The sequence below is a fragment of the Phoenix dactylifera genome, chromosome 9, assembly GCF_009389715.1.
Source record: "Phoenix dactylifera cultivar Barhee BC4 chromosome 9, palm_55x_up_171113_PBpolish2nd_filt_p, whole genome shotgun sequence".
In the NCBI taxonomy this organism is placed as follows: Eukaryota; Viridiplantae; Streptophyta; class Magnoliopsida; order Arecales; family Arecaceae; genus Phoenix; species Phoenix dactylifera.
Genome location: NC_052400.1, coordinates 14,183,604 through 14,304,045, shown reverse-complemented (window position 1 = coordinate 14,304,045; position 120,442 = coordinate 14,183,604). Strand labels below are relative to the sequence as shown.

The following is a 120,442-nucleotide window of genomic DNA, read 5'->3' as shown; positions in this document are numbered from 1 at the left end:
TAGCGAATGTTAGCGATGATTATTAGCTATACTTATGAAAACCTTGCCCTTTGACTACTCAGAAAGAGCAACAGGCCACACTGCCTGTTTCTCCATCCGACAGGTCAGGAGAGCAGGGTTATTCATAAGAATTTACCTATTGGAAGATACTTGAATTAAAAATATAGGACCCATTTTAGAAATTTTAGTTGATGTTCCCGGTTTTTTTTTTTTTTTTTAATTGATGTCTGTTGATGGAAAAGTGTGAACCATGGTAGCTCTTCATTCTGTTTGCTTTGAATCTCATTAAATTGCAGATGTTTTTTTCAATCCAAAATGAAAAATATTATAGGACCCAAGCCGGGTATCAAAAAAAAAAAAAAGCACTCCCTGTAAGAATTGATATTTTACTTAAACACAAAGTACGACTCGTGGTACTTGAGTTATAGCAAGTAAAAATTGTTCTACAATTTAGTAGGATAACAAATTCAGTGTCTTGTAAGTTAATTATTATAATGATGAAATATTAATAACCTCAAATCACTTATTGTATGTCTTAGTGTAATTTTGAATTTTGAGCAATTCTCATAATATATTATCATGAGTCATTGGGCTCTTCATTTCCTTCTCTCTAGTGATTGAGACTTCTTTTCAAGAAGGTTGTTATTTCAAGCCATCTCAATTATCTGAAACATCGCACTGTGATTGTTAACGAACTCATAAAGTACAATTCTCAATGAGTTAATCCTAAGCTCTCAATCACTTGTTCAATAGCTATGGTAGAAACTATGCGAAGAGCCAAATGGGGCAGCGAAGAGATGGCCGATGCAAAAAAAAAAAAAGGAAAAAAAAAAGAAGGAAGGAAAGAGAGAAAACAAGAACAAGTCATTGCACAGTCATCTCCCCTAGTCAAAAGCTCGCAAATTATTCTCTTTTATCTCTTTAACGATGTAATGTTTTATATATTAACATCAGTAACTCTACATATAATAAGAGGGAGCTATTACTATCCTCTTAGTAGTATTTTTCATGGGAAGCAATAGATAGTACAAACATTTCAAGTCTTAGATAGTAAATATTATTTTTTTGAAAAAGAAATGTCTTGGTGTATCAAATATGTGTACTTGCGCCATCCTATGAGAGAAAAAACTTGTTAACACTCTTCTTTACCAAGCTACTTGCATACTAATAATGGAGATAATTGCGAATCAGTTCCTCTCTCCATAAGTTTTGTTTCACTCTGACCTTCCTCCCTCTTAAAATGCTTCTCCAAGTATTCTTTCCTTGTAAACTAAGACTTGTCTTAATTCTCATATTCTTTGCTTAGCAAGTAAAGATTTTGGATAGTTATAGAATGGATTGATCCCCCTTTCTTTCTCTTAAAATTGAGTATTTTTTTCTTGCTTCATACATGGCATTTCACTTACAAATCGGTTATTCACTTGTAGATTTTGAATATTTATATAGGAATAAGAGTTTCAAATAATTTTTTTTGGTCAGATTTTTTAGGTAAGATCTAAAGTTGGCCCAGCTCGCTGAGCCACGATAAATGCTTGGATCCTAGTTACATCTGGCCTTGGCGTTTAATGTCCCAAAGTCCAAAGTCCAAGTCCAATTGCTCTCTCTCTCTCTGTTTCTGCCTATATCCATCCAATGGACTCTCAAGGTTGCACGACAAGCTATACGGTCTGACAACGCTATGCACAGTAGCTCAAGCCTGCAGTACCGTTTGTGCTGCAAGCCGTGCCTGCTCCGTCCACATCCCTGCCCACTTAGGCGTCATCATCTCCGCATCTCCACTGTTCTGAATCATGGCTTGTGCTCCCATCCGTCATTACCATGCCTGACCCAAACCAGTAGCTGCGAAATTGATAGCCCTGAAGGCAGGTTGCGGGCTGGTCCGGCTGTCGAGCAGTTGCTGGCCTCTATTGTTGCTGTCGAGTTTGTCATTTCCCGTGCCGTTTGCTGGCACCAAACTACTAAGGGCTCGTTTGGTTCGCGGGAAGCATTTTCCCTCCTAGGAATATGATTCCTGGAAAACAAATTCCTAGGAAAATGATGCCTAGGAAAGTACTTTTGGCATGTTTGGTTGACCATGGGAAAATGGCAAATTTCCAAAGTGCTTATGTTTGGTTGGCCATCCACTTTCCTAGGAAAGTTATGTATAATTCCTATTATGCCCTTAATAAAAATTAAGTTTTTAATGTCTCTTTAATGCTTCTTTAATGCTGAAGGGACTTTTTGGGAAAAAGTAAAAATGGAGTAATTCCTGCCTCATGGGAAAGTAACTTTCCCATGTTTCTCATGGGAAAGACTTTCCCATGAAATGTGGGAATCATATTCCCATGGGAATTCAACTTTCCCTTCTCTCTCCTTTGAAAACTCCAACCAAACAAGAGGCATCTCATTACTTTCCCGTTGACCACACTTTCCCCCCTTCTTTTCCCGCGAACCAAACGAGCCCTAAGAGCCTAATGTTGAAAAAAAAAAAAAACTTAAATGCGCACGCGGCCAAAATCTCGGGCCGCGTGCGCGTTTGAGAAAAGGTAACGCCCAGCGGGCGTTACGCATTTGAAAACGGACGCGTTTTGAAAACGCGTCCGCAAATGACCAAACGGCCCCTGTAAAAACTCCTATTTAAACCCCTTGATTTCATCTCTTTGAAAGCACGAAAAATTTCAGAAAAATAGTGAAAAAATTCTGAAAAAATTCTTCTCCCTCTTAGCCACTTCCAAATTTTATTTTTATATTTTTATTCAGTTTATTTAGTTCTTTTCATTCCGTTCTTTGCTGGATCTGCAAGTTCGATCGGGTTCGCTTTGACTTCTTCCGAGACGTGCCGAAGAAGAAGTTGTAGGGTCGTCGTATCTCCGAGAAGGATTGCCGGGTGACCCGTACGTGGGGGCAAATACTTCTTTGGGACAGCGTCTACGCGCTTCGACCTGCTTTCAATCAGGCTACTTTCTTCTACCTTTATTTTTAATTTAATATTAGTAGATTGGTAGGATTTGAAATTCTATGATATAAACTTATTAAATGCATAGATTTACTTTGTGCTAGAATAGATTTATTTTGTATTAAAATAGAATTATTTGGATGCCGAATGATATGCATGTATATTATTTCCTTTAAGATTTTTTTTATTAATTGAATTTATAGATTTATTTATTTAGTTAGGAGATATATTGCTAACAATCCAAAGAAGTAATTATTTTTGTTAGTAATATATAATTAATTAAATTCTTTATTACAATTGTGGCATATTAGATTTTAATTGCAATAATTGTTTTTGCTAGCACATCATCAATAATAAATTATTCTAAAGAGTTAATAATTTGGTTAACCTCCAAGAGGTTTATTATACCTCCATTTGGACTTCTCAAGGAGTAATTTCCAGATCCCATTCAAACGGGAAATTCGGAAATTGGTTGATACATAATAGTTAATCTATTGAATTGACTTATTAGATCTCAATAAATTATTCTAATAAAGGAATAAATATTTTAATTCGCTGAATTGACATTTTAGATCTTAATTACAATAATTGATTTGCCATAAAATTAGTAATCAATTATTTCAATAAGGCAATAATTCAAATCTAACATATAATTCATTAAATTGATATTTTAGATCTCAATTAAAATAATTGATTTGCTACTACTAAATTAGTAATCAATCATTGCTAATTCGGAAAATTCAAACGAAAAATTTTGAAATTAGTTAATCCACAATATCTAATTTAAATTTGCATTTAGGTTATTTTAAATATTGAATTTGTGTGATTTCTAGTGATTATATCCACTAACTAATAGTGTCTAAGAAAAGCTTGTCAAAAAGGCATACGTGCCTAAGAAAGGCTGGTACTTAAGTGAGCCTAGTGCTCCACCACCGATCTGGAGCTGATCTGGCTATTAGTTTTTTGGATATATCAATTAGACATCCAAAGTTCAATATAAATATTACTGCAATCTTTTGACATAGATTTTTTTGATTTCAATCAGGTTTCTGTCACTATTCTGTAACCCTGATCCTATGGCCTCAAACACTAGTGACCATCTTAGTGCCAAACCTGAAAAATTTGATGGCCATAACTTTAGGAGGTGGCAGAACCAAATGCGGTTCTGGCTCACCACATTAGGGTTAATCTCAGCCATAGGTGAAAGTACGATCGAAGTTGATAACGGGTCCAACCCAACTACCTCTTCCAACACTGAACATTCTGCCTCCACTAGCACACCCTCTAGGACACCTGATGAGATAGATTATCATTGTATCTATAGAATTCTAGGTGCTCTTTCTGAGAGGCTGTATGATATCTATTACACAGCCAAGAGTGCCAAAGAACTCTGGGACACCCTAGATAGCAAATATGGTCTTGATGATGCTGGGGTAAAGAGGTTCAAGGCCTCCGATTTCAATAAGTTTAGGATGGTGGACTCAAAGCCTATGAATGACCAAATTCATGAATTTGAAACCCTGATCCACCAGCTTAGGGCTAATGGAACCAATTTGGATGAATCATTCCAGGTAGCCTGTTTGATAGATAAACTACCTACTTCCTGGTCTGATTTTGCTAAGACCCTGAGCCATACCCAAGGAATTCTCACCCTAACCCAAGTCTTAAACTCCATTAGGATTGAAGAGCAGCATAGGCTCAGAAATAATACCTCTACTGGATCTAAAAATAATGCATATAATGTAGAAGCTCCTCCTAAGAAAAATCAGAACCGACCCTTCCGTAAGAATTTCAAGAAGAAACCCTACAACCCTAGAAACCCTAACCACCACTACAATGGGAAGCCTATTCAATCCCAGGAGCAGAAGAAGAAGAAAGAGGAAGGTGGTGCTCGTTTCTGTTATGTGTGTGGTCGGACCAACCATTTGTCTCCACAGTGCTTCTATAAGAAGACTGCACCTCTTCAATCTAAGAAGAAGGGTCCACACACATCCAGTGCTCAAGTCAACATGGTGACTTCCGGCGCTGGCTCCTCTGAGACAGCTTTCAGGTCTGTTTCCTTCACTCCTGAAGTTAACATGACTTTACAAGCACTAGATTGGTGGATTGATACCGGAGCTGGTATTCATATTTGTTCGGATCGTTCCTGGTTTTCTTCTTACCAGATCTCAAGTGGAGGAGCTGTGATCATGGCAAACAGCTCGGAGGCACGTGTGTTAGGAGTAGGACGTGTGGACTTAAAGCGTACCTCTGGAAAAGTCCTGTCACTGCACGGCGTCCAACATGTTCCAATTGTTAGGAGAAACCTCATTAGTGGTTCTTTGCTTGTCCAGCAAGGCTTTCGTCTTGTCTTTGAGTCCAATAAGGTTGTAATTTCTCATGGTGTTATGTTTATTGGAAAAGGATTCCTTAGTGAAGGATTGTTCAAATTGAATGTAATAGCTCCTTCAATAAATGAAAATCCTTTGATTATGAATATAGAGCCTCCTTCTATTTGGCATGGTAGATTAGGTCATGTAAATTATAATTCAATTAAGCAACTTATGAACCTAAATCTAATACCAAAAAGTGATCTCAAGAACCATGAGAAATGTCAAACTTGTGTAGAAGCCAAACTCCCTAGGAAGCCTTTTAAATCTGTTAATAGGGATTCTGATCTATTAGAGTTGATTCATAGTGATGTTTGTGACTCTGGTAGAACTTCTAGGGGAGGTAACAGATACTTTGTAACATTTATAGATGATCTATCGAAGTTCTGTTACATCTACCTAATTAAAACCAAGGATGAGGTGCTCAGCAAATTTAAAATTTTTAAGATTGAAGCTGAGAACCAACAGGAAAAGAAAATTAAAATTCTTAGATCAGATCGGGGAGGTGAATATACATCAAATGACATAACTCAATTTTGTGAAGATCATGGAATCATTCATGAAGTGACTGCACCCTATTCTCCCCAATCAAATGGAGTAGCAGAAAGGAAGAATAGGACTTTAATGGATATGGTGAACTCCATGCTTATAAGCTCAGGAGTACCAGAAAATTTGTGGGGGGAAGCTCTTGTTTCAGCCTGTTATATCCTTAATAGAATTCCCTCTAAAAATAATGATCTAACCCCATATGAAGTTTGGAAACATAGAAAACCTAATCTTAGCTATTTAAAAGTGTGGGGGTGCTTGGCAAAAGTAAAAATACCTGATTTTAAGAGAAAGAAAATAGGCCCTAAAATAGTGGATGCCATATTCATAGGTTATGCAGCCAATAGTAATGCCAATAGATTTCTGGTAATAAGTTCAGAAATAAATGATATTAGTAACAACACTATCATAGAAGCTAGAGATGCAACATATTTTGAAGACACCTTTCCACTTAAGACTAGAGTAGATAGCGGTATAGCTAGTAGCTCTAGTAGAATAAGGACAAGAACAATAGAAGTAGAAGCAGAACCTAGGAGGAGTAAAAGATCCAGGATAGAGAAAACATTTGGAGATGATTTTTATACCTTCCTAATAGAAGACTCTCCAACTACCTTTGAGGACGCAATGAAATCTTTGGATTCACCTTTTTGGAGAGAAGCTGTGGACAATGAGATGCAATCAATTATCCAAAACCATACTTGGGAATTGACTGATCTTCCTCCTGGTTGTAAAACAATAGGATGCAAATGGATCTTTAAGAAGAAACTTAGGCCTGATGGCTCTGTAGATAAATTTAAGGCTAGATTAGTTGCCAAGGGCTTTACTCAGAGACCTGGGGTAGATTTCTTTGATGTTTATGCACCTGTAGCTAGGATAACTACTATTAGGGTCCTTATAGCATTAGCCTCCATTCATAGATTAGTGATTCATCAGATGGATGTTAAGACAGCTTTTCTAAATGGAGACTTAAATGAAGAAATTTATATGGACCAACCAGAGGGATTTAAAACCCCAGGCCAAGAAAATAAAGTTTGCAGACTAGTCAGATCTCTTTATGGTCTTAAACAAGCACCTAAGCAATGGCATTTGAAATTTGATGAAACCATAATGACATTTGGATTTGAAATCAATAGCACAGACGAATGTGTATATCATAAGAGAGTTGGACACAAATTTGTGATCTTGTGCCTTTATGTAGATGATATACTGATCTTTGGGACAGATCTTCAGATAATTGATGAAGTAAAACAATTTTTAAGTCATAAGTTTGATATGAAAGACTTGGGACAAGCTGACTTAATTTTAAATACTAAAATAATTAGAAGTGCAAATGGAATTGAGTTATCCCAAAGTCATTATGTTGACAAGATACTCAATAAATTTAATTATTCGGATTGTCAGCCTGTCTCTACTCCCTTTGATCCCTCTACACATCTTAAGAAGAACTTAGGAACTCCTATCCTTCAAAGCCTATATGCTCAAATCATAGGCTCACTAGGATTCCTAACAAACTACACTAGGCCAGACATAGCATATGCTGTAAATAGACTTAGTAGATATACTGTTAATCCAAATAGAGATCATTGGACAGCATTAGAGAGAATTCTTAGGTATCTTAAGGGTACCAAGTCCTATAGTTTGCACTTTAGTGGGTTTCCTGCTGTTCTAGAAGGCTATAGTGATGCCAACTGGATCAGCGATACCTTAGATGTTAAATCCACCACAGGATACGTCTTTCTCCTAGGAGGTGCTGCTGTGTCTTGGAAATCCACCAAACAAACCTTAATATCTAGGAGTACCATGGAGTCTGAACTGATAGCTTTAGACACTACTAGCACTGAGGCTGAGTGGCTCAGAGATCTACTTATAGACCTTCCTGTAGATGAGTCACCTTTACCACCTGTCTCCTTACATTGTGACTGTAAATCTGCAATAGATAAGTGCAACCAAGAAAATGCCAATGTAAAAATGAACAGGCACTTAAAAGTACGTCATAAATCATTGAGATATAAATTGAAAAATAATGTTATTGCCTTGAATTTTGTAAAATCAGAAAATAATTTGGCTGATCAGCTTACAAAAGGTTTATCTAGAACAGTGGTTCTAGAGTCGTCGAGGGGGATGGGGCTTAGCCCATAAAGATAGATCACCACGGTGGGAACCCAACCTTAAAAGGTTCAATGGGTAGAAACAAACCGAAGTGTGACTAAGAGGAGCACTATTTCATGTTTTCCTCATCCCTATGGCGCTAGTGCTCATAAAAGCAAGCGGTAGGATGAGTTCGTTTGTATAACTCTTAATGAGTCCGAGACCCAAGAGGCAGGAGCTTCCTTGCTAGCTTCCTTATTAGGACTCACCTATATGTGTAGTCGTGAGGCCGCGATTATGGGAAATGGGCGATTCCCTAAAAAGCACATGATAGATATCTGCGCATGGCCATAACAGCGCAACCCGCTTAGAACCCAGATCGGGCTATATTATGTGTGTTGTTGATTTAATCTGAGCCATGGACCGAGGTTCAAGGTTAAGACCACCTTGGCTCCACAGATGTAATCAATTGTCACTAAGTGAAGGTTCAAACCGAAAGGTACCTACACCTATTACATAATATAAGATATCCAGCATTTTATTTTGATTTTAAAATTATTTAAGTTTTTTTTTGTGGGGGATTGTTGAAAAAAAAAAAACTTAAATGCGCACGCGGCCAAAATCTCAGGCCGCGTGCGCGTTTGAGAAAAGGTAACGCCCAGCGGGCGTTACGCATTTGAAAACGGACGCGTTTGAAAACGCGTCCGCAAATGACCAAACGGCCCCTGTAAAAACTCCTATTTAAACCCCTTGATTTCATCTCTTTGAAAGCACGAAAAATTTCAGAAAAATAGTGAAAAAATTCTGGAAAAATTCTTCTCCCTCTTAGCCACTTCCAAATTTTATTTTTATATTTTTATTCAGTTTATTTAGTTCTTTTCATTCCGTTCTTTGCTGGATCTGCAAGTTCGATCGGGTTCGCTTTGACTTCTTCCGAGACGTGCCGAAGAAGAAGTTGTAGGGTCGTCGTATCTCCGAGAAGGATTGCCGGGTGACCCGTACGTGGGGGCAAATACTTCTTTGGGACAGCGTCTACGCGCTTCGACCTGCTTTCAATCAGGCTACTTTCTTCTACCTTTATTTTTAATTTAATATTAGTAGATTGGTAGGATTTGAAATTCTATGATATAAACTTATTAAATGCATAGATTTACTTTGTGCTAGAATAGATTTATTTTGTATTAAAATAGAATTATTTGGATGCCGAATGATATGCATGTATATTATTTCCTTTAAGATTTTTTTTTATTAATTGAATTTATAGATTTATTTATTTAGTTAGGAGATATATTGCTAACACCTAATATCTCCGTCGTCAGTTGGACCGGCATCTGGAGAAGGAATTATATCGTCCAATTATGGCCTGCATTTAGCTCTATGGCTTGGCTCTCCTTTTTCTTTTTATGTACATCAATTAGAACGGGAACGAAGAACCCGTGGTTGCTGCAGTATCTGATCATGGTGATTACCTAAGAATTTACCCACAACCAAAGGAAGGAAGGATCTGAAAACATAATTATATATCTTTTATATTTTTCCTCTCTCTCCCGGGATCGGTGGACGACTTCCGTTCGACTGAGGCGGCCGCATGGGAAGGACGGATGGAGAGGGAAACCCCATGATGCATGGGGTCCAGTCCGCACCAACTGTCTCCATCCAGTGTCAATTTATCTGGTGGATGCGTCATACATATTCCTGGGAAGCTTAACATTTACAATGCATTAGCATGTCATGTTCTCATAGGATTGATACAACAAGTAGTAGATGGGTGGTTCTGATTCTATTAGTTGGCGAGATGGATGCTTAATTAGGAACATGGTGAGCTCTGCCAGATGTTATGTACTCGAGGACAAGTGGTAGCTCTTTCCAGTGAATGGCTATTATTCTACCATATTGAATACTTTTATTTATGTAAATTGAATAATCATTCCCCCGTTTTCTTTTTTTTTCTTTTTCTTTTTTTGTGCTGAAGCTCTCATAGGATAAAATTTATATTAATTATTTCGAGAACGGTCGTAGGTCGAATTGTCTCTTAAGAGTAGTTTGCGTTATTACACGGAGATTATTGTTTAGGATAAAGTTCTAATGATCGACTGATATTTGGTTGATATATCAGAAATTTTCCCCTCAAAATATTTATCTAGTATTTCCCCCCTCATCTTTCTAACTATGTTGCGAGTCTGGTTGTGTACATCTACATTTGTGTACTTTCCCAAGTGCTAATATTTGGTCATAGGAAGAAATTTCTTTGGATACTTTTCCTCATGTGCCCAATAGCTACTATTCGCATATCCAACTTGTGAGTTTGGTGAACATAAATATATAGTTTTTTATGTGTCTTCCGTGAAACATATCTAGATCATCAACCCTTTCACCGGCAAAACATGTAAGTCGACCCTATCTCATGGGACAAGTGGTCCGCCTCTTAATTCCATGTAAGGATCCTCATTTATTTCGAGTGGGAAAGAAACCATCCACCAGTTTCATTTTAGGTGAAGCTTTTCAAGTAGTGAATGTAGCCTGGAATTTTGCCTGGGAAACACCTGGACATGGGGTTCGGCTTTCTCAAGCTCCAAGCACATGACAAGGTTGCAGTTTCATTATGGTGCACAGGCCCTGACCCAGCTCGGTTGGCCTGGACTGGACTAAGCCAATTCTTCAACTTTAATTGATAGGAGTCAGACTTTTTAGATGGCACGACTTAGATCACCCAACTGTTTACGAGTCTGATTAGTATAACTTGCAGCTATGGTTGCGATGCATGGGGGGTAATCAAACATTGAGTTTCCAAGCTGATGGTTTGCACCAACTAAATCTCTCCTTGCTTATATGGTTGGCCAACCACCTTATGCATCCTTCGATTTCAACAAAACTAGAAAAAAACTGCAAGGCAATTCACTAATTTTATTTTGTATAAATAATTAAATATATTCACCGGAACATCATTCCGGCCCTAACCCACATAACAACTATATATATATATATATATCTGTATGTGTCTATTGATGTGTATTACATGTGCAGGCGTGCATTCATTTGAGGTGGCATATGATGATCCAATGAAGCTCAAAATGGACTATTTTGCAATAAGTAAATCAATGAATATGATATACACTTGTATAAAATAAACATAAAGTAGATTTTATATTGCAAAGGTTCTTTCTTTGTTTCTTTATTTCTGTCTTTCTTTTTGCTTTACAAGAGGGTCGAGACCATCTTGAAGAGGATCATCAGCTGATATCCTAACACAAATGAAGAAATAGGAGGGATATCATAGAAGAAAGAAAAGTCAAAGGAGGACTCGATATTTGAGAGCAACCGAGCCACCAGCAACTTGATTGCCTTCGCATAGAAAGAGTTCTATACTTGTATTGAAGGCACTAGGACTTGTTCGATTGCTTGAAAGATTATCTTGGAAAATAAAAATTATAAGAAAATTAATCATCTTGGCCATTTGTATGGTGGGAAACTAGAACAATGTAGCGGACAAAATTTCTAAACTCGAAGGAATTTTGTACTCTGCATTTTGTGTACTTGGAATTTCGTTTTCCTTTACAAAGATATCTAATTGAAAAATATTAGTAGAAAAAAGGAGTGGTTCTCTTCTTTCTAGCAATCCAATACTAAAAGCATATCTAACATATATTTTGTTGCGGGGACGACCTTCGACCGGAGCCTCGCGCAACAGCCTAGCCCACATTAAGCTAGCAGAGAAAGAGGACCGCGTTCCTCCCGAGGTATTGTCCGCTTTGGGGGTCGAGCGTACCCGGAGCCCTCCTCACGGTTTTGTCCCACAAAAGGGCCCTCGAGAGGAAAGAATTTCCACCCCCCATTTAAGGCACGGAACCTTTCTGCTACTAGCCGATGTGGGACTAAATTCAAGGCCCCCTCCCCTCCCCACAATATATTTCTTTACCGTGTCGTCGGGAAAGCAAATCCAAGAGATAGAACAAATCCACACCTCTAGTTCCCAAGTTCCAAACATTCAAATATGCTTATAATCATGTAATTGTCATGTCTTATGAGTTTATTTTTTCCTGTCGCTTAGGTGATCTGAACTTTCTTGCGTCCTTTTGATATTTATCATGCAGTCGTATAACATGTAATTAGATGTTACAGATTAAATTGCAAATTTAGCAGAGATATCTCACATGGTGTACTCTGGCCACTTTATATACAAGACCTCTCCAGTATCACCCATTTAGAGCTTTTAGAAAAGGTTCAACCAAGAATCTAGACACCAAAAGAAAATAATAGGGAAATGGAATATCGAAATAAGAATTTTTGTTCCTTCAACTATAGTTTTGCTGAAGGAAAAAAGAGCTTTTCCTTCCCCTTCTCCCATCCATCTTTTCTATTTCACCATTTTTACCGCAATGGAAGTCAACAATCGAGCAACATGCAAGCAAGCATGAGAAAATCCAACCTAGCTTCAGTAGATACATTTCAGAACATCATAAGGAAACCATGTAATAAAATCTCCTCAATTTCATCATCAGATAGTTTGATTTCCGGTGTACGGGCTGATACGAATTCGCCCACCCATCCTTACTTCTGGTCTTCATGTCTTCGATCTCCCGCTTTATTGTTTATTTTTATTTTGCCATATAAGTAGATAGCATTAACATGGAAGGAAACAGTGTATATTATACAATATAAAACTACGTCTCTGCCGTCGCTACGCACCTTGCGAACCGTCTAATGTCTATTATTTCAGGTAAATTATAATTAGAAACACTTAGCCCAAGCTCGGCTAGATCAAGAATTTGGCTCGAGGGGGTACCGAACCGTTAGGCAGGCGCAGGGGCGCGGCGTGAGGCGGTAGACTCACCGCGTGGGCACGCGACCACGAGGCCTTCCGGCTCCGGCTCCGGCTCGGCGTTGAGATCGAAGAAACGCGGGGTCCCGTTATCCGCCACTCTCTCCTCCCCCTCGGCCGCCACCGCAGTCGAACGGCCCTTCCAGCAGTCGTCCTTTCCGGCGGCGGTCCCCGCGAAGTCCTCCCACACGAACGTTGGGCTCCACTGCCTCGCGACCCTCCGTCCATCCGCCGCTGGCCTAAGGCACCCAGTCTCGCCACCAACGCCAGCGAAGGCCAAGCACCGAGACAGATCGTTCATCCGGCGGATGATCGCGAAGAATTCCTCCACCTCGCCGTCCGTCACCTCCCGGCCGTCGTCCTCGCCGCACCGTGATCTCGTCGGGCTGCCATCTTCCAAGCCGTCCGCCGCCCGCTTCCGCTTCCGGGACTCCATCTGACGGCGTCTTCGTTGCGGTGCCGCTGGGAAAGTGGTTGGCGTCGGCTTCTCCTCTCTCTCTAGGAGAGGAGAAAGGAGGGCATTGCAAAATTTTTCTACACTTAGTCTTCCAAAGGAATAAAGAAATATAGAAGGAGAGAGAAAGGAAGCCCCCCTCAATTCTCAAACCCAAAGTGCGTTCTCTGAGAAGATTTTCGGGAGAAATTTGTGAGCTGTAAACAACCAAATATCGTGAGACGGAGACTCGATGCTTGGAGGTCTTGCAGAAATTTATTCCTATCGCTTTCAAGTTGGAGACAGGATTCCGTTGATATTGGAGGCTGGCCATCGCCTATATTGGTGATGTCACTGGAGGTTACGTTTTAATGACCTCAATTCTGCTCCCTCTCTAGTCAATAATTTCGCCTATTATTTTATCCTAGTTCCAAGAAAATTCATGATAAAATAAAAAAAAGATTTCTTATGTTTTTTTAATGATTTTAATACAAATTTTAGTCGTTTTCTTGCATTTACTCAATATTTTTACATATAATAATAATTTGGCCATAATTTTTCAATTTTTTGAGGGCAAATTAGGCACAGCCTCATCGCCTATTCCTGAAACATAGTTTTCATGCATTTGCCGCTTCATTCATCTGCTCAGGTTAGCGTTTAATATAGTATATTTTCTCAAGATTTTTGAAAATTGAGATATACAAAACCCATAAATAGCACGATAAAGTTACCAATCTTTTGTAAAACAAGCCTAAATAATAGGTATGTTAAATTACTAGTTCTTTTTATTTTTATAAGTAATATTTTTAAAAATATTTTATATCATATATGACATGAAAGCTTTTTATTTCTATTTTATGGAACATCATGTATTGTCTTACAAGATCTTGAATGCGTATACTTGTTATTCTATCGGTCTTTATATCTATTTCTTTCTTAAACAAATACAGTTTATTTATTTTAGTTCTTAATCTAAAAGTAAAATTTTATCAAATATAGCTGATGAAGGAGCCGACACAAACAGAGATAATCTTACTACTAAAATCTAGTAATAAACACGTTTTTGTAGCTCTGAAAGAAGTCGGAAATGAAATAAAAATCCTTTAAGTAGGCTTTTGAGGGAATCATCAGCAACCGACAGTTTGAACCCAATTTGTATCAGAAAAAAGAACTTGAAGCCAATGAGGTGCGACCGATGTGCCAGCGATGTCATAGTGACGCTGAGAAGCCACACCACTCGACCGCTGGGCCCCGCGGGAGCACCAAAGAAAGCCTCGGGCCTCGAGAGGGGGTCAAGGTCTCCCTAAAAAAATGCACCCCACTTTATATAAGTGACAAATAAAAGAGACCAGATTGCTTACGGTGACATCGCGAAACGTGCGGTGCCTTGGTCGTGTCAGTCCCGCGAAACTTCCCGCTCTCCTCAGTTGCGGGCCCCAGCTGAACATCCATACGTCTCCACCTGAATGGTTGGTGCAACGCCATGTGCATTCGGTGGAGTGCAGGTAGACTAGATCAACTGCTACATTATTTGCAATTATGGTCTCCAGTGGAATAATGGCAACCCGATTTCTTTTTATTAATTATGACCTTTTCTTTTCCTTTCCTTTGGAAGCATGAGGCCCTGACGCAGTCGCTGGGTGCTGTCTCGCTACAAGCGTGATGTTTGCAGGCTGTTTAATCATACTACAGCTTTGGAAGGACTCGCCTTTGGCCATTCCATTATTTTGAATAATATAAATTATGTGCAAATAAATATATTTATGTGTCTACGTTGTAGTCGTTGTTCGAGGCTTTTCTATGCACCGGCGCATCACGTGTGAATGTGAATTGTGTGCCTAATATATTCAAAATGAATGGCGTGTCTGGATTCTATCAAAGAGGCTTACCTAGGTGCGCCAATTCCCGTGCGGAGGGTGGGGCATTCTCCCAAACACCTGGTGTGGGGGTTGAACAGTATAGGAAGAGTGGTGTATGGAACCTCGGAAGGGGGCTTCGGCTCGACCGGGGGCGGGGAAGGTTGGGGGATCTGCTGCGCAGGGTGTGGAGGGTGCGATGAAGGAGCGTTCTTGGGCAGATGTTGCAAGAGGATCCGTTCGGCAGCCAGCGTGGTCTTGTCAGCAGCTATCCTCCCGGGAGCTGGAGTTTATGCAGGAAAGGTTCTCCGACGAGGTGGTTGATATCACGGAGGAGGAGCTGGAGGACGCTCGGGCGGAATGGCGGAGCACGGCGGTCATTGTTAGAAGTCTGGGGAGGATAGTTCCAGGTGAGTGGATCGCGAGGGAGATCAAGAGGGTGGGTCGTTTGGACTATAGTGTGGAGGTCTTCCCGCTGATGGATGGGTTCACAGTCCTCCGGTTTGCCAAGGAGGGTGATCGCGAAGCTGCGGTGATGAACGGCCCCTGGATGGTGGCCGGGCAGCTTCTGGCGATGGATAGGTGGCGACCGAACTTCGTGCCCGGTGCCATGGGGGTGGGTAGGGTGGTCGTCTGGCTCCGGCTGCCACGGCTACCAGTCGACTACTGGAGGAAGGAGACTATCTACAAGATTGCTGCAAGAGCTGGAAACCCATTGGCGCTGGATGGGTTCACGGAGCAGGGGCGGAGGTTTGGTTTCGCAAGGATCAAAATAGAGCTCGATTGCTCTGGTCCCCTTAAACCGGGGACGCTGGTGAGGGGAAGAACCGGAGGTGTCGAGGAGGCTTTTTGGCAAAGCTTCGTCTATGAGAACCTGCCTGCTCCGTGCTCCAAGTGCGGCCGGATCGGGCACTCGGCGCCGAATTGCGGTCGATTCCCTCCGGTGGTGGGTACGGGGGAGACGGTGGAGACAGGGGGAGGAAGTTGTCTGGCATAGGGGTGGATGATCAGGGGGCTGCTGGGCCGGAGCGTGGGGTAGCGGATGCAGTGGAGGAGCCGGCGGCGTATGGGCCATGGATGGTGACGAGCCGTACCTGGCATAAGCTGGTGGCCAAGAAGCCGGTGCAGAGGAAGGAGGCAACTGAGGTGGGTTCTCGGCCGGACCCGGCGACCACTCCCTCCCGGTCCAACGAGATCTCTACTGGGGTATCCTCGCCGGTCGACCTTGAAGGGTGGCAGAAACCTGCCAAGGTGGCTCGGCGGAAGACGCCGGAGAAGGATGTCACGATGGCTGGTGCGGGGGCGGCCACAGGTGAGATGAGTCAACCCGATGCAGATGCCGAGTCAGGCGACGGGTCGGGTCGGGGTCGACTCGGTGAGGCTGTGGGCCGGGGAACTGGCCCAGGTGAGTGTGGGCTGTCTGATGGACCGGGCCGGGTGTCTGGTACACTGGATGGGTTGGTTGATGGTCTGGGCTGTGGCGGGCTTGGGCCGAGTCCGAGGAAGAGATCCAGAAGCCCATGTCGTGGACTCGGGTCTAAGGGGCGAAGTGCGACTGGGAGCTGCTCTAAAGGACGGCCGGACGCAGGTGGCCATCGGAGGAGCTGGAGTTCCCCTCCACCGCTCTCGGCGACGAGCAATCGACCCCCGCGGGCGGAGCGCGATGGCAGGGGGGCCGGTGACACCTCGCGGCGTGGGATGTTGGCGGTCTCCGGAAGGAAGATGAAGAGGGCAAGCTCGGCAGCGGCGGGCCTCTCGGCAGCCGGACGGCGATCTCCGTTTAGTGCGACCGAGGAGGTGGGACGTAAGGACGGGCTGGACGGGAGTGGGACGGCTCCGGACAACTCCAGGCGAGGTAAGGCTCCTGTGCTTGACTCGATGTTTGTTTCCCTTCCGCCAGGTTCTACGGGCCATGGCACGGCACCCATGTCACGCCGTGGGGAATGTGGTCTTGGGAGACAGGAGGTGAGGGCTCCAAGTTCTAGTGAGGACCCTAATGGCTGTAGAAGGGCTGGGGGGACCAGAGTGGAGCCGTGTGGGGGAACGGAGGCGGGTTTGGGTTCTGTGGCAGGATGTGAAGCTGTTGGTGGCACGGCACACCAAATGGCACAAACCGCTAATGGAGGGGATCACCACCATATTTTGTTCCAATTGAAGGCAGCGGTGAAGCAGGTGAACCCAGTGGATTCGGCTAGTGGAGGGACCTCCGAGGAGGTGGTTCTCCATGACTGCAACCCCGGGGGAGGGGGTTGTGACAAACCCATGGGTGAATTATGAAGGTCCTTCTATGGAATTGCCGTGGCGCGGGGAAGCCTTCTTTTGCCCCGGCCTTTCGTAGGGTTGTGCAGCAGCACAATCCGGACATTTGTGTAGTCTTGGAAACCCGGTTGTCGGGACAGAGCTTACAGAAGGCTAGGAGAGCGGTACCGAGGTCATGGGGATTCTACTCAGTGGAGTCTCAAGGGCTATCAGGAGGTATTATTGTTACATGGGCGCAGGGGCCATGTAAAGTGGATATTTTCCATGTCTGTACCCAGGAGGTGATTATGGTGATTTCGGAGGGTAGTATGAGGCCGTGGGTATTTGCTGCGGTGTATGCCAATACTGATTTCAGGGTGCGGTGTATACTGTGGGAGGAGGTATCTCAGCTGATCAGTGTGGGCTATCCCATGTTAGTAGCAGGTGATTTAATTGCATTACAGATTCTTCTGATAAGATGGGGGGTAGACCGTTTACTTATGAGAGGAAGATTACGGAGTTTCAGGATTTTTTGACATCGACTGGATTGATAGACCTGGGATTCGTGGGCCCTAGGTATACTTGGTGCAATAATCAGCAGGGCCGGGCTAGAGTGTGGGAGCGACTTGATAGAGCTTATGGGACCGCTGGATGGGTTCAGTGTTACCCGGATCACCGGGTGAGTCATTTACCGAGGATAGCGTCTGATCATTGTCCTCTTTTGATTAGCACAGATGTAAACATTCCAGTTCGACCCCCATTCAGATTTGAGAAGATGTGGCTATGCTATCCGCGGTCGTGGGGGATGGTGAGGGAGGCCTGGAGGACACCAGTCAGGGGGGACGCGATGTATCGGGTGTCCCGGAGATTGGAGTTGACGAGGAGACGACTGAGGAGGTGGAATCGGGAGGAGGTTGGAGATATCTTTAGGAGGATCGAGGAGTCAGAGGAGGCCATTGCCAGATTACAGATGCAGGAGGCTCGGGGGGGGGGCCTTATGGAGGGGGAGATGGTAGAGTTGAGGTCGCTTCTGTCACTACATGATTGCCTCCTTAGACAGCAGGAGATTTTCTAGAGACAGAAATCGAGGGCCCAGTGGATTTTGGAGGGGGACAGAAATACCAGGTTTTTCCACCAGGCGACAGTTATTAGAAGGCATCAGAACAGGGTCAGAGCCATCAGGGGTGAGGATGGGCAGCTGACAGAGGATCCGGATATGATTCAGAGGATCATGGTTAGTTTCTTCAGGGCCAGGTGGACCGAGCAGACTACAGGAGGGAGTATTGTGGGTATCCCACCGCCTTCGATAGGGGTATCTGAGGATGAGACTGGTGCATTGATCAGACCGGTGTCGGAGAGAGAGATCAGAGAGACGATGTGGTCCCTTGAGGGGGACAAGGCCCCGGGGCCGGATGGCTTCCCTCCGCTGTTCTTCCAGAGATACTGGATGATTGTAGGACGAGATGTGACGGCGGCCATACAGCAGTTTTTCGATACGGCAGTGATGGCGGCAGATTGGCAGCGGACTTTTATTACCTTGATTCCGAAGCGGCAGGACGCTACGGAGCCGAGTCATTACCGGCCGATTAGCCTTTGTACGACCTTGTACAAAGCTACGGCTAAGATCATTGCCGCCAGGTTGAGAGTTGTCCTCCCTAGACTCATTGGTCCAGAGCAGGGGGCTTTCCTGGAGGGGCGGAGCATATCTGATAATGTGCTTATTGCCCAGGAGTTTATGTTTGATCTCGGTAGGGCCCCGATGAGGGGAAGTTTGATGGGGATCAAGCTTGATATGGAGCGGGCATATGACAGAATGAGATGGGATTTCCTGCAGCAGTCCTTGCAGGGGTTTGGCTTTCATGAGAGGTGGATTAGATGGGTTATGGGCTGCATTCGGATCCCTTCCTTTGCCATTCTAGTGAATGGCACGCCGTCCCGGTTCTTTGTGTCATCTGGAGGGTTGCGCCAGGGATGCCCCTATCCCCGCTATTGTTTATTATTTGTGCAGATGCCTTGTCTAGATCCCTACGCCAGGCAGTGGACACTCAGGAGCTGGAGGCTTATAGACCGGCGATTGGGGCCCCTGCGATATCTCACTTGCTCTTCGCCGATGATTGTTTGCTTCTTGCCAGGTCGACGCGTCAGACGGCCCGGGTTATAGGTCAGATTCTTCAGGCCTACTGTGCAGCATCAGGACAGAGGGTCAATTTGACCAAGTCAGCCATCATCTTCAGCCCGAAGATTAGACTGGCTATGAAGCATGTGATATTGGAGACTTTGGGGGTCGGTGAGCAGGTGGGCACGATGACGTATTTGGGTATCCCATTGTCCGACCGGCGGTTGCGGAGCGGGGATTGTCTGCCTTGTGAGCTTGGTATTAGACGCAGATTAGCGGGGTGGCGGATGCATACTCTGTCTATGGCAGGGAGGATCACCTTGGTGCGTTCGGTTCTTTCATCAGTTCCTATCTATCTGCTTACCAATGCCATTGTCCCGGTGAGATTCCTGCGATCCCTGGAGCGGTTGTTCAGGGACTTTATATGGGGGAGGAGCAGTGGTCGAGGTGGTGTTCAGTTGATGGCGTGGGAGGTGGTATGCCAGCCAACTAGTTGTGGTGGTTTGGGGGTTCAAGCCTTGGCAGTGAGGCGTGAAGTTCTAGTAGCCAGACATGCGGCTAGATTTGTGCTTGAGCCCGAGTGTCTATGGTCCTCGCTGTTGAGGGCTAAGTATGGCGCCTTGGTACCGGGTGTGCGTGTGGGACGCCGTCATTCCCCGGTGTGGAGGGAGATGTGTGCCAGAGCTACGGTGGTGCTTCCGGAGATCGGATGGGCTATTGGTGACGGTCAGTCTATCGATGTGATGGAGGATAGGTGGGTGACTGAGGTACCGCTTTGCAGTATGCCGACCATGGTGGACTCGGCGAGATTAGCAGGGTGGAGAGTCAGTGACTTATTGGATGCTGAGGGAGGGCGATGGAGAGAGGAGTTGGTTCGGGAGGTTTTTGGGGAGCAGTTGGCAGAGTTGGTCCTAGCCCGAGCGACCCCTAGGGGGGGAGGCGGATAGGTTAGTATGGATACCGACGGTACGATCACGGGTGCGAGCTAGGGATCTTCATGCAGTCTTTAGTAGGGAGCCAGTGAGACAGATTGAGGGGCGGTGGATTTGGAGGATGCGGGTTCACCTGCGAGTGGCACTCTTCATATGGAAGGTGGCGCGGGGCTGCCTTCCGACTAGGAGTGTGTTAGCGCGGCGTGGTATGAGGATCTCTCAGTATTGTGAGGTATGTGCAGATATCGAGGAGACTATGGAGCATGTTCTGTTGCAGTGCCCTAGGGCCCGAGACATATGGAGGAGTTCACCGATTCTGCTACCGGCCTCGGTGGTGTTGGCGCAGGATCTGATCCATCTGCTGAGAGATTCCATGCGGCGTCCCAGATCTCTTGAGGCAGGGGTTTTTGTGGCGTACCTGTCCTACCATATATAGTTGGACAGGAATACCGGTATATTTGAGGGGAGGAGGGCGCCTCCGAGGATGGTGGTAGACCGGGCGATGTTGCTTGCGAGGGAGGTTATCGGGGCGACTTCGGCAGTCACTTCTGGGCTGGTCAGGGACATCTGGGGTGCTCATCACGCTGCTTCAGCGCCACGGTTTGCCTTTGTTTCTTGGGCACCCCCACCCCCTGGCTATCTCAAGGTGAACTTTGATGGTAGCAGGTTGGTAGATGGTTTGTGTGGAGGGGTCGGATTTGTGATCAGGGACCATCGTGGCAGGATGATAGCAGCAGGAGGACGGCGCACGCCTGGATCTACAGTGGTTGGTGCAGAGCTGCAGGCAGCCTGGGAGGGTATATCCTATGCGAGGCAGTCCGGGGCCGAGCGGGTGTACCTCGAGGGTGATTCATCGGTGGTGATTGATTTGATTCGGGGTGTGGATCGGTTTGGGGATGGCCATCCCCTCATCCGAGAGTCCCGTAGGATGGCTCAGATGATGGCGGACTTTCAGGCAGCACATGTGTTTAGGGAGGCGAACCGGGCAGCAGATTGGGTCGCCTCCTTTGTCGCTCGGCACTCAGGTGATTTTTTGTGGATGTCTGATGCAGACGTCCCTTCACAGTTGTACTTTTTACTTTCTCGTGATTTGGAGGGCTGTACTCACGTTCGAACTATATGATATGAGTAGCCGTTTTTACCAAAAAAAAAAAAAAAAGAGGCTTATAATAGGCTACAGTAATATACATGATAAGTCTCCATATGGTGAAAATGGAGATACCTATTCAGGCAGGCAGGCAACTAAGTTCATCCATCTGGATATTATCGAGTCATCTTCTATCTCGCAGACTTTGCACCTTCCTGCATCATTCATTTCACTTGAGAGTTCCGTCCTCTGGTTTCTGCAAGATCAACTATAATAATGATGTTGTAGATGATGGTGCCCGTGTCTATGCAAGATTTGTGATTAAAAGCCCAAATTCATCCTTCGTTATGGGCATGTGCTGTTCATTTAGATGATGTTATTGTGCTATAAGTTGAGCCGAGAAGGATATGAAAGAGTCTAGTGTATGCGAATTTAGAGGCTCTAATAGAGCAAAGTTAACCCCTAGATATCTAGAGAATTGGTTCATCTCTTATGAATTTTGAAGCCAATTATATTTATAGGAAGGCCAATAATACTGCATATAAGGTGGCTTTTTATCCAACTAATTATCTATAATGAAAGCTACAAAAAAGTGTTCAAATAATACTATAAGTTTGCCATAAAAATATTATAAAATAAAATATTCAAATTTATAGTTAATAGCATATAAATCAATGGGAGTTAGAACTTGTCCTAATAGGCTTACCTTTTCTACTTAGAAATTAAAAATTCTAACTTCAATTTTTGGATGGTGCATTTGACATCTAAGTAATTATAATGTGAATGGATCTCCCTCCCTTTCTCTCTCTTTTAAGAAAAATATGAATACAAGTCAATTAGGAAGGATCTAATGGAATTGGCTAAGGATTCAAGACGATTGTAAGAAATATTTTTTAAAAATAAGATATATATATATATATATATATATATATATAGAGAGAGAGAGAGAGAGAGAGAGAGAGAGAGAGAGAGAGATTATGCAGAAATTTTGGCACCTTATAACATGTCATTTGAGCTCTCGTATAATATGACCTGAAATTTGCCTTGGTTGAAGAGAATATTTAAAATATTTGAGGACTTGGAGAATTTAGAAGCTATAAACTTGCAATATCAAGATTTTCTCGGAGTTACTATGAAACACCTGTCTAAGCCAAAAAAATAAAAAAAAATCTAAGAGCTAAAAGCCAGATTATTCAAATATTCATTAAAACATTCTGCTTATTCTGCACATAAACATATTCTAACTCTGATCCAAATATTAGTACATCGCCTCTGCCATCTGCACATGAAAGGTCTATTGAAATATTGCTGCACGACATCCCTATGTCCCTTGGTTAATTAAATTAGATAAGGCTCTGCGGTGGTTTTAGATTGTGATACATTTCGACAATCTCAATATCCATTTGTTGGCGAAACGATCAAAAACAAAAGCAATTAAAAGCTGTCCGTCGTCTTCCATATACTCCGTAAAATGTAACAGACACCGAGTACCACAATGAACAGTCTAAAAACACTCAGCAAAAAGAGAGGAAAAAAAATTGGGGGGGTGTGGGGGGGGGGTGTGGGAATCGTCCTGGAAACAGGCAGGGGACGGGCTCAAAGAGAGAAGTACGATATTTGTGCAACTGGGACATCGGTAAGATTACCACCGCCCGCACATTGCAATGAGTCCGCACGGACCAGATCTAAGATGCGACGGGCGCCTTAGAGTCACAGTTCGGGCTCCCGAGACCAAGTCCTTCGGGAGCCGGGTCAGCGTTCAAATCGAGGCGCCCCGGGATCGTGTTCTCCGTCGCCCTTCCCACCTCGGCCGCCTCCCCGCCGCTCGCCACCTCCTCCGTTCCCCTCCACCTCCCGTCATCTCTAACGCCGCTCGCCTCCTCGAAGTCCTCCCTCTGGAACCTCGGCTGCCACCTCCGCAGCCCCTCCGCCGCCGCCGACCTTCGCCGGACGCCGCCGTTACCTTGCTTAACGGGGAAGCACCTCTTCGCCTCGCGAATACGGCGGAGGATGGCGAAGAACTCATCCACCTTGTCGTCGCTCACCGACCGATCCCTCTCCTCCTCCGCCTTCTCCTCCCCGCCTCGCGCCCGAGTTCTCCTGGCCTCCTCGCCGCCTTCCCCCGGCCGTTTCCTCGTCGCCGACTCCATTCTAACGGGTGCCGTTAAGTTTCCGGGTCTTCTTTTGAAGGTGATCTTCGGGTGGGCTGGGCTAGAAATATTAAAGGACGACGACGGCGTGGCCGCGTGGGTGACGGCATGCCAACGCCACGATGATGACGTCGGTCCGTGGGATGAAGGGCGTCAGTTAGATGACGTCAGGCAAGCGATTCTCCCGTCCGTGATGCACCCACGTGGACCTCGGGTTGCGGCTCGATCTTTATTTTCCCGTAGTTTTCAGTGCGGCATCTTTTGGCCGGGCGGCCGTTGATATTTCTCCATACGTGAGCCAAAGCATCTGTGCCGTTGATTGGTGGCTGTTAAATCAGAATGAGGTGATGATGGAAGATTAGATTTCGATGGCCATTCCTTTTTTATATTCCTCCACCGGTGACGCCATCCGTGCGGTTGATTGCTGGACGTCGAACCGTGGAGTATCAATTCCTGAGGTGGGACAAGTGGGAGCCAGATGCTTTATCATCTACTTGGGTGTCAAAGGCACCATAGCTGATAACTAGTTCATAGGTTGAATTTTGGAAGGAATAGAATCATAGATCTGTCTAATGGTGTAACTCGGGCAATATATAATGTTTTTACCTGAGCTTTACGTGTAATAATGTGTGAAAATGATATCCTCCACCACTCTTTTCCGGAAAGCATGCAGTAATATTCATGAGTTCATACTAACAGCAATAATGCATACTTCAGGATTTGTATTCGCATGCAAGTCGAAGCAGATGAGAACTATGAGAGCCATTGGATGGCCACATGCACGTTCAATTGTTGCGTGGTTTCCTATTAGGAACCATGACATAAACCACATATATGTGGGGAAATGAAGCCTAGTTGGTTGTCTTTGAAAGTAAAATTGATGAAATATAACTTTTCTCATTCTCCATCTATCTTTCATACATGATAATTTTGGTCTTATCTCGGGTAATGTGAGTCTATTCAATGAATTAATATGTGGGTTAATTGTTTGTCACAGGTCAAGTGGAAAGGTCAATGGGTCAAGTCCAGAAAAAAATGCATTCTAAATTTTAAAAGGACTCGACTGCGTATCCTGTCTAAATAAGAGCGAGAAAATGTCGACAAAAGTTTGGCATGCATTAGGAAACATAGGCCCATTATGTTGTACTTGGTTGTGTTTGATTTGTTGGACTTGTTCCATGCACCAGCGACGAGTCAGACCTGGCGGGAGGTAGCTCCCTTGACCATGAAACAGTGGCCAACTCATCAATGTGGGAGAATCACCTTTTTAAACGGGCAACGCTATAGCAAAAGATCGATTCCTGCTATAAATTCAAGTCCAAATGAACTTGGTCCATCCATTAGAAGTTTCGGGCCATACGCCCTTAAGGGAGAAAGGTGCCAAGAAGCTGCCGGCTCCATGACACGCAAAACAAACCACTGTGAAAGTTTCTCACGTCAACTGTCACAATCTGGAAGAAAGATTTAGATAAGAGAGACTTCCTTGCAATCACCAGGATAAGTCATTGATCGGGCCTTGATGTCACTAGGTCGACTATGTTGACGAACAGGCCATTTTTCGTAGGGTTCGGGTTGTATCTTTCTCACGAAAAAATAATTGGTTTTCTTTCATTACGATAACCACCCACTTATATCTCACACAAATCTCAAGGTACTCTAAACTTTTCTTTCATAAGTGTCTCGTTTTTCCGTGCGAAAGATACAAACCAAATGTATGGTTGCAAGCATTATTTCATATATGAGCCGTCACCTTGCTCATTTTTTTAAGAAACTTCAACAATGCAGACATTGTCAGTATCTTATAGAAGAAAATTCTTAATTTTCTCTTTATTTTGTGCTCGAATGAATTTCTGATTCGTTTTTCATATGATTGAAGTACGGAATCTTTGCATTAGAAAAAAAAATTATGATGGATTGTTTCTTTTCGCACCCAATGATGCGGTGGTGATCTGGTTGGCCATCACGTCAGTCTAACACTATAAAACTTACCAAATTTTTAGTGGGTCGCATCGGAGTAAACATCCAATGTCGAACCCTACCAATTCCTTATTTCCATCCGGACTTATTTTTCTAATGTTTGATTATACTTTTTCACCTATGTCGATTCTTTATATTTTATATATTGAATTCCGAATCTATCTTTACTAAAACTCATCTCTGACCGCTGAACTTGCGATTATAATATTTGCCAAACTTTATGGCACCCGGCTTCAACTAAATTATGCGTGATTCAGGTTCTATATCTTCATATGGATTCAACTTGTCTGGAAAAACCTTCGACAATATCTAAAAAAAGAAAAGAAAAAAAAAGATTACGATCAGGAGCACTGTGCTGATTGTGATGATTTTTTTCTTTCTTTTGAGCAATACGCCTCCATCAAACTATGATAAGATTCAAGAAAAACTAAAACATTCTTAAGAAATGCCTCATGCATTTAGTAACAAGACTATTTTGAGGAGGAGGGATACAAAAATACCCTCAATTCACCACTCCCTCTAAGGGTGCCATGGGCTGGGCCAATTATAGAGGGAGATCCGCCTACTGCGCTCATTTTGTAGACAACGCCCGGTCTTGGTACGGATTAATTAGGAAGCTTCATCTATATTGAGTCTCACCACCCTCTTACCATGCTATGTTCTCCAGGGTCTTTCTTACAAACACATCCTTCTCATTTCCTGTTTATCTCCCTCCTCTCCAATCCAAGCCTAAACCCAGCACCATCTCTAGGCTCAAGACCTTCTCATAGCGGTCTAGTGATCGCCATCCCTTCCTACAAAGTAGAGCACATTTACTCTTTTTGTTTTTTGAGCGAAAATGGAGGTAGCCAGAAGCTTCCCACCATATTGTATTAATAAGAAGAGGTAAATTTACACATGAAAAGGGACGCAGAAGAATGTACAAGGGTAAGAGGGAAAAAAGAAGCATGAGATACAAAACTCAAGATCGAGAACCAAGATTTCTACACAGTTGCCGGTGATTCTCCTTTGTCTTCACTGGGTATATCCACTCCCAACTATGAAAAGTATGGAGTGCCTTTTGAAGGATAGAGCAAATAGATCAATTCCTTTTGAGAAAAAATTTCTCATTTCGTTATTTCTAAATCTCCCAGCAAACCATTGCGAGAAGTGGATCCCCTGCACTTTTCCCTGATAAATTTTTGTTCCTAACTCTCCAGTTGGTCATAAATTATAGAAAATTCCACTTGGTCATAAATCATGGAAATTTGTAGGCTATAGGGGACCAAATGTTTTTAGAGAATGGGTACCTTTTAAATAAGTGATTAACTAATTTGTTGCTATAACTATATAAAGGGCACCTAGCATTAACATTCCATCCGTTCTTAACTAAAATTTTTCTATATGAAGTTTGTTCCTTAAAGCAAGCCAAAGAAAGATTCTAACTTTCTATGAAATGGCCACTCTCCATATATATGATCTTGTGATACGGGCATCTTAATCCTCTATTTTTCAAAAAATTGTAGTAAGAATCAACTGAATACATACCATTTGGGGTTAACTTCCATACTGGGACATCAACAAGCATTGAGGGTCTAAGTAAGGCAAAAATCTCATGTAGTAGAGCACATTTACTCATGGTGACTAACTTCCCTTTTGGAGACAAATCAAGGTGATGAAAAAGCCACAGTATTTTTTGATAAACTTGTGGAGGGGAAGCCAATGTGTATTTAGTTCTATGCAAGTGTTTGCGGCAGGTGTCTGAGATCAAGAAGTTGACACACTTCTAACACTTGTTTCAGAAAAGGTGAAAATTATAAATGATATTTAATAGTGTTGTTTTCTGTGAGGTTGCTTCGGTGCATGTAGAGAAGCTTGTGGATGAGATTACATGAGGAGGAGTTTGGTGGTTCAGGTGGGAGGCCTGCATGGCATCTGGGTAAAGAATTTCAGCATGCCTTGGTAGCTGAGAAATTAAGGATGAAATAAAACGTTTCATGCTTAGGTCATTATGGTTTTTGTTATGTTTACTTGAACATCTCATTCTTGGTTGGCTGCACTAGATTAAAAAGTTTACCATATACAACGTTGCAAATATAGTTTATTGCATATTTGCCCTCTAAAAGTTACCATTTACATATATCCTCAAATCTTCTTGTTTTGCATGGATATCCATTCTGTTACATTTTCGAATAATAGCATTGATAAATTACTATTTTAAATATCATAATTTTTTATCCTTTGTATTAATACTTTTGATAAATTTATATAAAAATACAGCACTTTTCAAAAAAAATGAATATTAAAGCTTTTAGAGATATTAATATAAAAAGGGTAATAGCCTCAAATTTAAACTAAAAACATTATTTTCTGATGCCGTCAGCTAGACATCTAAGGAAAAAAACATTCGTGCAAAATTAGAATGAGTTGAGAGATATACCTATATGTATATATGTGAGTGTGTTTATGTATATGTATATGTGTGCAGTATCTATGTACATGTATATGCATGTATATCGAAATATATATAGAATTGGATCAAAAGAAAAATGTTATTGAAGTCTTATCAATAATATGCATATGCAAATATACTAGCAAAGCTTCCCCCCTCCCTCTCCTTCTTTCGCCCTTTCTTCTGCACTATAATATAGAGGTTAGGCATCTAGAATCAGCTCAGAACTAGTGACAGTATTAAATTTATAGCAAAAAGTACCAAACATGCGGGTCTTGTTTGGATGGTGAATCCCTTTATCAGTCCGGTATTCCTTTAGAAAACATAGTGAAGTTGGAGCTCCTGAAGGAGATTGGGTTCTTAGATAGAGCAATGAATGTGTTGTTTTTGTAATAACCGATAAGTTTCAAGAGATATCTTATCCTCAAAAACTAGGGACCAAAAGCTCCTCTATCTGTCTAAAAATGATCAAATATAAAGAAGCTATTTTTATATTTTGAACTGTAACACCCATATCAAAATGGAACAACTTTACCACTGCATTGAGGACCACCTTCTTTCCTACCACCTCATATGTTTAATTTACGGTTAGTTATGGTTATTATTTTTGACTCTATCAATCCCAATATATTAAGCAATAATAACAACCTTGTTACATTGTGATTGATTGAGTTGTTAATATTGCTTAATATATTATGATTGATAGAGTCAAAAATATGTTAAGCAATAATAATAACCTTATTACAATCGGAAAAAAAAAACAATCTTGTTTGTCTTTGTGATATCACTAAAATATTTTTTATTTTCCCAAATGATATAGGCAGGGGCGACCAATACATTTGGGGGCCTAAGACGAACTCATTAAAAGAGTCCTTTTTAAAAAAAAAATCAATTTTTTTAATAAATGCAAAATATTTTAAAAATTTATTTAAAAATAATAGCTATTAGATGTTCCGAAATCAGTGCTTACAAGTAGTGAAAAGCTATGAGAATAGGACCCATTTATGCTTAGCTATTAGTGTTTAGAAATCTAAAACTTTTAGCACCCTTTAACAACCTAGTTATGTGCATTCATCTACACCACAAATGCTTTCCAATGTATGTGAAGAGGCCCTGCCCTAAAGAATTTACAATAGACCTGATCACATTAGAAGACAGCCCAACCCAAGGCCTTGTTGAAGAGAACACTTCCTTTTATCATGCTCACAACAGACCTCACCCCCTGGATTAGACTATAACCTGCAACTATCCCATTAGCCATCACCAGAAACCTGCAACCCAAGATGTCTCCTAGAAATTATAAACCCATAACAGACTAACACCATTTTATTTTAAAAAAAAGTAATAAAGCTCCACTTTGGAGAAGAGAAGAGTATCCCACCGAAAACTCTGGCGTTAACTAAATTGAAAACTCTAACAGAAATAAATTGATGGGTAACAATAGAAGGATTCCACGGGCTTACACCAAAGCCTTCATGTCTGTAAACTTGGCTTTTTTTTTCCAAGGAGAAAAACCTTCCTGACCTGGGTGTCAGAGCAGCCCACCAGAGCAGTAGGAAAAGAAAAAAAATGGAAGAACAAACATAAAAAGAAAAAAAAGGAAGAACAAACATAAATCTACCGAGCATTATAACAAACATATGGTAGATAACTCAATCATGGTATCGGACCCAATTCGTTTAGAAAAGTGTTATTTCTCACATAAATTACATCATCCTGGAAGCCTATAAAGAAGGTGAAACATGACCCAAATCCCCTTCCTCCTCCAAAAATTGTACAAAAAAAAAAACCTTCTCGGCAGCAAAAAAAAGAAAAAAAGAAAACTGGAAGGCTCCTGTTTTCCTGACCCAAAAATCCTTCTTGATAAATCCCGGAGTCCCCAGCCCCTTGCCCCTTGGTTGGATCCGGAAGTCAATCAAAACTCGGAAGACGGAAGACTGAACACTGAAGTCCCCCCCCCCCCAAAAAAAAAAAAAAAAAAAAGTTGGAAGCTCACCTGGAGAGGGCGGAGGGCCGGGAAGGAGAAGAGATGCCATCACGCCGGCGACGCTGCCTCCCTGATCCCTCTTCGGCCGAGTGCGGACTGCGGAGTGCCGGCCCGACGGGAAGGTCCGAGGACGGCGAACGGAGAAGGACCGAGGACGGTGGACTTTAGAGCGGAGCCGACTAGCCGAGGAGGCTGGAGCCCGGAGGTCGGAGGCTTGGAGCCTCGGAGGAGCCAAGGACGGTGAGGAGTGTTGGAGTGGTGCTGCGGTGGAGCCTGGAAAGGACTACCGAGAACTGGAGAAGGTTCAACAATAAAAAAGAAAGCACACACAGAGAAGAGAGAAGGGGGGAGAAAATGTCCGTTGCTTGTCATTTGTCAATTGCCTTAGCCGTTGCCCAAGGCCTAGCCAGTCTGTTGTCGGGGAGACGCCGAAGGGGATGTACTGTAGCGGCGTAGCCCGGTAGCCATCGCCCACTGCCCAGCTATGACTCTATAAGCTAGCTTTCGGATGGAAAAAGCTGAAAACTATGCATTAATTAAGAGGAAAAAAAAACTATGCGGTGGGGTGGGGGCCTTCCCTGGGCCGGGGGCCTTAGGCAACCGCCTCAGTCGCCTAAGGCCCGAGCCGACCCTGGATATAGGTCCTGTTTGGGTTGGACTGGGCCAGATTTGATCCAGGTGGTGGTGTTGACCCAACCTATGTGACTCCTGTACCCAATCTTTGGGAAGCATGTCATAGCAAGCGGAGACTTAACATTGGCACTGTGACTGCCACCATGTAATACGCCACTTTGCCTGCACATTAGATGAAGTTGAAAACCCGAATAATTCATGACTAAGTTAAAAAAAAAGGTAGGGTATAGAGAGACATTCTTTTCTCACGGGCCACGTAACCAAGACAGCTTCATTTGATAACATATTAATTATAACTTGGACAAACTTTTGTTCCATCTATACATTTGCTTTCTAACAATACCTACTTAACAACTGATGAACCGAGAAATTTAATTCTGCACTTCAAGGGTTTGATCCCATTTAGCCAACCTTAACACCTTATACCAAGAAAAACTCAAAATTTGAATAGATAGTCTTTCACACAATCAATACCCTCTCCAAATTGATTCTTGATCCAGTGGCTGCTCTTGTTGTGTGACCTCTGTACCTCTAAAGGAAGAGGGAGGGAAGCTCAATTTTGGTTCACTTCCAAGGATCGGATCTCCTTGCACTGCGAAGGAACTTGAGCTTGCGAGATTGGTGGCTCCTTGTGGTTGATAACCGTTGAATGGCATTGCCTTCAATATCGCTGGACTTGGTGAATAGCCCACGCCTAACAAGGCTGATGACAATGGAAGCGAAGTTTGGCTTGTGGCATCTCTAGCTAAGACCCAACTCATGTACATGTTCATATCCACTTTGTTGTTGATGCTGCCATCATTCTGCATACTAGCGGGACCGTTCGAGGTGTTGACGAGATTGCTTAAGGTTGACACGTCAAGCTCTCCGAGCTCATTTAAGGAGGTTGTACTGCATGGAGAGTCGAGCAACGTTGACAATGGTGAAGGGTACGGTTGCGTCTTCTTACCATCGGAGCTCTTTTTGAAAACCCTGCACACAACCCATTCCTCCTGTGGAACAAAAGCGAATGTTACGTTAAATCCATTATTGTCGCAGGGGTCTTGGATAAAATAATAACGATGCTCTTTCAAGGTTTCTTTCGTAAGACCTTTGTGGTTCTGTAGGCGAACTTGGTCTGGAGCCTATACTCATGCATCACCCAGTTGGTCTTCTCACCCTTGGGAGCTCTTCCTTTGTAGAACACCAGGGTTTTCTTCATCCCAACCAAGACTCCACAGTGGAAGATTTCCTTGTCTTTGCCTGTTGTCTTCCAGTAACCCGCGTCAGTTGCTCGGTTGGCACGCATCCCGGTGGGGTACTTGCGATCCCTCAAGCTGAAGAAGTACCACTCTTTCTCCCCCATGCTTGCCTTCCCTGCAATCATTTAACCAAGCCAAATTCTCTTCAAGTATTATTGCCGAGATCAAATACTTAAGACCAGCCGCTGCAACATACTTGGTCATGTACGTCCGATTACAACTAATTATTGGTTTTAAACAAGACATGTATCTTTGTGAATCGAATTTAAACTATGATTCAATGCCATACAAAGTGGTTATCAAAGGGAAAGGATTGGGATGGAGGCACAGGATCATTAACATGCGACTCAAGTTGAACACAAAACTTTGTGTACCTGGGAGGTCCCAAGGCTCGTGCTTGTTGAGATCAACATCCGCAATGGCTTTAGCAGTGAATCCGAAGTCCGAGACCTTACGGATCAGGTAGTAAGTGATGAGCTCTTCGTCAGTGGGGTGGAATCTAAAGCCAGGAGGAAGGTTCTCCTCCATTTTAGGCTAAATGTGACAAACTCACATGGTCTCTGGACCTGGAAGAAGCGTCTCAGAAGAACAGTAGCACCAGTAGCAGAGGAACATGGAAAGACAAATATTAATAAGGTTGGAGTGTGTCTCCTCCTACTAATCTCGTCCAACTCTTCGAAAAAGATGGCGAACCTAGCTATTGTAATGTTTGGACCTCTAAAGATCACATTATGGGTGCTTATTTGAATGGCGCCATTGTAGTACCTAGTGGAAGGGGAAGGGGAAATAGGTTGAGGTGTTTCTCTGGTGATCTCGAGGTAAAATAGGGAGAATATATGGAGGGCATTCGAGGGAAGAGCATGGGTCACGCTACTCCGGATCTCCTCGTCCCCCGTTCCAACCAACTCCAACCGTTTCTACCCACCCGTGTAGGCCCACACAGCCGCCTATTTGGGCCCGTGTCCCTAGTTGCCGTGCACGTGAGAAAGGCTCTACTGCAAGCTCAACTTATGCACGAAATTGTCACTTTAACAGGGCCAGCTAGATCGTTTTAGATATTTACTACAATAAATTTATGAGATCTAAATTTTGATGATCAAAGACATATAGGGGCAAAGCTAGGTAAACTGCAAGTAAAGATATGCAATCTTTGCTGTCCAAGATGTCATAATTAAGATATGGGCCCGTGCTAACCCGAGGCATATTGGACTGGGTTAGCTAGGCTCACGGCAATTCTGATCGGATCACGAGTTCGGCTCGAGACAATTTTAGTAGGGCTTGCTTTTGAAATAGGACTTGAAATAATTCTAGGCTACTCTAGAGTCGATGCTTGAAGATTGAGCTCGGAACCAGGGTCGAGAAATTCTCCTCTCTATTTCTTTCTTTTTTTCTCTCTCTCTCTCTCTCTTTCCTATTGTCCCTTTCTCCCCCATCCTGATGTTCTCCTCTTCCTCCCATCCAATCTCCCTCCCTTCTCTGCTCTTTTTTTTCTCTCTTTCCCTTTCATTTTCTTTTTCTCTCCTCTCTCTCTTTCTTCTTGGAACTAGCTTAATCGAAATTCGGGCTGGGCTCTTGTTCAAAACTTTGGTTCTAATTCTCCCTAAGCCGGAAATATTTCCTGGAACAGGCCCGAGTCCTCTTCTGGCTTGGCTGTTTCCATCCCAGTCATATGGATTATTAAAATATTTTTATAACAGCAATTACAACTTTTTTAATCTTTCGGGGTAAAAGGTATTAAAGGATGTACTTGCAACCTTTTCGTCCTTGGCCCGTAGCTAATTGATGATCTCATAAGCCTACCGTACTATGTATTTTAAATATTTGGGAACCATGAGAATGCCATCGACTATCTTTTATGCTAATCACAAACGTCAATTCTCGTACGTCAATACTGCTAATTACAGTCTCTCTAGAGTTTTCATGCAGCTGTCTGTTTCTGTGGCCGGCTTGTCTCGAAGGCGTTGGTGCTGTATCACTTTTCCAGCGCAAATTGACGCAGGAGTACTGCAATGCCGACCGTTTATGTAATGGTTTTGTAGAAGTTATACCAATGAGAAATCACACCTGTGTAAAACCTTTTATACATAAAAAATCTATATAGATGTATATTTAATTCTGCATTAATTATATACTAAATTTTTTTTGAATAATTATATGAAATTAAAAAATCCAAATAATACATTTTATTTATTTTCTTACATGATATCCTCTATCATAAAAGTCGTATTCGAGTAGATCTTACCCATGGCACATATGGACTAGAAAGCACTGCTGCATAGATCTATTTGGGTTGAGCATGATCCGATCATAATGTTTGTGATTAAATTTGTGCTACTTTTAATGGATATGAATGGATTTAGATCTTAAATAGGAGGAATATAGTGTGTATTCAGTTTCATATAGACTATGCATTAAATATAAGACTCGGCTATTTTTTATTCTATAGACATACTTTAATTCTGAGATTTCTTGCTCTTGCTAAAATTAGTTGCATCTAGATTTCTTTCACTTTGTCTAAGATCACAACTCTTATTTCACTTCATTAAATCAAAATTCTCCATCAAGGCGCCTTTGCTAAGAAGGCATAATAAAATGCAGCCATATATCACCACAATCATTTTCCCCCTTAACTTTCTTTGCGATGCGTGGACCATTTCTACAACCATTGAACAATGTTGGAATGTCACTTAAAGGAAGTCACACTACAGCGATTTTCGTACTAGCCGGTGAACACGGACGTGTCTACCACCCAAAGATAGATATCCTTAATCTTGTTTGTTGCACGTTGGTTACTTTGTCCATCAATTTAGTAGCCCAATCCAAACAACTCCTCATGCAACGTAGGATACGCAAGGTTTGATGGACCACAAACAAACAACGAGGCTAGCTACAGTCGTCAACAAGCACTCACACCAAACCATCAGACCCCTAGCTACCTTGTCCGGATGCGCGCTTTCCCATCGGTGGGTTTGAAACCTTGGATTCACGCAGCTTCCCTGCTGCTCCCGTTGTCACAGAGAACGCGTAGCCCCAAGGTTGAGGGCTTTCTGGGGGCCGTCTCCTCGGTTCACGCCTACAGCCTCCGGGTATTCGTTCCTAACAAGGAGATTACGTTCGGTGAAAGCAATGGCTTCTCCAAATCACTCTCCATGGTACTACCGACCAATTCCTTTATCCTTACCAAACTGCACTTAAAGAAATGATGGAAAGGGAACGGCTAAGCTCCTTGCACCGTGCACTCTTTTCGCTTCTAGACGTCCCCACTTTTCAAGAGGAAGAGGTCTTAGCCAGTGTTTATGGCTGTTATGGCCGTAGTTGCCTGTTTCACTGCAAACCAACTTCCTGTTTGTGTCTGGTTGGGTCATGCCAGCAACTTTACTTCAGGTTAAATCGCACAGAGTTTGTGTCTAACCCAATTTTAATCCGAAGTTATATCTACAAAAGGGTTCCATTTCTTGGAAAGAAACCCGGCTCCCAGTCCAAACTAAATTTAACCCGGTTTGGACTGGGATTGGACCCCAACTGTGGCATTCCCAGTACCGCATTTCGCATTTAATTATTAAACTAATAATATTCACACTACCATATAATGTTTTAATGTTGTAGTAATAATAATTAATTAATTATATTATTATAGTATATTAGTATAATCTTATGATAATATAAGATGGTCTTATATTACAGTAATATTATATGTTATATTATTTATATTGTATATATATTGTGCTATAAAAATAAATTTATTATTATATAATGTTATTTTACTGGATCATAAATTGTATGCTACCATCACATTGGTAATATGCTATATAATATATCATAATATAGTAGTGTAAAATTATTATAATATATGAGAATATGATATATTCATGTTCTATAATCTATAGTGGTACAATTATTAATGTATTATACTGACAAAATTATGAGAGCTTTAAGAGAGGCATATTGTGGTTTAAATCAAATTAATTAGGGATAAGAACCTCAGGAATACTTCATTGTGGGCACCTATGGAATGATGGATCTTGCGTTATACTAGGTCCGATTGAATTGTTTCAAACAACAATCTTGACAATACTGTTAGGTTATTTGGCAGTTATCCATGTATAATGATGTCTGCCTCTGATTTGTTCCCTTTCAAAATGAAGCTTGAATGTCAATCTGTAGTCCTTGCCAAAAAACATCGATTTGTAGTGGTTCCCGCAATTTTCTTTATAATTTTCTGGGGAATAAATGAGATTTGATTGTTTCCTATGTGTTTTCCCTTCCAATCTCACATTCCTTTTTCTATCTCTACCTTTTTCAACTTTTTGTGAGAAAAAAGTTTGCTATCTGTGTTGTTATTTTGTTAAAAGCTTTGAGACATCCATCTATGCATTAGTTTAACTAAATCCTATGCCAATGAGTCCCATCATGATCATTGATCAGAAAATTCCTAATGTCTCTAATCTCACATCTTTATTGGAGACATACTAATTTTGATTCTTACTTTTTTTAAAAGAGAGAAACAAGAGAAACATAAGAGTGAAAAGTGAAAGATTCTGTCCCCCTCCTCCTCCTCCTTCTCTCTCTCTCTCTCTCTCTCTCTCTCTCTCTCTCTCTCTCTCTCAGCATATCATTAAGTTAGTAAAATCTTTTAATCAAAAATAGGAATCAAAATTGTCTATATTTCCCTCTCACATAAATTGCATGTGCCAATGTTGGTTATGACAAATTCAAAGGTGAATTTGGCTCTGACAGGGCTACATGGGACTATCAACTTCCCAGATGTTAGAAAAATTCTAATTAGAAGTGTTAACACATATAATTGAGCCTAGAAGGAGTTGATGAACCTATAATGCAGATCTTTTATATCTGTCCTACTTTACACCTTTTCTTTTCTTTTTCGAAGACAAGCTGCAAGTCATATACTTTGGCGCAAATTCTGATAGACAACAGAGCAAATTGCCAGAATTTAGATGCTTCCTCCTACTGATCACAATTTGAAAGCAGAGCAAGTCCTAAGTTCTTATTAGTCATGCCTCAAAAAGGAAGAACTATTTTGGTCTCAAATGGTTAAATCAACGTGGATTAAAGAAGTCGATTGCAATATCCTTAAAAAAAAAGAAGAGAAGAAGTTGTTGGCAACACAGGTTTTTTCATCTAGTACACTAAATCGAAGGAGAAGCAATTATATACAACAAAATAGACAATGGAGTGTGGTGCTCTGACCAGAAGGTAATAAACCCATACCACTGTAAGCTATTTCAAATCACTATTCACCACCTCTAATACGTCTTCTATTAGAGGCGGGGAAGCCGAAGTTTTCAAAGAGGGGATCGTTCTTGTAAAGGAAAAGATCAATATGCCCTTCACTATTTTGCAGAAATCTCCACTAAAAATTATGTTAAATTCAACTTCTTTGATTTCTCATGTTACAAATGAATGTGCTTATATGTTGGCAAAATTTGCTATCAAATATACTTGTAACTCTTCTTGGTTCCTTCTCATCCATTTTTTATTTCTCTTAAATTAATTGAGGAGAAGAATAATAGAAATTTCATAATCTATGCTGAGGAATTAAAGTGGGAAAACCAAGTAGATTTTGATTATATGTGCGTGGAGGTAATAAAATCATCGTATTTGGTTATACCCCAGTGATCCTACATTTTAGTGATCTTAAATCATCCCTACTCCTAAAATCATCGCCCAACCCAATGATCATAAATCTGTCCTTGAGGATGGATTCCAAATTCGCCCTAGGATAGTGGTTTTGAACTAAAATTAAAGGCCAATATTATCCCTCAGTCGGGCAAGAAAAATTGGTATATAAGTATAATATTAATATATTATATCATTATTATATATTATATTATTTCAATATTACATGCATAGCATTTATAATATATATTATATTTTAATATACTATTGATCATATCATCATCATTATTATTCAGTTATTTTTTAGAATTATTATAGAAATATCTTATTGTGCTTCATATTTATACTATGAAACTGTTGAACTTATTGCTTCTATTTTCCTCATTTTCCTAATCAAAATAAATAATACTATTAAAATAATAATATAATATAAGAAAAAATAAAACATGTTAATTCTATAATAAAAGAATAATTTTTATAGGATTAATACTTTTGCTATCAAATTTATAACTGATTTGTCCAAACAATTCTACAAATAAATTGTTGGGCCCTATTGCTAGAGTTCATACGTACTGCTTTTCTATGACTTATCTAAGAATTCTATTTAATAATTATAAAATATATGGAATATATTAGAGGTACTTTTGGTATTACCCAAATAAGTTAATCATGGATAAGCATAAATCTTTAATCACTAAAAACTAAAACACTAAACACGGTGATTTCAGATCATTGGTGATTAGATTTCTCTGGGATGAGGATTACTACTCATTTAAGATCAGAGCCTATTTAGGTCACGAAATGCCATCTTGGTGTTTTTTTGAAGAAAGCAAAAGCCTGGCGTTGATTAAATTGGTGGGCAGCGGAAAACGCCATCGTAGAGTTGATTTCTTATTCCTATCGGCTCGCAATCCTGCATGTAAAAGCCTGCATGCGAGATTCCTGGAATCTTAATTTATTGGAATGAGGATATTGGGACAGGCACGCTTTATCTGGAGAAACGTCCACGTTTAAGCCTCATGGATACGCGTCAGATGGCACAATATCACCTCTCATCTCTTCCATAACCTTCATGCCCAAGTCTTCTTTTTAATGCGTGATGCCTGGACTACCAAAAAATGTTTGATTCATCAAAAGGGGCATTTGGGATAAGCTTAAGCTCATGTGGAATTTTAGAATGACCCTAGCTCTTTCCTGAGTGGCAATCTCAGGAAGATCATCAGCTTGACCAAGGCTTCCCTACTGGCGTTTCCTGTGCATCCTACTTGTACGATCTACTCTTTTAGACGTACTTTATATACTGTGGAACTGTAAACCATTTTTTTGAGGTATATTTTCACCCATATGCGATGATGCATGCAGCTCACCTATGACAATGGACGTGCATGACTAAAATATTTTTGAGAGCGAGGGGAATTGCATTGTTTTGTTTTGAAATTGGAGTAACAACATGGTCATCCCACACAATTTGATAACTTTTTTCTTTTATTTTTTACTCCTCCAGAGTGCGCTATCACATAAAAGGCAACCCATAGCCCTGCTTGCTTATCAGTAGATATGCCTGACACACTCTCTCAAAATCCTCTGAATGTCGTGCAGAAGAAGGTATGCATCAAATTTGATAAATCTTCACTAGATAACTTCTTTGGAGGGCAGAATTATTATTTGAGATGTGGATATTAGCCTAGACGTAAGTTACACTTGGAGATACATGTAGGGTGTATTTAAGAACAAGTGCTAACAATAATCAGAGAAAATTGAATTTTTTTTGCCAATGTTACTTTGATTTGGACGTGCGTTGATCTGCAAGGACATATATAGTTTTCATAAATTTGTGGAGCATAGGCTCTCACTTATCTTCCTATCATTCTATCTCCTATAATTTACTACTTTGTTGCCTTTTCATATTTTACAAAAAGTACCAGACCTGCAGCTTGCGTCCATAGACCATAGGCTGATATGAATGTCATTCTTCTTGTCTTCTTTATAAAGTTTATTAATTAATACTTAGAATGAAATATACATGCATGCACATGGCAAATTTTACGCTAGGAAGCCAACCATTTCCGCTACGTGAAAAGTTTCTCTTTACAGCTATGACACTATGTAGCATTAAAGGATTGGCACAATATGAAAGTCATTATATTGATATGACTTAAGTTATCAATCCTCTCATGCCATGTGGCATGCTAATTGCCAAGGAAAATTCTGGCACTAGATTGGGACTCCACAGCATTTCCTATCTGAGTCAACGTGCATATCTATATCCATATCTAACTAAGCACATTGGGCTCAAATTATAATATAAAGTGGTCTTAGCACGTAAAACTTGACTCTTTCCGCCTTACCTTTTCGGACGTGACACTAGCCACGGTAGCAAGTGCAATATGGCTGACAGGCAATAAGATTAAAGTGGAGCTCATATGAATAGAGCGTGGGCCGAGTTTTCTGATGTCAAAAGGCATGCAAGGCATCATCACCATAAAGAAGTAGATTTTTTTTTCTTCCACTCATGCTCAACCTTATGGTCGCTTAAGCTCGAACTACAAGGCCGTTTGGAAGCGGATGCGCGTGGGGCAAAGGGAGAGGAAAGGAGAATGATGCATCTCTGGGATCATCATTTGAAACTTTAATCATCTTGTGAGAGGAAAAAGAAACTAAACCAACAAAGAAAAAGAGAAAGCTTTAATACACCACAGCTATAATCTTATGGTCACGTACGGTGACCCAGATAGGATCATCGAGATGATCTTAGATCATTGGTTATTTTTATTTCAGGATAATCTGATTTTCGATTATTTAAGAACACCGCGTTTGATATGCTATGTTCTAGTAATTAAAGATTTCGAGATATTCACGAGTACCTTGTTTGGTATTTCATGAAAATTCAAGATTATTCACCATATAATACACAAATTACCCCTGATATATTCCACAAAAATATTTTTATTAATTATATAGGATATATTATAATAAAAATATATTAATATGTTAATGTATATCGATATACCATTTTTTTTTTGCTAGATGGAGATATATTTTTATTCTCAACTTTTAGTTCAAGATCATTTCCCTGGGATGATCTTGGATTTACAATCTGAAGGACAAGCATCCCATCCTTGAGTTGGGCAATGATTTGAAGGGTGGAGGTAATTTGGGATCACTACCACATAGAATTATTGGGGTGTAACCAAACATTGTGATCTCATCATTTGTACTCACATCACTCCCGATCTTGGGATGATCACCCTATACCATATGCCCCCAATGAGAAAAAAAAATCAAGGTAACTAAAGGTTGAGACACTGGTTTAGGATCCTTCGGTGATATGCTGAGCTGCAAGGTAGAACTGAGTCTGTTAGGAGCTAGCCTATAATATTTTTATTTTCTATCAAGTGCTCACCATTGATGAGTTCATCATGAAGCATTCTGTGAATCTCAAACTTTGATGCGTAGTAGATGAGGGCTCATTGTGAAAACTCTAATATCGCTCAGCAACGGAGCTAAACTGCAGCCAAAAGCAAATCGAAAAAACCTCTGTAACAATTTTCTAATATTGTAGTTTTCACTTTTCAGTGTTATTTCTAAAAGTAATGTTTGCTTTGCATGATCATAACCCTTTCTATAGGAAGAAGAATCCAATTATAATTAGAGTGGCAATTAGTACACCATATTTTTGTTTTATTTGTAATTAAATATAATTATATTGGGTTAATACAACCAGCTCAACTTGATATTGTCTTAGCCAACACTAAAGGCTAAGCAAGCGGTGGATGAGCAACTAAGGCCTTTGCCATTTAGTAAAGAAGATTAGATATGCATTTTCACCATTTTTTTTGTTAAACGGACATATGTGATGAGGACATCATATTCCTCTGTTTATTTCTCTACAACAATAAGAGATTTTCTTACCTCAGTCAATACAAAAGAAAGTAATGATTCGAGGACTTCTTGAGCCTATATGCATGCCCATGTTCATTTTTGCATGGAAAGAAGTCGAATAATTGATTATTTATTTAAAACAAAAAACTAGCATACATTTGAAATAAAATTGTGCTATACTCTTAATACCCTTGAAAATTATGGTTACTGTTGCACAATGTTTGCCTGCACACTCTAAGTGGTGCAAGAAATGCTGCATATATAAGAAACCACTTTAATTTAACAAATTTAGTTCAAGATCAAGTTAGTTTACAATTTAATATTCGCTTTTGAAAAAATGATACCATAAAATTCGTGGAGAAATTAGATTATATAATATTTCTAAGAAGAATAAGATACATTATATTAAAAAAAAAAGGTGAAAAGATACGATCCTACTTATAAGTGCACACGGATAAAATTAAAAGCCTGACCCCTCTAGTCCTATGTTAGGGTGCTGTGATGTTTGATTTTCATTTTCTTAATAGAAAGAGGTTAGATCTAGTGTCTAACTATTTCTTAGAAAAGGCTGGAAGCTTGATTGTATAATTAGATTATATAATACCAAACGAAAAATTTTAACTTTTCAATATTTATTATCAAATTTCATTCCTTGAAATGCATCCCAAGTAAAAAAAACAACAATGCTGTAATCATTACATAGGATAATAACCTTAATCCTACATAAAAATAAGGCCCAACTAATCCCCACTAAACCTGCCCAAAGTTAACCCTACCCGTTATAAAGCTTGCATATATCCCTAAAATCCGAATTCTTTTTCCAAACCGGGCCCAAAGCAAATGACACAGACATGCTTTATATCCAGGGCGTACCAACTTGCTTTCGGGTCAAGTCACTTGAACCGGACTCCGAGTTCGGTCGGTTTTTTTATTTCAGCTTGCTTCAATCCGACTGGGTCCCATTGGCATCCCTAATCTGTGCTTCGGAGGCCATCTTTGTCATCTCCGTCTGAGAGTCGGCTGATGTTATCCAGCTTTGCTTAAATAAAGAAGTCATCGTAATCTCTAGCAAGTGATCAAAAGCAAAACCACTTCCTCCTCCTTCAGTCATAAATGCATGATAGAAGTTGCCCCCAAGCCTTTCTCGCAGTGCTTGGCCTGGAGACTCCCAGTGAGCCAATCTACTCCCTCCATTGCCATGGCCACACCACCTTCCCGTGCCAGAAGGAAGAGGGTGTGATGTTTCTCCTGCATGCCTCCATCTCACTCAGCTTCTTGCTGCTTCTCATCCACCTCTCCTCTTTGCTCCTCACCAAGCTCTTCACCTTTCTCCATCATCGAGCCATTTCCAAAGGCCAAGGGTAACTCCTCTCTCTCCCTCCCTCTCTCTCTCTCTCTCTCTCTCTCTCTCCCCCCCCCAACTAACCAACCAACCAACTGCTTCTAATGCAGGGATGTTCAGCTCACTGCTCTTCAACATGAGAACGAGCCCGTATCGGCCTCCGACGAGCACTCCGAGAAGGATGGCTTGGTCGCCGACGTGGTTTGCAGAGGAGACCAACTTTTCTTTTACAGGGAAAGCAGTGCCAGGGATTCCCTACTTACCGAGCAAGGAAAAGATTCCAATGAGCAGCATTCCTTGGAACTAGAGGATACCTTTGTTTCGGAATCTCTGCACGGTTTCCCTCCAGAGAATCCCGACAATGAGAATCTTGGAATCGAGTCCGGTAATGATCTGATAGCCGACGTGCTAACACCATCGGATTGCCCAAGTCCAATCATTTTGGCATCGGAGAATGTTGCTTGCGAAGGTAATCATTCAAGTCTCAGTCGTGAGTCCTACGATTTGACTCTCTCTCGTCCTGACATTGCTTGTGGTGTTAACAGACAGAAGTCATGAAAAAGAAACTCAGAATCACGAAGAGAAGAATTTTTGGGAGGACGAGAAATTCCCTGTCGTCACCAACTCTGATTTATATAGCAAGACGTCGTTCCGGGTTGAGGGAGTCCATGATGATAAGGAAAATTTTGGTGGGTCTCTCACCGGCGAGTCGACGTCGAAAAGCTCGATTGAATGGAGAAGCTCCGCAATCCTCAGGGATTCGGAGACGGAATATCCCTTCTCGTCTTCATCCCGGAGGAGCTCTTCCAACTGGGAATCGTATACACTGTTCCGCAAGTACGACGAGGAGATGATGTTCTTCGACCGGGTCAGTGCACAAAAACTGAGCGAAACAGGTTCTTCAACTGATCCTTCCTAATAATTCCTCTTAACGTTTTTTCCCCCCTCCACTTTTTGCCTTCAGTCACAAACTGTCTTAGTGTAAATACTTGCTTTCAGAATCGCTGAGGTCTATAAAGTTCCAACCAAGATCAATTTCTGAAAGGATAGTTCACAAATTAACGGTGAAAAATGAGAACATATCAAGGGAAGGTAGGGATCCGTATTTGGAATTGGAGAGTGCTTACGTGGCTCAGATTTGTTTGACATGGGAAGCTCTTAATTGGACTCATGCTAATTTCCGGCGAGTGCATTCCAATCGAGACACGGAAGGTTACTGCTGCCCTGCACGAATCGCTCAGCGGTTCCAGCAGTTTGAGGTCCTGCTGCAACGTTTCATAGAAAATGAGCCTTATGAGCGCGGACGAAGGCCTGAAGTCTACGCCCGGGTGAGGATTTCCTCTCCAAAGTTGCTCCTAGTTCCAGAATTCAAAGGTACCACAGTTTCCTAGTCCTGCTCGATAGCCCCAATGCCTTTATTTCATAATAAATTGGGTTTGATCTTACTTTTTTTCTTTTTTTTTGGTGCTGTTTCAACTGTTTGATAAAAAGATTCAGAGGCTGATGAAGGTAAAGAAGAAATGATTTCATCTGCTGAATTTTTAAAGATATTGGAAGATGCGATCCGGACCTTCATGAATTTTCTCAAGGCCGATAAGGAGAGCTACTGCCAAACTTTGAAAGCACTCATAAAGAAGAAATCAAGATCGGTTGATCCAACTCTTCTTCGTTTGCTCAAGAAAGCTAATAAAAAGGTAGGTTGCACTGCCTTATCTAAGGTCTGCTATCTTTTTTTCCCTCCTTGCACTTTAATGGGAGTCTTATATATATTTCTCTTCACATAACGTGTTCAGAAGAAGATGAGGCTCAAAGACCTTGGGAGGCAGCGGAGATGTCTGAAGAAGCGGAGGATAAAACATGAACAGGAGATGGAGATACTGATGAGCCTAATAGACATGAAGGTCGTTTCAAGGGTTTTAAGGATGCCTAACATCAGTGCGGAGCAGCTGCATTGGTGTGATGGTAAGATGAGCAAAGTGAGAGTTGGGAATGGGAAAATAGAAAGAGATTCCTCCCCACTATTTTTCCCCGTTCGCTGACCCTACCCTTGTATAATCTACTTTACCTTTAGGTTGCTTGATGACTAGATAAAGTACTAGGATATGAGAATATGCATCTCCAACCTTCTCTATAAAAGCAAATCACTATAAAGATATGGAAAAATAAGAGGTCACATCTAAACATGGCTGCATGTGATGACATGGATTTTGAGGATTTGGAAGGCATGCTGTTCAGAAAAAGGTGAAAGGCGCAGGATTTCTTCATGAGCATTGAAGGACAAAGTTAAGAAAAAAAGCGAAAGGCATGAGAGTGAAAGGAGGGGGGATAGAGACGAGCACAACTTTAGCTTTCTTTTGCTTTGCGAGGGGGATTTGTAATTGTGGGTGGGTAATGGCCCTGAACATGGGTTTTAGATTAAAAGAAGATGAGGGCAAACTAGAAATCAGACGTCTATATAAAGCATGGAATGACTTTGTAAAGATTTTGGAGATTCTGTCTCATGCGTCATCCAAAGTATTTGACTACACAACTTTTGTGCCTAGTCAGAGCAGAGTTTATGGCCCTCAAGTCCTAGTTAAACATATCCATGGGACAGCATATTTGGAGGAAAGAAAAGGAATAGTTTAAGTTGAGTTGGGGTTGTATCTTTTGCGACCCTTTCTTTCAATGAATCCACCCATGGATCGCGCAAACATCGCTTCAGGATTTGTGCAGGCTAATGAATGAGAGAGTTTGGAGTGCTTTGAAAGTTGTGTGGGCTCGATCCAAGGGACGACGTCGCAAAATAAGATTAATCATTCATTCGTATGAAGGATACAACCCAAACCCGTTTAAGTTCTCTTTTTGCCACAACTATTTGATGTCCATTATTTCAAATCTAGTTGTAGATCAACAAGGTGTGGTGCATATGCTAAATTATTAAATTTTAGTAGTTTATTCATCTATATTTTTTTGATAAGATCGATAGATCATACAACTCTAATATGAGTACCTCCATGGAAGTCAGAGGATAGAATAAGATGGAAAGGAAGACGGGTAGCCTCATATCTCTCCCACAAACAACCACCACAATGCCGAGCCACGTAGGAGGCAACCCAGTCTACCGTCCTATTTGCCTCTCAGTACATATGTTTGACCCAAAAGGCGGCACGACCCATCGTCTGCCTGCGAATGTCCTGCAACAACGGATGCTCTCCACCTGCTCTAATTAGGTTCTGAATCCATCCAACCACCATCGCCGAGTCCCCCTCAAGTTGAATGCTATATGCTCTTAGGATACTTCTTGCATAAGTGATGCTCTCCCATGATGCCCTCAGCTTCGTTCTAAGAACCGAGACATCATAGATATGCCTACCCCCAGCCGCTACCAGTCTAGAGTCAGAATTTTTGATCACGAATCTTACTTCGACTCTGTGTCCACCATTAGACACACTCTCGTCGAAGTTAACCTTGAGAAAGCTCAAGGGTGGGAGACTCACAAGAGACGAGGATTGTCTGAGTCCCTGCAAAAGCCGAATGGGTATCCCAGATGTCTCTTGCTATCCGAAGTTCACGAGTAGAGAGAGGCTAGATAATCTCAGCCGCATGAAATAAGGCCCTATCCACCACATTCCAATCCAACCAAATATGGTAGGCAATATAGGTTGCCCTGACACCAGAGAGACCATTGTTAGCATCCTCATAGTTCTCTTCAGGGAGGCCAACAAGGCTTCAGTCGGGGCCATCTGTTGCATTAATCTCAAATTTATCCAAGAGCACCTCCACACCTGAGCTGCCCTCAGGCAGCAGAACAACACATGAGACATAGACTCCTCCTCCCTCGAATAGTCCATATCCTCTTGTTCGGGATCTCCTACCTAGGTATCGACACAACCAGGATTCTTTCTGTTAGCTGATCTCCGAAAGACCGCCGAATAGTATCAACACTGCACCTCCGCTCACTCGAAAGAAGTGGATCACAGACCTTGAGGCCTTCCACATACCCTGGGTTAACTGTAGTAGGCCAAAGTCATAGTGGTAAGTTAGAGATCCAAATGTCATCCATCACATCAATCACCTGCCCATCTTCAATCATTCATCTGATCATGGGTAGTACCCACAGAGCTCGGGCACACATCTCCCTCCAGATATAAGAGCAACGATGACTAGCTTGATTGTCCATCGCAATAGTCCGGAAGCCATACTTAGCCCTCATTATAAAGCTCCACAAGCCCTCTAGTTCGAGCATGTATCTAGCCACATACTTGGCCTCTCTCTTCATCATCTGCGATTGAATGCCCAGCCTTCCATAACGAAGAGGCTGATAGACCACCTCCTATGCAAGGACGTGCACTCCACCCGAGCCTCCTATGTACCCCATAAGAATCTCCTAAACATCTGCTCTGGTCTCGCCAATATGGCCTTCGGCAAGGCAATGTTAGACAAAAGATAGACCGGTATCAAGCTGAGGATGACCTTGATTAAAATGACTCTGCCCATCATAGAAAGTACTCTCAACTTCCACCCTTGAGCTGTTGTCAGATATTTTGTTCATCTATTTCAGACAAAGATTCTTATGGGAGTTCGAGCTAACTTTTATAGAATTTGAAGATCATTAACTTTTATAAAATTACTGGAGCAAGTGGGGGATCCAAATTGGCAAAGACCAATCCCAGCTCTAATCAGTCAATCAGGGGGATTAAACTTGCAGTAAATAATGAGAATAAATGCATAAAATAAGAAAAAACAATTTTGATGTTCGATTTCATTGTTCTCTTCACTTAACCATTGGCCTACCCCCTTGGTATGGAATATACTGTAATATGCCCTAAGGGGCTATTAGTGGCTCAGATTAAAATATCATGTGTCCTACCATCAAGAAGAAACGACGCACAGAACTGGGCATCATTAAATTTGAAGCCTAACGTAACATATCTTCAGTTTCTTCTGAATAATGGATAACATTCATGCCACTATATTTTTTTTTTTTTGAGGAATTCGTGTCACCATGTATTCACCAAGAAGAATCCACATCAGTCCGGTGAGAAAGAGTATTCGAGGTTTGCAGAAAAGATGCAAGTGCAAATCCCAGTCACTGCTTTCGTATATAAAAAAAAAATTGGGGCTTGAAATTTCGCTGTTATATGCACTTCCAGATTCATATACCTAACCAAATTGAGTCCAAATTGTCTCTCTTGCGAGGCCTAATTTCGATTTGGAAAAGAAAATGTAATAAAAAGGAATTTTCTCCTTTTTTTGATTGAAAGGGAGGCAAGACCAACTAAAATCATGGATTCTTTTAAACTGTTTTAGTAGTCACTCAAATATGGAACCTTTGCCTTTAAAAAAAAGGCATTCAAAATTCATAACTTCATGCTGGGTTTCTAATTTTTATTTTTGATCCTGGTCGGCTGGTAGCTCAAAAACCCAATACAGGCTTATTCATTGGTGGGTTCGGGGTTGGCCAATCTAACTTCTGAGTCATGTCTTTGTGAGCTTAAACCATCTTGCTAGTCTAGATACAACTTGTTTGCATTATTATAATTGATATCTAGATCCTAACTAGGTAACATGCTCAAGTTTTGAAGATGATTTCTCAAGTATGTGACATAGATAATTTCCAAACCATTTCTTTGAAATGATGAGCGGTACTTTTGTCATTAATGTAAAAAAGAAAAATGATATGTAGATCATATGTAATTTTTCATGATAAATTTGTTATCCATCGAATAAGAATATACACGTGGCTACAAATAAGTTGAGTTGGAAGATGATATAGCATGGCCCAAATGCTAATTTGTTGGATCCTTCAATTTAGGCCCATAAATTATCAGCCCAGATCATGCAGGGCGGGTCTCACGGTAGAGCTGATCAAATGTCCAGCCGGGCCAGGCTCTATAGTTGAAATTAAGCCTGATATTTATGCCCATGCCCGGCATGTCCCAGGCATCGGCCGCTAGTGTTTGTCCAGGCTTGGCTCCATCCTGAAAGGTCAATACCAGGTCCGCCCAACAGGCCATATATTCACTAACATAAAACATAAGATTTTACTATTATGATATATAATTACTTAATATAATTAATATATAGAATGTGTGGATTAAATACATATAATTATCTCAGGTCGGGATGGGCTGATTCTTAATTGTCCCAGGCCCAGCCTGATTTTCACATAGGCCCAGTTTGTTGACCAGGCCCGTCGCACGGGCCTATTTTCGGTGTGCAAGCCTTCATCTTTTGGGCTGGGCTGGGCGGGCAGGCAGGCAGCCCCATGTTCAGCTCGACGGTCTCGGTAAACAAGCTCTTGAGTAAACTTTAGACAGGTTTGGTGCTAAGCTTCTGCCCCGCCATTTCCCTTGAAAAAGGCTTGAAGCCTCGAACAGATCGGCTCCCTCTCGAGACTTCACCGTAGAAAAAGAGGCCGTCACGGAGACGTTACCCTATTCACCCGGAATAAAGGGCATGGAAATGGTTCTTGTTAAGCAAATTTTCAGAATGAACAAGAAGTACGGTGTTATATATGGAGTGCCCAGCCAAAACACCCTTCCCACTTTGGCAAAATTACACTGTCCTCTTTTTCATGATGTCAACCATGAACATACCAGCCAAAACACCATTCCACCCCCACACATCTCTCTTCTTGACCCCTGATCTCCTTGCCTATAATAACTAGTGGCCACCAACAACCCCCTCTTAGTAGCCAGTATAATCGCCTCCCAGTTCGATGTGTGTTTATGTTGAGCAATAAACCTTTACTGTTTTAGACAATTTGCAGTAGTAGAACTATTTTCTCGAGATTATATGGCAGTAGAATATGATAGCTCTTCTTTGCCTCTTCAGGTTTCCCTGCCACTGATAATTCTGCATGGTCAGACAAGAAGGCTTTGTACGAGAAGGCAAGTAGCTCAGACAAGAAGCTGTGCCTTTACAAAGATGCATATCATTCTATCGTTGAAGGTGAATCTGATGAGATGGTATTTAAAGTTCTCAACAACATTATCTCATTGTTGGATGAGCACTATGTCAAAAGAGCCCCTTCATGATCGGGTGATACTTTATGTATAATAGTCCTGGCATAGTATGCTTATTGTATTGGTTCGTCAAACATCTTAAAAGATAAGGATACTAATTTTTTAAGATGCAGCACATCGCTGTTCCATCCGTCAAAAGCACTGAGGTAACTCAATCGTTGTGTGTATTAAATATTATGTCATTGTTATTAAATTAAATTTTGTGGACTATTTTTTGATTTCCTCTCACAGATAAATAGTTTTTTCTTGTTTTTGCTTTCCGTTTGGCTTCTGAAACGAGGATAAAATATTGAAGTAAACTAAATGAGATCTCTACTTTTGCTTCTGTTTCTGTGATTTAGTGCCATCTGATCTGCTCAGGAAAAAATGTGTTTGTGATTACGTCATCTCTCAAAAATTTCAGGGAATATATTTTCAAAATATTGCGCAATAGTTTTAAAGGCTATGGTGTGTATCTGTATTGCTTTAAGTCTATCTGGTGCACAGGTTTTTGTTACTTTAAAGGCAAGATTGGACCGGTCCTGGTTGAATCCACGACTGGAAAATATTGAAGATATGCCTTAGTCATTTCCCAGTACTCCATGACAGGATTAGCTGGTAGCTAATGCTCAATTATTCAATTATTTGATATCTATCTGAAGACACTTCTGTGTAAAATATATTTATCCAATTTAATTCCCAGCATATAACGTTTGATTAAAAAAAAATCAATCACTGAAGGTTTAGAATATACGAGTGAATGTTTTCTCAGTCTAAAGATTACACTGGAGAAACCAATCCTGTGCCTACAAAGAACTATTATAACTTTATTTGTCACTTTTATGGAACACAACCATGATCTTTTTTATCTAGGACACCTAGTAGTGCTCAATAAAAACATTCTTCGAGTACATCAAAAGCCACTCACTTCAAATTTGCTCCATTTTTCTTCATGAAATTTTGCCTCAAAAGCCAAGCCATCATAAAAAGGCAGGGCTTTTATGTTATTCACGGATAACATGATTTTTATTTCTTAAAGGATCATTATGTCAGTCTTACAAATAGCTCTAAGTCTAAGACCCTTACTGGTGTATTGATTTTGGTTTTGTGGCCTGGAAGGTGCTGGGATTTTTGGGCTTACTAGACAGTTGGGCTTTCACTCCCCTGAAAAGGTTCTCTTGTCATTTTATGGACAGCCTTTTCTAGCTCTTATAAACCAAAAAAAAATTGATCGACAAAACCAAATACTTGATCCAGCTGAAATAGCTTGAACAAGTCTTTATTGTTATTGGTTTAATCATGTCTAAAATTTAATGCATCTTTTTAGCTCGTTAAGTTTGTGCATCTAAATATTTCCCTATATTCATCAGAATCCGAGACCAAAAATGTAGATGCAAAATAGCTCATCATGGGCCAGGCCTCGGGCATAACTCTATTCATTTTAATCGGGCATTGCGTCGTTCTTATATAAAATTTGACATTTTTTATGTCCAAACCCAGCCTTTTTCACTTATAAGGCCTCTCATAAAAAAGTACCCTTACATCATTTTGTCAATAACAAGAAATATGCACATTGAACATGGTGATCCTGACTAATGATAAAGGTGCTTCATTTTGGTCCAAAGTCCCAGCTCTTGCTGCTTGATCTCACTAAGATGCCAATGTATTTCATGTGACTATTTTATGTCCGCTCATTACTCTCTCTCTTTCATAGAGCTAGAGAAGAACAATCAGTATATTTATAGCAGCATAACAAACCATTTAACAAGGAAACATGTTTAACAAAGCTCGTCCAAACCTGTCGAGGGAAAAACAGTTCATTCGGAGTAAGAATTGTTCTTCATCCATCTTAGGAGCTATGCACTGCCAAAACGTTTGGTTTTAGAAACTATCCATCAAGATAAACTAATAAAGAACTCCGAGTTGACCTTGCACGGTGCTCGTAAAACAATTTCTTGCCTCCTTATGATAACCTTCTTCTCTGATGCTGCTCTTGAAGTATATACATATGTATACACACACACACACACACACACATGTGTGTGTGTGTTTGTAGATAAGGTCCTTCATGGTACAAACAGCACCTCCAGACTCTTGCATTATTGTGAACATTGCTTTGATAGTGTTTCCAACCTCTCTTGCCAATGGGTTCCATGTAAACCATCATAGACCATCTCCCATAGGCCAGCGGTGAAACCTGAACAGTCCTGCACATTGAGAACTCCGGGTTGAGCCAAGATCACAACGATTTTTACCTTGTTGATCTTATTCCGAAAACAAACCAGCTCTACCATGTACAGAGACAGAAAGTGAACAGCCAGTCATTTGCAAATACCTAAAAAAGTTTCATGATCAAGGGGTATAGAACAACCAGGAGGACCGATCGCGAATTTGGAAGGGCAGTAGAAGAACATGTTATGTTGAACTCAAGGTCAGGGACATATGACATCACCTTTGATGTCTGTCATCTCCCAAGATGTCTCAAGTTGACGTCTAGCTTTAGATTCGTAACCTCAACATATCAGATCCAGGCATTTCGTAATTGCTAATGTTGGAATGCGAATCTCTCGCTCTCTCATTTCTATTCTTAGAATTCAGTCATTTTGCTGAACGCTTGTGTCTTGCGTTTCTCTGCAACTGTTCGTTCAGTTCGATTTGCTCTGAAAGAGATTGATATATCTGCACTTTGGATTATCAAGGTGGGGGGGGGGGGGGAGATGCTGCTTTTGTCCCTTCGGCATCTTCCTTTATTTCTCAAAGGACTTCTCACCAACTTCTCTTGATTACCACTCAACGGAATCCAACTTTACCGGAGCTCTAATGTACTCTTGGCATCTTAACATACCGCCTGCCCCACCAATGCAGCTTCACGACTTCCATTCAGGAATTAATAGTCCAATCCACAATCATAATGTTGCTGGAAAAAGTGGATATGAACTTATTCCGGAATCATATTGTTATATTACCTGGATTCTTGTGGTCTCATGCATTCCAATCATAGAGCGCAGAATGGAAGCATAACAAAAAGATGGTGAGAATGGGCTACAGTATAAATATCCGTTGTTTTTCGTTTCTCTCTGTTTTGTTTCTTTCTTGTGGTTTCTTTGCCAAAGTTGGGATTAAAGTGAACATAGACTGGTCAGGCTACATCTTAGCTAGGTAGCTTTTGAATAACACTTAATTGGAAAACTTTTATTCGGTCTGAGACTCACTGATTAAAGTGTTTTGGTAGCATCCAGAGCTCTAAGAGCATTAGCTTTGACAACTCATGCTCGGGATTTGAAACCCTTGCCTCGCCCATTTTCTAGGCCCTTTTCTCCTATTGTACCAACAAGGCTTCTACCAAGAAGTGCCTTAGGTTTTAAGGTGCCCAATTTGGAGGGAGGGAGAGAGAGAGAGAGAGAGAGAGGCTAAGTAATGCAACGTTTCTCAGTTGATATCCATTTCTCTATCTTTCGCTTCACTCTCAAAGCCACAGAGTTGAGCGGGAAAAACATACAAAAAGGAAAATAAAGAGTTTGTTCCAGTAACTCATTTGGATGGCCAATTCCATCTTTTGTATTTCCTTCAGAATGAGCTAGTGTTGATGTTCCTCAACTCATTCTTAGAAGTTATCCCGAAATCGATCGATGCTGGAGGAGGAGGAATCCATGTGCTGGCCATGTCCATAGCTCCAATTCATCCCGTCTGCTTGATTACCAGCGCTCTCTCTAGCCATTGGCGCCCGCGCCCCTTCCATGGGCAAGCCGTGAGCAAGAGGGGCTCCAAAACAAGTGTAGCTCGAATCGGGTCCATAACTGGGGCGATGTACTTGGTGCTGGGAGCTGCTGTTGAGGACATGGCCTATGAAGTATTCACCCATAGAAGGATGGGGAGGTGGATAGGGGATGGGTTGTGAGGAAGTGGTCGGGTAAACATATGGTTGCAGAGGTGGTGATGGTGTTGGTAGCGTCGGATAGACTGGCCCGTATTGGAGACATGGGTCTCCGATGCTGCCACCTCTGTGCTGGAACCCTCCTGGAGGGATAGGTTGCGTGCCCCCGAGGCTTAGATCTCTCAAGCTGCTGTTTTGATCAAAGAATTCATATCATTAAGGTCTGGATTAATTGTTGATTAACTTTCATACAAAAAAAATGGCTACGATGAAGAAGAAAAGGAGAGTCATGGATCCACGATGTAACATCGCTGTGTAATCTCTAAGACAGCTGACTAATTACAAAATAGTCTCCATGTTGCAGGAGGAAATGAAATATCAATAAGTATATGGCCTTGAAAGGGATATATATATATATATTAAAGTTGAACATATATGAGAAACGTTAAAAAGAAAAATTTACTAATAACGGAGAAAATATAGAGAAATGGAAAGTGGGATAGATTGAGCGAAGCTTCTTTGGTCTGACAACTTACCCTATATGAGCGCCGGCCCCGGCCAGACCTTCATTGCTGAACACGAGTTGACGAGCGCGGTTAAGAGTCTCCGTCTCTCTCTCTAATCAAAACTCAAAAGAAATCAACATGAATTCTCAAACACCACTTGATAAAATGGAGTAATAGTGCATACGAATGACTAGTTTAAAATAGTCCTTATATATTTAATTTATCGAAACCCGTGGTTGTAATCTGGCAGTGCAACTTCTATATGGCAGTTCTTGCCTTGGCGATGCCGGTTCATATGACCACCCAAGGCTTGCGACTTGCAGAACTTTAGGGAGCAAAACCGGCACTCGTAAACCTTTGCGCTGTCGTCCTTTCCTTCGCTCTTCTTTTTCTTAAACCCTGCACCATTTTATTCTCTTGACTAAATTACTAATTAACCAAGTGAAACACGCATGACAAAAGTTAAAACCAGAAATAATAAAACTGGTAACTTTACTGTTCCTGCTCCCCTTTTTTCTTTACTTCAAAACTCTAAATCATTGGCTAAATTATCATATGTTTCTTAATTGTTTCATATCCCTTCCAACATACTCGTAGTATCAGTGGATGCAGCAGTTGTCATCGAGCTCTCTTCCAAAGCCTGCTTACCATATTCCTCGGGCAAGTTGTTGAGGTCTAATGGGTTCCCCTCTGGTCTCCTACAATCAAAACAAAGACACGATTTGATGAGTTTCCGGGAAAAAAAATGAGCTTGATGAGAGGAAACCGCAAGAAGAGCATGAATGGAACAAGGGTAATACATGGGAGTGCAATCAAGGAGAAGACAAGGCAAAGAAAAATAGAGAGAGATGGAAGAATGGTTGTGGAGACTAGAGAGCAAAGACTGCAGTTTTGGACTGCAATGTGGGGAAGGCTGTTTTAAAGTGAGGGTGGAGAGAGAGAGAGAGACAGAGAGAGAGAGAGAGAGAGAGAGAGAGCGGAGGCTTGAAAGTTCTCTATCAGTTTTCCACTGCCCAGCCGTCGCTTTCTCTCTCCTCACCGCCCCTTTTGTTCTCCTCACTCTCTCTCTCTCTCTCTCTCTCTCTTTGTCTCTCTCTCTATCCCCTCTTCTTATACCACGGAAGGGGCAAAGGACCTTGGTTTCCGTGACTGTTAGACGACGAGGGGCTTGGGGGAAAGTAGTGTTTTCTTTTCTTTTTAGTTGGGATGAGGGAAGTCTGAGAGGGACGTGGCCTTCACTCCTCCCCACCCCCTACAAACCCTACTCTGCTCCCCTCCCTCTCTCACTGCTTCATATCTTGTGCCCAGTGATAGATGAACTGAGCCCCTGCACGTATAATTACCATGGGGAGGCGTCCATATGAGCCTCACACCCTTCTCTTCCTGTATAACCTTGCTCACCACCCTGGATCCTTGGCGAGAGAGATATGGTCCAGAGAGTAGGGTACGCCGTAACATACATTGGTGGGGAGTGCCTTCTAGCTCTTGTGACTGTGGACGCAAGAAATGAGGGCTCATCCTTTAGTGGGCAATAAAGACAATAACACCTCTTACAAAATGCTGCCCGAATATTCAGTTCAAAAGGGTATGCCAGGCTTGTAGTCTGGAAGAGGGCCTGCTTGTATGAGGACCATCACAGGTTTACCTTGGCTTGTGGTAGAGTAATTGTCAAATGCACTTGGCTGTAGGAGACTGTGGAGAGTACCCTTGGGACCTATTTGGGACTGCACTGTGTTAAAGCCTCTCCAGACTTTGGAACAACGCTAGAGTTTTAAGAGAATCGGGGTGGCATAGAAACTAGGTTACGGTCTGCGTCACCATTGGGTGCCCGAAGGCCCAAACAAATCTATGACGTGCTATGTACATAAAAAATGCCATGGAAAAATTTGCACCGGCTAGCTTACGACTACTTAAATAGATACATCATTATCTTGCCTAGGAATTTGTACAGCATGAGACATGACATGATGGGTGCATGGCTGTATTACCTGAAAGTTACATCAACATCACAGACTGGGTTCGAGCCTTTTTTATTTCTCGTATGACCTTCAATTCACCTCTCGGCCATCAGACACTGGTCAATTAATGTTTCCCGCTGCTTCTCGCCTAGCTATGATATGAATTTAAAGTTCACGTACAAGTTTGGCTTTCTTGTGTTTCCGTTTCCGTTCACATTGCCAGTTACGTGGTTACCATTTCAGAGCGACTGCACCGAACGTACGTCTCCAGAATAACTCTGTATTCAGTAGGAAATACCTGCACCAGTACCTATGAGTGCAACCAAGAAGCAAGCAGGGTTCTCTCCCATGTCAAGAGCTCATATTACAAATAGTTATTACAAAAGAATATTATTCAAACTATTACATTCTGTGTCTTATATTCATCATCATATATCGTTGTTGTCAAAGGATAGGGACTTGGTGATGGAGACATTCTAAGTTGCTCCTCGTAGTCGACATCCTTGAATTGACTGTAACTTTTAGCTTGGAATACCCTTTGACGCTTTTCTACCTCTCTGTCTCCGTTACTTATCACCTCTTAAAGGAGCAATATAAGAGTCCAGGCACCAGGTTTTTTGTCTTATATTCTTCTTGAGTCCAACATCTTTAATGCTTGGGAACAATTTGTTGTAGCTCCATTTACCAACATATTTTATATGAAAAATCAGTATCATTTATTAACGTTCCATCCCAAAGAAAAATGCCAATCCTTGACCTTCACCGTAATGGAACCCTAGCACCCGGTCCTTAATTTGTTTGACTGCCCTATATATGATTTGCTGCTTGTTAAATACATTCAGCATATATACATAGGTAGCTAGGTGACTCAATTTTCCCCACATACAAAGGTAATATTCAAGTACACCCATTTGTTTCTTGGATATGAACTCTATCCAGGTGTTAAACCAAAAAATAGAAGGTCGTCTCAATTTAAAGACATGTCTGATTAGAGGTTAGTAAGGGGCCCAAATCAGGACTTGCATAGGTTCGCCTCTAAGTGCCAAGCTCAAATTCTAACCTTCTCACGGAGACTCTAAAGCGTTCAAATTCCCACAATTCAAGAAAAAAAGTTGAACTTTTCTTCAGCTCGGGGAGCACTGAAACTAATTAAGTTATGTTTTTTCGACTTCTTAAACGAGGGCGGGATCCCACTGTTTTGCTCCGGAACAAATTAAATTATATTTTATTGTGCAGGGACAATGCTACTTTAATAAAGTCGCAGCCACTCACCCTTTTATGAATAGATCGTTTAAGCTAAGTATAAATACTTACAATTAATAATATTTAATGTTCAAAAGCTATTTTTTTTGTTGTGCATCTGTAACAACCCGGGATCTCACCCAAAATGGCTAGCCGGAAGGTATTGTTTGGGTTCCTTGATCCTGTATAAGTACCCAAGATCTACCCAGCGAATAACCGATGTGGGACTAAACACACGCCCGCACGGGTCCTCACATACTCCCCCCGTTCAAGCCCTGACGTCCTCGTCAGGCTGAGGATTCAAATCCATTCAAATCTAATCACAAACACCACGATCGGTCCGTGGTCAACCCCAATGGATCCGTGCTGCAGTGTCCCCTAGTCCACATAAGTTATGGGCCGGGTCCGCTCTGATACCATTTGTAACAACCCGGGATCTCACCCAAAATGGCTAGCCGGAAGGTATTGTTTGGGTTCCTTGATCCTGTATAAGTACCCAAGATCTACCCAGCGAATAACCGATGTGGGACTAAACACACGCCCGCACGGGTCCTCACAGCATCAACTTCAACAAAAAACAGACTGAAATTCACAAGCTTTGACACCTTTGTGGAGGTAAACAAACTCAAAGTTGACAAGCAGCACATAATGATGTTTAATGCTCTTAAACCAGCATCAATCAACCTTCTCTTAGACGAGCCAAAAGTTAGTCTTTTGGTGAAAGCAATTGCAACCTATCAAATGCAGAAAGAAACTCAAGTTTCGGAAAGCTTGATTTCTACATACTGCAAGTCCAGCCAAATATGAGTGTAAGACACTAGTATTTACAAAAAGATAAAAATGTGCTTAAATTATTATTAGAAATGCTTGTGACGGCCGTTATCCTAAACTAAACAAAGTAGAGTGATATTACAAATAATTAACGAGCAATTTCTTTTTTCTACTAGAAGGGAATAAAGGAAGAAATGGCGTTTCGAACACAGTATCATGGATTTAGTTTTCACCAGCAACCCTCGCTCAGGGCAACATTTGGTTCCGAAATAAAGCAAACACGAGGCTTAGAATAAATCTTGTGCTTGCTCAATCTTACCTATCTAGACCAAAATTCACCTAAAATTTAGACACGTGGATCAAGCATGGGTCCGAGATTGTAGCCCAAACCCCACACTCTTAAGTGCCATACGGATATTGTAAAATTGGAGCCAATCTGATGGGATCCAAATGGGGCCTATTAGATTTGGCAAAAATTACGTCAAATTTCCTGGTGTAGAACCTTTAGCTTAGAGCTGAACCTAGCTCTACACGTAATGGAAGTTGACTGAAACTACCAAGCAAATGAGTCGCCTCTAAATCTATATCTTAGGCCTACAGCTAGTTCACACCTTGTCCACTTAAAAGCCCTAGTCACGTATTGTAACTGGATCAAACTATCTATTGTATTTAGTTCCCTAGACAAGGAAACCAAGACTGTTAATATTGTTGTCTAGGAACAGGAATCCTAAATGCACTTCCCTTCCTAGGCGTGGTTGCACACACTCTCTCCCCACCTCGCCCCTCTCTCTCTCTCACTCACACACACACGCATACACACACATACAATCAATCAATAGAAAAAGGGTAGCGGGGCAACTATGAAACAAAACTCCCTTGACTAGGATTCGCATGGGCCAAACTATCCATTTTACCTTTGGAGTAAGAAGACAAAAAAGGAAGAGGGGACCCTTGATGGACAAGATGTTAAAGATTTCTAAAATAGCCTTCTGCCGACCACTGACAGTAGTGTCCGGGAGGATGCCTGTAGTCGGGGATCATGAGAGGGAGCCTTTTCTCTGACCCCCTTAACATGATTTGATATCTTTCCTTCCCCATCCTCTCCTTGTCTTTCGTTGCCGGATGTTTGTCAAGCAGCTGTCTCTGCACTCTGTACCCCTCTCGGGTGTCTCCGCCCTTTGTCAAGCTCCTGTCCTCCAAACTCCATTGCCCTTCTTCTACCATGTTATACACACACACACACACACACACAGAGAGAGACACACACACACGATAAATAGTGCGAGAAACGAAGCACTCGCATACCTATATATGAAATAGTGCAAGAAATTAAGCGGCGGGGAAGCTTTTAGTTATGCTTATTAAGAGATCGTGTCTTGAGAGTATATATTAGCTTTTTAACCAAGCGATGGCACGAGATTGTAAATTGATTCCAGATGAACGGCCAGCATCTTTTTTTCGAGGATGATAGACTTACCTAGTTCGATAAAATGGAACCCGAGCCACTTTCATACGCTGAGATGACTACGCCTGGTCGGCTGCTGCTCCTTAACTCAGCAAAACCGTACGAGTAGAACTGTAAGTGGTATGGCTGGGGAGCCACCATACGGAAATATTATATTGGTGCAAGCAGAGGAGATGGAAATATTATGTCGCAACCCGTACTAAAATCATGACACTTGCCCTTTCGATGGCCCCGGTGTGACATGTGGTTCCGGGTTGAAGATGCGGGGACTACCTCCCTAACTTTTGATGGACTGCCACGAATCCTCCGTGGCCACAAGATTGCAGCCACGTCCGGTGCCTGCGCCCGCCTGCACCTCATCGTTCTCGAGTCACGCTGATCACCGTGCAGCCATGAAGAGGTCCACAGGCTCCCGAACATAGAGGATCTGCAGTCCTATCGAACACTTTCTCCATGTATATATATTTCAGCTATATAAAGTTGAAGTACATATTCTAGATTCGGTGACAAGCAATGGCAAAAGCAGTAGCGATGGCAATTTGTTAGGATGCTAAATTACATAGTTCGTTGGGTTTTTTAACATATAAAACCAGCTACATCGTGTTATCCATTGTGTAATGAGAGAGAAATTAATGATCGGCCAATCCCCCAAATTAAAGCTGCGCTCAGTTGTCTTCTTTTTATGTGCTTAAGATCACACGCATGATATAAAGTGGAAGGCTATCACTCAACCTAGCTAGCCATCTAACCTTGAGATGCTGCATCAAAAATAATAATATCGAGAAGAAGAAAGAAAAACAGAGGGAGAGAGGGAGATTAAAAAAAGAAGAAGAAAGAAGAAGAAACGCCATATTACACATGCGCATGGAAAGTGCGAAGAATATCCAACCCTGCATGAGAAAGCGTACGTACCCTAGTCTCCTGTATGTTTCCCACGCCTTTCCCTTTCTAAACCACATAGCCCCTTCCCCATTTGGTGTTAGTATCTCAATAATCCAGACCATCTCAAGCCTTGGGTTGCCTTCCTTTCCTTCCTACCCCACCAAAAGCCATGTAGTAGTCTTTTGGGTTAGCCCTCCGCCTCTCCTCTTGGCACTATATAGCATAGCGTACGATTCAGTGCTTTATGGCGTACGGGCCTCAAAAGGAGCCGCTTCTCCCGTTGCCCAATATAAGACTTAAAAGGGGCATTTACGGCTGATGGGCTTGTTTCCTTTCCAAAAACTTCTCCATAGAAATTTCTGTGCGGACGCAAGATCTGGCGTCCACTAATGGCGTCCCGCCGAGGCGTTGCTCTTCATTTGACGTGGATTTGGAGTCCAGCATCGGATTTCTCTGAGCGGATCCGGAGGATTAAAAAGTCAGAGAGGGACAAAAAGGCTGAGGCGTCGCGTGTCGCCGGTACGTTGTCCGCGTTGGCGCAGGATAGAGGAGGAGAGGGGAGAGGGGAATCCTTCCGACCGCGCTCTCAAGTCGCCATCTCTCCCTTGGATACGGCCAACCGGGGGTGGACGGTCTCAAATGGCAACACTGCCACGCCGTGGTGGAAAGCACATGGAGGAAATCCAGCAACAGGAGCTCCGGGGCTAGCTCTAGATTTTGGTGTTCTTGTTTGTACTCTCCTATCTTTGTGCGGTGGAACTAGGACTAGAAATAAGCGAGTAAAGTAAAAGGAAATGACAAGTTTTTTTTCCCCCTCATTTTTATTTTTATTGTCGATCAGTTACATGGAGTCATTACTGTTATTCCACAGCGACAGGTTAGTGGATCTTGAATCTTGCTTCACACATCCAGGAATCATCCCCTTTAGGATGGTTGCACGCATCACGTATGGGACAGGGACACCATCTGTTGACCCCAAATTAAGGCTTGAGGAGCACTGCAATGGGGTGTATAGTTGATTTTAGAAAAAAAAAATAGTAAGCCCTGACCTGAATTTATTGCGAAATGTAGAGATATAGACAGGTGATCTAAAAGGAAACACTGAAAATGCGCCGTGAAGCTAAAGCAATAAAGAACTCATAAATTGAATACCACCTGATGATGGATTCAAATGGTGAGCAAGTTGGGATATTGTAGCGAAGGGAGAATGATGAGCCACTTAAACTGTCCAATCATTATTGTAGTGGAAAGATTGCAATTATTATATGTGATTGTACAAATAATGAAGACAAAAATTTAACCTAATCAGTTTTAGAGCACCTGGATGGTGTCAAAAGGCTTCAACATGAACATTTAAGAAATTACTTAACAAAATTGTGAGAGACGATCAAACAAAATTGTAGCAACCAACGACCATTGATGTGTAGATAAAATTTCCCATACACCCAGCTCTAATTTAGTAGGACAAAATTCATTAGCTACTCTTATAAGCGTGCAATTTGGGTCTGAATATTCTGTAAGTGCTACTTTCAGAAATATCGATCTTCCATTAATTTTCCTCTCCGGTTAAAGGAAACTCAAATACCATCAACTCTCTGGTCTTTGGACACATATCCGGCAACCTTAGCCCCAAAAACAGGAGGCATCAAAATTTAATAACTGATATGAAAATCAAAATGAATAGATGTGACAGGCTCTGCACCTATTAGAAACCTAGATCATGGATAGGTTCGGGACCAGTTGTCAAGCACAGCTTAGTTGAGAAGAGCTTGTGACTGAAGGCTGGTCTTAATTCTCGAGCGTTATACTGCATATCTGTTCCAAAAAAGCCATTCCACGCTCCACGAAGTGCCAGTTTCAAGTTTCATCACTATCTTAGCATTTCCTGTAGTTGAAGCACCTGATGCCTTTGCTCAGGAGGCAGAAGATTGATCTGTTCCGGAGTAAGGCTCATGACTTGCTGAATTAAAGCTTTCTCCATCTCAGGAGTCAACTGCACAAGCAAAACAGAGGGGTAGCTAATAAGAGGAAACCTTGGAAGTTGGAGCTTAAATAATGAACACTTAAACATGGCCATGATGATAATTACCGGCGGTGGACGGGGTGGCTGACCAGATGTGCCAGAAGTGGCCTGTCCCAAAATCAATGGTGGTGGTCCCGGCAGCTGCAGCCCAGGAGTTGCTTTTTCAGGCAGGCTGAGTGCCCAAGGAGCTCCTCTTTCAGCTTGAACGGATGTCCCAGCTTGATTGCTATAATCTGGACCTATATGTGGACCACCCTGGAAACAACACCAAATTTGATTTTGTTAATGAAAGCCGCAACCAAGGCAGCGAACAGCCGCACAACTGACCATTCTGCTACCAGATCATGTGCAGTGAAGATAATTAGGTCGAAGCATGATCCTGCTAAGTATGGTCCAAATATTTTTAGATATTCAAGTGATTGATTATGGAGCATGAACTATAATGACTGCAGAGTCATTCAACATGAAATCTGTTTGCAACCCAGCAGGAGCATGTGGTGACTTCACAGTTCAACTTAAGCTTATGCATATAGAACTGATTTGATCATGTGGTGACTTATAGAGCCAGATGCAAATCTCTGGATCATTTTGAGTGCATATATAAATAAAACATGTTATTCCATATTTTGGCATCAGTAGTCCAAATACATAGTTCTTAAAATACTTCTATATATGAACCAATGAAAAAATTTGATGTCGCACCAAACACGGAGAAAGCGGCTGCAGTGAAAGGTCCAACTCGGGATGACTGTTGTGGCTGTAAAATGTGAAACAGAGGAAGAGGGAGGAAGAAGAGGAGGAGAAGAGGAGAGGAAGAGCGGCAGAGAGGAAGAGAAGAGGGAGAAGAGGAGAGGAGGAAGAGAGAAGACAGAAACGTGGGGGAAAAATATTTAATTCTTCATTAATCCTAATCATCATAAAAGTCCCCTATAAATAGGGCCCAAATAAGAACAATTAAAATAAAAACCCCTTAGACAAGAATAATTCCCAATAAACCCAAAATACACAAATGAACCCTAAAAGGCAAACAAGCCCAGAAATAAAATAAAATAAATATGCACTAAGATGGTGGACTAGGCGGGGACATAATCAGCTCCGATGTCCCCATCAACTCCTCCCGAGTGAAAAGAACTCGACCCCGTCGAGTGCAGGTCTGAACAGTTGTCATACTGCTCCAGAAGGTCAGGGTCAAGGCGCTGCAACTCGGCTCGCGAAATTCACGTCACATCCGATTCGGGTTGACCTTTCCACCGAACAAAGTAACGTTGGTAACTTCCTCTCCTGGTAGATATAACATGCTCATCTAATATATGTTCCATGTGTTCTCTGCGTGCATGAAACTTTGGAGGTGGAGGCTCAATAGCAGGTGATGGGTCAAGGTGATCAACAAAGATAGATGTATCAACAAAAAGATCAGAAGGAATGATATATGTTCCATGTGTTCTCTGCGTGCATGAAACTTTGGAGGTGGAGGCTCAATAGCAGGTGATGGGTCAAGGTGATCAACAAAGATAGATGTATCAACAAAAAGATCAGAAGGAATGAATGTTGACTTCTTATATGTGACTAAATCTTCAATATTAAATGTCGCACTAATCCCATAGTCTTCAGGAAGATCTACAACATAAGCATTCGAACTGATTTTTTTTAGGACTTTGAACGGTCCCGCACTACGAGATTGCAACTTTTTGAACGTTCCCGAAGGGAGTCGTTCAGGTCTAATTCTCACAATGACAATCTCCTACATTCAACTCTTTATAACGTCTGTGCAAATCAGTAAGAGATTTATATTTTAAGTTATTAGAGTGAATACATTTGCTGATTTCCTGATGCAATGAATACAGGTGTGATGCAAATGATTGTGCAGACTCAGAGACTCTATGTTGATGAAACATGGGAATCAAGTCTATGGGTTGCCTAGGTTTATATCCATTCACCACTTCGAAAGGACTCATGCCTAAGGTCCTATTGACCGAACTATTATATGCAAACTTGGCGGTCGGTAACACTAAATCCCAAATCCTAGCATGCTCACCTACCAGACATCTTAAAAAATTTCCTAGACTTCGGTTAACAACTTCTGTCTGGCCATCAATTTGTGGATGATAGGCAGATGAAAATTTTAATTTGGTGCCCATCATATGCCAAAGGATTTTCCAAAAGTAGCTCATGAATTTAACATCCCTATCAGACACAATAGATTTTGGAAGGCCATGAAGTCTAACGACTTCGTCAAAATAGAGTTTCGCAATCCTAGAAGCATCGAAGTCTTAGAACAGAGGAGAAAATGAGCCATCTTAGAAAATTGGTCCACAACTACAAATGGAATCGTGTTTGGTAGAGGTACGTGAAAGTCCTAACACGAAATCCATACTAACATCTTGCCAGGGGCAATCGAAAACAGGTAGTAGAGTTTAAAAACCAGTGTTCTGCTTACGTTGTTTGGCTAGTTGACATGTGCGACACTGACCGACAATTTTGGCCACGTCTCTCTTGAGACTCGGCTAGAAGAAACGTCTTTCCACCATTTCAATGGTTTTGTCTCTCCCGAAATACTCAGACAGTCCTCCAGCATGTATTTCCTATACTAGGAAATCTCGCAATGAGGTTCGAGAAATATACAATCGGTCGGAGCGAAAGAGGTAATCATCTCGTAGGGTCAGGTACACTGCACTAAAGTCGGGACAGGTGGTATATTGTTCCCTGATCTTTTCAAAACCAATTACTTCAGTGCTCATCAAGGATAGGAGGCAGATCCATCGACTGAGCGCATCAGCAGCCTTATTTTCAACTCTGGCTTTATGTTTCAGGACAAAAGTATAGGCTTGAAGAAACTCGATCCATCGGCCGTGTCGATGGTTCAGTTTCTTTTGGAAGTTGAGATACTTTAAAGCCTCATGGTCAGAGTATAATACAAATTCTTGCGGTAGCAGATAGTGTCGCCAATGTCGCAAAGCTTGCATTAGCGCATAAAATTTCTTATCATAGGTGGAATAATGCAACCTGCCGTTGCTTAATTTTTCGCCAAAGAATGCGACAGGGTGACCTTCTTGGCTTAGTACGCCACCTATGCCAACACCAGAGGCATCACATGCGACCTCAAATACCTTTGTGAAATCAGGAAGGTGCAAAACAGGCGCTTCGGTCATTCTTTTCTTAATTTCAGTAAATGCTTGAGATGCCGACTTAGTCCAGATAAAGTCTCCTTTCTTCATGCAATCTGTAATGGGAGACAGTATTGAACTAAAATTTCTAATGAAGCGATGATAGAAAGTAGCCAAGCTATGAAAACTACGTACTTCCGCGAGGGTCTTGGGCTCAGGCCAATCAATTATCGCGCTTACTTTGTCCGGATCAGCGGAGACACCCTTAGAAGACACTATGAACCCTAAGAAGGTGACGCGATCGGTCAGGAAGGCACACTTCTTGGGGTTTGCAAAGAAGCTTTCTCTCCTAAGGACATCACAGACTTGCCTTAAGTGTGAGAGATAGAGCTCTTGAGTTTGACTATAGATGAGAATGTCATCAAAATATACAACAAATTTATTCAAGAAAGGTTGAAAGATCTGTGTCATCATCCTCATAAAAGTACTGGGAGTATTTATTAATCCGAATGGCATCACTAACCATTCATAGAGTCCATCTTTGGTCTTAAAGGCAGTTTTCCATTCATCCCTAGGACGAACTCGAATCTGGTGGTATCCACTCTTTAGGTCGATCTTGAAAAAAACTATAGCACCAGACAAGGTCCGCCGTACCGGTACCGGTCGGCGTACCGGTGGCGGGCCGGACCGGTACGGTACCGGTCCCGTCCGGTACGTACCGGCCGGTATCGGTACAGTACCGGCCGGTACCGCGAGCCAAAAGGCGCTGTGGTTCATTAAAAAAAAAAAATTTCGTACCGGTGCGAACCGGAGGCCGGTACCAAGCGGTACCGGCCGGTACGGGTTTCGTACCGGCCGGTTCGCACAAGAAAACCGGAGATACCGGTTTTCTTGTGGTTCCGGTACCGGTCTAGGACCGGGCCGGTACGGCATTCCATGGCACCAGACATAAAGTCCAAAAGGTCATCCAGCCTAGGAATGAAAAAACGATACTTAACCGTGATTTTATTGATGGCACGGCTATCAACGCACATCCTCCAAGAACCGTCTTTCTTGGGAGTGAGGAGTGCAGGTACAGCATAGGGGCTCAAACTCTCTCGAATATACCCTCGGGTGAGGAGTTCGTCAACTTGACGTTTCAGTTCGGTGTGCTCGTTTGCGTTGAGCCTATGATGGAAAAGATTTGGCAAGGATGCTCCAGGAATGAGGTCAATTACGTGCCGGATATCACGCATCGGATGAAGTGTATCTGGAAGATCCTTAAGAAAAACAGAGTGAAACTCCTCCAACAGGGGAACTACTGTGGATGGGTGCTCAAGATTCGACTCCACATTGATAACTCTAGCCAAAAGGCAAACACAGGTGATTGGTTTTCGATATCTTTCATTACCTCTTTCCACAGGTGTAGCATTCTTCTTTTCAGGAGCGGGCTCTCTAGGAGGCAATAAGTTCAGTATAATTTTCCGACCCTGAAATATAAAGCTACATGAATTCGACCGTCCATGAAGTGTGACATCCCTATCGTATAACCAAGATCTTCCTAGAATGATTTGACCTACGTCTATTAGAATGCAGTCGCACCAAATCTCGTCTTTATAAGATAGAAATTGAATCGGGACGAGGCATCTTTCCGACACCGAAATGGACGTCTTATCTACCCAAGCTACCTTATATAGGTTGGGATGAGGGGTAAATTTTAGGTCGAGGCGGGAAACAACTCCAGAAGCAATGGTGTTGATGCAACTCCCGCTATCAAATAGAATTTTGCATGTTTTACCATTGATCTTAATAAGCGTGTAAAATAGGGAGGTCCTACGACAATCTTGTTCGGTCTTAGTTTGAGCTAGAGTACACCTAACCACATGAAGCCTAGGATTTTGGTCATTCCGATCAGTCGGCTCCTTTTGAGGTTCAGCTTAGATAAACTCTAACCCGATCTGTTCGTCTCCAAAGTCTTCTACAAAATCCTCGATGTTTGGTTCATAGACTTCTTCGAGACATTCAGTCTCCTGAATCCCAACTTCAAGTTCAGTCATTAGATAGGTCTTGGCATTACATTGGGACGCTATATGGCCGAATTTTTGGCACCTGAAATATTGGGTTTGGCTTCTCGAAGGAGGGTTGGAACCTAGTATACATTTTCCTTTATCATTGGACGGGTTCTGGACTGGCATTGGGGATGTCCTAGTCGGTGCTTGGCTAGAACCGGGCTGGGTAGGAGGATTGGGAAGTGATATGGTTTGCAGAAGATAATTTTGACTAGGTCGGGCTTCTGGAACCATGGGTCAGGGGTCAGTACGCCTCACTACAGGGATCCGTAAGAAACTATCCACATCTTGAGCCAACTGGTATACTTGGCCGAGGGTGGTAATCTCTCAAAGGATTAATTCTTTCTGGATCTCCTCGCGGAGTCCTGCCCGAAACCTAGAGAGGGTAATAGTCTCCTCTTCGATTACACCGCACCTCATATGAAACTCCTCAAATCGTGCAATGTAATCGGCAACGGTTGATGTCCCTTGAGTTAATTTCTGCCACCTATCCATAAGGCGTTGTCGGTAAGAGAATGGCCAAATGTTACCTATCCAAATTCTCCCAGCCAAATATTGCAGACCATGAATATAACAGCAAGTCACAAACTCAATCCTGCCCATGAGCAGGAATGATAAAACCAACCTGATAAAGCGGATGGGGTGGTGGTTGACTTGGTGGCGGCGGTTGTCCTTGTGGGAAGGAAGATGAAGGATTGCTACCTGACTGAAAAACACAAAAAAGGTTATCTCATGCAGTTTGTTCATATTGTTAAAAAATTCGGGTATTAGTAAAATGCAAAGTAGCATGGAGCTTGTAATAGCCAACTTACATGAAATGAAGCTTGTGATAAAAGCTGTAGCGGTGCACTTGATGGTTGAAAACCAAGAGCATGAGGCAGCTGTGAATGAAGCAGATGAGAAAAAGGCTGCATGGAAGGTGGCCTAGGTTGCTGTGGCAAAGGTGGTTGCAGGGGCAGATTAAATACTCCAGGAGTCTGCAAAGATTGCTGTGTCTGGCCAGAAACAATAGGCATGTGGGATGGAAGTGCAGAGAACTGTGGAGGAGCAGGAAGAGGGGGTAGAGCAAGGTTATGGATCTGAGAAGATTGTGGAAGCGATACGGGAGCTTGAGCATTCAGAAAACTCCTAATTTGTTGAACTGAATGTGGGGTATCTGAAGGCATGGTCTGCAACTGAAAGTTCAATGGGGGAACAGAAGCAGATGGCAATGGAATGGATGGGTGAGTAGGATGTTGCTGTCTACCAGACAATGAGGTTTGCGGTGAACTAGATTGACCCTGCAGTCCAGCTTGTACTGGCAACGGTTGAGTAGTTTGAGCATTCGGCTGCTGCATCTGTGCTGATTGTGGTTGTGATAAGGCCTGCTGGACATTAGGCATCTGAAGAAAGAACAAAGATTTATATTTTCAACATCGGCACTACTTGAGAACGAAACAATATATTTTAAAGTTAAAAAGAAAGATTACCACTTGAGGAGACTGCAGCATTCCGAGCATAATCTGCGCCTGTAGTGAAACTTTAAGACATTTCACAATGTAAATCGCTAGCCATAAGTATTACATGCCAACACGTCATATCGAATGAAATGAAGCTAAAGTGCTTAAAATAACATAGGAGTAATAATATTATTCAAACTGGTCTAAACCAAGTCATAATGCACCATAAATCGAAGGGATTGGTACTCACACACACTTTCCAAGATCAACAAACAATTTTTAAAAAGAAATCATAAGACAAACTGATACCTTGACTGCTATCATACTCTGAAAGAAAATGATTCAAGCTAACATGATCGCCAATCAACGAACAAACTCTCTTAGAATGACAACGGAAAACCCAAAAAGCTTTTTTGTCAGCATTCCTTTTTCATAGAAATGCCAATTAGCTTCATTATCCACTACGAGATAGTTGTTGACCTTTCTTTCATTGTGGCCCTTTTCTTCTATCCATCCTTTTTCTGAAGTATGAGCTGCATCACTTCTTTGTGATAGGCAGAATCCAGCATATATCAATTATGGCAAGGCGTTAATACAAAACAATTCCCCATGAATAAAGTTTATAAAAGAGTCGGACCTGATATAATTTCTTGCTTAGAGCCCAAATCCACTGTGCATATGATCTCAAAAGGTGATTTTCCCATTAAGCAATAACTGCAAGTATAATGAACAAATCAAATCTGTGGGACTTTTTAAATCCATAGCTTTCATTTGCCTCAAACAGCTTTATAGCATATTCTAGAGAGTTCTTTAACTCACATTCATTTGTTTGAATTCTAGTGTAGTAGGAGCCACTATGTTGTAAAACAGTACAAGCTCGGTTGGAAAACATGTTGTAGAAGTGATCAATATGCATCATGGGCCAAAGTGAAAATTTAGAGAAATCCATGCAACTCCAGTACTCAAAATTAATTTTTGCTAAGTATGAAAATCCATGTCTTAGCCAAATGCCCGCTAGTTTGGGATTAAGGCTTATTTGAGTTGAGTTAAAAATTCATGTCTTCATTCAGAAGGGGAGGAGGAAAAGGAGAGGGGAGGAGGGAGATGCCAATTAATAGATATATCTGGAGCCCATGATGTCCCTTAACAACTATCTTATTCGTTATTGACTACGGAAAAGACTTGTGGAGGATGAAGATGTATTGGTACGATAACTTCAAGGGAACTCAGGCATCTTACAACCCATCCATTGGATCCTGTTTTCTCTTTCCTACTTCTGTTTATTTTTTATGCAAGATCACACCAAAAAAATTAAAAAAAAAATAATTAATATGCAATTGTGTCTCCTCTTATTGCTTTCTTAGTTTAGAGTCCTATTTGAACTCATTTATAAGAAAGAAGTATCAATGTTGTTGAAGACAGAAAAAATCAATCAAGAAAGACAATATGCTGCCTGAAAATCCTATAAGTAGATAGAGGTGGTGTATAAATCCATAGTCCTTTAAAAGGTGGCCAAGATATGTGGTCAATAAAGAGACCAAATAGCACAAATGTGACATGTGAAAGCATATGCTATTAGTAGTATTTTAAAAATATTTTAAAGATCAATAATATATTAAAAATAATAATTAAAATAATAACAATTACTTACGTATAAAAGCAACAACAATGACATTTTTAACACTTCAATAAGGTCCTTTTTCAAATATCCCTTCCAAAACATTTCCAATTTGCTATCTATCCATTTGATTTCTCTATTGTCCAAAAACGATAAAAACTAGTTGCTTTGCACTAAATTGACTTAGATACCCCTAACTTGATGTTCAAATCCAGTGATAAAATATCTAGCCTTTTAATCTGACTTAATATCCCTTTCTGTCTCTCATCTTATTCTTTTTATCCAGGTGCATCCACTCCCTTCTCTGACTTTCCTTCCAATCATTGCTCTCTCCAAACACCAGCCCCCTGGCCATAGTGCCTTTCTCTCCTTCCCTTCTATCAGTCTAGTGCCTCTCTCCACCTCACTAGGTACCCCTGGTTCTCTCGAATCCTGAGCTCCTCTACGTGCCTCTCTCAGCAAAGGAGTATGATTATCTCTTGGGACCATCGGTCCTCAAGGAGTTGCAGTTGATGTTGTTCACTAGATCTCGATAGGTGTTTGAAGCAGAGGCGTTTGACAAGGATCTCAAGGTCATCAAGGAGAGCCCTGGAGACGTCAAGGGGGAACTCATGGTTCCAGAAGGTGGGATTAAAGGTAGGTGATGGGGGTAGTCTTTGGTGCAGACGTGGAGAGAGGTGGTCCTTAAGGATTAAGAAAATGGTGGAGAGCACGACCATTGCCTTGTTAGCAGTAGGGAGGTCAAAGGTAGTGGCAAGGTGGAAGATGAGGGTGTCAAAGTCGCAATCAATGTTGCTAGCATCATCGTTGTAGGTGCAGAGGCTGTGAACGGTATCATTGAGGATGGTGACAAGCTACTGTCAATGAACTTAATGTGCAGGTTGACATCCACCACAAGCATCATTGTCTCCTTGTCATGGTTCGAGTTGAATTGCTTAAAGATCACTTTGACCTTCACCGCATGTGTGCCCCAAGTTGATGCTCCTCTCCCTTCAATGCCTTTGAAACTTGCCACCTCGTCACATTGTCTTGTAATGAAATAGGGATTTAGGGATTTCTAGGCTTTGAGTGAGGGTATAGGGATTCGAGGGGGGGGGGGAGAGAGTGTGCGTGTGTGGAGTGGAAGAGAATGGAGCTAATTTTTCTCATGAGCGCATAGGAATTTACACAAACAACCCTTTACAATTGGCTTATCAACATTCTAACGATGAATAGAATGGTCAAGTCAATGGTTTAGTTAACTTTTAAGCTAGGTAAACCTTAATGAAACAAATGTTGCCTGATAGATTCTGACAACAGGGATAAACATGCAAATAAGAAACATTTTGAAGGATATACTTGCAATTGAAAGGGATGGGGAGGTGATTGCATAATTAACAGGGAGAATCTAACTCGATGGTGTGATGGTAATTATTTGCAGTAGAATGGATGGCAAATTGGTGATTTGTAACAAGATGAAAGGTAGGAGGGAATATTTTGGAATGACAAGGGAGGCCAACCACGTGATATGGTGACAAACGAATGCATGCCATGGATCTAGCTTGAGAAATATATATTTATATAGAAAATATTTCTTTTTGTCTTTTCTGGGGGATGTAGTTGGTGCATAGATCCAAACAAAAAACCTATAAGCACTTAGGGGTTAGCATGGCAGGAGACCAATTTGGAATCAAGTTAGAATCTGGTACAAGTTAAAATTGACAGCCCCTTGATCCACATGGGTGCATGTGGGTGCGACCGAGGTGGCGCTGGGGTAGTTGAGGAATGAGTGGAGCATGCATGTGGGTGTAGAAATGATGCGAGTCTAGATGCTCTAGTCAATTAGGGAAGGTAGAAAAAAGTGGGTGCGCGTTAGAATTAGTTAATATTTTCAATGGTGGGCATTCAAGTGTTCCATAGGGATAGGGTGATTAAAGGTGTTGAGTGGGTGTTTTGGCAGGTACTAAGGGAGCAAACTAATAAATGAAGGTACAATTGGGTGACTATGTGATTAAAGTTAGAGATGTCAAGGAGTGCAAACAAAGTCCTCTAGAATTTTAATTTGCATAGAAATGGGAAATTACAGACCGTCTAATTTCCTAATTTAATTAATAAATATGAGTGCATAGTGAATCAACTCTAGGGGTTTAAGTCTATAAGGTGAGATATTAGTCAAGATGTAAATAGAATTATCTAGAACTTTATTTTATGCAGAAACGAGGGGAAATTGATGAAAAGATCTCCTAATTTAATTAATAAAAGCCCGCACACAAGAAATTAGGCCTCTAGATTGAGGTCATGCGGTAGGGTATAGGTCTAGGATGCTAGGTAAGGATCTTGGTCTTTATTTGGAACAAGAATGTATATATTTACAACAGCTAAGGGGTGTCTACAGCTCATACAGCAAAACCCCACACTCTTTCTTTCCTCTTGCTCCCATATCCTTTCTATCTATAAATTGTCGATGCAGTTAGTTTGATCAAAATCTTTCTCCTCACCAATGCTCAATCTACAACCATATCTTAAAACCCTAGATCAAATGTAAATGCTAAATGGCTACAATTCCACACTCAAGAAACCTCAAATAGAGCCGAAAGCTTCCTTTTTCTCCTTCGCTTCCAAATTTTCTATTAATACCTAGAAATGGTGCTTCCCTTTCCATACAAAAGCCTAGCACATTAACTTTCTCTATCATGGTATCGCCTTTAAGGAACCTTGGCACCCTCGCCTCGTTCCTCTAAGAAATATTGTTCATATCTCCAAAATTAAATGGTTCAGACAATAGACTATACTAGCATTAAATCCTAATTGCTTACTGCCATACCACAAAATCACCACAACTGTTAGACCTTTCTCCAACTCTATGAAAGCTGGCTTTATAAATTTGTATATACAGCAATTCTTCTATCAAGAACTACCTCTGTTATTTCATGTTGTTTCAGATTTAGACAAATTTCACAAATTTTACCTTAGATCTTCCATGCTTTTCTAACACTTCATGACAAATTCAAGCAAATCCTGACAAATGACTCCTTTTCAGCACTCCAATGAGATGCCCAAATCATCTTAACCAAGTTCCCTATTCACTTTGTCCCAAATTGGCACATCTCCTACACCACCTGTTGGAGACCTATTCCACACCCTATCCTCTCTTGCTGTACCATATAGTCATTTCAATCCTCTCTTGCCAATTTGTCCCAAATTGGCACATCTCCTACACCACCTGTTGGAGACCTATTCCACACCCTATCCTCTCTTGCTGTACCATATATATGCTATCTCCTATTTATCTGTTTATTTTGAACATCTTTATTTTCTAATAGTTCAGGCCATACAATATCATGACCCATTTTATCATATTACTAAATAATTGGTTAAGACATTAAGCTCGATTCAGTGGCATAACACTAAAAGCATTTCACCTCTCCATCTACCGATGTCTAATCCCATTGAATACACCTTCATCAATATCTACAATTTTTTGAAACAAATGATAACAAATTCCAGAACCATATCTTCATTTCCATTTTGCAACCCGTATGCTTCATTTTTTGCTGTACCCTTTAATCTCCAACACATACCCCATTATTCCAAACTCGCATGCAACCTTATCCTTACATCATCAATTATCATGCAATAATATGTACATTCATAGCTAATTATACGAGATATGGGCTCATTGTTGTTGCGATCATACAACAAGAAGAAATCCCCTTGTCCATCATAACTACAAGCCCCATTATGCATACCCTCAACAATTTCAGTAAATAATCCATGCACACTTTTCTTAATGCATAGACAATATACCTCCATGGTGATCTATCATATGCTACTCAACACTAGTCAATCACGACCATATATAGATTGCTTTTCTTTTACTATAACTTTTTATCAATAGCTGTAAGCAAGAAATAGCCTCCATGACTAACCTTCTAGACATAATCAAACAAATTTATATATTTTCTCCATCACTGTCTCCTATAATTTCATAATGCAGCTTATAAATTCAATTTCATGACAATTGGCCTTTGTACATCATCTATATACTTAAAAATGGCTACCACAATACCTGTACAATCTTTGAAAAATATCTCAATCTTTAATAAAAAAGCTAGTTAAATACCTTGATTTCATTTTAATTTAATCCCTTAGAATTTGCATCATTTTCAAAGATTTATCTACTTTCTAGATTAAATGATAAAACATCTGACAACATTCTGATTGTGGTTCTTCTAAACATATCCATTTTTAGAGTCCTCAAGTAACAATTTCCAGAAATAAACTTAATTTACTTCCGAATATTTCACCAAAATCTTATTAGCCTCGTTCTTAATGCATCTAAAATGACACTAAAAAAACTGTAATGTTCATCTTCATTATCTGAGCTAATCTGGGAACTTCTTCCTTCTTTTAAGCCAACTTATCATCTAAGTCGTTATAAGTTTCATATTTTGCATTATTTTTTCTTAATATCATTATTATCCTTTCCTATGATTTTTCAAAGGTTCTCTTCCCCCAATCACATCTCCACCTAACAACTCAATTCATAGTCAAGTGAGAAGCCAACATCGTTGCACATGGGACAAAAATTTTACCAATAACAACATCAAAACACATTTAGAAGAGGGGAAGAAATCAAATAAAAAGCTTCATATGCATCCACTTCAACATATAAAAGAAATTTGCTTCATGTTGGAAATCCGATGTCTGTATGCTTAATGGTTTGGGTGGGTTGCAGCAGAGAACACCAGGGTTTGATTCAGCTTCTCTAGTAACTAACTTTGATCGTGCTTAGATGACAAAGAAATTCTTAAATATCTTTCAAAGAAGTATTACCCTATTTACAGTTTTCTTTTTTTTTTGTTTAAGGAAAATCATTCCCCCGGGTAGAAAAGGAACCCCAGGTAAGAGAAGGGATCATCAGAGACCCTCAATTACTCTTCCAAAGAATTATATCCATAATAATACATGCATGCTAAAGCCCGTATATTTCTCAATCATAGACTCTAATTCTGCCAAAACTACAAGTTCCAGCCGTGAAATCGTATCGACTCCTCGCTCCAAGAAATCAAAAGAGACGACCACTTTCCAGAATCCCAATCGACTCTTTATTTCCTTCAAATTTAAGAAGCATACCCTAGCTTCCGAGGAGCCAGAGAGAGAGAGAGAGAGATGAGAGTAGAATCAAGAACCTGGAAGAGAGTTCGCGTCAGGAGAGGGTTGTCGATGAGGATCTGCCTCGCCTGCTCCTGGTTCTGCTCGATCAGAATCTGCACGTGGGGAAAGAAAACAGCAGGAATCAATTCATCCCTCCTTACCCCATTTTTTTTGCCTTTTATTTGAACGAAAAATAAAGTTACCTTCATCTGGGACATGACTTCGTAGAGCTGGCTCTTTGACATGTCCGCGATCTGGGAGGCGAAGCCGTCGCCGGACGGCGGCTGCCTCGCGGCCATCATCGCTTCCCCTCTCCGGATGCATATTCCTCGGATCGAAGCCTCAGGCGCCTTTTGTTCAGAAGGGAGAAGACCGGTTCGATTCGGGTCGGGTCATAAAGCGGGACGCGCACTCTCCCCTCTTGCGGAGCATTGGGTTCGTCCCGGTCCAATCCGAATCCAAACCATTTTGATCAATGCAAGCCCTTTAGATTATTCAAAAATCAAAAGCTCTCTCTTTTTTTTCTCATCAACAAAAAAAAAAAAAAAAGCAACGGAAGGCACACTAGCTGAAGAGCCCTGTAGGGCCCATTTGGTTCACGAAAAAAGAAGAGAAAAAAGTGTGATCAACGAAAAAATAATGAGATGCCTCTTGTTTGGTTTGAGTTTTCAAAGAAGAAGGATGAGAAAGTTGTATTCCCATAGGAATATGATTCCCACATTTCAAGCTTGTTTGGTTCGTAGGAAGTATTTTTCCTTCTAGGAATATCATTTCCATGAAGCAGGAATCATTTCCTCTTTTTTTTTTTCCAAAAAGACTCTTCAACATTAAAAAGGCATAAAGAACCTAATTTTTATTAAGGGTATAATAGAAATTACACATAACTTTTCTAGGCTAGTAGATGGTCAACCAAACATAAGCACTCTGGAAATCTATCACTTTCTCATGTTTAACCAAACATGCCAAAAGTACATTCCCAAGCATTCTCTTCCTAGAAATCTTCTTTCCACGAATCATATTCTTAAGAGGGAAAATGCTTCCCGCGATCCAAACAAGCCCATAGTGAAAACGGACGCAGGAGTAGCCGAGGACAGGAACGGCTCAATGCATTTGGAGGCCTAAGGCAACTCAAAAATTCCACCATAAATGCATTTAGGGGCTCAACGCACAAATAAAGAAAGAGATAATAAATTTCTTTAGACAAGAGATATGTTCCAATATAAATGCATTTGGAGCCTCAATGTATTTGGACGCTCATTTTGAAACTCACTATAATAAATGTATTTGGGAGCCAGGATCTTAGACGACCGCCTTAGTCGCCTAATGGTTGAGCCGGCCCTGCCAGAGAATGTAGAGTCTAACCCAAATCTCTACGCCATATACATGGTGCATGACACATTACAAGGTTCCACACCAATGCACATGTAATATTTTGAAATTCGAAAGCACCTTGACAAGATTCGGCCAAAGTTTCGACCAAACAGGGCACGTTGTATATGCTCAAATTGTTGAGGAGCTCAGATTTGATGATTATCCTTGTTTATGACTTGTTGTTCGGGTTATTAAGGAAACGACTCCAGAAGCTTGAAAATTGTTGATGTTGGATGCCGCTATCAAAATTGCTAATATTTATAACTTGGCATTCTTCTATTAGTCTCGCTGAAATCTCAATTTTCTATTTTTAGGTTGTTTTCCTTCTCCTTATGGAGAAAAAACTACCTTATAGTAAAACAAAATTTTATTAGATTCAATAAAACAAAACATTTATTAATTTTTTTCCTTTTTTCTACAATTACAGTTCTAGATGATTTATTGTGGCGTTCTAAAGTCCTAAATACTTATGGGCTCCATAAATAGTCTTTTGTTTCTCTTTGAAAAATTGAATAAATGATTCAGTTCTCTCTCGAGTGATCTTGTCAATGCTATGATTTGTTCCTGCTTTGATGCTTTTCCATGACGTTCTGTTGAAGCAATCCCAAGATTTTTCTTATTTTGTTAGGACATTAGAAGAATTTTACATAAAAAAACCAATGCAACAATTATCAAAAGTTCAAAGTCTAGGAGGTCACTTTAACTAAGCTCTTGCCACGGGATGCGATTAACGGAACTCATACATATAATATCTTTGTTTTTTTCTTCCCCCTTTATATAGATTTGGAAACTAATAAAACTAATTTGCTTGTTTCTTGCACTAAATTCATCTTAGTATGTTTTATTTTCAGAACATTTTTATTTTCAGAACATTTTTATTTTCTGAATATTGTTATTGCATAGGTTACCTTATGGTAGCATTTGGTAACCCAGATGAGATCACTGAGGTGATCTTAGATTAGTGGTGATCCTTATTCTGGAGTAATCTGATCCCGATGATTAAAGATCATCGCGTTCAGCATAAAAATAATTATTAGTATTAAAAAAATTATGATAAGTATAAATAAAATATTAATTCTATAATAAAAAATAACATATTTTTATAAGATTATAATTTATAGGAGTAATAAATATATTTTTATAGAATATATTAATAATTAATATATTGATAAATATATTAATATTTTATTATAATATATTTTATATGATTAATAAATATATGATAAGGGCTACTAAAAGTAGAATATGTGACAAAATAATGGAGCTATTATAGGAATTAGCATATTGACTTATATTTTTTATTCATGAGAATTAAAAACACATAAAAAATCCATCTAAGATATATCTGGGATATTTGTGGTATTATATGGTCGGTGATCTTGGATCTCCATACCATACCAAACAAGTTACTCATTGATATCCGAAGATTTTTAATTACTGGACCATGGCCTACCAAACACATTGATCTTAGATCACTGGGATCAAATCATCCCAGTATTCGAATCACCAGGGATTTTAGATCACCGTGGTGATCTTGTTGGGGTTACCAAACGCCCCCTTAGGAACTGCTTGATCCATTACCCTTTCATTTCCTCATTCTTCCTCCTCTTCCCTTTTCCCTTGTTCTTTCTCTCTTCTTTTTCCTTTTTGGGATATTCTCCTGTTTGCTATTCTTGCCTCATTTTATTTCTCAATTAAATATAACCATGCTTGCCATCATGTTGCCCTCAAAAAAAAAAAAAAGATTTTAAAACTTAATTTAACTCCTTAATTATAGTGTTCCGTCATCATTCTTGCCCAATATTAGGGTTTGTGTGCTTTATATGGTCTCGAACAAGCATGATGTTTCAAATATCTCTGTACCAAAAAAAAAAAACAGGGGGATGTGGGATCCCAATCCATATGGCAGATAATGAAAGGTTTGAACCAAGTCATCATACATGCCATCCGTAGTAGATTTAGAAGAGTCCTACTTATCAGATACAACAGGACACAAATGTTAGAGGCCGAGGCACAACATTTTTGACTTTAATTTGGATGGCTTGATTTCTTGGAACGTAACTAACATGCTTTTTTTTTTCTTTTTTTCTTTTTTGTACATAACATGCTTTCTTCAAAGCATGACATTCAGGTAACAGCTAGTATCGTAACAACTTCACATAGTTGCCTCGATAGTTACCATTTGACAATCCATTAATCTTGTGTTGAATAGAATTCAAATCAATAACTCCCATAGACTCCCACCTTTTTCTGAAAAATATTAATCTATTATAAATCACCTATACTTTTGATACTGCTGCATTATGTTCAAACTACCATGTCATGCATAGCATTGGATAGACAACTGGGATTAGAGTACATTTCTTGTGAGACTTGGCTTGCCAGATGCATCATGCATGCAAGAAATCATGCGTCGCCTATATTTTGCCAGGTATTTTTTTATTAAATATATAATTTAAATCCCTCTAATTGACCATTAGAAGGGAGTTATAAATTTTTTAAAAAAGAAAAAAAAACAGAAAACAAGCACACAAGCTTCTTTGTTGCACCTCTTCTTCTAAGAAAAAGGAACAATACAAAAAGATCAAAAAGATGAAATAAATATCATTTGTCCAGAAAGAAGCAACGCAAAAGATCAAAAAAAAAAAAAGATAGAAAAAAGAAGCCCCACATAAATCCTATGATTTTTTTTTCTAAGTATGATAACACTGCACGTATGTGCATATGAACATACGTCTAATAAATAAATCTAGTAGCTTACGTAGATAACATGAGAAGAAAGAATTGAAAAAGATGTATACTCTTTCTTGCAAAGAATATGAGAGACGAGTGGTGAGAGTGTACTATCTTTCTTTTAAGCAGTTTTCACTGGCCAGAATTGGTCTTTGAATGCCTCAATCTCTCTCTTTAGGAGTTACTACCGGACCTCATTCTGTTCAAAAAGGACCCACAGGGCAAAACACTACAAGTCTACCACTGAAAGCATCCCAACTCAAGCATAAACGAGGACAAAGGATACAAGACTTTTATCCTCCATCGATCATAAATTCCGGGATCGAATATAGCGTTTCCACTGGAGGCCTTTTCACATCGATTGATCCTTCTGATCCACGTCTAAAGAACTTAAACTTTGTAATATTATTAAAAAAATGTCACCTAAATTTTGTAATATTATCGAGAACTTGTCAAACCGCAGGACTTGGCCATGGTATTCATGTACATGTTATGGCGATACCTAAAGCAGCCCTTTCGTGGATGCATGATGGTGAAGACTTTGACTATTTTCTGCTTTTCTTTTATAAATTTTCTAGATGCTAACGCAGAAAGCTAGAAGTCTTTTTTCTGGCACATATTGTTTCTGTTCTGATACAAAATCTTAGCTTCGACTCCACCAAGCGAGATTCCCAGGATCAAGCGCGCATCGTTTTAATATTCGTCAGGTTCTCCATGCAATGAAGGATTAACCCAAAACAACTTCAACATGCATGGGGTTCACATAAAATATATCTGCTGACCCAAATCTAGCCTAAACTGGCTTCCACTTCACAATTAAAATTCATATTAAACCCACTTTCTTAGTAGATTGGTAAGAAATGCATTGAACTCATGCAAAATTTAAGAATTCGAAATTTTTTATTATTTTTTATTGGATCCAAATAAGTAAAATAGATTCTGATCGATTTAGTTTTGTTTCCATGAGAATGAGCACATCTGTCCAAAACTGTATTTTGCTCTAATTAGCTCCATCCTTCCAGTTTAGACTTGGATCCACGTACATTTGAAACTCCTCTAATCCCTCCTAGTCCTCCCATTTCCAACTAGGTATAACATCATGTTGTCATCCTCTGCATGAAGTACCATCAGAGGAATGGTGCTGCCTTAAACACATGTTTAATGTAGTTCCATGGAGATAAGATGGGAGCAGGCAGCTAGCTTGCAACAAACTCATGCCGTTTCCTAAAACACGCTCTAGTTCTTATTGTCCTAAAAGTCGTATATTCAAATCTGTCATGTTCTCTCATGCCCACCGTGTGACCAAAAAAAAAAAATTATCTTGAGTGTAGTAAATGGTGTTGGTTTTTATTTGGATTCATATCCATTTCCACCTGAACCGCAAATTATATTTTATACGGTGTGCACCAATGTGGCGTTGCACCATGCCAATTAGCTTTTTTTTATTTTATTTTATTTATGAACCAATCACCAATTTGAACATACGATGAATAAAGCTCAAAAGAGAGGAGGAGACAGAGGTGATATGAAGCTTTTACGCAAATGCAACGTTTATCTCTCTCTCTCTAGAATTCTTTTCTCTAGCCTCATACAAAACATCCACGATGCAAACTCCCTTCCGCAAATCCACGAAAGCCCACAACCCTCTCTCCCGCCATCTCCTCCCGCGTCAACATGCACCCCTCTCTCAACGCCCTTCCCCCAACGGCCTTCCCCTACAATCCCTGTAACTTCCCCACCACATCACCCCTTCCCCTTCTTTTTATCAACGGTCAATTTGGCTGGCGCTGGCCCTTCAATCCCCCCCCCCCCCCCCCCAACCCCAAATAAAGCATTCCTTCCAGCTAAAAAAAAAGCACCACCATCTCCTTCCTCCATTAGTATCAACCTTTCTCCTTCCATCCCTCTCTCTCTCTCTCTCTCCATTTCTCTCATCCTTCAATCCTTTTGAATTCTGTTTTCATCATGAGCCCTTCGTCGCGAGAGATCAACGGCTCCCGCCCGGCCCCTCTCAAGATCCACAAGGACACCCAACTCATCCACAAGCAATCCTCCTCCTCCACCGCCACCACCCACCACCGCCACCATCCTGTCATCATCTACACCCACTCCCCCAAGATCATCCACACGCAGGCTCGCGACTTCATGGCCCTTGTCCAGAAGCTCACCGGTCTCTCCCGCTCCACCGATGACGACGACGACGACTCAGCCGCCGCCGCCAACAATCCCCCTCCCGCACCATCCAACATTCCCTGCAAGGACGCCGACACGATCCATGCGGCTAACAACGATCCGTCGCCGTTGTCGGAGAATCGCAGCATCGCGGGGGAGGTCGTCCACCATGTCGGCTGCTCCCCGCTGCCATCTGCCCCGGCCGCCATGTCGCCGCTCGGCTTCGACCCCCTGCCACCTCCTAACCCGTTCCTGTCGGAGATCCCGCTCTTCACACCCAGCTCCTCGGACTTCTTCTGCTCGTCAGGGTCCTTCTATAGGTACCCGGAGTCGGCGCTGTTCTCGCAATCCATTCCAAACATGGGCGGCTCCATCTCGCCTTCCATCATGGACACCATGAAGGCTTTCCCCGACTACTGAGATTGGCAGGAGGCCTGGTTTTCATCCATGGGCAATAATTCTCCTAGTTCAGTTCGTTTGTTTTGGTTGGCTGATCCTATCAGCTCCGAGGAGAGGAATCAGACTCCTTGTAGTTGGAGGTTGATTGGTTCGGGTTGCCTCATTTCCTTTTCTTTTCTTCAACGAAGCGAAGGCTTGCATCTAGTTTCCATTCTCTTTTTCCTGCAATGATACGGACATTGTACTGCGTCTTGCTGGTTTTGCAATCGAGAAATTTGAATGATAAGGCAAACTGGCAGCTAAATATATGGCGTGATCCATACATGCGGACAACTGAAGGTTTCGAAACTCGGCCTTTGGTTAGTTCCTAGCCCTCGAACAAACCAAAATAATTTGGTAAATTTGGTATTAATTTGTTACCATAATGGATCGACAGACTAGGGCCTAGAAGTACGAAGTACTACATCTAGAAGGATATAATTATTTTTATATATATTAATGAACTGCTCAGATCCAGATCAAACTTGATGAGCATATCTGGTCCAGTTTTTAGGAATCAAACCGGAATACGATATGGTTATATTGCGAGCTATTACGGTGACATTCGGAGCCATTACATTGACCTAATTAAACTTTGTGCTGCATCAGCATCGTCGATTCTGAGGCACAAACGCTACCCTACAAACCTTTTAGATTAACATAAATTCAGTCAAACTAACCCAACTTAGCACATGAGACTGCCATCAAAAGTTGTTTACCTTCTCTTACAACGAACAAATTCTCATCTCCTACCCAGAAATCTCTGATGCTCTTGAAAGTCATAACATATGAAGGGAGAACACCCATGGAAACTAATGTACTTACCTGAGGACATGTGAGAGGGTATAGAAGATAATGGAAAGCACTTCTCAGAGCTCCAGTAGCACCAGAAAATTACAATCACAGGTTGCTGCATTTCGAAAAGGTAAGCAACCACCATGAATTGAGGCCATGCATAGTTTTTGAGCAGCCTATAGTAGTAATTGTTTTAATGGCATAAGCTCAAAACGCGAGCTAAAAGATTGTTATGCACAGCAGCAATGAGACAAAAGCTTAATCTGAATACAATCATGTGTATTGAAGACTCGTTTTTTTTTTCCACCTATTTTTTTAATGTCTCCTGCACTGGGGGGGGGGGGGGTGGGTGGATATAAGCAGAAAGAGAAAATCTTATTTATGAACATATGAAACAATTAAAAATACATGACTATATACACGCTCACTTCCTCTTTTTCTCTTCTTTATCTCGTTCAAGTACTACAGGAGCTGCTGGTACGCTGAACCACCACTCTCTTATTCTTCTTGTCCATCTCTCTGTGCTCGCTCTTCTTGGAGGCGAGTTCCTCGTGAATGCTTCCAGAAATATCGTTAAGATTATCAGTTTACCAGGTAGAAAGGCTATCGCCAAGGCCAGTAGAATCAGCACTATTATAGCTCTATCTGTTGCCTATTTACCACACGAATAATCAGTAATGTGTAAGATTATGACATTCATATTCATGTATATAAAGGAAAAACAAGAAGGCAATATCAGAAAGAAGGCATCATTTGACCTGTAGTATTTACAGAGGTTTGCATGCAGGTGTTAGAGACACTCGTTGTCTAATAATCCAACGAAAGCATAAGAATTTATGTTCTGTATGGGCATGTATCCCTGTATCTGATGCCACGTTGAATTTGTTAAATAATTAGGAAACATATGCATTGGACGAAAGATCCAACCAACAGGCTAGTTACCAGATGACAATAACTTTTAGTCAAATGGATAAATCGATCATAAGGAAAACAGTGAGATGGCCCTGAACAGAAAAGAATTGTATTAGATCAATCTAAGCACTATGCGACCAAAAGAAATCAACAAACTTAGTGCTTCACTAATCTAGATAGCGTAAGGTTCATGATCCAGGTTGTTGATAGTGTTACTTGCACGGTAATATCATTCATGACAAAAGAATGAGAGGAAGCAATTGGAGGACAAACTTGAAATTTCCCATATTGATAACTCTATATCTGTAAGCTGCACCAGCTATTCCAAGTACTGCAGGTTCCTCTAATAAATTCAATTTTATATTCCCATACATGTGTGCATCCCCGTGCATTTACATGTTCATAAAGTGATTGACCGATAAGGGACATCTCTCACCTATGAGCTGAACACAATTAGCAAAACATAAAAAGGAAAGAGTGCAACTACCAAGCAACAAGGTGCAAAATGGAAAACTCAGGAAGGACTCAAAGAACATTGGAACTTCCTGGGACTATCATGTGTTATCTAATCAACTTTCTAATGAACCCTTGAATGAATAAGATGAAGTAGGTTATATTGTCTTATCTCCATATACTCATCCAGGCACGCATGCTTGCACAATTAAAAAATATATGTGATGCGAAAGTACCAAAGATAAAAAAGAAAAAGGGACTAACCTGAGAAGGCACAGCCAATAACAAGGCTCGTAACTTCAAAAGAATGACATTCCCATTCTGGACTAGCTCCTCAACTTGAGATATAGCATTTTGAACAGCCAAGAGCTGCTCCATAGTATTCATTGCTGGAGGGGCTGTCACCTTAACATGATTGATTGGCTGGCCTTCATTACATAATCTAGTGAGCAACATGAAGATTGCAATAAAGAGAAGCACCATAACAAGTACATAACCTAGCCATCCCCTGCACCATTCATATTGAAAGTATAATGAAAGCCAATGGCATGAATTAGTATCAATACTTATGTAAAAGAACATACCTAAATAAGCAAAATATTCTACTATGAACCAGCGAAAATCAAAGTTCCATTCATGAAATTAAAGGACATCCTACCTAAGAGCACATCATGACTCTTTCAAGGATGTGAGGACTCAAGTTTTTTCCTTTTTTTTTCTTCAGAAAGAGCTTGAGTATTAATGACATAGTCTTCCCAAGAGTAACAATGGAAGTGTTTCTTTTGGAAAAAACGTCTGATTTGCTAGCTCCCAGTTCATAGTTACAAAACATTGAGAGTACAGGTTTTAGTCTTTCAAATTTTCATCATCTATGATCACTCAACATAATGCCTACCACTGAGCCAACTGACAAGAGCAGCTCTGAAACTCCTCCAATATTATAATGCGTTAAGAGATAGTGCCATTATAACTTCTGTGCTTCCATTCAGCAGTCATTGTTCTTTTTCTTTTTTCTTTCTTTTTTTTCGATAGAACCCCCTATCATACACAATTTGGACATGAAATGTAGTGTAGCTCTGGTTGCTTTGGTGCTAAAGGAACCTTCAGATAACAGATAACAGACTAACCATCTCTATGCTAATAAATAGTATAAAGGTTCTAAATTAGTAAACATGACCACGTGCTTACACACATCATAAGGACAAAAGTGAACAGGTATATAAAAAAGGAGTTTCAGTAGTTACAAGAATGTCATGCACTACTGATAGATTATCTGTGAAAAAGTAGCAGAGCCAAACCTGATAATTATGTAACAAGAAACAGAACAGAATACCAAAGACCTGAGAGGTTCATCCCATGATGCAAAAGAATCAAGGATTTTTCCTAGTTCAATCATAGGATGTAGCAGCTCCTGCAAGTTTAAGGCAATGTGATAAAGCATGTTATATTTACACAAAACAAGAACATTGATGGATTTAATGACAGTTCAATTGACTATATTTGACTAAAGTGATGCCAATAATTCAAATGTGTCATTAACTCATATTCCACATTTCATGGAAAGGAAAAGCAGCATGAACAAACAGAACATGAAACTTATAGTAAAACACCATAACCAATTTGTGACATTCTGCTAGAAATGGATACTGAATACTAAGCTCAAGTGGGTAAATAGATTCAAGCATCAATTTCTCCTCAACACGTTCTTTCTTAAAAGAAAGATTCAAAATTTTGTTAAGAACAATATCACATCATATTCAACCCAAGGTTGTGCTTTGAACTCATGAATTCCTGTAGAAGTAGCTGCCTACTGACACCCAGATCGCCATGATTCTTTTCAAGATTAAGTACGATGAGAAATGGGGATGTCGAGTGAAACACTCATCTAAAAGAAGGTTTGAGAAATGCAGAAGTAATCGAGCATCTTAGAAGGACATGCTGGCAAAAGTCTAGCAATTGATCATTCTACAGATTCATGAGGGCAAACAGTTAGATGTTGTCTATTAGGAATAGATGAATTTATTTAACTACATCTGATGATGCAATAGCAAGAACTTCGATAAGCAACAAAAGATATGGACATCTTCAGGGGTGAACATAAGCAAGATGAGACAAGTTCAGGCATAAGCAAAAGACATGCAGGCAATCAAATATGTGGTAGAGCAAAATATTACTGGACCCAGCACTTAGGTCAGAATTCTGTTGCATATATTAACTCCTGGCATAAAATCCAGCCTGAAGATTGCATAAGTTGAGTGCATGATCTATCTGGCTTGTCAGGCAAAACACTAGAGACTGCATACATGTAGTTTAATTAAAGTGTATAGTTATAAAATAAAAAGGCTGCATATACTTCAAATTTTTACTGGAAAACAATTAAACCAATGATGTAGCAAAATCTAACAGCAATATAACCCATGAATTATTTCCGAAGAAAAAAAAAAGTCTCATCTGTTTATTTTCCTTACCAACGTAAAACTTGCTCGCTCATGTACAAAGATAAAAAGGCTGCCACATACAAAGAAAAGTAAAAAAGGCTACCAAAATCTGGATCCTCCAGGAATTCTTGTTCGAAGACAAACATTTCCAAACTTAATCACTTTGGAGCTTTCCTAGACAAGCACATACCATAAAAGGACCTTTACAACCTGATCCTATCCAAAGTACGACATAAGAAGACATTAAAACAACCTCTATTAACCCCAAAAAAGGGACTCCAATACCCTAAATGACTTTACATGAACCTATTATATTGATAATAATGGCACAAAATACATATGATGCATATGGTCACCTCCAAAGTGTGATTCGGTCAACATCACATCTTCATAGATGCATATGAACATAAAACTAAGAGGTGAAGCTGTAGATCGCGAAAACAATTATATGTAGCCATTTCAACTCATGTCGGATCAGACTAGTGAACTAAAGAACACGATTATTTTACATATCAATTTATGAAGATGATACAGTCATATAACAATAATCAGTTGAAGTAACACAAGGTCACAAGCAATATGTATAAAACAAAATAGATGACATGCATGTTACCTTCATCACCGCCAAATTTGTATCGATCCCGTCTACTTTAACTCCATCAACCGTGGCTTGTGCCCGCTCTACCATTTTGTAATTATCCCGAGACTCACTAACAGCCTTTTCTAAGGAACTCATCTGTCCTACAACTAATTCACCAACAGGAAGTCTTTCGTTGTTAACATATTGTGATTCCACCCCCAGATTTGACAAGACTGCCAAAACAGATATAGAATACATTCCACTTCCTGAACTAGATATGTTAACCTGATCCAACCTTCTAGAAGACACCAAATCAGCTAGAGTTTCTAGTATTAGGTCACCTCCGGGAAGCTGATCACAGAGATTGAGCATCAGAAGTGCCTCACATCGTAAGGGAATTGAAGGAACTAACTCTTGAATAGCTTGTAAACGCAAAATGCCTAGCACAGCCTTAGAAAGTGTTTCTTCCTTCTCAACACCCTTTATTTGGAATTTTCTAATAAACCTATGGGCATAAAGAATTTCTTGCATAACAGCCAGCCAATAGTCCCGACGTGAATGACCAGTAAGCTCTGGAAACTCCATGAACACTGGTTCCGATCTACAAACAAAATTGGAGGCATCAATAGGCAATAATCTTCTTCAAGAGCATTCAACTTTTACCAACATCAAACCCTGCCTGAATCCATTAATTTTCCACCCAGTATCCAAATAAAAAATAGAGAAAAGAAAAAGTAGCGGTAAGGAAGTTAAGAGTGCAACATTGGCAACAGACTGGAAAACAATATGACTTACAAGGACATCGATTTGTACATGACTGCTTTGTCAAAAAGACGTGAACCCCATGGCCCAGTCAACTCAGGCTTGATAATCTGTTTTAAATCATCTGCAAGGTCATATACTTTTGCTTTGTCATAAGTTATAACTCGTAGAGGTTCAAAGTAGAGAGCATGATCTGTCAGTGTTAATCTTCCTGCATTAATAGAGTTTAATAAGCAACCATAGCAGCAAGAGGGCATGACTGTTGCCAAAGCTCTGTGAATTTAAGTACTTAAGAATAAGCAGAGCATTAATCACTGCATGGTTTTTATCATTCACCAAACCCACAAATACAATGTTAGTTAATACAGAACCCACCAGGCCATGTGGAAATTCCTACATGTTCAAGTACCGGTTGGGTGGTCAATGTTCCATCTACATCAAGAATCTTTTCTCCTCTATGTGATCGAAGGCCCGAAAGAAGAGATGATTCTGATTGAGTCTTCATTTTTTTTATTGCTCTGCATAAGGGGGAAAAAATCTAAAATGAGACCCAATTTGCCCTTCATATTTTCAGTTATGAGCTGACACAGCATGTGCATAACTAAAATATCATTAGGAATGAAGAATAAAAGGTCAAGATCCTGTATCTGAGAAATACGACTCGAAGATAGAGCCATAGACTAAAAACATTGCCAGCTTTGTGAAAACACTAAAGTATCAAAACTAAGTTCTTGGAATATTTTACTCATCACCACGTACTCCAATTACTAGAGACCTATTATTAAATACTAGAAAAGAAAGAAGCACACAGTTGTGATACTTACAACATGGAACATCATGCTCGATTCATACGGTCATACCTAAATTTGCCTAATTTATTCATGTTAATTAGTAAGTTAGCCATAATTACGTCACTAGATTCATGCTCGAAGTGAAATGACACAGTGAAACTTTGTTCAAAACCAACATAAGCTATTATAAAGACATCAAAAGTTGGTATATACTTAGTGTCACAGAAGAAATTGCTTCAATTTATCAGGAAGTCACAAAAGACAAAGAAACTAAGATACGATGCCATCAAACCCAATGAAACATTAATAAAAGTAGAGAAGTAGACACCATAAGAGAGTTGGATAATGAGCTGTGCACTCTTGAGCAGGAGGAGGCGGTGCAGTTTGCATCAAGAAGTTAAAATATATTAAAAAGAACCATCCGATACTCAGAAAGGCAAAGCAAGGGAATTAAAAATTAATGACCTTACTTGAGCTTCATTATATGTGTCAAAGCGGGAACTAAGTGAACAGAGCAGTGCCAAGAAGTTGAATGGAGATTCTTGAACATGGAAATTAGAAAGGTTAGGCCAGGAGTGTCCTAATTTAAGTTTTACTAACATTTGAGAAGCATGGAGATGGACCAAAGGAAGGAGTTCCATTCTGTTTTTCACATTCTAACAGCTGCATTACAGTGCCATGGATTTGGTTCCAACTTCTAGATTTTAGTTACCATGCACTCAGTGCATGTATTTTGCTCATGATAGGGAGGTTAGTTGTTATCATCATTTAGAAGAAATACAGGAGAGAGTTGTTACTAACAGTACTGTTATGGATGGCAAATTCTCACTCAAAAAACTCATTCTTTATCAGAGCTAACATTCAGGTCCTACTGTTAAGGGTTGAGCAGGAAAACTTCATTATTTGCAGAAAAAATATAGTAGCTCCTTGGCTTTCATGTGTGAGGCATGAAATTATATCTACCATCTATCTATAATGCTACAGCAATTACGTGATTGAAATTGCACACATTTCAGTGCTTATAAATATATCAGATCTATATCGACATTCATCCGGCCCAGTTGGTGCAACATTTTATGTCTTCCTCCATATATCAGAGAAATAACTTCGTAGACTTTAAAATGATAATCAATATTAATGCAGTTTTTAAGGTTTACCAAGGCCACATGTCCATGGACAGATTGCCATGTTGTTGAAGTATATTTTAGTCCTCAAGGCAGTGGTACCTATCAGAACATAGGGAAAATACAAGAGGAAGAGTTTGAGGGAACCTTATCGCCCGGTACAGAGAAAAGAGGTGGATCAGAGCTTGAAGGACAAGCGAATAGTGTATGAAGAACTTCGTGAAGAAAAGAGAAAATTTGGTTGAAAAATAGCAAAATAAAAAGATGGGCAGTGCTGAAAGTCAGTAATTTGCAATATACTTAGCAAGGAGGCTCACAAACCCAGCAAGTAGCAACATTGATCTTATAATTAAAAAGCAGCAATAGATGTTACAGTCATCGATCACTGGAACCTTTCTCCCCTTTGAGCTCTATTATGGAAAAACTTGGCTTCTCTACCTAAGGAATATAGATGATTTGAGATCTAAATATGTGATGTTTGTTGTTGGCTATGGAAGGATAGTATGCATGGAAGATCATGCTTAACCACATCAATGCCCAAAATGTTCAAATAGCAGGTATGAATTTGCATGCAAGCCTTAAAGAATGCGAGAGAGAATAGAGGTGAAATATTCATAAACAGAAGGTTTTGGTCAAATGCTATGTATCAATATGAAAACAGGGTTGGTTGTGAAAATATCAATCAAGTAACTTCAATGCCATATTCAGTGAAATATCATTAATGGCAGATCCCGAAGTTGGAGAGTTTTGACACTCTCACAAGAGCATGTGGAACATATCATGATGGTTTTTGATTTTTTTTGTGATACTTTGATAAGTTTTTAATCCCAGTGAAAGGGTAGTAGATAACCCAAGCTCAAGTTTTAGTCAACTTGTCTGAAATTTTAATGAGGAACACAACACTTTGTACCTTTTTGGCTAGGTGCATCAAAGAAATCAGGACCTTTTTCCACACTAATATTTCTTGGCTTTGCTTCTGCTTCATCATCATTGTCTTTTCACTGCATTAGCTTTTATCGGCATTCAAAGTATCAACATCACACATTAAAATTGCTTTTCTCGTAAGCAACAAAATATTGCTTATTCGATGTGCCAAAACTATCATAATTGTTGACATCATGGGCTGTCAGATTATGTTATATCAATTTTGTATCTTCCCTTCCTTCCCTACGCTTGTGGGACGACCAAATAGCTATTGAGGCAGATTAGATACAATTACATGGAGGAAAAGCAGAGATGGACCAAGTTACATGCTATAAAAATTAAGGGACAACACAGTTTTTGGTGAAATATGATGAATTTAAGGAAAGGTGGAAGATTATTTGCATAAATTGCAGATGATGGTCTACTGACTAATTATACCTTGAGAAACCACAATTAGTAGAGTGAATGTGTGCTATCACCAACCCAGATAAATTAAGTAGGGATTGTATGTCAAAGGCATTAGATCAACATAAATACTAAATAATGGTATGGACATCAGGGGAGGAATTAGATCACTTTTGTTATCTAATTTTTTTAGCGAGATAGTAAAGAGAGGAAAATGGCAACAATTGGAAGAGACACATGATACACATCTATAAGGACTGAAGCGATACTGCAGCTTCCATAGTGGAATAAATGTTATGCAGCATACCATAAAGTTATTAGAGGGAGATGAAATGATTAAGGAAATTTACAATAATATCTGAGAACTAATCTGGGTTTTACTAACAAGGTTTAATGAAACAGCTATTTTCTTGCTTGTACAAAGTTTTCGTTGAACTGAAAAAGCCATATGTCACAGAGACATGAGAGGTAATCTGAAAGGGCATAGTTCAACAGGTTTCACAAACATTGTTATGGATATGAATAATTAATAGCATCAAAAGTAGTTTTTTTTTCTTTCGAGATGCGATTTTCCACAAGCAATGGACTCATAACAGGGAGCTAGACTGCTGATGCCTGAACAAAGATGTACTGTCAATTAATTGCTGAAGGAAAGGGATGAAACATCAATTTAATAATGGAGAAAAACTTCAAAGAATGGGTGTTACAAGTTTGATAGCCTGAACAAACACCAGTATGATTGTTTACATTGTCTGGGATTACCATGCAGAAATTTGGGGACATGGACAAGCACGTGTCTATAAGATGGCGAAAAGGGATGCTATGTCCAATGAATCAAAAATGTTGGAGCAACATGAAGGGACAGGGTAAGCATAGGAAAATGAGAATACTATGGTGGTTAAAATTGAATACATCAGGGAAAGCATATTACTATAAGAAATCAAGATAACTGGAGGAGAATGTTGGGAATCGTATGAATAGACTTGGGGAATAGCATGAGCAGACACTAGCATAGACTAAGTGACAGTGTTCAAGTGATTAGAAATGGAGTGTTAAGGGAAGCATGTGAATATAACTGGAGAACAGTGCTGGGTATGGTATGTGCACATGCAGGCAGAATTAGATGTTCTTAGAAAGCCCTTGAAAATGCTTGAAGAGGGATGTAGTCCTTCATATGAATAGATTAAAAAAAATTATGCCACCTTTTATAATTTGGAATTTTGGCATAAGTCTGTTTACTGTGGTTCAACTGAGATATTATATATTAAGTTTGGAAAAGGCCCTTAAGTAGTTATCAAGATCTGCCTTCAAAAGTTCTGCTCTAAGACATTTGCGAAACAGATTGTTATGTCACATTGTCAACCTCAGGCATAAACTATTAATAAAACAAGTAGTTAGCAGTATCCTGCTGACAGCATATTGAATGAAATAATGTGAATGATAACCTGTCTAGCGCTCCAAGGTACTTGTCATATATAGCAAAGGAAAGTTGCCCTCCAGTCAAAGTTGTAAGTACGTCAAAAAGATTGAAACAGGTGACTACATCAGCAATGGTGGGGATCGCCGGTGCTATTCTAGAGAAAGCCTCTACCCCAACAGTACTCTCCTTGTCCACCTGTTTTAAAGATGAGAATGATGAACTTAGAACAACCAGTCACACTAGCATTTGCAAGCTATATCATCTGATTACAAAATAAGGGAATAATAATTCCAATAAAATTTATGTGTACGGGTCTCTATGAATTATCTACCTTGACTAAAGTCTGGCTTGCAGCAGCAGGAGCTTCCCAAGCTAACATCATATCAAACGTCACTCGGCGAAAGTTCTTATCAGCCAGGTGGTCTGCGCCTTGAGTATAGAGAGCAAGTGCTCGAAAACAACAGTACTCCAATAAATTTCTTGCATAATTTGAGGGGTGTTTTATGGACTCAGATGCCTCTTTATCAAAGTTATGCTGAAGCTCGTCCATTGAAACTTCAAGAATTCTGAACCATAGCAAGCGCGGAAGCAAAAGATTTGTGCAGCAGAGACAGCAATCCCATTACAATAATGAACATTTACTGAATCATCTAACACTCTCAAAATTTGAGGACAAGTGCACGAAGGCCCGCTACACTGCCTAGTAATTAGTGACTGACCCAAAGATGAATCATATTGATACTACCGAGCTTTCCGAACGGTATATTCTGATGAGGTATTAATGATTTACTCCTAACACTTTGTACCAAAACTAGTGACTGGATGACTAGAAACCCTTAGAAGTCTCATCTTGACAAAATTTATCCGAAATAATACAAAAAAATCCCATTTTCAAGTCCAATTTCAGTGGCACCATCCCGATTTCCTTTTTTATCATAAACAATAAGACGGGATTGAACCGATAAGCTGAACACTAAAAAAATCATGAATATTTCTGCAATATGTTGTATTTGTTGGAAAAAATTTCGAAGCTCTAACTAAACAGAAGTAGAATTCCGCTTCAGTTCGAAGTAAAATCGAATCACGGGGAGAAAGCAACGTTATACCGTGAGCAACGGCCGACGATGACATTGGCCATCGGGGAGAGCTCGGCAATCCACTTGCGCTTGCCGGACGGGGAGCGGCCCATCTCCTCGAACTCCTCGTCGAAGGAGCTCCGGCGGCTGAGCGCCCACTTGAACGCCCCGTCCTTCACCAGCCCTTCCAACACGTTCCGGGTTTTACTCATCATCGCCATCTCCACCACCTCTCCGAGACCTCCAAATTTCCCAATTCCAATGCGTCAGCCGCTGGGATTTCGCTCTCTTATCGCCCCCCCGACGAAAGCCCAACCTAAATCCTTCTCGGCTAAGATATCCATCTGGGCTAAAAGCCTAAAAGGTAAAAGATTTCTTGGATTACTAACCAGCAGAAGAGTTCCTGGTTCTTGTACCAGGATTTGGAGGAGAAGACGGAGTCGAAGGAAGATTACAAGGAAAGAAACGAGCAGGGGAAAGGGGGATGGCGCCCAGCGGTGACGCGAAGCAGGGGTGAACGAAGCAATCGTTTTTTACTCCTCTTTTCTTTTTCTTTTTTTTTTTTGCTTAAAAATAAAAAAATAAAAAAGAAGGAAGAAGAGAAGCCTGATCAGTATAGCAACCCCTACTCGGCTCCCTTCCACCAGCAAATATTCGATGTGGATAGAAATTTTTGCTTATACTCTTTCCGACCCGTGGGTCATCCTACATGTGAGTAGACCATCCTAACGCCATCTCAACTGCTAACTGGATCAGATAGCGTTTTTCAATGAATATGTTCAGACGAAAAGCATTCGATCCTCAATATTTAATTGATGCTCGCACGTTTCGAATCTTAATAACACTGGTAAAAATAAAATTCCGTTCTAACTGTACCATCATTTTTTGGCTTCCGGACGAGGAGGCACAAATGAAGAGATTGTGATCTTCTTACCTCTCAGGGCTCGTTTGGTTCGCGGAAGTATTTTCCCTCCTAGGAATATGATTCCTTGGGAATCATATTCCTAGGAAGAGGATACCTAGGAAAGTATTTTTGGCATGTTTGGTTAACCATGGGAAAGTGACAAATTTCCAAAGTGCTTATGTTTGGTTGACCATCCACTTTCTTAGAAAAGTTATGTATAATTCCTATTATGCCCTTAATAAAAATTAGGTCTTTAATAGCCCTCTTTAATGCTTCTTTAATGCTGAAGGGTCTTTTTGGGAAAAAATAAAAAAGGAGTGATTTCCACCTCATGGGAAAGTAACTTTCCCATGAAATGTGGAAATCATATTCCCATGGGAATACAACTTTTCCATCTCTCTCCTTTGAAACTCCAACCAAACAAGAGGCATTTCATTACTTTTCGGTTGACCACACTTTCTCCTCTCTTTTTCCTGCGAACCAAACGAGCCCTCAGTGAACTGTTGGTAGAGAGGCCTCGGTTGCCTGGGCTATACAGCACGCTTGGTCGGGGGGGTTTGATTGGAAGCACAAATCTTGGCACGTGAGATGCGCATAGTGGATTTGATCTGGTGGTTGTTAACATAAAGATGGGTTGTGTGCTGGAAAGAGAAGTCATTAAAGCACTGGAGTTGTTTTTTAGAAAACTAAGCCATTGTATATTAGGTTCAGGCCCTTCAGGGATGAGTTGGAAATGAGAACTCCATAAAATTGACAAAAGCCTACCTTAGTTCTTGGAGAAATTATATCTGATATCGTGTGCACCACGTGGTTATGTACGCACCCAATTATAATTACTTATTTCTATACCAATGCACTAAAATAAACACTTAATGATTGGGACCCATAGGAACAAGCCGCATGATGCGCAATCAATATAAGATATAATTTCTTCTAGTCGGTGTAGGTTTGTCTAATTATTGCTCGTAATTTTTTATTGAAGGTGCTTGGTTGGATACTTAAGCCTTATGTTGCTTCCTCTGAAGTAGACATCTTATGTTGGTCTTCACTTTAATCGCTCTTAGAGCTAAATATAAGCTAATAAATTAGTTATTTTGGAACGGGGATGGTTGGAAAGAGAAAATCCGATATAGAGAACTTCATCAACCTCCAAACCATTGGCTTCAGACCTCGAGAACATTCAAACCATGACTTCCTGTCAAACAAAGACGGCTGCTAATTGCTGAAGTTCACAGTTTTCATCTTTGTCTGGAATCTTTATTTGTGTTAGCATTGCACGGCTGTGACTATAGAATAGTTAAATCTAACTCTTAAAAGCCAATTATTCCAAACATCAGTTGAAAAAATGTTGATGGTTGAAATTTTTCTCCAGAGAACTAGCGTAGGAGGAAACTTGACGACATAGGGTGAGGGAGGGACGACAAGTAAAAATATTAATCTTAAATATTTAAAATAGCCAGTGGTTAAGATTGAACTTGGCAAGGAGCAGCTGGACTTGGGTAGGTATTTATCTTAAAGCCTCAGCCAACTCAATCAATGAGCCCAGAAAAGCCTCTACTGGGAAAAAAACACTGCTACCCGACGTCTCCACGCTTTGTCCTACTAGTTATAATGCACGTTAAATGCCCATGGCTGTCAAAGAATTCCGGACGTAGGCTAAATTTAAAGATTTTTTTTCTTTCAAAAGTTATATAAGATTTAAACATGTATTAGGTGCTAATTGGTCCTCTATAATATTCATAAGATTTATTTGCTACATTACATCTTAATCTAAATAAGTATTTTTTGCGCCGGATATATTATACTATCTTTGAATTATTACATCAATGAGATTCTATGCTTTTCTAAAATATTCGAAAGCCGAGCAAGAGCCATAGAAATGGAAGTTCGTCGTCACCCAATCCTCTTCACTATCACTTTCCCATAAAAATGTAGGTTAGCAATCATATACATGCAATTCTATACTATACCGATATATGGAGATATGAAACCGACCATATGATTGACTATGGCATAATCTCTCTCAAAAAAAATATGCGAGGCACGCAGGGTATATATAGCAGATACCAAACTTTCTCATGCAATAAGTTTTTTTTTTTTTTTTTTTTTAATACATCTGGATCCAAAGACCTCAAATAAAAACAAAAAGAGCTAAGTTCCAAAAAATTATTCCGGCAACATCAACATCAACTATAGCTTTTAGGTCTTCGAGCATAAATGACATGGAAATCAAAATCATCTTGAAGGCCTCTGCCAGTTTCTCTGCAGGTTAGTTTGCTTCTCTAAACACATGGGAGGCTCTGAAAAAAGTCTAGTAATTCAGCACATCGAAAGATATATGAAAGAAGAGGGTGCAACGTTGATGTAAAATCTCCCCCAAGCTGCTCCCAGTTGCCAGGCTCTTCCAGCACAGCATAAATGACACATCTGTGAAACCTCCAACAATTTTTACCGTCCTTCCGATATAACAATCCATGACCTCAACAAAATGGTTAGCCAAAATGTATTATATGGTTCCCGATCGTATAAGTATCTAAATCTATCCAGCAAATAATCGATTGAGACTAAACACACGCCTTTATGGATCCTTACATACTTTTTTGTTTAAAATCCTAACGTCTTTGTCAGGCTAAGGGTTTAAATCTATTCAAATCTATTCACAAACACCACGATTGGCCAAGTGATCGCTCCAATGAATCTGCTGCAGTGTCCTCTAGTCCACATAAGTTATGGTCGGTCTGCTCTGAATCATTTGAACAATCCAGAATCTCACACCCAAAATAGCTAGCCAGAAAGTATTATATGGGTTTCTTATCCTATATAGATATGAGATCTACCAACAAATAATCAATGTAGACTAAACACACGCCTGCCATGGATCCTTGGACATGAGCATCAAAATTAACCAACAAATTATTATTAATCAATAATTTATTATTATTTTAATTCATCGAACTATTACCATTCCAACAATGCTAGAATATTTTTTTTTCAATAGAAGTTTAACACGATTTAAGAAACTAATTTAATGTTATTATAAGAAATTGAAATTTGAAAAATATAGCCGTGATTCGTGTTCTTTCCTGACCTTATCTCTAGGCTTGTTACGGAAGAAAAGTGAATCAATTAATTAATAGGCTGTTGGCCCAAAGATGGACAAGTGCCTGCATGAAAAAAAATCTAAACTATCATTCAGGATAAATCAGACGGATAAAATAAACAATTCCGGTCGACCTTTTGCATACAAAGTGTTTATGTGTCTTGCTTCCTGGTCTTTCTTTTTTTATTATTTCTTTTAGAATATCATTATTTCCACTATTAATGAGTGCCCGGAAGCTAACCTAGCTAGCTGTCGTCCATTTCAAATGAACCCGCGAATCACCTCTCGGTCGTCGAGATTTTTTGACTCGGGTAAAAAGATTAGGGTCATGAGATGGACGGTGAGATTTTTTTGACTTGGTGATAAGAGGGGGAGAGAGGATTTATCGCCGGAGGGGACCGAAAATGCCGCCCGGCGAATGCGGATTTGATCTTCTGGAGCAAATAAATGGAATAAAAATAAGATTCGAGCTCCTCGTGTGCATTGGATTCTCGGTAACGGCGAATGAGATGCAACCTGACTCACGCGCGCTCTGCCCCTCGCATGAAAACAACCTCATCGATCGCCAAATTACTAAAAACCACGGCACATTTGAACATTTTTACCACGTAGGCCAATGGATCTTGATTATCCTAGTGACAAGATTGAAGGCATCTAGATTGTATTTTTCTTGATTTCTTAAGAAAATGATACCAAAAGAGTTAGAAATTAACTTTCCTTTTCTGCACTTATGCAATCAAAATGCATTTCACAATAAAAAAATGTAGTTATCCATTCCCATTCCTTATTAAATTGAAGAAAATAATAATAAAATAAATGGTTCTATGAATACTATAGGGGATCAAGTAGAGCTTCATGTAATAAAAAAAAGAAATGGGATAGCACTTAGATAGACAAATATAGGATTACACAATAATAGTTATAAAACAAATACATATCATGGACCAATATATATTGCCTAAAGTTTGTAGGTCTAAATTGAATTCACACATGCAAAATATATAACTTCGAGAACATTTATACTCATCCATATTATGGATTATTCATTCTATTTTGAGTTTATTTACATCTACTTGATGGACTAGTTTACAATCACCTTTTTTTTCTCATATATTAACGTTCTTTCCATTTTTATTATTAATTACAAGTATTTCAAGAATTGGGAATAGCATGATTTGATTAACAATATAGTAGAATGGAAATATAATACAACTATTATTAAAAATGTTCCGAAGAGCAAAAAGGTATAGAATAACTTGTTTCCTGTGGGAGAGATGATTAGAAGCAAAGCTAAACAAAAAATAAAGATCTACTGAAAAAAATCTTGAGCATATGGTGCTAAAAATATAGGATACATGTAACTCACTAAAGAATTGAATTTGATATTAGTATTGCATTGTTTTTTTCATCTAGCAACAAAATATTCAAAAATGAAATAGATTTATCCCAAACTACCTTTTGTTACCCAATTGTTTTTACATATCCCATATAAGATATATTGCATGCATATTCAAGTCCAGCATGCATTAAACATGTTAAATGGTTGGCTAAGTGTTGCATCCGAGTTATTCTTGTCATAACCAATATTTATAAAGAGTTTTTCATTTATATATAGTATTACTTTGAACATTAAAGTGATTGTACATGAAGAATGTCCGGTTACGACTCTAGAAATTGAATCTCACAGCAATCATCAAATAAATTATTAGCAAATTGGGAATGGAATATAAATGTTATTTTGGTGATAGATACCAAAAACTTCTGGTAATTTATATTATGCTTTTAATAAATAATTAACTTAAATTAATTAAAAAATATTTTCAATATATATATATATTAGTTTTTCTTTTTTTATGATGATCTTAACATTAATCAGTTAGGATATTCACATATAATTCTATCATATGTCGATATCCATCTAAAATTTTGTATCTCAAGGCTAAATAAAAAGCACAACAAAATATACAAAGTTTTTGCTCCCACAAAAAGATGGAAATTAAATACTTGCTTAATTTTTTAAACTAAAATTTTTATTATCAATATTTTTTACTACTATTACGGTCATGATATTTGGATATATTATATGCATCTAAAATCAAGTTGAATTTCAGCATTTTCAAAAAGAATCAAAATCATGATAAAAGAAAAGATAACTAAATATATGGTGATGCATTTCATACAAACTAAATATATTGCGATGCATTTCATACATTGTCATGCAATTATCATAATTGACTAATAATCAAGTTGAACTAGTATAGTAAAGCATTTATGAATCAAATATTTACAAGATTATTTGTTAGTTGTCAGTGTTTAACTTCATTTCAGATTTTTTTTTGTGAATTATCGTAAAGACAGTGTACTTTTCAGTTGATCCATGTAGCTTGCAGGAAAAAAATTAGTTTGCTGCGTTGCTTACGATCAAATAAAATACTGAAAAGCAAAATATATAAAATAAGAAGAAAATTTGCAAACGTCCTGAATGGCTTAAATGTAATTCAACTCAAACACCGGCCGTTTTAGAAGACAACCCGCATCGGAACACCCGTCCGAAGGGGCCTTCGCTTCCTCTCTGCGCCTCTCATATAAGCAACCCCATCGACCTCCATTTTCTTCCCCTCCCTCTTCCTCCCTCTTCTTCGTCAAACCCAATCAAGAACAGCCAGCCCGAACCATGGAGGAAATGTTCGATCCGTCCCTCGTGGAAGAGTCCTCATCGCCACTGCCGCCGCTCCGGCGAAGGACCCCGACCACGGCTGGCAGAAGGTCACCTACGCCAAGCGCCAGAGGCGCTCGCAGAACGCCGTTGATCCCAACTCCACCGCCTCAACGGCATCCCCCACGCTGGCGATCGTTCCCACGTCTTCGCCTCCGTCGAGCAGAAGGCGCTGGAGAGGCGCCGCGCCCTCGAGTCTGCAAACGCCGCCGCCGCCGAGGCCGTAGCCGCCGCCCCTAGATCGAGGCCCGCCGCTGCAGCGTCCGACGACGAGGACGATGATAGCGGCGCGGAGCCCCCCGCGGGGACAGGAGAACGGGGAGGCGGCCAAGAAGCTCAAGCAGAAGAAGCCCAAGAAACCGAAGGTCACGGTCCAGGACGCGGCCTCCAAGATCGACGCCGGAGATCTTGGCGCGTTTCTGGTGGAAGTGTTGGTGAGAATCTGATTAGGTTTTGGGACCGAATTCTCCGTCTATTGCTGTGAATATGAAAACTTTGGAATGAATTAATCTTTTTTTCCCCTTTTCAGGCTTCCTATGAATCGCAACAGGATATTCAGCTCATGCGGTTCGCCGATTACTTCGCGCGATCATTTGCCCCTGTCAGCGGATCGCAATTCCCATGGTCCAAGATGTTCAAGGAGTCCCCTTTTCCAAGATCGTTGATGTGAGTTCACTCTGCTTCTTGTGGCATGAATTTTGATTAATAATAGTAATAATAATAATATTAATATTATTATTGTTATTATATATATTCTTAAGAAGATTATGGTGTAAAATATTTCACTTTGTCTATAAAATACCGTGCTTGCTTTTGTTTGATGATTACTTAAAAATGACATGCATCATGAATAGTCGATTTGAAATAGGAAACATATTGACATAATTGATCTTTGAATTCCTGAGAAACTGAGATTTCATTTGTGCTAGATTTCTTGTGAATGGTTTTATATAATTGACGTAATTGATCTTTATATTTCTCAAATATGCTGGAATTATTATTCAACATGCATATACCTTTGATGAAGTGGAATCATTCTGATCTCAGTTTTGGATTTGTGGTTCGTGAATTACCACACATCTGGGGAGATCTCTAGCTAAGTATATGAATTATGTTGACTATATCACATTACATACATTTGTTGTGATCCAAGTCATTGTAGTTAGCTTTCTCTTTGAGACAGGGGTTGATGGATCTGTTCAAAATGATTGAACTTAATGCCCACATGGAGCAACTGAGCAAGAAATATTCAAGTGCCTTTCTTTAAGAGAAAAGTAACATGGCTTTATGGGAAATTTTTATGCATCTATTTGGTGCATACATTGGGATCTTGCTCCCAACTGTCAACTAGATCATTGGCAGACATATTTGATCTGCATATTTTCGTGTATTTTAAGTTCACCTTGTTTGGAAATTTAAATGCCTGCTTAATGTTTATTTTTTTCTCAAGGACACGAAGATAAGTACTTTATTGTTTGGGGGCTAAATGGCTGCATGCAGTTTGATCTCACTGAGAAGAGAGCCTTGTATAGGCTGAACTCAGAAGAAACTTGCAATTGTTTCAGTTGTTGCTTATGGATTTGGTGGCAGGCTACTTTTAATGATCTGATGTGTCACATGCAAAAATATGAGCTTGGGTGTGAGATTCTTACACCAGTTTTAGGAGCCAGACAACATTATGTTGCTTAATTTATTGATACAATTGTTAATGTGAAGTGAAATATTTATCTTTGATTGTATAACACTGTGCTCAAGTAAAATAATCTAGTTGTTGCCCAAGCTAGATGTGGTGGCATCTGGTGCAAATGATAACTAAATCCAGTCTTAGTGGACCATTTACAACCATGTTCAGGAGGTCCGAATGTTGTTGATGATGGTTGGCCTGGTTTGACTATAATGTTTGTTGAATGGACAAAGTAATCTCTGAGCTTCTCTAAATGCTTATTTTCCTCTTCTTGTTTGTCTTTTGTTCGTCACACATGTTTACTAGAGTCGCAACTACCAAAGTGAAATAACTTATCATCTCTGATTGTAATCAGACAATGGTCATGGATACCATATATGAATTGTTATGACCTTGATCCCATGGTTGTTGAACTCTGACCAATTTAAGGTAAGGTTGACCAATTATGGAAGTCACACTATAGTTTTCTTGACTTATGTGCTTGCAGCATAAATGTCTCTTTGATTGGGCATGGTTGACCAGCTCTGTTTAGCTTTGACATTTGTTGATTCTAACTAAGCATGAATTTGCATATGGAAGTATTCTAGGCCAACTAATGCTCTAATGGCTAAAGGGATGAGTCAAGATTCTATTATGGCTTTTTGCATGCAAGACAATGATAATTAATACAGGACAAAAAATCCAATGACATTGACGTAAGGTGATATTAAGTGTGGGAGTTTTATCAAAGGCTGCCCAAGGGACTTTATCAGAAAGAGATATACTTGTTCTACTTTATTTATAATCTTCTCTAATTTCCTATATTTATTTATTATCTTCTCAATTGTCATGTCTCTCTCTCTCTTCATATTCAGTTATGTGCCTTCTCTTTTACCATGTTTATATCTTCATCAACAATATGTCTTTTGTTTCTAATTGCATGTAGCTGTCTGAACTATGTTAACATGCTCTTGATAACTCTTCACTTGTTGTTATTATTCACTTTTAGGTTATAGTTAACAAGATTCCAAAACTATATTATCTGTATGAAGGAGCTGTTAGCTTCTTATTCAGTTTGAACCAGAAATCTAATCACTTTCATTTATCTGGAACAGATTCCTCTGTGCCACATATCTGAATCTGTTTATAAAACATCAGTTGATTGGATTTCCCAGAAATCCGCTGATGCTCTTGGCGATTTTGTTTGTGGTGTCTGGATGCCATCCTTGCTGATCTGACAAGTCATCAAGCAGCTGCTAAAGGGTCAAAAAAATCTGCTCAACAGTCTCCAGCAAAGGCTCAGGTAACATTTAACCACAGTTTCCAGATTCTGCATGTCATTTATGGAATGTGCTGGTATCATGGCTAGAAGAGCTAAATGAGGTTTAGTAAAATTAAAAATGATGTAAAGATAGTAAGCATCTTAAACTATATATCAAGAAGTTCTTTGTTGATGATGGAAAACAATAAGTGAGATGAATATAACAAGCTGAGAAGGTGAAAATTGATTTCAATTTGTCAAATATGCAAAATGGCTTATTCACAAATTTTCCACTCTTTTTTTATGTCAAAGTTTCCTAACTTCCACTCTTGATATCTTGCTTCAAAACTTTTCCATTTCTTGTGGCTCTTTGTTTCCCTATATTTTGCTACAAGGAACAACTTTTGGGCACCTGCGGCCATCTTATTAATAAGATTGAAAAAAGTTTTATCTGATGCATGTAATCTGTGTGAAACAGACATGGGAGTTTACTGTTAGTTGAAGTGATAAGTTGGCCAAAAGAAAGTAAATAAATGTTATGCATTAAAATTTAGAGGTCTAAATGCTAAGACATTAATCACTTTAATTAAAAATAGAAACAGAGTGCTAGATGTAGCATCCCAAAAGTGGACACTGACCAATAATCATCCTTCTAGTTTTTCTGTCCTCTTCAGAACATATATTTAATATAGAGTTGCATAATATGATCCTGCAACCAAATTTTCTATTTTCCCATATTCCTTTTCTTTCTTGCCTGTTTTCTCCTCTCTCTCTATTTTGATCTTTTCTTTTTTCATCTAAAAATTCTTTGATTCTTCTCCTTTTATTAAAGTTTCTTTATGAACCAATAGGTTCTTCTTCTTTTCGTGTCTTCTGAGAAATGAGAGGGGCTTGTTTGTTTCTGGATTTTTCTTTTGCATATATTTCCTTGGCTGTGGGTCAGAACCTCCCATTCTTTCGCCACGAATCCTTTATTTTCTGGGCACATCTAGCAACCATCTGAGGTTTGCTTAAGGAGCATCATGGAAATCATCCTCATTTCCCATCGCTGCTTGTATGCGGTATGTAATTGATTTACAGAAAGAGGCTATGAAAGCAAGTTCAGCTTAGTGCTCGGTATACTAAAATTGCCATCCACATAAAGCTATTCTAAACATTTTTTTTAATCATACCATAAAACTTAACTGGCAAGGTGTAGCTCATTTTCATTTGTTTTTTTTTTTGGGTATGAAGTCCAATTTAGCATTCAGTATGCTTTCAAATTTCATCCATATAAAGTTATTATAAATATAAATTTTATTTAAAAAAATCTTATGGATAAGGTAGACCACAGGGCACGCTGTGTACTTTATTATTACCATAACACTGTTTTTTACCTTCTGTACCAAGTAATTGGACATGGCCTGATTCCTAGAGTATGGTAAGCAAAGTTCTCATGTTAGTCAAATTATATATAACTCTTTTTGCCTTGGAGTTTATTAGCTCAGCTATAACTTAGGTGGATGTTTGGAAAGGTAGCGGCATGTCTGAAGACTGCCTTTTTATTTGAATTTTTGGTTGTGGTTTTGTTCATACTGTTAAACAGTTCAGCAAGCTCTTAGGTGCATGGTTGTACATATTAGAGAGAAATATACATTAGATACTTTTTGACAACAGAAATTTAATCTGCAATTACAGTGGTGGAGTTTTTGAATTTAACTTATGCCATGAATTTCCTCAAATTTTCCTTCATACACCTATGATATAAAACATTTTAGATTTTCAAAATCTAGTAAAAATTGAACTCACTTATTTTTTGTGGAAAAATTGCTGATAAATAACTAGTTAGTATTTCATTCACATCATTCTGTATTACAACCATACCAACTGCAGGTCGCAATATTTGTTGTTCTAGCAATTGACGTTAAGACGGAAGCCTGACTACTGATAAACCTTTTACCAAGACTAAGAGAGAACCCAAATATCAGGGGACAGAGAAACTCCCAGTTATAGTTTGGGCAATTGCTCAGGTAACTTGTTTATTGTCCTTTTCCCTTGTTTGTCTGAAGGAAACAAGTTGTCATCATCATCTGCTGTCCATATAAACTGATAATATTTTTTTTTAATTTTGTAAACAGGCATCTCAGGGAGATTCTGCCATAGGGGATGTATTTATGGCACATTACCTGTTGCCTCTGATTTGCGGAAAAATTAAGCGGGAATCCACAATCTAGGGACTTGGTTCTGCAGTTGGTTGAAAGGTTGGCCTCAGGAAAAAATGTAGTGACATATCTGCCATCTTCACGTTCTTGGGCCTACTATCCTCATTTGCATTTTCTGTGCAGAATTTTATCAGGGCCAAAAGCTCGACCTATCCTATTGAATGTGCTGTCAGAAAGGGGGAAGTCTAATACCACCCGCTGCGCTTGATTTGCTGATGCGAGCTGCATTTCCTTCTCCAAATGCTCGAGTCAAGTATGTTTTTCTAGGACAAAGCTTTGCCCTTCTTGGTTCCACAGAGCTGGAGTCAAGCATTTTTGATAAACACATACCTTGTGCAGGCCACAGAGAGGTTTGAGGTGGTGTATCCTGCTCTTAAGGAGCTGGCTCTTGCAGTTCTCCTGGGACTAAAAGTACAAAACAAGCAGCACAAACAGCTTTTTGCCTACTGCTGTCAAAGCAATGCAAGAAAGTATGGAAATTACTGTATTGCATTATTAGATATGTTTCTTTTTTTCATGTTTTATATCTTATTTCTCTGATTTGTAGTGATGATAGCTTAAATTGTACATTTCTTTGCAGACAATCCGGAACTAACAAGAGAAGCTACTGATATTTTTATCTGTGTTTGGCTCAAATGCTGACTGTTACAAGCAGTGGGGTGAGTGATTCTATTCCAACTTTGAACTTTCTTTCAATAATATTAAATTGTTCTAAGTAACCCTTATGATTATTGCTTAATCTGGTGTCCATGTTATCTAAATAATAATTTCAGGAAAAACTTCACTCGGAGAACATGGATGCAAGTGTTGCTATTCTTCGAAAATTGTCTAACGAGTGGAAGGATTATTCAACAAAACTCTCTCCTGGTGATGCTCTGCGGGAGACACTGAAGCACCTAAGGGCAAAGGTAAGCAACTTGATGGATGGGCAGTCAAATGCTAGATTTTCGTTTTTGTTAAACTTTTTTCTTTGTTTTTTTTAATTTTTTTGCACCATGGCATTGCAAATATATTGCGACTTTGAAATTAGTATGCAGTCGTTCAGCGTCAAATGTTTCAATGCTATCTCATTTTTCTTAGAGGTACATGTGTTTTTTGCCATACAGAATGAGGAAGCCCTATCTGGTGATGTGGATTTCCACCAAGCAAGCAACAATCAAAGATGCAGACAAATATTGCAAGGTGATCTTGGGAAGGTTCACACGTGGCTCTAGCTGCTTAAAGGGTGGTCTTTGTGTGCTCTTGCTTGGAGTTGCAATTAGTTTTGCTGGTCTCCCCAAACATGGACTCCTGGAACTGGAATAAGATCCATGCAACATTTGGTTCCCTTCAATCTTCTGGTAATAAAATAATGCCTAATTAAACCTGATTCGACCACCAGTCAGAGAAACAGTTCAGGAAATTGGATCCTAATCAGCAGTGTTCATTTGCTTTATTTTTTCATTCTTGGAAAAGTGTTCCAAGGAATACCTGTTAGAAATGATAAGTTGTTGAGAGACTTAATGGAGGTTTAGGTATTTCTTTAAGAGTAATTTTTTTATGTTTCTTTTTGCAGTGAAGAATGAAGCATAGTTTTGTTTTGATTTTAATTGCTGCTGCTGGATTCATGAATCCTTTGATGCATGTCTAGATTTGTGCCTTTTGTACCTGATGTAGTGGTACGATTATTCTCTATTGCCTTTTCCCAGTGTTCCCAAGCACGGATCATGATTTACTGCTTAATTATACGGACTAGCACTGATCATGCTTACTGCTTAATTACACCGGGATGAATTCCAGGAGCGAGCATGCATGCATATCAAATTTGCCGACGCTATCAGTTGGAATACCGTTTGATGGACTATAGGGCATGCCTATTCTGCTTCAGGGACATGGTAACTGAGAGGTCGCAGGGGTTCATGAAAACTTGACAATGTGCATCCTTTGCAGGCGATAGTGACATCGGCACCCAGTTCTTCTGCCGCTGTGGGGAATCGCGGGGCATATAACAAGGGAATAGGCCACTCAGCAGAATGCTTTTTTTGGGTGGGGCGATGCAGCACTACTAAGATTCAGCAGAATGTTTAATTTGGCTCTCTATTACACAAGACACCACTTATTTATCCTCCAGGCTTTACTGAACCAAACGTGTAATATGATGCGTCTCAAGCATGGATTGTTTATGTCTTAATATTGTTTATTTCATGAGACCTTATCAAAACAGGTATTGTGCTGAAAATGAGCTGCCTGCAAACTGCTAGAGCCTGTTTCTGGAGGAAAATTTTGTCATCTGCAGTTTTTTTTGTTAATCTAATCAGCAGCCAAGTAGAATCGAAGTAACAAAAACAAACGAGGGGGCTGTGATTTTATCAGGTTTCCTTGCAAAATCGGTTTTGCTGGTATAGAATTTTTCTTTGGGTAATTGTTTGTGATCAGTGCTCTGCATGTCTGCTGGATCTCCAGCCAGGGCACCATTTCAGGTAATTTTGGTACCTTCAATTTTCCTTCATGTTTGCGTGATGGTTGGGCTTTAAGTTTCGCTGTAGCTGCTGTGGAGGCTCTGAACCATCATCGAGCTTGGGCCTTCCTGAAGTATTGAGCAGTATTGTGGCGATGTTGTGAGCTTGGAGGGAGCTGGCCATCCACGCTACACCAACTTTTTTCCTGTACCTTTGGGTCAATGGATTGGGTCGGTCTATTTATCAGAGTCGGAGCTAATCGGGGTCTGGTCAAGATCTGGCCAGATGAGAACCTAATTTGAGTCGCCTATTTTCCGTAGTTAAGCATTAGTGGGCGACTGTTGGGCAGCTGAAATTGACGTCACCTTGGTCTCGCATCCAAGCGGCTGGTGTGGGCGAACTGATCCATAAATGCAATTAAACACGCCGTCCGCGTTGCGCTTTTTTTTTTTTTTAGGTTTCGCCTGACTTATGCTTAATCATATTTAATTTATTTGTGTTGGTTCACAAAAGTCGATTGAGGGATCCATGCTCGGTTGAGCCATCTCCCGACGATTGGTTCCAAATCCAAGGCGAGAAGTTGGCTAGGTACGGTTACTATTACTTTTATAATCACTACTGCTGGCTATGGCTGTAACTACAATCTTGCTGCCATTATTTTTGCTCTTGCCACTGTTACTACTACTATTATTATTATTATTACTGCTACAATTACTGTTACTGTTGCTACTACTACAGCTGTGGACTACTATTACTTGCTTTTACCGTTACTCTTGCGACTATTGCACTTGCTACTGCTACCGCTACTCTCCTTTCCCTCCCTCTGCTATTCGCCTATTCCTGACGTTGTCTTTGCCCGCTGGGCCCATCTTATTCCTTCTCCCCACCTTCCCTTCTCTCGCAACTCACCACCGTGAGTCTCGACCGTCCCCAACCATCCTCCCTCCATGGGACATCACCGCCGTCGGAACCACCCCGCTCCGCCCCCTGCCATGGACGGTGCTACCCACGGTCTTCCACCTCCCTTTCCTCCCTCCCTCCACGAGGCCCAAAGCTGGGCGCCGCCACCATCCCCAACGCCCTCTCCGATCGGTCGGCCCAGCTTCTTTTCCAGCAAAAACAGCTGAGGCCGCGCCCTCTCTGTTCCAAAACACGTCGTCATTCTAGTAGTTTACTACGTGGCAAGTGTTAAGGTTGAGAGAGCCTGACTACATGTTAACTGGTGAACTGGGTTCTTCATTAGCTGGTGCCCAGCAGCCCGATATCCAATCCCACTGGCCTTTCAGCAAATCCGGTGGCCTTCCAAGTCGCAGACAAGCGTGAAGAAAGGGGTGGCGTTGTCCCTTGTCGGGCTCTTCTCAATGCGCACCCCACCACCGCCTCCTCCTAAATGCGTCAACAGCTGTGGGAGCTACAAGCCTACACTATTCCCCCTCCTTTGCCTGCCCCAACATCTCTCCTCTCCCATGTCCCACCTTCTCTCTCTTCCTACTTCTTGCGCGTCTTTGTTTTATTTATTAAAAACTAAAAAGAAAAAGAGGCAGGCCCATATGAGATGGGGAGACCTATCATTCTGGCGACGGCCTCTTGTGGACTCTCCGCTGTTCCCCAGTCCCAAATGTCTCTCTTCTTCTATTACTCCTGCAAGGCCCCCTTCTCTCCTCAGGTGCTCACCTCCTCGCCTTTCCTCGTTACTTCTCGATTCCTCCTTGGGGTTTTCTCTTGGATCTCCGGGATCTTTAGTTTTTTTGTCTGAATAAGGTTATCAGCAGACTCTTACTGATTGTGCTGCATAAAGTTCTTTTTATGTATCCGATTCTAACTGGAATTCCCTTTCTTCTTGGTTAATCTATATCGGTACTTTCCTTTTTCCAGGCTAGTCTGCCACCCGAAAGCTATGTCGCATTTATCAGTTGCTGGCTTTAATTATGCTAGCAATGGACACGTCGCCCGATGGGAGTTTTTGGACTTGAGAAGTAAGCTTGGAACCCAGTGGAGTTTCATTCATGGATCAAGATTGGTGCTTCGGCCGAAAGTTTCAAGAATCATCTACCATAGAACAGGATTTAGTCCATCAGCTTTGTGTAATCCGAAAACCCAACTATAATTTTTTCCATCCAGACCATCTTTCTTTGCTTTTTTGAAAGCTGCTTATGTTTGTTGTTATCCAGCGGAGATCATTTGGCTTGTTACTGTTGCTACGAGAATCTTCGCTGCCTGATATGCTGCTTATGTAGCATCTTAATTTCCTGCTGAGTGATTCAACTCTTTTGATAGATTCAAGTTGGAAGCCCAGTTGATTCTAGTTGCTGTGTTAAAAGATTTTGGATAATTGATATTAAAACCGACCACTTAACTCTATCTTGATGATAATTCTTAGACATATTTGTAACCTTAATCAATAAGCGTTTGTCCCTGATGATTGTGGTGCTTTTCCGAATCCTTGTTTGCCCATTATTTTCTATCGAGGGCAACCTACAATATTATGATGCAAGCTCATTTTCACTAGATGAAGCTCCAGATTGAGTTCTTCAATATTGAAGACTCGAGAGTTGAGACTTCTTTGTGCAAGGAACCTTCAACTTCGAACTTTAGACTCAAGTGTCTCATCACTTAGAGGAAGAAACATTGGCTTTACTTTGCTCTATATATGTCTTCTGCTGACTATAGATCCTTATATCTATAGCTTCCATCCATCTTGGTTACTAGGTCAGAGCAAGTTTTCATCTTTTATTTCTGCCATCACGCACGGCTTTCACCGATGATCACCTTGTTTTTTGTTCATTTATCATGTTGTAAGTCAGGTTCAATGTTTGCTTATATAAGCTGTACATGACATTGTTTTTAGGGGTTTATGCCAACTGAATTGAAAATGTTATATGCATGGTTGTTGTATATATGGCATTGCTTTTTATGGGCTGATGCGAGTCATTAAAAATTAAAATATTATATGCACGGTAGTTGCCTATGACATTTTTTTCGGGGTCTATGCATCTAAATAAAAAATGGTATATGAGTTGTTTTTTAGGGGTCTGTACAAAAAATTCATATGCGTGGTGGTTCAATTAATTTGTCATGATTTTATGAACTTTGGAAAAATATGTTTAGTATGTGTATGAGCCCTGTAAAGATATCTGTTATTATTTTCAGTGTCAATATATAAGGCATTATATACTTCAAGTTTCTAGAACTGTGAGGATTTTTTTTATTTATTTATTTTAAGGAGATGGACTTTGCTTAAGTGGTAGCACTTTAATGAATCCCTTCCCTACTTCACTACTGTTAAATGCTTTTTTACCTGCTTCTGTCTTCCGTATCATTTTATCAGTTCATCTAGCACAAGCTTTTCTTCTGTGGTCCTGCTTATGCAGTTCTTGTTTTTTTTTTTTCACCCTTCAGACTTTGTGGTTATATTATGACCTGCCTCTTCTCATTGCAAGACATGAGTCTTCACTTTTATTTTCTCTTTTACACTCCTTTTCAAGGTACATTTTGTTTGATCTTCATGATTTAGCATTAGTATTTTTTATTGCCGAAACTTTTATGAACTGACTTATCCCTTGACAATTGATACTGTTATGCACGGTTACTTATATAACCTGACTCACCCAATTGATTCTACTACAAGAGAGCAAATGTGAATATAAACAGTTCTAGACATGGTATGGTAGTCCTGAATTTGCTATAACTCATGCAAAATGCCAGTTTCTATATGTATATTTCTTTAAAAAGCTCAAATTAAAAATTTTCACAGTCATTGTGGGCAAATTGGACTGTTGTTTGCTGCCTTAAAATGTTTGATTTGCTGAACTTATGCCCTTTAGAGGTTTGCTTTTATAATTGCTGGAATATCATCTAGTATGACTGACGTTTCTACATCATCTTTTTTCTTTAATGGGTAGTAGTAGGTTAGAAAAGAGTGATCAAAGAACTTTCCCACCAGTTTAACATTGAACAAAATTTTCATTGAGGACATATTAAACATTCCATATCTCAGATGAGTTTTTAAAATAGTGATGCATGAAATAACAACCTTATCATTGGATATTAAGTGGTCTGATAATCTTTGCCTCTTTGGATTTTGGTCATGCACTACTATTGATGATTAGAAGGTTTTGGATGGACCCTTGTCTGCTGTAGTTCACCTGAATTAATGCACTAGGGTCCTTTATTTTGGTTGAGCTTGACATTGATTGAGACTAGTGGAAACCAAGTCCTAGTCCTTTTCAGTTTGAAGAATAAATGAAGTCAATTATGTTAGCCCTGACTATAAACTGCACAATCCCTAAGGAATCCTCGCTGACTAAAAGATCCACCTAATCCTAAACAAGTAGTATGGCGGCTCCTAGTTCTCTTGCACCTCTCAAAATAATTACTGGAGGATAGAAAGGGAAGAGAGAAAAATTTGAAGACGATTCAAGAATATACTATGTAATGCATTGACATTGCATTTGTAATGGGAATATTGTTGTGGATATCTCTAGATCCAGGGTACAGGGTCTGCAGTGAATTGCCCTCATATAATAATTGAGGTGGTTTGGATGGGGGGAGTTAGAAGTGGAGAAGGAAGGAGAGGTTGTAAGAGACAGAGAAGGCAAAAAGAAGCAAAGGATCCAAAACTTTCAACTGAAACTTGCATTAGATAGGATAAGATATGTTCTTCCCTGTTAAATGATCATATATTAATACCTAGTTTGAGCAATTGGGTTTGTGGTCTTGGATTTTAAACCTTTATGAAAGTGACATTGCATATGAAGCTTTAATACTTTTGTTACGGAGATCTAAGGCTGATGTCTATTCTATTTGGAGGCTGTTAAGGATGAAATACCAAAGATGATGGTGATTTGAGGCTGCAAAGGTAGGATATTTGGTGAGGAGGCAGGTTCATAGGAGAGCTGTACTACATGGAGCTTGTTGCAGGACCCATAATATTGACATGCTAATAAGGAGGCAATATGATCTAAGTCAAAATAAATATGGTTAATCCCCCATACGGTGGACCAGTTCTGGCTACTACCGTGGCTCCTAGATCAAGATCCATTTATCAGAGAAGGTGATGAGATGGCAAAGAAAGAGTCAAAGATTGGTAGGAAAAGCTGGAACATATAAAATAGTCTAGTGCTGGACAAATATGGTTAAGGGAAATGACCCATCTAAAGATGTGCTGGGCTATCCTAAATTAACCGTAGGTCCTACTATGTGCTAGAGTTGATATAAAGATATCAACTAACTAAGAAAGTAGTTTTTGTGAGAGAAGAATGCTTTGACAAGAATTAACTTGCTCAACTCCTAACTTGGCAGCCATAAAATAGAAAAAGGATACACCAAAACTCTTCAAGGATGAAATTGGCAGCAACTTTGGTCAAGCTTATACACGAGTCAAAGTAACTTGGCTTTTAGAAGAGAAATTTGTAAAGATAAATATGTCTATCGAGAGGCTTGGAATATGAAGACATGGTGCTTGTAATGCCCAAAATCTCCTCAATTGAAGTAGGGGAGGAAACAAAACCAAAAGGGCCAATTAGAATATAAAATCCCTAAGGAGGTTTTTGTGGGTATTTGCTGGCTGATGGCGGGTGCAGCAGTTCAGCTTTATTGAAACTAAATGATCTAGTCAACAATTGGTCCATACTTATAAATCCCAAAAGTAAAATAGAAGCTTCAAGATAGTAAATAGGGATGAACCACTGAATAGAGAAAAAGGACATTTCAGTGCACGAAGCTCCTACCACTGCGAGGTTCGGAGAGGGTTAGATGTATGCAGTCTTGTCCCTGTATGCAGTGAGGCTATTTCCGGGTTTCGAACCCATGATACGTAGGTCATGATGGAGCAACCTTATTGCTGCACTAAGGCTCCCACTGGGTACAAAATATTCCAAAATGACATCCTGGAAAGAAGTACATCTGGAAACATAGTTATTTAATGACATTTAGGTGTCAACTGGTGAGTAAAGATGAGACTACCCTTAGAAATTTTGATCTAAGTTCTTATGTTTTAAATGAAATGGAGTGATAGAACAAACTCGAAGACTTTTGATGACAGCAATAGTCAATGAATGATGGAATAATATCAGAAATGTGATTTCTGGCGCTATACAGAATCAGACAATAAGGAGTGGCTCTAACTGTTGATTTAAGATCTGATGCCATGTTTATGCTTGACATTGACTTAATCAAAGTTCTCTAGTCTGGAATGTTTTTGATGATATTGTCAGCAAGATGATAAGTAGGTTCTGGCAAAGGTTTCATGGAAACAGCCAAATTCGTCATGAAGATGAGAGGATGGCATAATGTCAATTCAGGCTCTACCACCACCCCCACCCCGTTTTTCTCTTTTCCCAGGGTTTGTGTTCATGTGCATGTGGTCTGCAGGTGGGTGTTGGGAAAGGGGGCAGAGTGATGGTTTAGAAGAGGACTGTAGGCAATGGGTTACACCATGGGGGGCAGCCCTCCCCCAAATACGCCTAACCCCTCCAAACCATGGTGAAGGTGGGATTTGAACAATGATCTCTACGAAGAAACTTTGGCAGCTTGGTAAGCTGGAACCTTCATCATCTAAATTTAGTTCAACAATACACGATCATGAATGAGTCAGAAATTCTGCACCATGGTGCTTCTTTGAAGCTTTCATGAGAGTCCCATGATATCCTGCACTTGCACCACTGTGAAACTTGAGGAACAATTGCCAGAGTTTTTGTAATCTCTCGCGATACAACCAAGCATTGGCAATTTCATAATAACTTACACTTTTAACCCATGATATGGGTCTAGTATGCAGGAGGCTGAGCTATATAATAAAACAGTGAAAATGATATATGCTTTTTGGGCAAAAGCAATAAAATAGGTGATGTATTGATTTTGATGGTTATCATTCCATAATGCTCATTAACAAATGGATCTTTTTGACTGTCAAACATACTGATTTTTTCTGCCTCATCTTTTGTGAAACTATGGAAAGCAATCTGTTCAATAAACACGTGGTTCAGATGCTGGTTTTTAAGTCCATGCCTACATGAGACCTTTATACCATGAATTTTGCTGCTCGCTGCATGACACATACAAATCTTCGTGGTTTCTGCAGTTTTAAAAAACATGATGGCAAGGCAGTATTCTAAGGAGATTCTTCTCTATTACTTTCATAATATCATCATCATTTGTATCTTGCCCATATTTTCTTTTATCTTGCTTATATTTTCTTTTACATTTAGTCTTATTAAGAAAAAATTTCTGTGATCGTGTAGTGGTCATCTTGAATAAATTTTCCTGAAGTAAGAATTTGCTCGGTCACTTTTAGTTCAGCTTATGTAAGTTAGGTTAATATTACTAGATGGCCAGCTCTATGCTAGGGTTGCTGCTTTTAGAGATCATGTTGCTGAGCACCTATAACTTCTTTTCTGGAGAGTGAAGATGGTTACCATGACAGGGATTACGAGTTCACAAATTGCGAACAGTGCTTTCACTTGGGGCACAGTTGCTGTCCTTCCGTTCTATGCTCTGATGGTTCTGGCTCCTGATGCCAGACTTGTAAGTATAATATGTAGATTTTTGAAGTGAATATGATTTCAAACTAACTAATGAGTGAGCATCTAAATAAAGATATGCTTGTATATCTAACTGAACTGCTTATATATTGATCGGATTTGTTAATGGCCAAAACTCAGACTAGAAGAATGATGGAGAGCAGTGCCCCTTACATTATTCTTGGAGTTCTGTATGCATACCTCCTCGCTCTGTCATGGACTCCTGATACATTACGCTTGATGTTTGCCAGTAAATACTGGCTGCCAGAGGTTCGTATCCAGCTTATGCTGTACTGGGTTGAGTTTTTCAATATATTATTGACCTGGCACATATCTATGCATCTGCAGTTACCTAGCATAGCAAAAATGTTCACAAATGAAATGACTCTGGCTTCTGCATGGATTCACTTACTGGCTGTAGACCTTTTCGCAGCAAGGTCTGAATCTTGCTACTACTCACATCCCCTTCTCCGTTTGTGCTACTTCCACTGTTCCCTTCATTCTCAATTTCTGTACAGTTTCTACACCAAACAAAGTGAAAGATGCATCATCATCTCCTATTTTCTCTGTTTAAGTATGTAGTAGCACATTCTTTTTTCCATATAGAAGTTCTTAAGGCACACTGTGTTTTGTCATCCAGGCAGGTATTTCATGATGGTCTAAAGAACAAGGTGGAGACTCGGCATTCGGTTTCTTTGTGCCTTCTTTTCTGTCCGATTGGAATTGCTGCTCATGCCATCACTAAGGTACTGACCAAGATGTCAAATCAGTCACACTGATGCTTAAATTTAACTGCACATTGTTTTTTTATCAATTCAGAAGAATAATGGACATCTGAAATTATGCCATTTCATACCATGGTGGACATCATACTTAAGCTTGTAATGCCAGATTTTTTAATAAATTTCTACTTGAATCGGCAAACTTCAATAGTGCTTGCTTTTCAGTTCCTTGTAGGAGTGCACCAATTTGCTGCAATCCAATCTAGTGATTATGATTTGGAAATATTTATGGAAGCAAAGCTTGGATGCAGATATCTAGAAAGAAGCTAATCAACTATAGATATTACAGATTCTTTTTTAAAGAAAAATTCTAATAGTAATATCGCAGTTGAAAAATCAAGTAATGTTTTCATCACATTTAATCAGAACTGCAGGCATAGGCAAAAATTACACCAACATAAGATAGATCGATATATATATATATATATATATATATATATATATATATATATATATATATATATATATATATATATATAATCTGGGGGACATTAATTATGTCCAAAAATAATTTCAAAAAAGAAAAAACACTTAAACAGTTTGAGTTCTGTAAGGAATATATCTGATTTCCTCTTTGAGTTCCAACCCAAACATTTGATCGACTCTCTCTTTGACATGGTTCATCAGTCCTAGCATATCTGTCGAAGTGGATCCATTGAAATTGATGAAGAAATTGGCATGAACCTTGGAAACCTTGGCACCACCCATCTCAAGCCCTTTTAGTCCAGCCATCTCAATTAGCTCTCCTGCCGATACTCCTATTCCCGAGGGATTCCGAAACACCGACCCGGCACTGCGTTCCCCAATTGGCTGGGTCTTCCTCCGTCTGCGCATTTTTATACAGCCTAGGATTAAGTTATCAAACTCAGAATTCTGCCTAAGAATAGTCTTGTAGCAATTGTAAACATGCCCGCAAAGTACCCAGTTTCCACCCAAAGAGAAAAGGAAGAGTTATGATACTTAGGTGGCACCTACACAAAATAGTGTTGGTAAGCAAAGAATTCGAGTTGCAAATAAATCAGAAAAACTAGTCGAATAATTGATTTATGAAAATATCGATATATGAGTGCGTGCAAGAACAATCACAATCATAGGAGATGCACCATGAGAACAATGACAATATTGTTTCATGATCACTGAATCATTAGTGAATACATAAACTATTTGACTTCAAGATTATTTTATCTGATTCTTCTCAAGAAAGAAGATTTTACTTAATTCTATAAATAAAAATCATTTACTGATTTGGGGTGCGTGCTGCGTGGCGACCACAATATGAATAAGCAAAATATTAATTAATTGGTAGTTTCTGCATGGAACCAGAATCAAACCAATTAGCATTAGAACCGAACTGAATCAACCCAAACCAAGATGAGGTTGGTTTGCTTCGGTTCTCAAGTCACCCAAGAGAGACTTACACACAAAAAAAAAATCACAAAAATTAGTAAGAACAAGCAAAGCAGTCGATAAAATAGGGCGCATATATATAATTTGTTCATAAACAAGATAGACTTATTATTGGGCTCTAACCTACTTTTTACACACAGTGAGTGCTAACACAAGGACGGGCTCGATCCGGGTTAGATTCGTTTACCTGGGCATAGATCCAGAACCAAACAAACCCAATAATTAGACTTGCAACAAATAATATGGAGGTCCACCAATTCAATATTGACCCAAAATCATCTATTGCCCTGCTCAAAGCAAGCTCAAGGGTGCGCTAACCGGAAACAACGTATGGATCCACATAAAGATTTGAACTTCACCTTTCCAAGAGGGCCCTTTGCCGCTCCCTCGCCGTTTCGGCCGGCACCAACCGAAACGTCACCGCTACAATGGCGGCCAAGTCCTCCATTTGTTGGAACGTTGACCGCCGATAGCCAAAGGCCAGGTCACTCCTCCGCAGCACCCGAACCTCTCCATCCATGGTGACCATCTCCACGCTATCAATCACATGTCCGGTCTCCTACACGTGGCCACCCAAATAAAACTATAAAAGAAAGCCGAGACGCGATAAAAACCAACGGCAAATTTATTCACCTGCCCGTCGGCTCCGGCGTTCATGAACACGGCCCCGCCGACCGTCCCCGGGATGCCACCGGCGAACTCGAGGCCCGAGAACCCCTCGACGGAGCACCGCACTCCGAGGCGGTTGAATGGGTATCCACTCCCGACCCGGTAAACGCCGGGCTCGATTGCCTCAAATTGGTCGAGCCGGTTGAGCATTACGAGGCCGTCGAACCCACGGTCGTCGAAGAGGCAATTGGATCCCTTCCCGATGATCAAGAACGGAATGGACCTCGCCCGGCAATAGCTGCACCGTACGGCATTGGAGAAGCCTCAGTTATATATGACTCTGAAATCCAACCTTTTTTTTTTAGTATGGTGTTTGAGCACAAACCGAATGGCGGCGATGAGCTGAGAGGGCCGGGAGACATGGAGGAAGTAGCTGCAAGGGCCGCCGATGCCCCAGCTGCTGAGCTCCTTGAGATGCTTTTGGTTTTGAAGGACGCATTGCTCAATGAGCGATTGCTCCTGTCGTTCGTCATCGTCAAGCACCATGAAAGGTGGTGGCTTACAATGGAAATAGGGAGGAGGGAAGGAAGAGTTGAAGGTGAGCTCCTCCTTGATGGCTAGGGTGCTGGTGGTGTTTGAGGGAAGGAGGAGTTGGTGGTGGGGGAAAGAGAGAGAGGGACTTTTTGCTCTCAGAGAGCCATTTGGGCTGGTTTGAGTGGGAGGAGAAGTGAGGGGAGAAGAGTGGATGGATAACAAACCATGCTTCCCATTCTCTCCACAACCCCTCCCCTTCCTTTTCTTCTCACCTCTCTATCTCTCTCTCCTCTCTTTGTATGGAACTTTGGGCTCTTAAGCCTCAGGCCATGAGAACTATTATGTTTCGAGGTGAATTTATTTATGATTGGAGAGTCTCTTACAATTTCCAGCCAGACCTCATTATTGAATCATCTCTCTCTCTCTCTCGGATCCTTCAGACAATAGTTCTTGCGGCATGGATCATGTGGAACTCTGCGTCTCTTCGGGTGCCTTTGGATCAATTGTTAAAGAAGGATGGTGGAGACAAAGGCCGATAATATGAATGGGCCAAGGGGAGGAAGTCAGGGCCTTCCGGTTTATTATCGTGCTCTGTTTTGATTCAGTGATGGCGACAAACATCACATATATAGACGTGCTTTTATGATTGAGATAGACCCATCATCAATACATGATCATAAATGTGGTGGTGGCTGGTGGATAGGACGGTCAGCCTTTAAACGGCTCAAGTAGAGAAAAAGGTTGTCAGTTGTCACCCAAAAAAAAAAAGGAAAAAAGATTAAAAAAACTAGAAACATGTTATACATAGAAAAGGAAAAACAATAAGTATTCCGGATTCGGCAATTGGTATGGGATGTATTTAATTTGATTGGCAAGGGAGAAATATAATAGCAGCACATAGCGTTTGGTAGAGTTTTTCATCCTCACATCAATGTATTTATACAACAAATGTACAAAAATATATCCATCCTACACCCCCCCCCATCCATGTATTTATACAAAATTGTACAATATCAATATATACATAGCGTTTTTTTTGGTCTTCTCTACCCCTCACCACCCTTTTTTTTCTGATTTGAATTAAGATCATCATTCCAAAAGAAATACCGTCCTATGAAATGCTAAAAACCCACTGGCCTTGCACGAAGTCTAGTTCTTG

General features: G+C 40.4%; 10 protein-coding genes and 1 pseudogene across 21 annotated transcripts; 5 read left to right on the top strand and 6 right to left on the bottom strand.

Annotated features, from left to right (window-relative positions):
- Positions 1–12,728: 12,728 nt before the first annotated feature.
- On the bottom strand, positions 12,729–13,193 carry LOC113463561 (protein NEGATIVE REGULATOR OF RESISTANCE-like). Its single transcript, XM_026809418.2, has one exon. It carries the CDS (start codon positions 13,191–13,193, stop codon positions 12,729–12,731), a length of 465 nt encoding a protein of 154 aa, XP_026665219.2.
- Positions 13,194–15,245: 2,052 nt separating this feature from the next.
- LOC120112001 lies at positions 15,246–16,043 on the top strand. Its single transcript, XM_039130575.1, has one exon. It carries the CDS (start codon positions 15,246–15,248, stop codon positions 16,041–16,043), a length of 798 nt encoding a protein of 265 aa, XP_038986503.1.
- Positions 16,044–30,854: 14,811 nt separating this feature from the next.
- LOC103719571 (NAC domain-containing protein 100-like) lies at positions 30,855–32,637 on the bottom strand. The gene is made up of 3 exons (XM_008808887.3): positions 32,213–32,637; positions 31,688–31,953; positions 30,855–31,589 (listed from the first exon to the last, which is right to left on the bottom strand). Exons 1-3 carry the CDS (start codon positions 32,364–32,366, stop codon positions 31,065–31,067), a joined length of 945 nt encoding a protein of 314 aa, XP_008807109.1. The 5' UTR covers positions 32,367–32,637; the 3' UTR covers positions 30,855–31,064.
- A 9,750-nt stretch (positions 32,638–42,387) lies between these two features.
- LOC103719570 lies at positions 42,388–45,332 on the top strand. Its single transcript, XM_017845825.3, has 6 exons — positions 42,388–42,718; positions 42,810–43,168; positions 43,245–43,595; positions 43,699–44,073; positions 44,191–44,393; positions 44,493–45,332. Exons 1-6 carry the CDS (start codon positions 42,471–42,473, stop codon positions 44,736–44,738), a joined length of 1,782 nt encoding a protein of 593 aa, XP_017701314.2. The 5' UTR covers positions 42,388–42,470; the 3' UTR covers positions 44,739–45,332.
- Positions 45,333–54,094: 8,762 nt separating this feature from the next.
- Positions 54,095–55,530, bottom strand: LOC103719581 (zinc finger protein STAMENLESS 1-like). Its single transcript, XM_039130574.1, has 4 exons — positions 55,412–55,530; positions 54,660–54,766; positions 54,345–54,467; positions 54,095–54,180 (listed from the first exon to the last, which is right to left on the bottom strand). The coding sequence occupies exons 1-4, from the start codon at positions 55,528–55,530 to the stop codon at positions 54,095–54,097; spliced, it is 435 nt and encodes a 144-aa protein (XP_038986502.1).
- A 6,253-nt stretch (positions 55,531–61,783) lies between these two features.
- Positions 61,784–76,107, bottom strand: LOC103719569 (bromodomain-containing protein 4-like). Of its 4 annotated transcripts, XM_017845823.3 has the most exons (9): positions 75,958–76,043; positions 75,790–75,867; positions 69,638–69,714; positions 69,310–69,544; positions 69,031–69,069; positions 68,374–68,943; positions 68,187–68,267; positions 62,476–62,664; positions 61,784–62,379 (listed from the first exon to the last, which is right to left on the bottom strand). In XM_017845823.3, exons 4-9 carry the CDS (start codon positions 69,322–69,324, stop codon positions 62,257–62,259), a joined length of 1,017 nt encoding a protein of 338 aa, XP_017701312.2. In that variant the 5' UTR covers positions 69,325–69,544; positions 69,638–69,714; positions 75,790–75,867; positions 75,958–76,043; the 3' UTR covers positions 61,784–62,256. The 4 variants fall into 4 exon arrangements, with proteins under 4 accessions (XP_017701312.2, XP_008807108.2, XP_008807107.2 ...); XM_008808886.3 differs by having other exon boundaries at positions 69,310–69,714; positions 75,958–76,096; XM_008808885.4 differs by lacking the exons at positions 69,310–69,544; positions 69,638–69,714 and having other exon boundaries at positions 75,958–76,107.
- A 5,603-nt stretch (positions 76,108–81,710) lies between these two features.
- On the top strand, positions 81,711–83,680 carry LOC103719580 (VQ motif-containing protein 20-like). Its single transcript, XM_026809425.2, has one exon. It carries the CDS (start codon positions 81,824–81,826, stop codon positions 82,448–82,450), a length of 627 nt encoding a protein of 208 aa, XP_026665226.1. The 5' UTR covers positions 81,711–81,823; the 3' UTR covers positions 82,451–83,680.
- LOC103719567 lies at positions 83,491–94,668 on the bottom strand. 7 transcript variants are annotated; one of them, XM_039130139.1, is made up of 10 exons: positions 94,179–94,663; positions 93,404–93,638; positions 93,098–93,267; positions 88,784–88,926; positions 88,442–88,619; positions 87,680–88,247; positions 85,927–86,039; positions 84,893–85,136; positions 84,022–84,128; positions 83,491–83,915 (listed from the first exon to the last, which is right to left on the bottom strand). In XM_039130139.1, exons 1-9 carry the CDS (start codon positions 94,367–94,369, stop codon positions 84,054–84,056), a joined length of 1,917 nt encoding a protein of 638 aa, XP_038986067.1. In that variant the 5' UTR covers positions 94,370–94,663; the 3' UTR covers positions 83,491–83,915; positions 84,022–84,053. The 7 variants fall into 7 exon arrangements, with proteins under 7 accessions (XP_038986067.1, XP_008807104.2, XP_026665224.2 ...); XM_008808882.4 differs by lacking the exon at positions 84,022–84,128 and having other exon boundaries at positions 83,620–83,915; positions 94,179–94,464; positions 94,538–94,668; XM_026809423.2 differs by lacking the exon at positions 84,022–84,128 and having other exon boundaries at positions 83,620–83,915; positions 94,179–94,505; positions 94,604–94,624.
- Positions 94,669–100,741: 6,073 nt separating this feature from the next.
- LOC103719566 lies at positions 100,742–107,690 on the top strand (annotated as a pseudogene).
- A 705-nt stretch (positions 107,691–108,395) lies between these two features.
- On the top strand, positions 108,396–116,872 carry LOC103719565 (protein MAO HUZI 4, chloroplastic-like). Of its 3 annotated transcripts, none has more exons than XM_008808872.4 (6): positions 108,396–110,097; positions 110,307–110,515; positions 115,855–115,955; positions 116,093–116,221; positions 116,300–116,388; positions 116,592–116,872. In XM_008808872.4, exons 1-6 carry the CDS (start codon positions 109,793–109,795, stop codon positions 116,728–116,730), a joined length of 972 nt encoding a protein of 323 aa, XP_008807094.2. In that variant the 5' UTR covers positions 108,396–109,792; the 3' UTR covers positions 116,731–116,872. The 3 variants fall into 3 exon arrangements, with proteins under 3 accessions (XP_008807094.2, XP_008807096.1, XP_026665223.2); XM_008808874.4 differs by having other exon boundaries at positions 109,659–110,192; positions 116,592–116,849; XM_026809422.2 differs by having other exon boundaries at positions 109,660–110,097; positions 110,307–111,916; positions 116,592–116,849.
- Positions 116,873–117,254: 382 nt separating this feature from the next.
- LOC103719579 (UDP-N-acetylenolpyruvoylglucosamine reductase-like) lies at positions 117,255–119,991 on the bottom strand. The gene is made up of 4 exons (XM_008808897.3): positions 119,135–119,991; positions 118,774–119,047; positions 118,500–118,699; positions 117,255–117,559 (listed from the first exon to the last, which is right to left on the bottom strand). Exons 1-4 carry the CDS (start codon positions 119,293–119,295, stop codon positions 117,265–117,267), a joined length of 930 nt encoding a protein of 309 aa, XP_008807119.3. The 5' UTR covers positions 119,296–119,991; the 3' UTR covers positions 117,255–117,264.
- Positions 119,992–120,442: the final 451 nt, after the last annotated feature.

Excerpts from the sequence above, each read along its gene's own strand:
- LOC113463561 (XM_026809418.2), bottom strand. The coding sequence starts at position 13,193 with ATGGAGTCCCGGAAGCGGAAGCGGGCGGCGGACGGCTTGGAAGATGGC.
- LOC120112001 (XM_039130575.1), top strand. The coding sequence starts at position 15,246 with ATGAAGGAGCGTTCTTGGGCAGATGTTGCAAGAGGATCCGTTCGGCAG.
- LOC103719571 (XM_008808887.3), bottom strand. The coding sequence starts at position 32,366 with ATGGAGGAGAACCTTCCTCCTGGCTTTAGATTCCACCCCACTGACGAA. Across the intron at positions 31,954-32,212 it reads CGAGCCTTGGGACCTCCCAG|GGAAGGCAAGCATGGGGGAG; the intron begins GTACACAAAGTT and ends AAATGATTGCAG. Across the intron at positions 31,590-31,687 it reads TCGCCTACAGAACCACAAAG|GAGGAATGGGTTGTGTGCAG; the intron begins GTCTTACGAAAG and ends TTTGTTCCACAG.
- LOC103719570 (XM_017845825.3), top strand. The coding sequence starts at position 42,471 with ATGCATGATAGAAGTTGCCCCCAAGCCTTTCTCGCAGTGCTTGGCCTG. Across the intron at positions 43,596-43,698 it reads ACAAAAACTGAGCGAAACAG|AATCGCTGAGGTCTATAAAG; the intron begins GTTCTTCAACTG and ends ACTTGCTTTCAG. Across the intron at positions 44,394-44,492 it reads TCAAGAAAGCTAATAAAAAG|AAGAAGATGAGGCTCAAAGA; the intron begins GTAGGTTGCACT and ends TAACGTGTTCAG.
- LOC103719581 (XM_039130574.1), bottom strand. The coding sequence starts at position 55,530 with ATGTATGTTACGGCGTACCCTACTCTCTGGACCATATCTCTCTCGCCA. Across the intron at positions 54,767-55,411 it reads CATATGGACGCCTCCCCATG|GAGACCAGAGGGGAACCCAT; the intron begins GTAATTATACGT and ends TTTTGATTGTAG. Across the intron at positions 54,468-54,659 it reads TGCATCCACTGATACTACGA|GGTTTAAGAAAAAGAAGAGC; the intron begins GTATGTTGGAAG and ends AAAATGGTGCAG.
- LOC103719569 (XM_008808885.4), bottom strand. The coding sequence starts at position 76,056 with ATGATGGCCGCGAGGCAGCCGCCGTCCGGCGACGGCTTCGCCTCCCAG. Across the intron at positions 68,268-68,373 it reads TATCACAAGCTTCATTTCAT|TCAGGTAGCAATCCTTCATC; the intron begins GTAAGTTGGCTA and ends TGTGTTTTTCAG. Across the intron at positions 62,665-68,186 it reads CACCCCATCCGCTTTATCAG|GGTGGTCCACATATAGGTCC; the intron begins GTTGGTTTTATC and ends TGTTGTTTCCAG.
- LOC103719580 (XM_026809425.2), top strand. The coding sequence starts at position 81,824 with ATGAGCCCTTCGTCGCGAGAGATCAACGGCTCCCGCCCGGCCCCTCTC.
- LOC103719567 (XM_008808882.4), bottom strand. The coding sequence starts at position 94,369 with ATGGCGATGATGAGTAAAACCCGGAACGTGTTGGAAGGGCTGGTGAAG. Across the intron at positions 86,040-87,679 it reads CAAATTTGGCGGTGATGAAG|GAGCTGCTACATCCTATGAT; the intron begins GTAACATGCATG and ends TTAAACTTGCAG. Across the intron at positions 83,916-84,892 it reads TATTGGCTGTGCCTTCTCAG|GCAACAGATAGAGCTATAAT; the intron begins GTTAGTCCCTTT and ends TGTGGTAAATAG.
- LOC103719565 (XM_008808872.4), top strand. The coding sequence starts at position 109,793 with ATGCGCACCCCACCACCGCCTCCTCCTAAATGCGTCAACAGCTGTGGG. Across the intron at positions 110,098-110,306 it reads AGGCCCCCTTCTCTCCTCAG|GCTAGTCTGCCACCCGAAAG; the intron begins GTGCTCACCTCC and ends TCCTTTTTCCAG. Across the intron at positions 116,222-116,299 it reads GTAAATACTGGCTGCCAGAG|TTACCTAGCATAGCAAAAAT; the intron begins GTTCGTATCCAG and ends ATGCATCTGCAG.
- LOC103719579 (XM_008808897.3), bottom strand. The coding sequence starts at position 119,295 with ATGGTGCTTGACGATGACGAACGACAGGAGCAATCGCTCATTGAGCAA. Across the intron at positions 119,048-119,134 it reads CAGCTCATCGCCGCCATTCG|CTATTGCCGGGCGAGGTCCA; the intron begins GTTTGTGCTCAA and ends CGTACGGTGCAG. Across the intron at positions 117,560-118,499 it reads CAAAGGGCCCTCTTGGAAAG|ACGGAGGAAGACCCAGCCAA; the intron begins GTGAAGTTCAAA and ends AAAAATGCGCAG.